General features: G+C 40.3%; 1 long non-coding RNA gene across 2 annotated transcripts; it reads left to right on the forward strand.

The window, feature by feature from the left end:
• Window positions 1–25,686: 25,686 nt before the first annotated feature.
• LOC126213108 (uncharacterized) lies at window positions 25,687–108,814 on the forward strand. Of its 2 annotated transcripts, none has more exons than XR_007541075.1 (3): window positions 25,687–25,730; window positions 106,723–106,920; window positions 108,651–108,814. It is a non-coding gene; the product is annotated as an uncharacterized LOC126213108 (long non-coding RNA). The 2 variants fall into 2 exon arrangements; XR_007541074.1 differs by lacking the exons at window positions 106,723–106,920; window positions 108,651–108,814 and adding exons at window positions 50,272–50,469; window positions 52,226–52,389.
• The last annotated feature ends 35,365 nt before the right edge of the window (window positions 108,815–144,179 follow it).

The raw sequence follows: 144,179 nt of genomic DNA on the forward strand, positions 1-144,179 counted from the left end.
AAAAATGAAAACTATTGGTGTTGTAAATTTCACATGACCTATACATCTCAAATTAAGACCTCAATACCAGTAACCTATACAGAACACAAAACCTCAACACATTTTTCCCTTGAGCTAGACAGTCCAACTAAGCCCTCCATACTAGGAACCGACCACTCTAAAACATGGTGTTGCAAAGTTCAGTTCACCCACAAAGCTCAAGTATAGCCCTAGATACAGCACTTTCACTTACTCTGTCTAAACCAAAGTTCTCAGTACAACAAACCAAACCATGTTCACATGACTAATATGAGAAATATATCCTAAACAACGATGGTACATCAGTACCCATGATATCTACCAAAAACATTCCAACAATTACTGAACACTAACAAGGAAATCCCGAAAATTCATGACACTTTCTCCACCACCAATTTCAATATATGGAAACAACTTCGCCCATTGCAACAATCAATGAGCTACTCATAAATATCTATATCTTCTTGTAACGTTTTTGCTTTAATTTGGTATGATGAAAGCGTTACTGCTAGACAATGAAACCGGGTTGAAAGCTGTGATCTGTCTGGGGAAGTTAATCTTGCATTACTAAGCAACTGTTTCATCAGGTATCTACTCTAGGTTTACTAAATTCCCAAACAGACTAACATTAATGATAATCTTTTAATAGTCATACAACAACCGGTAATATATATATAAAAAGGAGAATTTAAATAAAAAGAAAGAAATCAGTTTATATTTGGAAATTTATTTTTAAGATTGGTCATTGAAATTTCAGCATATTAAATTCTATTCGTAACAAGCTGGTGCCTTATTTAGGATGGTGAAAATCTTACGGAACACATCAAATATGGAGCCAAGATTGGGAGTCTGCGTACAACACTGCATTCATAAAACAACACACAAAGAACGTTGAAACGCATGCAAGAGAAAGTTAACCACTACAAACAGATTCAAATTTTTACCCAAAGAAATTACGTTCGAAGCACAATCCTGTCCGTCATGTAATTACCACACACTGGTATACTAAATTCATATTAACTCTTTGTGAAATCTTCGCGAAAAGAATAGCTGAGGGCTACTTTGATGATTACACCACATGCTTCACGTGGTCAACTTGGTTTACACAAAGCGTATAACTCCACAATAATTTTGATAATTAAAATAAATTAGATCGAAAAGCAAATTACAAAAGAAAAACCTCGAACTGGTTACTAACGTCTTACTGTTAACCTGACGGGTCAAACAGTTATATAAGCACGTGGTACTGGTCTCACAAAGTACACCCCATGTGTGTTGAACATAAAGAAAAGTTGCTATATTGCAAAATATTGTCAAGACGAGACGTTATAATCACACAAGCATTTGCATTTAAGATTGATCTTAGTTAGAGTTACTGATCAACACGTGGTTCCACTTTACTCACAAAGTAGTAACAAAGCAACTCCCGGAAAATAATATGAACTTCACACGAGAATTACACTACGCTGCAATTTAAGATAACCTTAGATATTTTAGAGATAACCCAAAATAAAGGTGATTAAATTCTCAGTTAGGCTGAACTTAACAAATCCATTGTCCTACGGACTTAGCAGACACGCGCTTAGCCGGAGATCTTACCATTTCAGATGCTCGCCACCGCCAGACTGCAACTGCCTACTGCCCGACTGCAACTGCCTACTACCGAGCGTGCTTCCTGAGGGTGGCTCACAAAGACAAACGGAAGGGGCCAAAGGGGCAGCTTCCTATTCCAACATGACAACGGACGGACAGGACCATACAAGGATAGAAACCTCTTTGCTTTTAGGAAGCGTAGCTACCTGTTCTGACGTTGGTCCTACTGTTCTCTAGCAGACAGCCTTGCCTGCTACTCTCAAGCATGCAACTAGAAATACATTTGCTCATTCATCCTCTCACGCAGAAGGGAAGGGGGATGACAGTATCTTATCATATACAGTATATAAAAGAAAGCGGATGTAGGTTCCGTATGAGACTGTGTGACATCAATTACATATAAACTGTGTTTTAAAGTGTAGTAGTGTGACAGATCATTCTTGTTTACGTGTAAAAGTAACACGTTCCACTACTCAGTCTCCTCCCAGATAGTCAGAAACGCCACAGTAAATTTAGAAGAGGAATTTATTCCATAAATGACAACAGACTTAAGAAATCAAACATGAAAGGAATCCAACAGAGACCTTTCATAACCCCAACGCTCCGGGAAAAGACTGTGCAGGAAATTTTCTGGCCATGCTAGGTCATTCCCAAGCAGGCTTCTCACACCCTACTTAAACCAAAAGTGTAAAAAAAAGGCAAAAGGTCACCAGCTACTTGCTAAAACACAATAATTTCTACAAATCTTTAAAATCTACTAATTTCAAAGAGAAAAAAAAGCACACAATCTGTGAGACCTATTTAAAAGATCGTGTAGACCTAAATCGGTCAGCAAGTAAAAACAATGGTTCCTGTGTCATTAATATGAAAACAATTTCTGGTTGTTACCCTTATGGAGTTCACCAGTATTTGCTCATTGCAAGAGCCAACTGATCACAGGAAAATTTATGACTGTTTATCAACAAGCAAAATTTATGAAAATAGCAAAGGTGCCACAGCAATTAAAAAAAAAGAACATGAAATAACATCAGTATTATAAAGCAGAACATTACAATGCACAATTCGCAAAAGCAAAAAAAATTGATAAGAGAAAAAAAACATGTTTTACAAAGTGGTTATCGCAAAAAAATTATATATCTTATAAAACTAATAATTTGTAGAATTAAAATAACTTTGTGGCACTAATTTAATCACTCTAGTATATTTCAATTAGTTAGCAAACAGTGATCACTGTGTCGTTATACTGAGATGACAATTAATTATGTGACTGTTACCCTTATGGGGTTCCTCACTATAAATATGCCCCATGCAAAGGCTAATCGATCACAGTCCAATGAGAATGAAAAGCTATCTGACTGATAAAGGAAGCAGTGCCACAGCAATGAATTTACGAAACAAAATATCACAAATCTAATACATCACACAAGAACAAACATTGATCAATAAAACAGTACAATAGTCAACATCTAATAAAAAAACACCAATAAATAAAACACCTGCAAAATACAAGAGTCAAAGTCTAAAAAAAAAAAAAAAATAGAACACCTGCAAAATACGAGAGTCAAAGTCTAAAAAAAATAATAAATAGAACACCTGCAAAATACAAGAGTCAGTCTAATAAACACCAATAAATCGAATCCCTGCAAAACACACGAGTCAAAGTTTCTGTGACAGAAACACACGTATATGCATTGAACTAAGAACCGTATAATCACTGTTCACTGATGCACTCACTAGTTCTATTGTTCCGAGGCACAATATAAGGGGTGGGGGAGGGGGGTTCGTCGCCGCAGCTGTCAGTAGGGATTTTTGTCCATCTGTTGCGTGCAATCCCGCTGTCTCTGCCCTCTCATGAAGTTTCTCTTGGTGGTCTGTGTCACGTACATCTCGATTTGGTTCCATGTTTGTGTTGTCAAATTCGTGCGGTATCCTCGATTGACACGCCAGGTTGATATTCTTGGGCAAGGATGACACTTAATGGCTCTTCTTTGTGTCACCCTTAGCGACCAGAAAACATCGAACCGTGATTTACTGTCGCTTGCCAGTGGGCATCCGTCAGGAAATGTCGATAGGCGTCGTTGAAGTCTGCCAGTTTCTCTGGACAGTACCTGTCAAAAGGCTCCACGCCCCTTGTGTTGTTTCTCCGCGGCCGTCTCGTCACGGTCGCGTGCGTGTGGTGTGTTGCCAGCAGATGGATATCCGCGCGGTGGACCGCTCGCCCATCTCAGGTCATCCCCTCGAGGAAGGGTCGCACGGGGCGGCCGCCCATTAGCTCCAGGTGCAAGGGAAAGTGTTTGCCGCGTGCCCTTCTTTTGTGGTCGACCGTGCTCCCGAAGTGGCCCGGTTGACAGCGTCCCATGCTGGGAAACCCGCCAGTTTACAACTAGTCCGGCTGCTCCCGCTGTCTCGTAAGAGTTTAGCCGGTTCACTTTCACGTTCTCAACTGCATTCACAGAAAATTTTTTTATTGTAGTTATGTGATTACACAATGTCATACATAATACCACTTAGTATTGTCTTTCACAATTTTTAAGAACAAAAGTGAGACTTAAATTTTTTTTTAATAAAAAAAATTAGATGAATCGACAATATAAAATAAAATTTAAATGACTTGACAATGTAAAAAAAAATAAAAGTGAAATGACTTGACAATGTAAAAAATTAAAATTAAATGAACTGACAATATAATATTTAAATCCACATCACTAATGTGTTTCACTTACGTTTTAATAAATCAAATGCTACTTATTAATTCACTAAAATGAAAAGGGTTATCCCTTGTGCAAGTATAGGTCACGACAGCATAGGGTTCACATGTTATTTACACACACACATGCACACCTGTTGTCTATTCTACAAACTAACTACCCATAAACATGCATTACTCAAAATTCTACTTCACTCCACTACTAGTTAAGCCAACAAGCTACTTCAATGCTATTTCAACACCGTGTATATACCACTACAACATTGTTCTAATTCGTCCTCTTCTTGACGCTCGCTGCATACGTCTTGTCACATGATAAACATGGAGAAACGTTCCTTAAACATACATAGAAGGAAGAACAATGGTTATTTATACGCCAAAACATTTATACCAGTTGACACACCTGATAAGAGACTCGCAATTATACATTTATCATACTCATATATTCACACATAAAACAGTAAGAAAATTTCATCTAAAATTACGTTATCACAAGAGTTAATCACGCAGATGACTCTGAGAACGGTAAAGATGTCTGCATCATACAGGTTATACTACATTTTCTTACCCATTTTGCTGCGATTTCGTTCCTTCTTTACGTTACCTTTCGCTTCCAAATCAGTTATTTCGCCTGTGGTGGTTATTCTGGATTCATTTCTCATGAATGGCAAAATTGTGGTCACCTCTATTCTGTAAAACAGTATCATCTTGACATATTGAACTTACAACAGACACAAAAGATTCGAATCCTCCTGTAGTTTAAATGACAAATGTTTTGCTTCATCCTTATTACCTTAAACCAAGCTTTCCTTCGGTCCCATAATCAAAATTATTTAATCATCCTCTACCTTCAAGAGGGAAACTTCCTCAGTACAAATCATATAGGCTGCAGTGCATCCCGCACCAGCGAAAACAGTAAGCTGTAATGCTCACAGCATCAGCAAAACACATAAACGTCGCTTTTCTGGGACAAGTATTAACGCAGAATAATTTTTCAGGCTTTGGCTCAACATCAATTAAGACTACAAAAAGGATCCATATTTCCGTTCCATTCTCCATTTGCTGAAAAACTGCTCGTATTTGACTACCACAATAATATTTCAGAGCCACGTAAATTACACAAACCACAATTCTTCTTTCACCTTGAAGGGAATCAATATACTTACGAAATCCACAGATAGCACTTTACGTACTCAGCTATAAAGAACAAAAAAGACATATATCATCAATATTAACATATCATCGCATATTGGGAAGCCAATGGTTAAACAATCGTATTATCGCATCCTGTTTTCAAGATTCCAACTTACTCATTCCTTTCTCAGAGTTCTCCTATCTTAAAATATTCATACAGCACGCATACTATAGTAAGAGATCCTCATTTATACAGACAGATATAGAATAGTAATAGATAGATAGTAGCACTGAAAGCAGAAAATCGGAAACAAGGCTATTAACAGCTGGGGACCTGGGTTTGCCAGACCCATAATACCCACAGATCGGATATTCCCCTGAGTTTTGCATTACTTCAACACAGATCTTGCTTCTCTCAGGAGCGACTCTTTTCAATTTACACAAAAAAAAAAAAAAAACAAACAGCATTTCACTCGTTCACAAGGAAACCTTTTATGTTCACATTAGAACCAACCTAAATCCTAATTGCACAAGGAAAGAAAAAAAAGCTAGAAACATCACATAGAAACATCTTTATCATTATTTTTACCAACGTATTATTCAAAATGCATATGTCACAAATTTAAACTAATCAATTCATTCTCCTCTCTATAAATCCTATGTATTCATTTGCCATGTCGCTCATTTGTTCCGATTTGGCGCCTTCTGGGCTGATCATTTGTCATTGCCGGTTTCGTTCATTTCCATTTACTGGATTATGTCTAGGGTTGGCCGGCCGAATTTCAACATCATGTGGGGCTCCGCCTATAGTCCTATTCCCACCGTGTTCACCGTAGTATCGATTCTGGTTGCCGTAACTGTTCCGTTCACGATTCTGTCCACGTCCTCGATCATTTCCGCTGTTCCACCTGTGTTCGCGACTGTTACCCCAGTTTCTATACGGCCTGTCCCGATTATTGTTCCGTTCGCGTCGCGACGACCAGTCACGCCGTTGATTAGTACGACGGCCACGACTGCGATCGCGCTGCTGTGCCCCGTAATAACTTTGTGCCTGATTAGGCGGGCATTCTGCTGTATTATATTCCAACTCTTGGAGAAGTGTTTTAAACGTTTCCACGTCCTCTTTGCATCGTCCCGTAAGAATGACGTGCCGCAAGTGCATCGCCAATTTGGTGATGCATATCCTAATTAGTTCCGCAGGCCCGTATGGGTCGTATAAAAACTGATTTGCCTGCAGCATGTGGTCGAATAGGCGTGCAGGGCTGCCGAAACCAGACTGGTTCAAATTTGGCAGCATAATTATGCCATGTTTGACCCTATCTTGTGCCGCTTCCGACCAATAGGCGGACAGAAAGGCTTGTCGAAACTCCCGAGTGGAGTTGCAGTGACGCGCTGCCGACCTCATGCGACTCGCCGGTTCGCCTACCAAATATCCACACATATATTCTATCTTATGTGAACTTGCCCAGTCGGGAGGAAGACAAAACTCAAATTGCTCAAGCCATGCTCGTGGATGTATTCCTTTTTGCAAATTTCGGAATATCTCAAACTTTCTCACCGTAAGGAAATGTTTGAAATCAAATCCCCGCATTTCCTCCTGGCGAGGCCCTTGTATGTTTCTATTCGTCTCATGTCTGCCCCTCAAAATACATTCTTCCCTGTCGTCAAAATCTCCCTCATGGCCGGAGTCCCTCTCTGCACTGTTCGTACGGCTATTTTTAGTGCTATTGGCGAGTTCGGAATCACACGCCATGCGGTTTTCCAGATGCGCCACGCGTTCTTTTAATTCGCCTGTTATAGCATTGTGCCGCCTGTTCACTTCGAATTGTCCCTTCTGAAATCTCAGAAGCGAACGCACTTCTTCGGTCTCTGCGGCCGCTACCGGTGTAGTATTGTTCTCGCTTTCCGTCAGCTTCATCGTGCCTACAATGTCCGCTAATGCCGCGATCTTATCATCTATTTGTCTCTTGTCCTCCGCCCCAGTCTGCTTCAATTGTTCTATTTGCTGTTCCAACGCGTGGATCGCTAAACTGTTGTCCGCTATTGTGTTGCTAACGGCCGTGGGACAATGCGTTTCCACGTCTTGGACCCTCGAGAGTACATGCTGGGGCTCCCTTTGGCATTCTTCTCTCAGCGCTTGGAAATTCCTAAGTAGCTGTTCTTCGCTCTCTTTAGACTCGGCATCGCCACTCCGCTTGCCCTGTTCTAAGGCTTGCAGACGGTCATTGATTTGTTCAAATGTACGGCCTAATTCTTTCATAATATCACTTTTTATTTCACTTGCCAGATTGTTTATTCTTTGTGAGATATCATCGGACACTCTCTGCATCGACTTGTCGACTTTATTTGTCTGCTGGATTAGTTTTTCATCTATTTGTTCGCCTAGCTCTGGGATCGATTTTTCGGATGATTCTTTTTGTTCTCGGAACGATTTTTCAGATGATTTTTTTTGTTCTCGGAACGATTTTTCTGATTTCTGCGTCATTTGTTCGCCTAGCTCGCGGATCGATTTTTCATATTTCTCTGCGTTTTCTTTATTTTGTTGCAATAAGGCTTTAATGAATTCTGCCAAATCAATTTGGTTAGTAGGAGGCAAACTAATTTCTGGCTCTGCTGTGAGCCCGTTCGTCCTGTTTTGCATTTCGTCTGAAGTATTCCCCATTGCATTTTCGGAACCGCCCGACGCGTTAATATTGGAAATCAAATTATCTCCTTGGTCCATGTTGCTTAAGTTGTCGGACCGCTTACTTTTAGTTTGGTTACGTGTCTGCATTAGTGCAATTTACACCCAGTACGCAACACACTAATCTCAATAAATGTGTCCCCCAAAAATTACGACAGTCACACGAAAGATACCCAACCTAGTACGCACTTTTTTTTACACGCAAAAGAAATTTTTATCTTTGATCGAAACAAAGGAATTTACAAGCGAGAAAAAAAACACACATATAAAAAACACACATATAGAACACACAAATATAGAAAACAAAACAAGACAAACAACACAACGCCGCAACAACAACGCTGTGAATCTTTTGAAAGTCTGCTCGGAAACAACGCAGAAGTTGTTTGAGCGCTGTAGGGAAAAAAAATTAAGATTATAACACGCTCGCAATCTAACGTTTCAGAGATTCCAGAGTCTAGCGGAATCACAGAACAGGGTCGCCATGTGTAACGTTTTTGCTTTAATTTGGTATGCTGAAAGCGGTGCTAATGGACAATGAAACCGGGTTGAAAGCTGTGATCTGTCTGGGGAAGTTAATCTTGCGTTACTAAGCAACTGTTTCATCAGGTATCTACTCTAGGTTTACTAAATTCCCAAACAGACTAACATTAATGATAATCTTTTAATAGTCATACAACAACCAGTAATATATATATAAAAAGGAGAATTTAAATAAAAAGAAAGAAATCAGTTTATATTTGGAAATTTATTTTTAAGATTGGTCATTGAAATTTCAGCATATTAAATTCTATTCGTAACAAGCTGGTGCCTTATTTAGGATGGTGAAAATCTTACGGAACACATCAAATATGGAGCCAAGATTGGGAGTCTGCGTACAACACTGCATTCATAAAACAACACACAAAGAACGTTGAAACGCATGCAAGAGAAAGTTAACCACTACAAACAGATTCAAATTTTTACCCAAAGAAATTACGTTCGAAGCACAATCCTGTCCGTCATGTAATTACCACACACTGGTATACTAAATTCATATTAACTCTTTGTGAAATCTTCGCGAGAAGAATAGCTGAGGGCTACTTTGATGATTACACCACATGCTTCACGTGGTCAACTTGGTTTACACAAAGCGTATAACTCCAAAATAATTTTGATAATTAAAATAAATTAGATCGAAAAGCAAATTACAAAAGAAAAACCTCGAACTGGTTACTAACGTCTTACTGTTAACCTGACGGGTCAAACAGTTATATAAGCACGTGGTACTGGTCTCACAAAGTACACCCCATGTGTGTTGAACATAAAGAAAAGTTGCTATATTGCGAAATATTGTCAAGACGAGACGTTATAATCACACAAGCATTTGCATTTAAGATTGATCTTAGTTAGAGTTACTGATCAACACGTGGTTCCACTTTACTCACAAAGTAGTAACAAAGCAACTCCCGGAAAATAATATGAACTTCACACGAGAATTACACTATGCTGCAATTTAAGATAACCTTAGATATTTTAGAGCTAACCCAAAATAAAGGTGATTAAATTCTCAGTTAGGCTGAACTTAACAAATCCATTGTCCTACGGACTTAGCAGACACGCGCTTAGCCGGAGATCTTACCATTTCAGACGCTCGCCACCGCCAGACTGCAACTGCCTACTGCCCGACTGCAACTGCCTACTGCCGAGCGTGCTTCCTGAGGGTGGCTCACAAAGACAAACGGAAGGGGCCAGAGGGGCAGCTTCCTATACCAACATGACAACGGACGGACAGGACCATACAAGGATAGAAACCTCTTTGCTTTTAGGAAGCGTAGCTACCTGTTCTGACGTTGGTCCTACTGTTCTCTAGCAGACAGCCTTGCCTGCTACTCTCAAGCATGCAACTAGAAATACATTTGCTCATTCATCCTCTCACGCAGAAGGGAAGGGGGATGACAGTATCTTATCATATACAGTATATAAAAGAAAGCGGATGTAGGTTCCGTATGAGACTGTGTGACATCAATTACATATAAACTGTGTTTTAAAGTGTAGTAGTGTGACAGATCGTTCTTGTTTACGTGTAAAAGTAACACGTTCCACTACTCAGTCTCCTCCCAGATAGTCAGAAACGCCACAGTAAATTTAGAAGAGGAATTTATTCCATAAATGACAACAGATTTAAGAAATCAAACATGAAAGGAATCCAACAGAGACCTTTCATTCTTCACAACAGAAGAAAAATATTAAATCTCCGACCACATGAAACAGACGGCACTATTATATCCAAACATAAAAATGAACCCATCAGCTAAAATATGCAAATTCAAAGTAACTCACCACAAAGCCAGCACAAATTCTTTCAATACCAACATGAAGCATTCAATTCATGTCAAACTACTTAACTAACAAACATACAGCACAACACAGAGCCACCACATACTACAACACACAATCTACAAAGACTCAAAAACATCAAGATTCTCCATGACATTACAGGTCAAAGCAGATAACCTCGTGTGAATAACCTCACGTTAGCCTCAGTTCAGATATAGTGATGAGGCAATGACTGCCAATTGACAAGAAAACAGGATTAAATTATCAAGAATGAAGCTTAATTACTGTTGGAACATTTGTACAGAGTTTTCATCTTTTTGGAACAACCCAAAAAGGCCAGTACAGCCTGCTTTGCACTTAGGAGATCTTTCTCACTGTACTGGCCCACAAACAGAATACTTCTATTCAATATATCCTGCAGCATTTTCTTTCTAAGCAGCGCAGCTAAGATCTAAAAACCATCCATTCTAACATTGAACTTCTAATACTTACATCCTAAACCATTTACACCCTAATGGTCCTTATGATTAATAATGAAGAGTGAATTTGCTAGATACTGATTTGTTTTACGAATTTTCTGAATGTCAGGCGAGACATTCATATGAATCCTCACCTATTTCTGCAGCTTGTTTTCCAAACGCAAATTTCCCACAGTATCCCCAGTTTTGTTGCATTTCTCTTCCTGTTTTTAACCAGTTTCATTGCTATATACTTTAGTGACTAAAAATAAAGTCCAACAACTCCATTATTTAACATATGAATATGTTTAAACGAGAGTTTCATTTGGAAAGCCTTCCAACAGCCACTACAAAAGTACTAAGTTGCATACAACACAGCTATCATTTTCTTTTTTTTTTCTGTATTTGATTTCATTCCCCTGCCCCATATGGGCAGGGGAGGGCTGTCAGCGGCACAATCCGCCGCTCTTCAGCCGAGTGACGTGACAACTAAAATAAGAATAAAATGTTACTTACATAAGGCGAGAAAGGGGAACTTAAATCAGGATAATGGGAGAAAATGGAGGTAAAAAATAGACTAACACGAAGACGTTCATGAGGGACAGTTCAAATAGTCACCAGAAAGTTAAAAAAACACAGTTGGCGATTCTTAAAACACAGAGAAGGCACTGGATGCGCAGGCACAGGTTAAAAGTCGGCCACAGTAGTAAAAACACTCCGGAGCAACACACTTAAAACCCACTTGCAGCACACACGACGAAGAATAAAACTGCCAGGCGGGACCTGACAAGGGAAAGGGCAGAGAGGATGGAAAAGGAGGGCAGAGCATGGGGCAGCAGGGGAAACGGCGGGATGAAGAGAGGAGGGGCATCAGTGGGTTCACGAAGAGGCAGGAGACGCGTGGGGCGGGAGATGAAGAGGGAAAGACAGGGCAGGAGGGAGTGCAGAGACACTGAAAGGAGGCACAAGAGGTGGGGGAATAGGAGGGGGAAGCCGCTCAGGAGGAGGGAGGGGGAGGAGAGGGAGCCCTGAGAAGGAGGCAGGAAGGGTAGATGTCAGGGCGAAACTCTACATCCGGGAGGGGTAGATGGTGGAAGTTGCGTTGGGAAGGGAGATGCAGGGTGTGGAGATGGAGAGAGGGTGGGACACTACGGTAAAGGTGTGGCAACTAGTTGGGGGTGGAGAGGAAGGGAGACACCAGGGGGTGAGGGGGGATCAAGGCGGTGGACAATATACAGTGTGCGGATGTGTTCAAAGAAAAGGAGAAGGTGGGGGAAGGGGACAAGGTCTTAGAGGATGCACGTGGAGGACGGAAGGCGGATGCAGAAGGCGAGGCGGAGTGCATGATTTTCGAGGATTTGGAGGGCTTTATAGAACCGGGGAGGGTCGGAAATCCAAATGACGCTGGCATAAAAGAGGATGGGGCGGATCAAGGATTTGTAAGTGTGAAGGATGGCGGAAGGATGCAGACCCAACGTCCGGACAGGAGTTTCAGGAGGCGGAGGCGGTTGTGAGCTTTGTTTTGGATGGTAAGGAGATGGGAAGTCCAGGCGAGGTGGCGGTCGATTGTGAGGCCAAGGTATTTGAGGGTAGAAGTGAGGTGGATAGAAAGGCCATAAATGGTGAGGTAGAAATCATGGAGGCGGGAACAGCAGGACACGGGAAGTCTTCACAGCTATCATCTAAATCTGTCGTTTATAACGTTCATGAGTAAAACACTGCACGTGCAGCTTGAGTACATACGTCTCAGCATTAAATAAATCCTATACATTTATATTCTATGGGAAAATACGATATTCTAACCACAATCATTTTAACCGATCAGCTTGTTTGCCTTCCAGAATGCGAATGTATACAACGTTTCCTGTTTTCTCTCCAACAATTTTGCGTTCCGCTTTTCGTTTCTTAGAAATCACAATGCCGCAACGCGTATTACTTAGTTACTACAAAAGTTCCACGCATCATCTACCACCTCGACGAAAACAATAACAAACACAGGTCTTTCTGCCCAGTGCCCGCCAAAAATTTCATATTCAATGTTAATACTCGCAATGCCTTCAACTGGATATGGCAACTTCTGTGAACTGCGTCACTTCCCATGTTTCACTGTCGCTAGAGTCTAGTAGCAGCCACATGGCTGTCGCTTCTCGTCAACAGATGGCAGCGCAGTAGTTGCTCTTGCAATTGCCGCAATGCCGATTCCATCTCCCTGCAGTTTTTGACGCCAGTTTAGAAGAAAAAGAGCGAGTTGAATGTGTGAATTAGGGTCTGAACGTATTCGCCATATAACGATAATAAGGTAGTTCCCAGCATTGGCAGGGCAAACACTTTCCGCTGTGTGGCAGCTACCTGCTTCATTGAGGAAATGGCGTTGTCACCTAGAAGTGGCAGATGCTAGTGGTAGACATAGCGTTATGGATATGGACCCACTGGAAAGGCAGTGCATTTCATTAACTACACTCTGTTCATCATAAGAATAAACCTGGTGTAAGAAAACACAAATGCGATGATTGGTCAGAAGCACTAACAGACGTACATTGGTGTTGTTACGTTCTTGGAAGTAGGTCCTACTTATATATTAGCTATATTATTACTAAGTTACGTGACATAAAACTTTAAGATGTTCAAATGTATGAAGAGCCGTCTGCACACCCTACATCTGAGTGCCGCGAGGCCCCTGTCTGCCCGCTCTGTAAGCAGGCAAACTTCCTCCGGCAGTGCTGCAACCTACAGTCCCCTCCCTCCTGCAACACCTGCAACATCCCACATCCCAATTACTCCCAGAAATGCAAGGCCCGACCCCCCCCCCCCCGCTCCTGAACTCACCGTCCCCCCCCACTCCTGAACTCACCATTACCCCCCCCCTCCCAGCTGAGGTTCATAACCATTGTCCTCCAGAATGTCCACCCTTTCTAGTGCCCCCACACACTCCAGCAGACATCCCTCACCGCCTGATCCGTCTTCCACCTCAACACGTATGCCACCTATTCTCATAATCAGGCCCATTTCACCTTCCTCAGTCTCGACACCCTCGTCTATATCCCTGTCATGGTGTAACAGCACCATATCTTCTTTAATAACAACCGTTCCCTTCCTGCCAACAAGAACCTCCTCCAGCACACCCTCGCAACCCACCACGTGCATGCCTTCCTCCTTAATGAAACCTTTCTTCAGCCCCAACACACAGCACCGTACACAGCTCGCCCTACCTCCTTCACTGCTCCGATAACCTCCTCCCGATAGCGTGTGGTGGAGTAGCCATTGGCCACCACCGCCAGATCCCTGTTCGACTCCAACCTCTCCTTCCCGAACCCACAGAACACCTGATCCTTAGTCTCTTCTTCCCTGGCCTTACAATCACCTGCGCCACCATTTATGGCCGCCCTAACGCCCCTATTCCTTTTGACTTCCTGTCCCACATTGACCATACCTTCTGCTCCTATGCCGCCGGCCTCAACGTCCATAGTCGTTCTGCCGCCCAGTTATGGCGGTGGCATCGGTTCCTCTCCTCTCTCCAAGGCAACCTTGTTCCAATTCTCCAGTACACCCACCCTGAATCCGACTCCCGATGCCATCCTCTCCTCCCCTAACTTCCTTGGCCGCATAGCGGTGAATGTCCTGGACCCCATTGGTAATGACCATGTCCCTGTCCTCACCGTTTCAGGTAGTCGTTACCCCCGCTCCAACCCTCGTAATGAACCTCGCCCGAAGTATGTCCATGATTATTCCCGTGCTGACCGGAATGCCTATCGGGATACCCTATCTACCCAGGTCGATAGCCACCCTTACACCTACCACCACCCTGATGATATTACCCATGCCGCCTCCTTTCTCCAGCAGACCTTATCTGAGGCCCACGTCCCTTCTGCCGCCATCCACCCCCACCGTCCTACCTTAACCCTGCAGGCCATCCTTCTCCTCCATAAATCCCGCCGTCTCTACCGTGCCTTCCTCCCCACACATGACTCGGACACGCTACAACGCCACAGGCAACTACAAAGACACATTAGAAACTTGCTCGTGGCTAAGAAACGCCAGGACTGGCGACAGACATGCACCCGTCTTAATGCTACACTTTCTATCAACTTGTCCAATTACTGGTCAGCCTTCCACCGCTTTACCGGTTCAGACTCACCCCCCCCCCTACTATCCTCTCCTTCATGATAACCAACAATTCCCTGACAGCCTTAGTAAGGCCAGTCACTTTGTCTCCTACCTCTCCAATGTCTTTACCATCCCAGATGATGCCCAGTTTGCTTACTCCCTCTTCCCAGACGTCCGCGATCGAACTGACACCTCTGTCCCTCTCCTCGCTCCTGGTTTCCAGTACTTGGACAACATTGTACACAACGAACTCAATGCCCCCATCACTACTCAGGATATCATCGCTACACTCCACACAAAATGCAACACTGCTCCCGGTCTTCATTGTGTCGCCTATTGCCACCTTCGTGAAGCTCCTGCCTCCTTCCTCTCCACCCTGACCAGGCTCTATAATGTGGTCCTGTCCACCGGCTACTACCCTGACCTGAGGAAAACCTCCCGTATCCTGATGTTCCTTAAACCCGACAAACCGCTATCCATTGTCTCCTCCTTCTTTCCCACCAGCCTTACCTCAGTCTTCAGCAAGATCCTGGAATCCATCCCAACACATCCACCAGCATCTCCGCCAGCACCGCCTCCTTCCCATTACCCAGTGTGGCTTTCGGCCGTCCTCTACCAATGACCTTCTCCTTCATCTCACTCATCTCCTCTCCAAACAGCTCAATTCCTGTCACTCTGCTATCTTCCTTTCCCTCGACCTTGAACGCGCCTATAACCGTGTGTGGCATTCCAGTCTCCTCTTCAAGCTCCAAACCTTCGCCCTTCCTATCAACTATGTCCGTCTGATCGGGTCCTTTCTGTCCCAACGTCATACTTATGTCACCATCCACAACACAAATTCCTACACCTTTTTCCCCTCCACCGGTGTGCTCCAAGGTTCTGTCCTCTCCCCTCTTCTGTACCTTTTGTATACGGCGGACATGCCGCCGCCTTCACCCCCCATCCACTTTCTCCAGTATGCCGGTGACACCGCCTTCCTTGCCCTGGCCTCCACCCTGCAGTGCTCCCAACACCTTCTCCAATCCCATCTTGACCAGTTCACCACTTGGTGCAACCAGTGGTTGCTCAAGGTCAATCCTTCTAAGACCCAGGCGATCACTGTAGGCAAAACCACACCTTCCTTCTGTCCCCTCGACTTCTATGTCACCATCTATTGCCGTCCTATCACCCTCACCCCCACCCTTAAGTACCTTACCGCCACCTTTGACCGTCGCCTCTCCTGGACCCCCCATCTTCGGACAATGCAAGCCAAGTCACGCTCCGTCTCCTCAAGCTCCTCTCTGGCTGCACATGGGGTCTGGACCCCTCCAACATCTTCCACACATATAAGTCCCTCATCTGCCCTATCCTCTGCTATGCCCACCCTGCCTGGATCTCTGCCTGTCCTACCTTTTACAAATCTCTTCAAATCCTAGAACGCCATGCTCTCTGCCTCATCTGTCGCATCCGTCTGCCCTCTCCCACGTGGATCCTATATGACCTTATTCCTTTCCCGTACTTCCTCCTTTTCCTCTAATGGATACGAATCCTCTATACCCCCCGTAAACTTGATCCCCCACACCCGCTTGTCTCTCCCACCCTCTCCCACCCCCATGCGCTGCCGCACCTGTATTCCCACATCCCACCTGCTCTCCATCTCTCCACTCTTCTTACCCTCTCCCAAGGTGGCTTCCACCAGCTCCCCCTCCAATTAACTTTGATCTTCCTCTCCCACTTTCTGTGTTTTTTCCTCAGGGCACCCTCTGTCCCTTCTCTCTCTTCTCCCTTCCTCACCCTGGGCTTCTCCTACCACCCATACCTTCTTTCCTCCCCCCCCCCCCACCTCCCCTGCCACTGGCATCTCCACTCTCCCCTCTCCCTCCTCCACTATCGTTTTCCCCTTTTAGCAGGTCCCGGGACTCGCACACGTCCCGTGAACATTAGCGCGCCGGAGATCATTGTCATCGGCCTTATGTGCGTGCCGTCGTTTTTGTGCTTCAGTGTTTTCGCCGCCCACACTCCTTCGTTCACGTGTGTCGTCTCAATCATCAGTGTTCGTGCACAGTGCTGACAGTTTCCTTGTTTTTTCTTTGCGTGTGAATGGCTTCGTGTTTTTTAATTACTGTGTCTACTGTTTTTTTTAACACTGTTATGTTATTTCTGTGTCCTCATTGGTTTTCTCTTTTTGTACTGCCTGTGGCTGAAGAGTGGAGTAAAGTTGCCGCTGCCAGCCCACCTTGTGTAAGGTGTAAAATGACAATAAAGAAAAAAAAAGAGCCATCAACATTAAGAAAACATAACAATAAAATTTTAAGACAAAAATTAAAAACCAAACACTTTCTATTTGGACTATCTTCATCGTTTTATACCACGGATGTGGGTAAGTCTCGTAGAAACATGAAAAACAATGTTTTTCGCAACATCGAGCACGGCATACAAATTTCATGCTTTCCGTCTGGTCACTGAAGAAGCGCACAGTAGTGTTGGAGTTTCTCCAAATATAGTTTCATTCTCTTTAAAAATTAAATGGCTTTCGAAGCTATATTGTTTCTATCCTCGTCTCTTTTTACATCTGAACTGCAACTGCTCACATAATTGCAGGTTAGTTGGACAACTGGCTGGCCAGTGCTGTCCAAGTTTAATGCTCCGGTATAGCTGTTGTCCCGCATTATCGCTCAGTCTACGTGCGTGTAACACAGCATAAAACGTATCCTTATGATCGTACTTGACTGTACTGGTCTCAGCTTGGTTTCTGCTCCACGTGAAACGAAAACCAATTATATTGAAGCAAACGTGCAAGAATTCATGGCGTAATGGTTACATCAGTTTTATTCTTATGATGAACAGATAATAATTACCTTGTGCTGTCTTCCAGCATCGTCATTACATCAGACCAGCGAGTGCATTGGTAGACGACATTCTTTGTAGGCAAACGACGGATCTGAATACTACACGGTTCGCGTTATAACATTGCCTCGATTTTGAGAGGAAAATATAGATAAAAATAATCTCAGGGACGTATGAATTATAATGTGAATGATTAAGCTGCGAATGAACGCTAACATTGTTCGGCCATGACCCCCAAACAATGCCACAAACAACTTCTCTCTGATGCAGCCCGAAAGTGGACTAAGAAATGCATACTAAAGTCATGTGTAACGTGAACAGCAAGGAAAGGGATCCACAAATGAAACACGGCTATTTAAGATGAAATTGACATAATTATTTCACAAAAGCATACAAGTGACATCAGACAGCTTATCTCGGTACCGGAGGACAAAAGGGAGAGAGGGAAAACAAGTCGTCTTCCGCTTTTCTTATATCGTTACACAAACGAGCGTACCTACTACATTTTGTTTCACAGAATATCCTTTCAACATTTTATCTCAAAGATACTTCTTTACAAAATAATCCATAAACAACTAGAAATACATCATCTTATTTTTATATGTAAAGTTATTTACGATATTTTCAGGCGATAATTAAAACTAGGGCTGCTTCTTTATACATTTGTAACGTAACATTTCAGCACGCTATCTGAGCGTTGGTGGGGGATGCCTCGTGACCGCATGCGATAGCCAGTTATGAAAGACAATGCAGCGCAGTGGACGATCATTGATACAGCCACCTACAGTATTGAGAACCGGAATGCTACATTCTCCGAATATCTGTCCGACGTTGAAGGGGAATATTTTCGGTTGGCGCGGGATGACAATCATCTGAAAACATTTGGCAACATGCTGCATATCATGATCCTGGAATCCCCGCAAGTGCTCTCCATTGTGCCACTTAACACATAATCGACAAAGCGTAAAAGCAGACGCTATAGAAGAATTCCTTACAATGCTATAGCCGTTTCCTGTTGGTGATAGAGGTGCGAGACTAGAAGTTGACAACACAGGAGAAACAAGTACATGGATCAAAGGCACGTCATTAAAAATAGAAAAAAAAGAAAAAGAAAAAATCGCTATCTACTTTTAATCATTTTTAAGATGAAGCTATAGGGATAAAAGATTGCTATTATTTAACTAGAAGAACAAAAAGTTCTTTTCATGCAGATATAATTAATTTTGCCCACTATGTCCCGATGTCGAGAAGAACGTTTCTTTTTTTTTTTTCCTTATCGGTGATGAAATATGTGGTGTCACCGCCAGACACCACACTTGCTAGGTGGTAGCCTTTAAATCGGCCGCGGTCCGTTAGTATACGTCGTACCCGCGTGTCGCCACTATCAGTGATTGCAGACCGAGCGCCGCCACACGGCAGGTCTAGTCTAGAGAGACTCCCTAGCAGTCGCCCCAGTTGTACAGCCGACTTTGTTGGCGATGGTTCACCGTCTACATGCGCTCTCATTTGCCGAGACGACAGTTTAGCTTAGCCTTCAGCTACTTCATTTGCTACGACCTAGCAAGGCGCCATATTCAGTTATTGTTCTGAACAGATAATATTGTGAATCACGTACCGTCAAGAGCGACGTTCATCATTAATGGATTAAAGTTAAGTGTCAAACTAATTACGTCCGCTTTCTGAATTCTCATTCCTTGTCATGTTCCAGACCTCACGTCAGTAAAGTCATTCCCTCCTCACGCCTGCCTGCGTGATCTAAAACGCGTGCATTTCGGCCTCCTCTAGCAACACGGTGTTGGCTCTTCTGCCAACACAACAAAATACATTTCATTCAATCAAGCGTGATAGATGCTTAAATTCATGTCATCCTGACGGTGACGATGGAGGCTATCGTCGAAAGCTCGCGATTTTATCCCGCATTAAGCGGTAACAAAACCGAGAATGTTTTGCATATAAGTGCCGTCGCGACAGACTTCTTTCTCATAATGCTTAAATTCAGTTCGCTATTTATGTTCCACTAAGGAATTTTGTTACTAAGTCAGACGAACGACGAAATCCTATTTATTTCTTCATTTCTATATCATTATTTAAAAAAATTGGGCAGTTGAATGTCACACGGTACAAGGCTGCCCAAGCACTACATGTGTGTATATGGGAGAAATAATGAAATTAGTAGTTACCTTACTATATAGCGCGGTGTGAAACATGCAGATACATTTTACACTGTGAGAGGGAAAAAAGAAGAAAAAGGTGCACCACAAACAACTTATGCAGATTGGTCAAAAATTGAAATGAATACAGGTATCGACAGAAAAAGCAAAATTGTTAACTTTGGTGGCCGATGAATGAATGTGTGACGCTGCAGAGCAATTTCAATGTGCAACTGGCGAAGCTGGTAAACGAGGGACATGTCGACAGCAACAAATACAGTCTTTACGAATTTTGTTCTGTGTACTCTTCTGGACAGTAACTATGCCTGGCAGACAGACACGTGGACGCTATATGCAGATGTCATCATTTGGGAGACTTGTTGGGCTCAGAGAAGGCAGTTGGAGTAATCGGCGAATCGCGCGAGATCTGGGAGGGAGTGATGCCACTAATTTCCGATGTTAGTAGGAATGATAAACAGTGGCCAAACACAGCGTAAAGAAGGACGTGCTTGACATCGAGAGATGACAGAACGTGAGGTCGGAGCAGTCATCAATGTGGCACTCAGAGCCCCAGATTCATCATTATCGCCGGCCGGAGTGGCCGAGAGGTTCTAGGCGCTACAATCTGGAGCCGCGCGACCGCTACGGTCGCAGGTTCGAATCCTGCCTCGGGCATGGATGTGTGTGATGTCCTTAGGTTAGTTAGGTTTAAGTAGTTCTAAGTTCTAGGGGACTGATGACCTCAGAAGTTAAGTCCCATAGTGCTCAGAGCCATTTACACCATCATCATTATCGTCGGGCTGGCGTGCAACTGGTGCTTCAGTTTCTGCAGGGACCATTAACAGGCGGCTCACAGAAAGGGGGCTGTGTTCACGTCGCCCCTTACGCCGACTACCAATGAACCCTGTACAGCATCAAGCTCGTATGCAGTGGCGTCAGGCACATTCGGCCTGGAATCTCATTGAGTTGAGTAGAATTGTCTTCAGTGATGAGTCTCACTTCCAACTGAGCCCCGAAGACCGACGAAGACTTGTCTGGAGATGCTGCAGACAGTGGTAGGATGGCAGACAGACAGTCCCGCCATACGGGAGGACAACCAGGCGTTATTGTCTCGGGTGCTATTACATTTCCCAGTAAGACCCCTTTAGTTGACTTCTGTGGAACACTTACAGTGCAGCGGTAAGTCGACAAAATTCTATCCACAGTGTTGTTGCCCTCCACAGCCTGGACGAACTTTTCAGCAGGATAACGCCCGATCGCAAACGACGAGAGTTTCTACTTCATGCCACGCCCAACCTTGACCAGCAAGGTCGCCAGAGCTCTATCAACGTTACGAGCTTTATTAGCAGGGCCCTTCTCTCAGTATGGTATATTGCTGATCTAACATGCCAATCATTGGCTTCCTCAGTTTACAGAGCTCATTCTCTTGAATAAATCATCAACTTTTCCTGAAATTGTAGTGATTTGTTTGTCTTTACATGTACATCACATCCACCGATATCCATCCCATTCAAATAATTCCTCCGCAGTATGTCAGAGGGTATGGTAAATTAAGAGCAAAAAAAAAGTGTCAACTTTTCTATGGTGAATAACACCTCTGTGTTGTGCAGCAAAATGCTATTTGAGAGCAGAGCGTTGTGGTACGTTTCACTGAATTACAAAAAGCGATACGAATTCGAAATTATGCAAAATATGGCTGCATTGAATTGGAACGAAAGATACATTTTTCAAACGAGTCTGCTAGACTAGATGAAGTAAATATACATTTCCCACATAGTGGATTACTTAACATAGAAATGGTATGTAACATTGTTTGGGAGGAGAAGCAAGTGTTTTTGTAGTGCATCTAGCAATGTCATGGGTTTCAGATGTAAACCTAGCAAGACTAATTCACACAGAGTGCAAAAATTTTTTTTTCTTCCTCCTGTCTTCGATTAATACTCCTTTCTTGTGAAGGTTAAGTTATTCGTAAAAGAGTTGTGTAAGGGTATTAAATTCTGTATCATATAACGTTTTAATACGTATTTTCATTTGTTAGCATACTTTTACGTCTGATCAGTTTGAGATGAAGCTGGGAGATGGTGTTAAGAAACTATATTTCACACCTGAGGCAGTGGCATAGTTACGTAGTTCGGCAGCAAGCACGGTGTTTTAACTTGTCAGACACATGTTGATGGGGAGCTCGTGAATGAGTCGTTCAAATGAATGCTTCACTCCAGTGAAGTGTGAACTAACCACGCAATTTCGATGAACTGGTACTTCAAACTCTTCACAGATAGCACAATCCACACTTTTTTCTAGTACATTCACTCACTCTCTTGCCCTCTCCCTCTCCCGCTACATCGGCCCTACGTCACTCATTCTCCCTTCGCTTCAGTCCTCCCTCTACTGCCTGTCGACGAATCGCGCGGTGTTTGTGGAAAACGATAGGTTTGCGGTGGGTTGAGGCGGTGAGGGGCGAGGGGAAGGCAGCGTCAGCTGCTTCCTGCAGTGCTGACAACATTACCCGTGACTATTTGTGCAGTTATACTTCCCGTCTACCGTTGGCAGCGCTTGCAGACAAATGAATATTAAAGATACAAACGAAGAGGCTAGCTGTGTGAGTACGCACAGCCAACATGAAAATAAAATGCTTACCTTGTGAGTCTGGAACTGAAGCATGCGTGGAATCCACACTTAAAAGCGTTCCTGTAGGAATGTTTATCTCTTACACATTATTGAAATAATTATACTAAATGTCAATGTCAATTTAAGGATTGTCCTAATTAAATTTTAAAAAACACATATATATTTATGAATAAACATTAACGGATTTGGCGAATGTTCAGAAATTTCCGTTTAAAAACATGATTTGTTCCACACTTTTTTCCCTGTCAGGCGATTTCTTATTTCAGTTATAAGGTGTCCTCCCTTCGAGAACACTCTTTCAGATGGCGTGGAGGTTGCAACAATACACAGCCATATTTTTGCAAGTTCAAAGAGCGAGGGGTATACTGACAGCCTTGTCTCTGTAGTAGGGGCTCTTGTAAATATTTGTGCACCTCCACTATTGCAGCAGTTCTCGGGTGTGGATTACTCTGCAGCCTGGAAAACACTTCATCAAATTCGAGCCAGAGACTAGAAGTAGATTCAGTGGTTGGAACTGAGATTGTTGCAGTAGCAGTGGATGTGTTCGTCACAAATTTCTCACAGTGCCTGATCAGGTTTTAATTCACCCTCTCAGCAGAATTTTTATCAGAAAAACCATGTAATTTGAACTGGGGATCCAATGAAGTTGCTTCTGCGAAAATGGAATTTTCCTCTATATTTCTAAATCGTCGTTTTACTTCAGCTAACTCTTCGGCCAACTGTTGCACGTCTACATGAATTTCAGTGTTATTAGCACACCAGTAACACCGTTTTTTCAATGAGTGACTAAAGAGTATAACTTTAGAAGCAGTGACAACATTTTCAGCTGTCATTTCCTCGGTGCAGTCTTTGAAAACTTTCAACTTGTGTTACACTTGCAATGTCCTCTGCAGTCAGATTTGGAAGATCCGGATAATTCAGAGTGATAACTGTCATTAGGGAATTCTTAACCTCGATTATTCTTCACAGCATATATTAGGTTGAATTCCATCTTGTAACAGTGTTCTGTTTTAATGTCAGAACTGGCTCTTTTAACTGTTCCTTCATCTTTTCAGTTTCGTGCAGGCCTGCGAGCTTCTTTTAAAGAATTCAACAATTTTTTTTTACTTTATTCAGAATGGGTTGAATGCGCGGAAGCCCATTCTGAACAATTAAATTGAGTGTGTGTGCAAAGCAGGGGATGCTTCTAGGCTGTGAGTCTTATAGCTGCCACAATATTAGCAGTATTGTCACTAACAACACACATGACTTTTTCTTGAATGCCCCATTACCTCATGACACGTCGCAGTTCTTCGGAGAGTTTTTCCGATGCGTGCTGTGCCTTTCGTCGTATTTAAAGCACTCTAGGAGGGAAGACGCCAGCTCCAGGTCCTTAACGTAGTGTGCTGTCACCGACAAATATCTCTCATTTGTGGTTGAGGTCCACCCATCCATTGTCAGCACAACCACTTCCGCAGAATTAATTTTGACTCTCACAATTTCCTTCATCATGGCGTACTGTTGTTGTTGTTGTAGTGCATTGGAAATAGTGTTCCGAGCTGATATTCTGTAAGCATCATTCAGTTTGCTTACGAAACTTTGGAAATGTTTGCTTTCCACTATGTTGTAGTGCAAATAATCCTTTACAACAGTCTCCAGAAGTGCGAAATCTATCTCCCGATTTCTTTTGTCCGAAAGAGGTATCGGAAAAAAACATATGTAATGTTACGTGATATTGATGTCTGCTGTCTGATAATGAAGTGACACTGCTATTTTCTGGCACCGACTGCTGTTCGCTTCTGGCAATTGCTGATGCTGGTTCCGGATTGTCCGGGTTATTTGTCCAAGAAACATCGGAAGATGTAGATGCAGGGGGCGCTAAGCGCCTAACTGACAATGACACTGTTGGATGCAGCACTCGAACATGACGCGCTAGATTAAATATATTTCCTCCTTTATCTGAAATACACATAGAACAACAGTTGCAATTTGCTTTCCCATCACCTAAATTGGCGAAGAAACCCCAAATTTCACTCTTTTTACGCGATCGCGAGTTGCTAGCCATTGTATAACAGTGAACCGACACAAAAACTGCTTTCCGAATAAAATAAAGAGGGATTTTAGCTGAAATCGTACCAATGACTACAGGTGACAGTTTATGTTTTGAATTTGGAGGGTTATTACTCTCAACAAAAATAAAATGTACAGGAAAACTTCTGAATAATTACTTAACGTAGGTATATAGACTTTGTAACAGTGGTAAACATACTCATTCTATTTTGCATTAAATTTTAAAAGAAACATAAAATTGGACTGCATTTCTTTGGTAGCCCTAGTTTTCAGTCCATGAATACAACAAATAAGGTTTCACTTGGCAGATAAAGACTTTTTTGGGCGTTTCATGAGAAAATGTCGAGCAAGATTAAATGTAATACCTTCTTTATTTGTGACAGGCTTCTTTGTTTATGTTTCCTTCATCCCCTTCGACCATGCTCCATTTCAGTTAACTCAAGACACTGTAAGAGCGTAAAACGTTGCGTGCACGTTACTGCATAGTTCTGCCATCTGTTGATAAAATTATGAAGTATTATGAAGCTTTATTGTACGAGCGAGGCAAAGCAAGCATAGCCGAGGCTGAGCGGCGAAGCTTCACCGCAAAGAGTAGAATGCAAGAAGTAGTTCACCATTTCCGCTATAACCCCATGGATTCCTTACGTTCCTGAGGCCCAGCACAAGTGACCGGCGCCTTCCAAAAATTTTGTAAAATCTCTAGTTGCCAAAATGCGATATCCAGTAGAGGGACGTTGTTGTATATAGAACGCTAAAACACAAGTGATGCTAGGTTCGAAGTATTGTCCTCATTAATTGTTGAGAGAATTGCGTAGTTGTAGTATCAGACTGAAAGCAGGTAATTTTTAAAGTGAACAGACTCTTTGTCACTTCTAACGTGTCCCAGAGAAACTTCCAATAGCAGACTGAAATCAAATCGCTTACAGCAAAACACTCGTCGGGACTGTTGCTTGGCGTCGCCGACAGATGGCAGATCGACACGCGTCCTGGGAAGTATGGCCGTTCACTCGACCACGACTCCCCCTACAGTCTGCAGTGCCCAAATATTTGTAGCCACACAGGTCGTACACGTTGTTCGTTCAAAATGGAAGGTCTAGTGTATTTTCGTTATGTTCGGTAAATAAACAGTGATTTCCCCAGACTAGGAGCGTGGGAAACATATGGCGTTCCTTCTGAAGGGACAGATGCAGCAAGAACTCCTCCTGACGAAAATGTGCAAAGCAACCTGGTAGCAGACAAGAGAAACTCTGTTGTGTGCTGTAAGTACAACTTTCACCTTAAACGAAAACAACGAAATTTAAGGTACACCGAGGAGTACAGCACATAGTAAAGACACGAAGCATATTAACTTCAACTAATATGAGACGACAACTCCTGCATGAAGTTGTGAGGCTGAGGTCTTGACGGTAAGTTGGAAAGATGCAATAAATGCGACGTATGACTGAGCCAACAAAACAGACTGTCATGTTTCTTTATAGTACGATGTCTAATTCCTGAAACACGCTTTTATCATTTGTTTACTTGCGTTTGGTGTATTATTAAAGGAAACAACGAACGGCAAAAAGATGTGAAAGCCATAACAGGAATTCAAATGTAATGCTTTTATGTTGCAGCAAACGATGTCAATTGCATATAGTAGGTACATCACCTGTGCAAAATGATGTTATACATGACAGTTAACTAAAATTGCACACATAGGAATGAACTTAACTACAAGGTCCTTAATGAAAAGTTAAATTATTTTCAAGATCAGCAAGTAGTATGTCACCGATGAGAAAGCGTCATTGTGTTTTACTCTGACATTGAGTGTAGCCACTAACAGTAATATTAATAAAGTTCTGTTGTTTTACATTTGAACATGTCATTTTGCTTCTAAAGGCAATGGTCATGAACACTTAGGAAATTTGAGGACGTTCAGTGACATCAGACATAAGGAGATCTGGTAACACTGATTATAAAAGGACACAACATATTCACTGCACATGTAGCAGTACTGCATCAGCGATTAGTGTAACACACAGTCAGGAAATATAAATAGGGTTGGAAACCTAAAATTCATACATGTCTGCAGTGATGAAAATTTAAATTGGAAAGAGGACATTTTGGAAACAGCTTAGCTGTCACATTTGCAGTTAGAATCAATGCAAATCTTGCGGAAAGACTAATCCATATGTTGAGACATTTTTAAACACGGTTTTAAAAATGAAACTGACATTTACATCGTTTGGTTTGCAGATGAGAAGCTGTCAGTACAGGACACCATACGGTAGGTCCTGCAAAATCATATAATGTAAAATCACGCTTAGAAGCAAAACGAACAAAAACTTTCTCTAGGTCGCACTTCTTTAAATCATTTATAACCTAAATACTTGATTTTCAAAATTTTGCTGGTCATCTCCTTCTAGAGGAAATTGATTTTAAAATTAGCACAGATTGTGTTGCCTCAGGTTTACTTTCTGTTACTTTTTCTAATACTGATGTGAAATGATTATAAAAGAAATACAGGCTGCCCAAGGGAGAACTATAAAACGATATTACGTCGCCACCGATATCTTTGATTTCAAATGAGTGAGAGTCGTATAACTCCAGAGGTGAAGCCACAACACTGTCTCTTACAAATGTGCAGCTCCCTCCACCTATGAAGACTTTTGTTGACGAGTGATGCACTAGTCTGAATTGTCATAACGGAACTGATTCTCTTTTGAGATACCTCATGAAGTGTTCAGCAATTCACAGGATTTGGGAATCTGACAGTTCACTGTTGATAGTCATTAAAAGTTCTAACTCGTTCAGCTTATTCTTAAGTCTGTATATGTTATGAAAATAGATTTCGGGCAGAGTAATGTTTCATACTAATATGAACTTCACGAGAAGATTGTGGCACTGTTTCATTAGTTATAACAATGTCTGGATTTTTTTATAGCATTACTGCAACTTTGCAATTTATTGAAGTTGTTATATCTGATATTTTTTTGGGGTTTGTAGCAAAAATCCTCCACCTTTGTTGCAGGAGGCCTTGGCTTTGTGTTGGCACTTCCTGCGGCTGATGTTCTGGGTGCCTGTGCTGTGGCTGATAACGTCTGCTGTTGATGGAGCCGTTGGAGTTGCTGATGCTGATGGTCTTGCTGCTGCTAGTTGCGGAAAATTGTGCCTTAGCTGTCCTTCATGGAATTTTTTTGTGGTACTGTTGATGTTGCTCTTCTTGATGGTTGCATTCAACATCAGTTTTTTTTGTACAGAATACACTTCTGCATATAAGGGTGTCAGTGAGAAACTGTCCTGTAGTTTTTATTTGCTTCTGTCTCTGTTTCCTGTGCTATCCTTGTTAGCGATATATGTGATGATAATACTGTTTACTTCTGGTTGTGTTGCTGTTTTTCTTTATATGCGTGGTGCGTCTTCTATTGATTGGACATGTTCGAAACTACAGACATCACACACGTAAATACTTAAACACTGTGACAGCCTTTAAAGATTATTTCCGTGCGTATGCACTCTCTCTCTCTCTCTCTCTCTCTCTCTCTCTCTCTCTCTCCAAAACTTTTGGGGTAATCGGGGTTTGGCTGAACATGGTGGGCAGGGGCGCTACACAAGTAGTGTGCAACAGAACTGGATGAAACCCATGCTTCGATAGCTGCAACAGTTAAGACAACTGCTCATTTAAAGTGAGAAATAAGAGTCTGACCGACAGTCTAGCACAGGTCTTCACTTCTTGCCATTTAATTAATTTTAGTCTATCTGATGCTGATTTCATGATTTCTGTTTCGTCATGTGAATGTTTTATGTGCAGAAGGTAGTTTAGGCTGTATTGTTGTTATTACTGGTGTTGCGGAGATGGGCATTTATGTAAACTGTGAGTAATTCCGAAATTGTTCTTGTCATTAAACACTAAGTGAAGCCCATATTTTTTGTAGCCACTTGATCTGAGGAAGACATGGACGTCCGCTATAGTAGCATGGTTATATGACAACACTGATCCTATTAAATGGCTGTTCATTGGAGAAATTGTGCCTCTCCATTCTGGTATGTCATGTCTGTATGGAATAGTGCATCATTTTGGTTTGCATCGCCATTTTAAGGATGTCTGTCGTCACCATTTTTAAGTCTGTGGCTGCATTCATCATACCATACAGGCTGCCTAAAAGGATCAGACTGGCGGTCTTTTTAGACTTTTGTGTTCCTCTCGATGTTACGTGCAGCGTTCTTCAATTGCGCAATGACAATTAGAAGCTGATTTGATTTTGCTTTTTGTGAAGTTTTGGGCCTTAGGAAAATTAAAAACCACATTCATTTAGCTTTTAATGCAGTTATAGGCCACAGGACGATTAAAAACCAATCCGGTTTTGCCTCAAGACAGTCAAAAACCCATCCGATGCTGTACGACCTTGTGTAGGGGATGGGCTTACCTAACAGCGCAACATCAGTTGACTGCTGAACTTGAGCAGTCATCCACATTGTACAGAATGGTTCGGGTAATGTGCAACACAAACCACAGCCGTCGTTTAGGATACATCAGTCATTTGTAGTTGACCCCATTTACATTAACACACTTACAGGGCCTTCTGTTGATAAAAGTTTTCGTTGCTCTCTGTTCCTAGACGTTTTCCATGTCTCAATAACGTGCTGTTCAAATTTGACATCATGCTGAGCAGTTGTTCTCATATGGCAGCGTTTTGATACTGGAATTTTAATTACGGACATCCTGTATGTAAACAGTCTCGCATGCAGTATATAGCTGACAGAATTAGTTCTTTTTGCAGAAGACACTGGTATGGCAATTAATCCAAGCGTACATGCAGAAACAAGGGAATGGTAAACAGTGCTCTTAAAAGTATCATTGACTGGTTTTCTGTGAATTGTCTCTCCCTCAACTTTAAAAAGCCGCTATATATTCACTACTTCTCATCTTGGGCTACTACACCAATTACGAGTGTAACACATAGTTGGAAAATAATCAATGAGGTGGAAACTTCAAAAGTGTCCTTCTTGATGAAAATATTGACCGGAAAAGAATATTTTGGAGCTCCCAAAGCTTCTTAATTCAGCCATATTTGCAGTTAGAATCATGCAATTGTTAGAAAGAGACACAGCAGTAATCTGACATATTTTACATGTATTTATTCATTAATGTAATATGGAATAGTGTTCTGAGATAACTCATCTTTAACAAAGAAAGACTCCATAGTCTAAAAAAGTGCTGTAAGAATAATATATGGTGCTCAACCGTGGTTTCACTGTTGAAGGCCAGACTGTGGCATCACAGTATTGTTTATATGCCCTCATGAAGCTTCCTGTACATAGGCCACAGGAGGTCAAAAGCAAAAATGACGTATACGAGTAAAACACTAGAAGAAAAAAGGACGCTGATTTATGCACATTAAGGTTGCCTTTAGCAAAAAAGGCGTGCACAATGGTGCAACAAAAAATTTTGATGACTTACTCAGTCATGCAAAAAGTGTGACAGAGGGCAAAGTAAAATTTGAAGATAAACCTATAAAGATTTTCATAACAGCTCGTTCTGTTCAAGAGAAGAATTTCTATTATTGTTGTGGTAGGAACTGCTAACTCTTATCTGCTTGTCTTCACTTTTATTAAAACAAATTGTAGTCAGTGGTCAGGATGTCGACGTATTTACAAAGTAATTCGTGACGAAACTTTTAAATGATTTTCTCCATATCATTACGTTTTATGATGCAAATAATCCATGGAATATGAATACTAGGATAAGATGCCCAGAGTAAGTGCAGCTTTCAGTCTATCCGTGTTCTTCACATGCATTGGATTCCGGTTAAATTTTTTTTTAAAAAGATTGTTTTTCACAAATCCTATCGTGCAAGAATAACGCTGATACCAGGAATAATATCTCACACCTCGAGACGTCACGTGATCGCTGAGGAAGTCTGAGGAATCACACTGTGGGATCCTGTGGGGGGGGGGGGGGGGAGGTGCACGGGATTATCAGGGAGCTGGACAAGCTTCAACAGGGGAAAGGGAGGATACTGTGTCCTCTCAGTTGCTACAGAGGTGTCGAGACGGAGGTTTTGTAGCAGTTTTCACCACGATTAAGCATCACACCAACTTCAGAGCGGCGAACAAGATAAAACGTCGACTGAACGTGGCACTTGTGAGAGAGAGGATTCGACATATGCGCCTCAGGCTAGATGTGGTAGCCAGGGAGCTTTCACATCTTCACCTGTACATGACAGTCTCCTTAGAAGCTGAAGACTGGGACAGGGTAGCCAGTGTCTCTCGGTCTTGGCCTGTAGCGGAGAGTGCCAAGAGGATTGCCTCAGAACACCAGGCTGTCAAGTTTGTCAGCATGAGTAAGAAAACACAGCAGGAGGGGGATTCTCATATAGTGATTAACCACTTTGATGAGATCACTTTGAAAGTACTCAGCAGCAGATCCAACTTTTGCAGCAACTCCTAGAACTGCGCTCATTTCTGGTTTCATCCGTACAGTGGACCAAGAAGCCACACACATTCACCAAATGTGGCAGAAGAAACTCGATGGGAAGCCAGCAGGGTGGTCACCAGGACAAAACCTACAAACTGGAACATATCAAGTGATGAGAAGCGTGCACTCAATAGGCATCAGGAAGAGAATAGCACCCTTAAGTACCTTACCACCACCTTTGACCGTCGCCTCTCCTGGACCCCCCATCTTCGGACAATGCAAGCCAAGTCACGCTCCCGACTCCGTCTCCTCAAGCTCCTCTCTGGCTGCACATGGGGTCTGGACCCCTCCAACATCCTCCACACATATAAGTCCCTCATCCGCCCTATCCTCTGCTATGCCCACCCTGCCTGGATCTCTGCCTGTCCTACCTTTTACAAATCTCTTCAAATCCTAGAACGCCATGCTCTCTGCCTCATCTGTCGCATCCGTCTGCCCTCTCCCACGTGGATCCTATATGACCTTATTCCTTTCCCGTACTTCCTCCTTTTCCTCTAATGGATACGAATCCTCTATACCCCCCGTAAACTTGATCCCCCACACCCGCTTGTCTCTCCCACCCTCTCCCACCCCCATGCGCTGCCGCACCTGTATTCCCACATCCCACCTGCTCTCCATCTCTCCACTCTTCTTACCCTCTCCCAAGGTGGCTTCCACCAGCTCCCCCTCCAATTAACTTTGATCTTCCTCTCCCACTTTCTGTGTTTTTTCCTCAGGGCACCCTCTGTCCCTTCTCTCTCTTCTCCCTTCCTCACCCTGGGCTTCTCCTACCACCCATACCTTCTTTCCTCCCCCCCCACCTCCCCTGCCACTGGCATCTCCACTCTCCCCTCTCCCTCCTCCACTATCGTTTTCCCCTTTTAGCAGGTCCCGGGACTCGCACACGTCCCGTGAACATTAGCGCGCCGGAGATCATTGTCATTGGCCTTATGTGCGTGCCGTCGTTTTTGTGCTTCAGTGTTTTCGCCGCCCACACTCCTTCGTTCACGTGTGTCGTCTCAATCATCAGTGTTCGTGCACAGTGCTGACAGTTCCCTTGTTTTTTCTTTGCGTGTGAATGGCTTCGTGTTTTTTAATTACTGTGTCTACTGTTTTTTTTAACACTGTTATGTTATTTCTGTGTCTTCATTGGTTTTCTCTTTTTGTACTGCCTGTGGCTGAAGAGTGGAGTAAAGTTGCCGCTGCCAGCCCACCTTGTGTAAGGTGTAAAATGATAATAAAGAAAAAAAAAAGAGCCATCAACATTAAGAAAACATAACAATAAAATTTTAAGACAAAAATTAAAAACCAAACACTTTCTATTTGGACTATCTTCATCGTTTTATACCACGGATGTGGGTAAGTCTCGTAGAAACATGAAAAACAATGTTTTTCGCAACATCGAGCATGGCATACAAATTTCATGCTTTCCGTCTGGTCACTGAAGAAGCGCACAGTAGTGTTGGAGTTTCTCCAAATATAGTTTCATTCTCTTTAAAAATTAAATGGCTTTCGAAGCTATATTGTTTCTATCCTCGTCTCTTTTTACATCTGAACTGCAACTGCTCACATAATTGCAGGTTAGTTGGACAACTGGCTGGCCAGTGCTGTCCAAGTTTAATGCTCCGGTATAGCTGTTGTCCCGCATTATCGCTCAGTCTACGTGCGTGTAACACAGCATAAAACTATAAAATAAATAAAAAATAAAATGGAATAAAATATTAATGATTAATTATTCTGTATGTATGATGATTGGTTGTAATTGGTGTTTGCTTATCTGGAACGTGGACGTTTAATTATTCGGTATCAGACGCTTGACAATGGCTATTTGGAAAAGGCAATGTAACTTGTAGTTGACCGTGAAAGAAAACTGAAATAATCGGACTTCGTAATTAAATCGTTTCCAAAGACTGCTGCGGTAGGTACGGACTCATGATCTAATCTCAATATTACAATGATTTGCCAGCCATGCCAATACGTCGTACAGAGGTGATTGTCTACTAAACATAAAAAGTTACACAGTTAGTTAAATCAGATATATTCAATGAAATAGCCTACAGTTCATAATCCTACTTACTTTTATAAATATAAATTCATTACAGAATCGAGTGCCTAGTGTGGTTGCAACTCGCAGTATTCTTCTATAACATGAAAATATGGCGGTGTGCCAGACAATAAAATAAAATACATGCTTCTCGCACCACTTCTACCTGAGCTCTCTCTTCTCTTAATCAAACATAAGAGTAACGTAATTATTCTTTTGTCTTTATCAGCGACACAGCGCTGCAGTTGTGTGCCATAGGCTTTATTTATTAGTCACTGATTATTTATTTAATTAATATTTCGCGTTTCCGCGGAAACTCACGCTCGGCATGCAAATGTGCCTTTATATTGCCCCCTGAATTGCGAGGCGAAAGGACACACCTGCAGGCGAGCAAATCACCTAAAGGCACAAGAAAATCTAAGTTATCTACAACTATTCACATGACTTACATTACACACATTATACACATTATATACAAAATTTGAATGACGCGGGTGCGCCGTAAAAGTTCTTATGTTGGCAGATAGAGTGCGCGCATGCACAGAAGCGTCTGTGTGACTCCGGCAGTGCCGTTATATCATACAGTTAGATCACGCGGCACAGTAATGCAGTTCATATTGTTCGTGTGCGCGCGTATCTTAGTCGTTGCACAAAGAAAATATTCAACCAAGATTACATATGAAGACTACATTCTATAACAGGTAACTTAGTTTTAAATTTACAATATTTGTTAAATCACAATACAACTCAGATTATTGAATGTTCTTAGTTACATAGTATTGTTTTGAAATACTTCAAAGAAAAATGTCCGTATGTTTCAGGTGCGTCGACCTATTCACATCGTGTCGTTATTACAGTTCATATTCATCTGCTGCGCAATAATTTTTTCACAGGTTAGTATCATCGTTGTATAACAGCGTGATTAAAACATAAGCGTGTCCATTTCCATTTCCATTATAGTCGTTGTGATGCAGTTCGTTGTGACTAAAAAACATTGTTTATTACAGATTTGACGTGACCCGTTAGTAATTGGTCCTCGTGCAGTTTGTTTTTTACATTCCGTGGAAGCTTGGTTGCAGAACCTCGGACGGTACATAGCTGGCGTGGATCCTTGGACAGTCCAGGTAAGAGTGTCCGTCACATTTCGAGAACATTTCATTCCCTGAAGTTCCAACCAAAATTCTTCCACCCGTCGTGTTGTTTTCTGGACAGGCACTTTGTGTCCGTTTAATCCAGTTAACATCTTGAAGTTAGGTACTGTAGTATTGTCACTGGACGATGCACGAATTATGCACTTCACATTTTCAGTTTTTTGCTGAATATAGCTCACCTAAATGTTCGTAGTTATTAATTAAAGAAATGGTTCATCGCGTTTACATAGGTACGATGCATAATGAATGTCATTAACAGTTTCTTTCACATAGGTTTCTGCGTAGTTGCAGAGTTAGTAATGTTCATTAATGTCCGTGAACAATGGTTCACTATGCAATGTCCTTTTGGCACTCGTTTTGTTCAAATTTCTTTTACATAGTAACAGTTACATTATACATCATTGAAAGAGAAGAAAAAAAAATATAAGTAATCATACATACACACGTCACATATTTCTTAGCATAAATATAATACAGTTGCACATAAACATGTTTACATCATTATTACATAGCTATGGGTTATTACATTGTGTCACATTTGATTACATGAATTGCAGATAATTACGTCCTCTTTAAGGGTTTTGCTGGGATTTTATCGATGTTTATTTTGTGATGTCATCTGAAATTAAGATAGGTCAGACACAACATTCATTACATCAGTAGGCAAGACCAGGCATTTTCACTACTCAATAAATATTCAAAATAGTAAGAGAGAAAATGTTTGATTCCTCGTGTTTTATGCGTGTGTGTATAGTGTCTGTGTGGCCTTGACTACTGATAGATGCTTTTCATGTTGAGAGATGTGCGTCTAATCTATTTCTCAAAGTAAAAGTTCGCTTCACAGATGACGTCTGTCGGTTCGTCAGGTGTCACACCAAGTCAGTGATACCTACAGTCACAAATGTTCCGTGAAAAAATTAATATATCATTCACTGCTACGTAAACATAAATTTTATTTTAATATTCCGTCTTCCAGGTGGTGGCGCGCGCTGAAAGAAGAGTTCTTCTGCCTTCAACTGCGTCACTGGAACCGCTGAAATGAAAATTTCTATACTACTTACTATCTGTGTTGCAGCAACAGAGTTTTTTGGAGTTGCTTAGCAATGTTTTGATGGATGTGACTTTGACATTATTCCGCATGAAATGCTCTAAGATCTCGGTGTGCGTATAGCCCAATAATTTTGTTAGTTCTACGATGTTGTAACAAATACGCACCAGGATGCGGTATGTTAACAATTATATAAGGTCCTTCATATAGCAGACGCCACTTAGCGTTGCGTCGTTTGAGTGCTACAGATTTATGATGAGTACGAAGTAGTACAAGCATTCCTACCTCGAATTTTTGTTTTCTTTTTATTATGTTTCTGTGATGTTTGTTTCGTATCTGTGCGTGATGTGTCAGCATAGTCAAAACTTCTTTTATTTTCTGTTCAGGTGTGATTTCCTTGTCTGACAACTTAGGTAATGGTTCTATCCACTGATCGGTCTGTTTGCAATTGAACATGATCTCGTTAGGTGTGTAATTTGTATCGTAAATATTTAAGTTATTGTGTACGTCTTCGAAAATACTTAGGTAGGACACCCAATTAGTATGTTTTGATGAAATATAGGTCCTCATGAATCGGTTTAATTCTCGGAAAAGTCTCTCAGTCGCGTTACATTGTGGACTAAACTTTGAAATAGATATACTTTCAATGTTATTGTCCTTCAAGAAATTTCTCCATTTGTACCCAGAGTAGTATGCTGCATTATCTGACAGAATTGCTTTAGGTTTTCCCACGTGCGTCAGGTAATCACTTGAGAATCTTCGTATTATAGCACTTGCAGTGGCGGATTTTAAAGCATAAAGTTTTACATGTTTAGAAAATATATCGTAAAAAGCCAAGATATATTTGATGCCTCCAGAGCTTGCTGGATGCGGTCCACTGATGTCAGTACACAGAATTTCCAGGTGTTTACTGGGTAAAATAGAATGTAAATCTGTCTTTGTGGATAAATTCTGAGGTTTTGATTTTTGACATATGACACATGTTTTCAGTTCCCTGTAAATTTTCCTTCTCATATTGCTAAAATAACAGTATGTGCTGAGCTTTGCTAAACACTTCTTCGTCCCATAATGACCCCAAACTAAGTGTGTGTGCCAAATTAGATTACGTTCAGACTCTTTGGGAATGCATACACACCAGTTAGTAGCATTTGAATGTCGGCGATAAAATAACACATCATTGTGTAACTTGTAATACTTAGTCAAAGGATGATTGTGTTTTTCTACCAGTAATGTTATTATCTTATACCAGTGAGGATCAGATTTTTGTAATTTAGCCATGTTTCTGCACATATCAATATAATATTGGTGATACTGCTTGTCTTGCATTAAGAGAATCCTGTAGTCATTTATATTTTCTAAGTCACTGTTGGTTTCATTCATACCTTGTGGAAGTCTAGACAAAGCGTCGGCAATGGTGTTGTCCTTACCTTTTATGTACTTAATTTCAAAAGAGTAGTTCTGAAGTGTAACTGCCCATCGTGATAGTCTAGGATGTACAAGTTTACAAGTTAACAAAAATGTCAGGGCCTGGTGGTCGGTGTAAATTACTGTATGTTTTCCAAATAAATAATAATTGAATTTCTTGAATGCCCATACTATGGAAAGTGTTTCTAACTCAGTAGTGGAGTATGTACGCTCACATTCAGATAGAGTACGACTCGCAAACCCAATAATTCTTATCTGTTCCTTATCTTTATTCTTTGCAACTTGAAATAAGCAACATCCCAAACCAGTACGTGAAGCGTCACAAGTCATACAAAAATCTAAATTGAAATCTGGATGGCTCAATAAGTTTGCATTCACTAAAGCATGTTTAATTGTATTAAAGTCATTCTGGCACTGTTCCGACCAGATCCAAACTTGATTCTTTCTGAGTAGATTTAGCAGATGTTTACTGTTCAAAAGTGGTTGTGGCAAAAAACGTCTGAAAAATGAACATAGCCCAAGGAATGATTTTAACTGCTTTTTAGTTCGAGGACTAGGAAAGTTTCTGATAGCATCTAATTTACTGGGATCAGGACGTATGCCCTGTGAATTAATGATATGTCCTAAATATTTTATCTCACTGCAACCAAACTTTGATCTTCTAAGATTGGCTGTGACTCCAGCTTGTGCAAATTTTTCTAAAATTCTTTGAAGTGTGTCAAGGTGTTCATTCCAAGACTGTGTAGCTATCAGTATATCATCAACATAGTGTGTGACTGTCCGAACTAAATCATCGCCAAGCACGGTATCCAGGGCTGTAATGAATACCCCAGAACTGACATTCAGTCCGAAAGGTAGAACACAAAACTGATAGGTTCGCCCCCCGAACATAAATGCAGTATATTTCCGAGAATCAGGAGTGATACTCACCTGCCAAAATGAATTAGCGAGATCTATTGTGGAAAAATACTTTGCATCTAGAAATTTCAGTAATTGCTCTTCTAAATTTTCGGGTTTTGTGTGAACTGGTAAAATTATTTCATTAATTGCTCGTGCGTCTAACACTAACCTGATGCTTCCATTTGATTTTTTGACAACAAGTAGAGGACTACAGTAAGGTGAGGTGGATGGTTCAATGACCTTCCAGTCTAACATTTGTTTTAATTCTTGCCACACAGCAGGTCGTTGAGATAACGGTACGTTATATGTCTTGTGGTAGAAGATCTTGTGAGGCTTAACTTCAATCTTGTACGCATACGTGTTGATAACACCTATTCGTTTGGCAAAAACTTGTAAATATTTGGATAACACTTCCTGTAGTTTTATACGTTCATGTGCACTGAGAGCTGTAGCTTCATTTATCTTATGATCAAGCAATGTTTTCAAGTCCATTAGCTCTGTGTCAAATGAGTGTGTGTGCGTGTCTTGAATGTCATTGTCAAGTACTATCTGAACCTTGTACCCTGTACAGTGTTTGTCATGCTTTAGAGTCCTCCTGTCCAAATCAATAATAATTACACTGCCTCTATCATTTAAAATACATTTACCTTTGGAGAAGTCTATAATGCAGTCCTTCTCGCTCATAATATCTATTCCTAATATGCAATTTGTCACAAGGTTTTGTACAACCAGGAATGGCCATTGTACGGTTCCATTACCTATTTTAATGTTTACAAAAACTTGCTTCGTAACCCTACATGACTTATTACCTAGTGCAGTAGTTATTTTACAGTTTTGGGCAGGAAACTCAGGCACAGGTTCCAATTCACACATCTTTTTATAGAAATTAAAAGACAAAACGCTCACAGCTGCACCTGTATCTAGAATAATAGTAGTTGGAATCCCACCTACTACACCAGTGGTAGATGCTAAAACAATTTCATTTGTGTTTGAACGACATTGTGTACTGTCTTGTAAAAGTTCATCTGATATATTGTTATTGTGGTTGTATCTTATAAATAAAACAGGTAATTTTTGTTTAGAATTATTCGGCATATCATTATTCTGATGTTCAACTGTGGTGCCAAATAACTGATTAACATTGAAGTCGCCCCCCAAGAATTCCTCAGCCACGACCTGGGGCATAGAAGTGACTGTTTCTAGTTTGTTGGATTAGCATTTGTACTAGGTACTGACACAGATTGAGGTTGTGTGTCAGGTGTCATTTCTATTATATTCACATTCGGATATTGCCTATTGTGATCTCCAAACTTTTGCGGTTGTTGTTGCTGTTGCGCATTATAACTTACCTGTCGGTCATAAGGTATGCTCCAATTTTGTCCTGGTGGCTGCTGTGTTAAAGCAGTGTTTGAATGAAAGTACTGATCGTTACGAGTCCAGCCTTGACGCTGTCTTGGCTCGTAGTTATTATTATTTCTGTTTCTGTTTGTGTTTTTGTTGTTGCCTATGTATCCGTTGTTACCGTTGTAGTTATTACCGCGGTGCCTTTTGTATGGATTGCCGCATGAAGTGTTATTACTGTTGTAACTATTGTTTGTATTGGAATACGCGTGTTGATTTTGATTTCCGTATTGAGACGGCATGTGAGTTTGCTGTTTTTGTTGTACCGCGTATCCAACTGTGGGCGCGCCAGAATTGAGTTGGCAAGCCTGCATGTTTTGCATTCCACTAGTGTAAACATTGTGGCTGCTGTTTTGCCGCGCGAAGCGCTGATCTTCAAGTAACATGTCAACCGAATCTAAAGCTGTTAAAAAATAATCTGAATCGTCATCCGGGATATGTAGGAGTTTTTCTTTAATGTTGAAAGGCAATTTGGCCTTCAACGCACGGAGTATATCACGTGTTGCGACTGGTTCGTCTAAAAAGTGTCCCATGTTCAAGTATTTTTCAAAATATCTGCGTAAGTTGCCATTTTTACTGTTAAAAGTTTCAGGTTCTAGAATTTGTCTTCTGAGTCGCTCCTGGACGGATTGTGACCAGAATTTGTTCAGAAAGGCACGCTCAAACTCACTGTACGTGGTAAATACGTCAGCTTGACTGTATGCCCAGACAACTGCATCGCCTTGGATGTAACCGACAATATATGAAATCTTTTTCCGGTCACTCCAAGTGCGTGGAAATGCGTTACTAAAAGATTTAAGAAAAATCACCGGATGAATGGTTCGTTTTTCTGGGATAAAAATCTGAAATTGCCTGTGTTTCATTAAGCTTTCTTCTTCCTTCGCATTGTGATATGGATTTGTTCCACTGTAATTACTGCAATGTTCAGCTGGCGAGTAATTGCGATAATGTTGCTGTGGTTTACCATGATAATAGCTTGTGTTTGTGTTTGCACCTCGTCGTATGTGTTGTAGTCGTGGTGTGTTTGGTTCTTGTGTGTTTGTCGTGTGCGGTATGTGTGTGTCATACTCGAATGTATATTGGTTCCTGAACTGTACATTTTGACTGATATTTTCGTTACATTCAGACTGTGGTCGATCGGTGAATTGTGTCATTGGTCCAGTGACGGATTGTACTGCGTCACTGATCAGCTGTTTGTTATTAGTAATGTATTGCGCTACGGAGTCGTGCACAATTGTTGGTAAATTTTCACGTAGGCATCTATCAAAATGTTTGTCTTTGTTCACTACCCAATCATGAAATTCTTTATTAATGTTTTGAAAATGAGCTGTAGCATCAGATTGTAAGATGTCAGTCAGGTGTTGTTCAACATTGTCAAATTTATTCTGTACGTCAGTAATTCGTTTTTCAAGGTTGTCGTGTACTGAAGGATATGTTTGAATTTGTTCAGTAAGAACTTCACACGTGACATTAAGATTTTTTACTTGTGTCTGTAAAAGTGCTACGTCAGTTGTAGTCTTTTCTTGTGTCGTATTAAGCTGGGAAAATTTAGTACTGAGTTCAGTCATCTGTTTGGTCAGTGTGGCGTCTATAAGTTCCACACGTTTACATAAAGTGTCATTACTCGTCTTGAGTGCTATGAGGTCAGATTTAATTTCGTCATTTTGTGTCTGTAAGGTTGCCATGTTTTCGGCGTTCTGTTTCATTATCATTTGTAACATGTCGGCAATGTTTACCGTTTGCAACGTCTGTGCCCGCGCCGCGTCATTAGACGTGACGTCATGCATTAACATGGGCTCTGACTGAGACTTTGAAATTTTTGTGGTGGACGGCCTATTGTCAAAATTTCCGTCAACACTTGCGTCAATGTTTGATAAATCGTCACTACCGGTTGCTGTCGTAAAGTCATTTTCTAACATTTGTCTCTCGTCCGAGTCGGATTGTGTCTGAATAGTACGTCTTTGCTGTTCCATTTTTGCGTATTGATTTCTAGTCATTACCATGCCACACGTGATTTATGTTTCAAGAAAATATTTGACACAGATTTTAAAATGAAATGCAGTTGAGCATAAATCGCTCGTAGCAACAATGGCTGTCCCGTTAATTTAAAAATATAAACTGAATTTGAGATTATTGGTAATGGCTGCTGGCCATGTTACATTATATCGTACAGAAGTCGGCCATATTGTACACTCGTGTATTGGTATTGTTGGATACGTTATTGTTTAGGGAAAAGTGCTAAGAATGAAATTTGTTACTGAAAACTGTTATGCGCGAAAGAAACACTACAGAATTTAATGAAAAGCTAATACACTGAATTATACGTCTGGTCAAGCCTGCTAATGCAAAGATGCTGCGTCTTACCTTATTTTGCTGGAAGCTTTAGAATTGGAAAATATCTTCAGATTTTCATTATCTCTCATACATTCACGTCCAGGTCCAGAAAGTTGATTTTTGACATGAAACAAAAAGAACAATGTAACAAATGACAAAATAACAAGTCCGACACGCAGTCGCCAATATAAAATAAATAAAAAATAAAATGGAATAAAATATTAATGATTAATTATTCTGTATGTATGATGATTGGTTGTAATTGGTGTTTGCTTATCTGGAACGTGGACGTTTAATTATTCGGTATCAGACGCTTGACAATGGCTATTTGGAAAAGGCAATGTAACTCGTAGTTGACCGTGAAAGAAAACTGAAATAATCGGACTTCGTAATTAAATCGTTTCCAAAGACTGCTGCGGTAGGTACGGACTCATGATCTAATCTCAATATTACAATGATTTGCCAGCCATGCCAATACGTCGTACAGAGGTGATTGTCTACTAAACATAAAAAGTTACACAGTTAGTTAAATCAGATATATTCAATGAAATAGCCTACAGTTCATAATCCTACTTACTTTTATAAATATAAATTCATTACAGAATCGAGTGCCTAGTGTGGTTGCAACTCGCAGTATTCTTCTATAACATGAAAATATGGCGGTGTGCCAGACAATAAAATAAAATACGTGCTTCTCGCACCACTTCTACCTGAGCTCTCTCTTCTCTTAATCAAACATAAGAGTAACGTAATTATTCTTTTGTCTTTATCAGCGACACAGCGCTGCAGTTGTGTGCCATAGGCTTTATTTATTAGTCACTGATTATTTATTTAATTAATATTTCGCGTTTCCGCGGAAACTCACGCTCGGCATGCAAATGTGCCTTTATAAAACGTATCCTTATGATCGTACTTGACTGTACTGGACTCAGCTTGGTTTCTGCTCCACGTGAAACGAAATCCAATTATATTGAAGCAAACGTGCAAGAATTCATGGAGTAATGGTTACATCAGTTTTATTCTTATGATGAACAGATAATAATTACGTTGTGCTGTCTTCCAGCATCGTCATTACATCAGACCAGCGAGTGCATTGGTAGACGACATTCTTTGGAGGCAAACGACCGATCTGAATACTACACGGTTCGCGTTATAACATTGCCTCGATTTTGAGAGGAAAATATAGATAAAAATAATCTCAGGGACGTATAAATTATAATGTGAATGATTAAGCTGCGAATGAACGCTAACATTGTTCGGCCATGACCCCCAAACAATGCCACAAACAACTTCTCTCTGATGCAGCCCGAAAGTGGACTAAGAAATGCATACTAAAGTCATGTGTAACGTGAACAGCAAGGAAAGGGATCCACAAATGAAACACGGCTATGTAAGATGAAATTGACATAATTATTTCACAAAAGCATACAAGTGACATCAGACAGCTTATCTCGGTACCGGAGGACAAAAGGGAGAGAGGGAAAACAAGTCGTCTTCCGCTTTTCTTATATCGTTACACAAACGAGCGTACCTACTACATTTTGTTTCACAGAATATCCTTTCAACATTTTATCTCAAAGATACTTCTTTACAAAATAATCCATAAACAACTAGAAATACATCATCTTATTTTTATATGTAAAGTTATTTACGATATTTTCAGGCGATAATTAAAACTAGGGCTGCTTCTTTATACATTTGTAACGTAACATTTCAGCACGCTATCTGAGCGTTGGTGGGGGATGCCTCGTGAACGCATGCGATAGCCAGTTATGAAAGAAAATGCAGCGCAGTGGACGATCATTGATACAGCCACCTACAGTATTGAGAACCGGAATGCTACATTCTCCGAATATCTGTCCGACGTTGAAGGGGAATATTTTCGGTTGGCGCGGGATGACAATCATCTGAAAACATTTGGCAACATGCTGCATATCATGATCATGGAATCCCCGCAAGTGCTCTCCATTGCGCCACTTAACACATAATCGACAAAGCGTAAAAGCAGACGCTATAGAAGAATTCCTTACAATGCTATAGCCGTTTCCTGTTGGTGATAGAGGTGCGAGACTAGAAGTTGACAACACAGGAGAAACAAGTACATGGATCAAAAGCACTTCATTAAAAATAGAAAAAAATGAAAAAGAAAAAAATCGCTATCGTCTTTTAATCGTTTTTAAGATGAAGCTATACCGATAAATGATTGCTTTTATTTAACTAGAAGAACAAAAAATTCTTTTCATGCAGATATAGTTAATTTTGCCCACTATGTCCCGATGTCGAGAAGAGCGTTTTTTTTTTTTCTTATCGGTGATGAAATATGTGGTGTCACCGCCAGACACCACACTTGCTAGGTGGTAGCCTTTAAATCGGCCGCGGTCCGTTAGTATACGTCGTACCCGCGTGTCGCCACTATCAGTGATTGCAGACCGAGCGCCGCCACACGGCAGGTCTAGAGAGACTCCCTAGCACTCGCCCCTAGTTGTACAGCCGACTTTGTTGGCGATGGTTCACCGTCTACATACGCTCTCATTTGCCGAGACGACAGTTTACCATAGCCTTCAGCTACTTCATTTGCTACGACGTAGCAAGGCGCCATATTCACTTACTATGTCTTCTGAACAGATAATATTGTCAATCATGTACCGTCAAGAGCGACGTACATCATTAATGGATTAAAGTTAAGTATCAAACTAATTACGTCCGCTTTCTGAATTCTAATCCCTTGTCATGTTCCAGACCTCACGTCAGTATAGTCATTCCCTCCTCACGCCTGCCTGCGTGATCTAAAACGCGTGCATTTCGGCCTCCTCTAGCAACACGGTGTTGGCTCTTCTGCCAACACAACAAAATACATTTCATTCAATCAAGCGTGATAGATGCTCAAATTCATGTCATCCCGACGGTGACGATGGAGGCTATCGTCGAAAGCTCGCGATTTTATCCCGCATTAAGCGGTAACAAAACCGAGAATGTTTTGCATATAAGTGCCGTCGCGACAGACTTCTTTCTCATAATGCTTAAATTCAGTTCGCTATTTATGTTCCACTAAGGAATTTTGTTACTAAGTCAGACGAACGACGAAATCCTATTTATTTCTTCATTTCTATATCATTATTTAAAAAGATTGGGCAGTTGAATGTCACATGGTACAAGGCTACCCAGGCACTACATGTGTGTATATGGGAGAATTAATCAAATTAGTAGTTACCTTACTATATAGAGCGGTGTGAAAGATGCAGATACATTTTAGACTGTGAGAGGGAAAAAAGAAGAAAAAGGTGCACCACAAACAACTTATGCAGATTGGTCAAAAATTGAAATGAATACAGGTATCGACAGAAAAAGCAAAATTGTTAACTTTGGTGGCCGATGAATGAATGTGTGACGCTGCAGAGCAATTTCAATGTGCAACTGGCGAAGCTGGTAAACGAGGGACATGTCGACAGCAACAAATACAGTCTTTACGAATTTTGTTCTGTGTACTCTTCTGGACAGTAACTATGCCTGGCAGACAGACACGTGGACGCTATATGCAGATGTCATCATTTGGTAGACTTGTTGGGCTCAAAGAAGGCAGTTGGAGTATAGGGCGAATCGCGCGACATCTGGGAGGGAGTGATGCCACTAATTTCCGATGTTAGCAGGAATGATAAACAGTGGCCAAACACAGCGTAAAGAAGGACGTGCTTGACATCGGGAGATGACAGAACGTGAGGTCGGAGCAGTCATCAATGTGGCACTCAGAGCCCCGGATTCATCATTATCGCCGGCCGGAGTGGCCGAGAGGTTCTAGGCGCTACAATCTGGAGCCGCGCGACCGCTACGGTCGCAGGTTCGAATCCTGCCTCGGGCATGGATGTGTGTGATGTCCTTAGGTTAGTTAGGTTTAAGTAGTTCTAAGTTCTAGGGGACTGATGACCTCAGAAGTTAAGTCCCATAGTGCTCAGAGCCATTTACACCATCATCATTATCGTCGGGCTGACATGCAACTGGTGCTTCAGTTTCTGCAGGGACCATTAACAGGCGGCTCACAGAAAGGGGGCTGTGTTCACGTCGCCCCTTACGCCGACTACCAATGAACCCTGTACAGCATCAAGCTCGTATGCAGTGGCGTCAGGCACATTCGGCCTGGAATCTCATTGAGTTGAGTAGAATTGTCTTCAGTGATGAGTCTAACTTCCAACTGAGCCCCGAAGACCGACGAAGACTTGTCTGGAGATGCTGCAGACAGTGGTGGGATGGCAGACAGACAGTCCCGCCATACAGGAGGACAACCGGGAGTTATTGTCTCGGGTGCTATTACATTTCCCAGTAAGACCCCTTTAGTTGACTTCTGTGGAACACTTACAGTGCAGCGGTAAGTCGACAAAATTCTATGCACAGTGTTGTTGCCCTCCACAGCCTGGACGAACTTTTCAGCAGGATAACGCCCGATCGCAAACGACGAGAGTTTCTACTTCATGCCACACCCCACCTTGACCAGCAAGGTCGCCAGAGCTCTATCAACGTTACGAGCTTTATTAGCAGGGCCCTTCTGTCAGTATGGTATATTGATGATCTAACATGCCAATCATTGGCTTCCTCAGTTTACAGAGCTCATTCTCTTGAATAAATCATCAACTTTTCCTGAAATTGTAGTGATTTGTTTGTCTTTACATGTACATCACATCCACCGATATCCATCCCATTCAAATAATTCCTCCGCGGTATGTCAGAGGGTATGGTAAATTAAGAGCAAAAAGAAAAGTGTCAACTTTTCTATGGTGAATAACACCTCTGTGTTGTGCAGCAAAATGCTATTTGAGAGCAGAGCGTTGTGGTACGTTTCACTGAATAACAAAAAGCGAAACGAATTCAAAATTATGCAAAAGATGCCTACATTGAATTGGAACGAAAGATACATTTTTCAAACGAGTCTGCTGGACTAGATGAAGTAAATATACATTTCCCTCATAGTGGATTACTTAACATAGAAATGGTATGTAACATTATTTGGGAGGAGAAGCAAGTGTTTTTTGTAGTGCATCTAGCAATGTCATGGGTTTCAGATGTGAACCTAGCAAGACTAATACACACAGAGTGCAAAAAATTTTTTTTCTTCCTCGTGTCTTCGATTAATACTGCTTTCTTGTGAAGGTTATGTTATTCGTAATAGAGTTGTGTAGGGGCTTTAAATTCGGTATCATATAACGTTTTAATACGTATTTTCATTTGTTAGCATACTTTTACATCTGTTCAGTTTGAGATGAAGCTGGGAGATGGTGTTAAGAAACTATATTTCACACCTGAGGCAGTAGCGTAGTTACATAGTTCGGCAGCAAGCACGGTGTTTTAACTTGTCAGACACATGTTGATGGGGAGCTCCAGAATTAGTCGTTCAAATGAATGCTTCACTCCAGTGAAGTGTGAACTAACCATGCAATTTCGATGAACTGGTACTTCAAACTCTTCACAGATAGCACAATCCACACTTTTTTCTAGTTCGTTCACTCACTCTCTTCCCCTCTCCCTCTCCCGCTACATCGGCGCTACGTCACTCATTCTCCCTTCGCTTCAGTCCTCCCTCTACTGCCTGTCGACGAATCGCGCGGTGTTTGTGGAAAACGATAGGTTTGCACCCGTGACTATTTGTGCAGTTATACTTCGCGTCTACCGTTGGCAGCACTTGCAGACAAATGAATATTAAAGATACAAACGAAGAGGCTGGCTGTGTGAGTACACACAGCCAACATGAAAATAAAATGCTTATCTTGTGACTCTGGAACTGAAGCATGCGTAGAATCCACTCTTGAAAGCGTTCCTGTAGGAATGTTTATCTCTTACACATTATTGAAATAATTATACTAAATGTCAATGTCAATTTAAGGATTGTCCTACTTAAATTTTAAAAAACACATATATATTTATGAATAAACATTAACGGATTTGGCGAATGTTCAGAAATTTCCGTTTAAAAACATGATTTGTTCCACACTTTTTTCCCTGTCAGGCGATTTCTTATGTCAGTTATAAGGTGTCCTCCCTTCGAGAACACTCTTTCAGATGGCGTGGAGGTTGCAACAATACACAGCCGTATTTTTGCAAGTTCAAAGAGCGAGGGGTATACTGACAGCCTTGTCTCTGTAGTAGGGGCTCTTGTAAATATTTGTGCACCTCCACTATTGCAGCAGCTCTCGGGTGTGGATTACTCTGCAGCCTGGAAAACACTTCATCAAATTCGAGCCAGAGACTAGAAGTAGATTCAGTGGTTGGAACTGAGATTGTTGCAGTAGCAGTGGATGTGTTCATCACAAATTTCTCACAGTGCCTGATCAGGTTTAAATTCACGTTCTCAGCAGAATTTTTATCAGAAAAGCCATGTAATTTGAACTGGGGATCCAATGAAGTTGCTTCTGCGAAAATGGAATTTTCCTCTATATTTCTAAATCGTCGTTTTACGTCTTCAGCTAACTTTTCGGCCAACTGTTGCACGTCTACATGAATTTCAGTGTTATTAACACACCTGTAACACCGTTTTTTCAACGAGAGTATAACTTTAGAAGCAGTGACAACATTTTCACCTGACATTTCCTCGGTGCAGACTTTGAAAACTTGCAACAGGTCACAGGCTTGTGTTACATTTGCAATGTCCTCTGCAGTCAGATTTGGAAGATCCAGATAATTCAGAGTGATAACTGTCATTAGGGAATTCTTAACCTCGATTATTCTTCGCAGCATATATTAGGTTGAATTCCATCTTGTAACAGTGTTATGTTTTAGTGTCAGAACTGGCTCTTTTAACTGTTCCTTCATCTTTTCAGTTTCGTGCAGGCCTGCGAGCTTCTTTTAAAACATTCAACAATTTTTTTTTACTTTATTCAGAATGGGTTGAATGCGCGGAACCCCATTCTGAACAATTAAATTGAGTGTGTGTGCAAAGCAGGGGATGCTTCCAGGCTGTGAGTCTTATAGCTGCCACAATATTAGCAGCATTGTCACTAACAGCACACATGACTTTTTCTTGAATGCTCCATTACCTCGTGACACGTCGCAGTTCTTCGGAGAGTTTTTGTGACGTGTGCCTTTCGTCGTATTTTAAGCACTCTAGGAGGCAAGACGCCAGCTCCAGGTCTTTAACGTAGTGTGCTGTCACAGACAAATATCTCTCATTTGTGGTTGAAGTCCACCAACCCATTGTCAGCACAAACACTCCCGCAGAATTAATTTTGACTCTCACAATTTCTTTCATCATGACGTACTGTTGATGTGGTTGTAGTGTATTGGAATTGATCTTCCGAGCTGATATTCTGTAAGCATCATTCAGTTTGCTTACGAAACTTTGGAAATGTTTGCTTTCCACTATGTTGAAGTGCAAATAATCCTTTACAACAGTCTCCAGAAGTGCGAAATCTATCTCCCGATTTCTTTTGTCCGAAAGAGGTATCGGAAGAAAACATAGGTAATGTTACGTGATATTGATGTCTGCTGTTTGATAATGAAGTGACACTGCTATTTTCTGGCACCGACTGCTGTTCACTTCTGGCAATTGCTGATGTTGGTTCCGGATTGTCCGGGTTATTTGTCCAAGAAACATCGGAAGATGTAGACGCAGGGGGCGCTAAGCGCCTAACTGACAATGACACTGTTGGATGCAGCACTCGAACATGACGCGCTAGATTAAATATATTTCCTGCTTTATCTGAAATACACATAGAACAACAGTTGCAATTTACTTTCCCATCACCTAAATTGGCGAAGAATCCCCAAATTTCACTCTTTTTACGCGATTGCGAGTTGCTAGCCATTGTATAACAGTGAACAGACACAAAAACTGCTTTCCGAATAAAATAAAGAGGGATTTTAGCTGAAATCGTACCAATGACTACAGGTGACAGTTTATGTTTTGAATTTGGAGGATTATTATTCTCAACAAAAATAAAATGTACAGGAAAACTTCTGAATAATTACTTAACGTAGGTATATAGACTTTGTAACAGTGGTAAACATACTCATTCTATTTTGCATTAAATTTTAAAAGAAACATAAAATTGGACTGCATTTCTTTGGTAGCCCTAGTTTTCAATCCATGAATACAACAAATGTTTCACTTGGCAGATAAAGTCTTTTTTGGGCGCTTCATGAGAAAATGTCCAGCAAGATGAAATGTGATACCTTCTTTATTTGTGACAGGCTTCTTTGTTTATCATTCCTTTATCCCCTTCGACCATGCTCTATTTAACTCAGACACTGTAAGAGCCTTAAAACGTTACGTGCACGTTACTGCATCGTTCGGCCATCTGTTGATGTATTATGAAGCTTTATTGTATGAGCGAGGCGAAGCAAGCAAGCGTAGCTGCGGCCGAGCGGCGAAGCTTCACCGCACAGAGTGGAAAGAATGAAGTAGTTCACGGGTGTGGGTCGACCAATTTCTACTATAACCCCATGGCTACCTTATATTTTACATCTTCCTCAGGCCCAGCACAAGTCACCGGACCCTTCCAAAAATATATGTAAAATTTTTTTATTTTAAAGTGTGAATACTAGTTGAAGAACGTTGTCTTATATGTAGAACGCTAAAACACAAGTGATGCTAGGTTCGAAGTATTGTCCTCATTAATTGTTGAGAGAATTGCGTGGTTGTTGTATCAGACTGAAAGCAAGTAATTTTTTAAGTTAACAGACTCTTTGTCACTTCTAACGTGTCCCAGAGGAACTTCCAATAGCAGAGTGAAATCAAATCGCTTACAGCAAAACACTGGACGGGACTGTTGCTTGGCGTCGCCGACAGATGGCAGCTGGACACGCGTCCTGGGAAGTATGGCCGTTCACTCGACCACGCCTCCCCCTACAGTCTGCAGTGCCCAAATATTTGTAGACACAGGTCGTACACGTTGTTCGTTCAAAATGGAAGGTCTAGTGTATTTTCGTTATGTTCGGTAAATAAACAGTGCTTTCCCCAGACTAGGAGCCTGGGAAACATATGGCGTTCCTTCTGAAGGGACAGATGCAGCAAGAAGTCCTCCTGACGAAAATGTGCAAAGCAACCTGGTAGCAGACAAGAGAAACTCTGTTGTGTGCTGTAAGTACAACTTTCACCTTAAACGAAAACAACAAAATTTAAGGTACACCGAGGAGTACAGCACATAGTAAAGACACGAAGCATATTAACTTCAACTAATATGAGACGAAAACTCCTGCATGGAGTTGTGGGGCTGAGGTCTTGACGGTAAGTTGGAAAGATGCAATAAATGCGATGTATGACTGAGCCAACAAAACAGACTGTCATGTCTCTTTATAGTACGATGTCTAATTCCTGAAACACGCTTTTATCATTTGTTTACTTGCGTTTGGTGTATTATTAAAGGAAGCAACAAACGGCAAAAAGATGTGAAAGCCATAACAGGAATTCAAATGTAATGCTTTTATGTTACAGCAAACGATGTCAATTGCATATAGTAGGTACATCACCTGTTCAAAATAATGTTATACATGACAGTTAACTAAAATTGCACACCAAGGAATGAACATTAGCTACAAGGTCTTTAATGAAAAGTTAAATTATTTTCAAGATCAGCAAGTAGTATGTCACCGATGAGAAAGCGTCATTGTGTTTTACTCTGACATTGAGTGTAGCCACTAACAGTAATATTAATAAAGTTCTGTTGTTTTACATTTGAACATGTCATTTTGCTTCTAAAGGCAATGGTCATGAACACTTAGGAAATTTGAGGACGTTCAGTGACATCAGACATAAGGAGATCTGGTAACACTGATTATAAAAGGACACAACATATTCACTTCGGCACATGTAGCAGTACTGCATCAGCGATTAGTGTAACACACAGTCAGGAAATATAAATAGGGTTGGAAACCTAAAATTCATACGTGTCTGCAGTGATGAAAATTTAAATTGGAAAGAGGACATTTTGGAAAACAGCTTAGCTGTCACATTTGCAGTTAGAATCAATGCAAATCTTGCGGAAAGACTAATCCGTACGTTGAGACATTTTTAAACACGGTTTTAAAAATGAAACTGACATTTACGTCGTTTGGTTTGCAGATGAGAAGCTGTCAGTACAGGACACAATACGGTAGATCCTGCAAAATAGTATAATGTAAAATCACGGTAAGAAGGAAAACGAACAAAAACTTCCTCTAGGTCGCACTTCTTTAAATCATTTATAACCTAAATACTTGATTTTTAAAATTTTGCTGGTCATCTCCTTCTAGAGGAAATTGATTTTAAAATTAGCACAGAAAGTGTTGCCTCATGGTTTACTTTCTGTTACTTTTTCTAATACTGATGTGGAATGATTATAAAAGAAATACAGGCTGCCCAATGGAGAAATATAAAACGATATTACGTCGCCACCGATATCTTTGATTTCAAATGAGTGAGAGTCGTGTAAGTCCAGAGGTGAGGCCGCAACACAGTCTCTTACAAATGTGCAGCTCCCTCCACTTCTGAACACTTTTGTTGACGAGTGATGCACTAGTCTGAATTGTCATAACGCAACTGATTCTGTTTTGAGAGACCTCATGAAGTGTTCAGCAATTCACAGGATCTGGGAATCTGACAGTTCACTGTTGATAGTCATTAAAAGTTCTAACTCGTTCAGCTTATTCTTAAGCTGGTATATGTTATGAAAATAGATTTTGGGCAGAGTAATGTTTCATACTAATATACACTTCACGAGAAGATTGTGGCACTGTTTCGTTATTTATAACAATGTCTGGATTTTTTTATAGCATTACTGCAACTTTGCAATTTATTGAAGTTGTTATATCTGATCTTTTTTTGGTTTTGTAGCAAAAATGCTCCTCCTTTGTTGCAGGAAGCCATGGCTTTGTGTTGGCACTTCCTGCGGCTGATGTTCTGGGTGCCTGTGCTGTGGCTGATAACGTCTGCTGTTGATGGAGCCGTTGGAGTTGCTGATGCAGATGGTCTTGCTGCTGCTAATTGCGGAAAATTGTGCCTTAGCTGTCCTGTATGGAATTTTTTGTGGTACTGTTGATGTTGCTCTTCTTGATGGTTTCATTCGACATCAGTTTTTTGTACAGAATCCACTTCTGCATATAAGGGTGTCAGTGAGAAACTGTCCTGTAGTTTTTATTTGCTTCTGTCTCTGTTTCCTGTGCTATCCTTGTTAGCGATATATGTGATGATAATACTGTTTACTTCTATTTGTGTTGCTGTTAGCAACTCGTCAGTTCTCGTCAGATGTTTTTCTTTATATGCGTGGTGCGTCTTCAATTGATTGGACATGTTCGAAACTACAGACATCACACACGTAAACTTAAACACTGTGACAGCCTTTAAAGATTATTTCCGTGCGTATGCACTCTCTCTCTCTCTCTCTCTCTCTCTCTCTCTCTCTCCAAAACTTTTGGGGGTAATCGGGGTTTGGCTGAACATGGTGGGCAGGGGCGCTACACAAGTAGTGTGCAACAGAACTGGATGAAACCCATGCTTCGATAGCTGCAACAGTTAAGACAACTGCTCATTTAAAGTGAGAAATAAGAGTCTGACCGCCAGATGTCATGATTTCTGTTTCGTCATGTGAATGTTTTATGTGCAGAAGGTAGTTTAGGCTGTATTGTTGTTATTACTGGTGTTGCGGAGATGGGCATTTATGCAAACTGTGAGTAATTCCGAAATTGTTCTTGTCATTAAACACTAAGTGAAGCCCATATTTTTTGTAGCCACTTGATCTGAGGAAGACATGGACGTCCGCTATAGTAGCATGGTTATATGACAACACTGCTCCTATTAAATGGCTGTTCATTGGAGAAATTGTGCCTCTCCATTCTGGTATGTCATGTCTGTATGGAATAGTGCATACGATCATTTTGGTGTGCATCGCCATTTTAAGGATGTCTGTCGTCACCATTTTTAAGTCTGTGGCTGCATTCGTCATACCATACAGGCTGCCTAAAAGGATCAGACTGGCGGTCTTTTTAGACTTTTGTGTTCCTCTCGATGTTACGTGCAGCGTTCTTCAATTGCGCAATGACAATTAGAAGCTGTTTTGATTTTGCTTTTTGTGAAGTTTTGGGCCTTAGGAAAATTAAAAACCACATTCATTTAGCTTTTAATGCAGTTTTAGGCCGCAGGACGATTAAAAACCAATCCGGTTTTGCCTCAGGACAGTTAAAAACCCATCTGATGCTGTACGACCTTGTGTAGGGGATGGGCTTACCTAACAGCGCAACATCAGTTGACTGCTGAACTTGAGCAGTAATCCACGTTGTACACAATGGTTCGGGTAATGTGCAACACCCTGTATGTAAACAGTCTCGCATGCAGTATATAGCTGACAGAATTAGTTCTTTTTGCAGAAGACACTGGTATGGCAATTTATCCAAGCGTACATGCAGAAACAAGGCAATGGTAAACAGTGCTCTTAAAAGTATCATTGACTGGTTTTCTGTGAATTGTCTCACCCTCAACTTTAAAAAGGCGCGATATATTCACTACTTCTCATCTTGGGATACTACACCAATTACGAGTGTAACACATAGTTTGAAAATAATCAATGAGGTGGAAACTTCAAAAGTGTCCTTCTTGGTGAAAATATTGACCGGAAAAGAACATTTTGGAGCTCCCAAAACTTCTTAATTCAGTCATATTTGCAGTTACAATCATTGCAATTCTTGGGAAGAGACACATCAGTAAGCTGACATATTTTACATGTATTTATTCATTGATGTAATATGGAATAGTGTTCTGAGATAACTCATCTTTAACAAAGAAAGACTTCATAGTCTAAAAAAGTGCTGTAAGAATATATATGGTGCTCAAACGTGGTTTCACTGTTTAAGTCCTGACTGTGGCATCACAGTATTTTTTTTATGCCCTCATGAAGTTTCCTGTACATAGGCCACAGGAGGTCAAAAGTAAAAATGACGTATGGTTAAAACACTATTAGAAAAAAGGACGCTGATTTATGCACGTTAAGGTTGCCTTTAGAAAAAAAGGCGTGCACAATGGTGCAACAAAAAATTTTGAGGACTTACTCAGTCATGCAAAAAGTGTGACAGAGGGCAAAGTAAAATTTGAAGATAAACCTATAAAGATTTTCATGACAACTCGTTCTGTCCAAGAGAAGAATTTCTATTATTGTGGCGGTAGGAACTGCTAACTCTTATCTGCTTGTCTTCACTTTTATTAAAACAAATAGTAGTCAATGGTCAGGATGTCGACGTATTTACAAAATAATTTGCGACGAAACTTTTAAATGATTTGCTCAATATCATTACGTTTTATGATGCAAATAATCCATGGAATATGAGTACTAGGGTAAGATGCCCAGAGTAAGTGCAGCTTTCAGTCTATGTGTGTTCTTGAAGTACATTGGATTCCTGTTAATTTGAAAAAAAAAAAGATTGTTTTTCACAAATCCAATCGTGCAAGAATAGCGATGATACCAGGCATATCATCTCACACCTCGAGACGTCACGTGATCGGTGAGAAAGTCTGAGGAATTACACTGTGGGACCCTGTGGGGGGGAGATGCACGGGATTATCAAGGAGCTGGACAAGCTTCAACAGGGGAAAGGGAGGATACTGTGTTCTCTCAGTTGCTACAGAGGTGTCGAGACGGAGGTTTTGTACCAGTTTTCACCACGATTAAGCATCACACCAACTTCAGAGCGGCGAACAAGGGAAAACGTCGACTGAGCGTGGCACTTGCGAGAGAGAGGATTCGACATATGCGCCTCAGGCTAGATGTGGTAGCCAGGGAGCTTTTACATCTTCACCTGTACATGACAGTCTCCTTAGAAGCTGAAGACTGGGACAGGGTAGCCAGTGTCTCTCGGTCTTGGCCTGTAGCGGAGAGTGCCAAGAGGAATGCCTCAGAACACGAGGCTGTCAAGTTTGTCAGCACGTGTAAGAAAACACAGCAGGAGGAGGATTCTCATATAGTGATTAACCACTTTGATGACATCACTTTGAAAGTACTCAGCAGCAGATCCAACTTTTGCAGCAACTCCTAGAACTGCGCTCATTTCTGGTTTCATCAGTACAGTGGACCAAGAAGCAAACACACTTTCACCAAATGTGGCAGAAGAAACTTGATGGGAAGCCAGCAGGGTGGTCACCAGGACTAAACCTACAAACTGGAACATATCAAGTGATGAGAAGCGTGCACTCAATAGGCAACAAGAAGAGAATAGCATCATGTTGTTTACAGCAAACGAAGGGATATCTACAGTCTTTTTGCTGCAGACTAATTATGATCAGAAGCTGAGTTAGTTGCTGCAAGGCCATGTTTACAGACTTTACTAACGTGACTCTACAGACAAAGTGAACAAGAAGACTAGGGCTCTTTTCAAGACCTGTGAAGGTTATTAATTAGCTATGAGAGTGCCACTGCTGCCCAGTTAATATGGACTGCTGAAAGTACACAAAGAGAGTGTGTGACCACACTAAATTGTCAGGAGCATTGGTATATCAGTGTACCCAACAGCCAAGCACTTGAAGAAATAGCTACATACTTCTGGAGAATAGTATTCATTACATGTGCATCTTCGGGGCATTCTTGCAACATCTCAAGCAACCACATATCATAGGTAACTGATACAATTGTCAGCTTTGATGTTGTACCTCTGTTCGCTAAGGTACCAATGAAACTGATTCAGAGATATTTGATGATGCTGTCTTCAAATTTTCAGGCATATACTGAACTCAACTCACTTTCTGTATGGGAGCCAATATCGTGAGGAGACAGGAGGTGTTGCCATGGGCAGTTCTCTGTCTCTAACCATTACCAATATGTTCATGGAGAAATTTGGAGAAGAGGCATAGCTAGATACAAATGTACTTACTTATTTAGGTATGTGGATGATAAAATTGGGATCATGCCACATTGGAGGAAGAGGGTTAATGAGTATTGGAACATACGAACTCACAGCACCCAAAGATAATGTTCAGCATGGAACTGGAAAAGGGTGGCCATCAGCTGTTTCTGTGTTGTTGTTGTTATGGTCTTCAGTCCATATACTGGTTTGATGCACCTCTCCATGCTACCCAATCCTGTGCAATGTTCTTCATCTCTGAGTAACTACTGCAATCTACATCCTTGTGAATCTGCTTAGTGTATTCATCCCTTGGACGCCCTATTCGATTTTTTCCCTTCACACTTCCCTCTAGTACTAAATTGGTGATCCCTTGACGCCTCAGAACGTGTCCTACTAACCGATCCCTTCTTCTAGTCAAGTTGTGCCACAAATTCCTCTTCTCCACAATTCTGTTTAGTACCTCTGCATTAGTTATGTGATCTACCCACCTAATCCTCAGCATTCTTCTGTACCACCACATTTCAGAATCTTCTATTCCCTTTTTGTCCAAACTATTTATCGTCCATGTTCCAATTCCATACATGACTACACTCCATACAAATACTTTCAGAAACGACTTCCTGACACTGTTTCAATTCCATACATGGTTACACTCCATACAAATACTTTCAGAAACGACTTCCTGACACTTAAATCAATACTTGATGTTAACAAATTTCTCTTCTTCAGAAACGCTTTCCTTGCCATTGCCAGTCTACATTTTATATCCTCTCTACTTCGACCATCATCAGCTATTTTGCTCCCCAGATAGAAAAACTCCTTTACTACCTTAAGTGTCTCATTTCCTAATCTGATTCCCTCAGCATCACATGACTTAATTCAACTACATTCCATTATCCTCGTTTTGCTTTTGTTGATGTTCATCCTTTCAATACACTGTCCATTCCGTTCAACTGCTCTTCCAAGTCCTTTGCTGTCTCTGACAGAATTACAATGCCATCGGCGAATGTCAAAGTTTTTATTTCTTCTCCATGGATTTCAATACCTACTCTGAACTTTTCTTTTGTTTCTTTTATTGCTTGCTCAATATACAGATTGAATAACATTGGGGATAGGCTACAACCCTTTCTCACTCCCTTCCCAACCTCTGCTTCCCTTTCATGCCCGTCGACTCTTATAATTGCCATCTGGTTTCTGCACAAATTGTAAATAGCCTATCGCTCCCTGTATTTTACCCCGGCCACCTTCAGAATTTGAAAGAGAGTATTCCAATCAACATTGTCAAAAGCTTTCTCTAAGTCTACAGATAATAGAAACGTAGGTTTGCCTTTCCTTAATCTTTCTTCTAAGATAAGTCATAGGGTCAGTATTGCCTCAAGTGATCCAACATTTCTACGGAATCCAAACTGATCTTCTCCTAGGTCGGCTTCTATCAGTTTTTCCATTCGTCTATAAAGAATTCGCGTTAGTATTTTGCAGCTGTGACTTATTAAACTGATAGTTCGATAATTTTCACATCTGTCAACACCTGCTTTCTTTGGGATTAGAATTATTATATTCTTCTTGAAGTCTGAGGGTATTTCGTCTGTCTCATACATCTTGCTCACCAGATGGTATAGTTTTGTCAGGTCTGGCTCTCCCAAGGCTGTCAGTAGTTCTAATGGAATGTTGTCTACTCCCGGGACCTTGTTTCGACTCAGGTCTTTCAGTGCTCTGTCAAACTCTGCACGCAGTATCATATCTCCCATTTCATCTTCATCTACATCCTCTTCCATTTCTATAATATTGTCCTCAATTACATCGCCCTTGTATAGACCCTCTATATACTCCTTCCAGCTTTCTGTTTTCCCTTCTTTATTTAGAACTGGGTTTCCATCAAAGCTCTTGATATTCATGCAAGTTGTTCTCCTTTCTCCAAAGGTCTCTTTAATTTTCCCGCAGGCAGTATCTATCTTATTCCTAGTGAGATAAGCCTCTACATCCTTACATTTGTCCTCTAGCCATCCCTGCTTAGCCATTTTGCACTGCCTGTCGATATCATTTTTGAGACGTTTGTATTCCTTTTGGCTGCTTCATTTACTGCATTTTTGTATTTTCTCCTTTCATCAATGAAATTCAATATTTCTTCTGTTACCCAAGGATTTCTACTAGCCCTCGTCTTTTTACCTGTTTGATCCTCTGCTGCCTTCACTATTTCATCCCTCAAAGCTACCCCTTCTTCTTCTACTGAATTTCTTTGCTGGTATATGCCGCATGCAACTTTTGTATGTAGTAACTCAGTAATAGGCTTTGCGGTATTGTGATTCCTAAGAGACGAAAAGCGGAACACAAAATTGTTGGAGAGAAAACAGGAAACGTAATATACATTCGCATTCTAGGAGGCAAACAAGCTGAATGGTTAAAATGATTGTGGTTAGAGTATCGTATTTTCCCATAGAATATAAATGTATATGATATATTTAATACTGTGACGTATGTACTCATCCTGTACGTGTAGTGACGTACTCATGAATGTTATAAACTGCAGCTGTGTTGTATGCAACTTAGTACTGTTGTAGTGGCTGTTGGAAGGCTTCTTCAAATGTAACTCTCGTTTAAATGTGTTGAGATGTTAATTAATGGAGTTGTTGGACTTTATTTTGGCCACTGAAGTATATAGCAATGAAACTCGCTAAAAACAGGAAGAGGAATGCAGAAAACTGGAGATACTGTGGGAAATTCACATTTGCAAAATAAGGTGCTGAAATAGCAGGAAAGGGTTCTTATGAATGTCTCGCGGGCATTCAGAAAATTCGTAAATTAAATCAGTGTCTAGTGAATTCACTCTTCATTATTAATCATAAGGACCATTAGTGAGTAAATGGTTTAGGATGTAAGTATTGAATTTCAATGTTAGAATGGATAATTTTTGGATCTTAGCAGTGCTGCTTAGAAAAGAAATGCTGTAGGACAGATTGAATAAAAGTATTCTATTTGTGCGCCAGTAGAGTGAGAAACATCTAAGTGCAAAGCAGGCAGTACTGGCCTTTTTGGGTTGTACCAAAAAGATGCAAACTCTGTACGAATGTTCCAACAGTAATTAAACTTCATTCTTGATAATTTAATCCTGTTTTCTTATCAATTGGCAGTCATTGCCTCATCATGTGAGGCTAACGTGAGGTTATTCGCACAAGGGCAGGTGCTGATGCTACACCCATCTACTTTGACCTGTAATGTCATGGTAAGCCTCGATGTTTTTGAGTCTGTGTTTGTAGATTGTGTGTTGTAGTATTTGGCGGCTCTCTGTTGTGCTGTTTGTTTGTTAGTGAGTAGTTTGACATGAACTGAATGTTTCATGTTGGTATTGAAACATTTTGTGCTGGCTTTGTGGTGAGTTACTTTGAATTTGCATATTTTTGCTGATGGATTCATTTTTATGTTTGGAAATAGTAGTGCGTGTGTTTCTTGTGGTCGGAGATTTACTATTTCTCTTTTTTCTTGTGTGGTGAAGAAGATATAGATCTTTATGAGTAGCTCATTGCATGTTGCAATGGGCGAAGTTGTTAGTGTATATTGTAATTGGTGGTGGTGATAGGTCTCATGAATTTTCGAGATATCCTTGTTAGTGTTTGGTAATTGTTGGAATGTTATTCGTAGGTATCATGGGTACTGATGTGCCTTCGTTGTTTAGGATACATTTCTGATATTAGTCATGTGAACATGGTTTGGTTTATTGTACTGAGAGCTTTGGTTTAGATAGAGTAAGTGAAAGTGTTGTATCTAGGGGTTTGACCTATCTGGGTGAAGTGAAATTTGCAACACCATGTTTTAGAGGTGTCGGTTCGTGGTTATCAACGGCTTTGTCGGAGCTGTGTAGCACGAGTGAAAATTGTGTTGAGTTTTTGAGTTCTGTATGGGTTACTGGTATTGAGGTCTTCATTTGAGATTCATAGGTCACGTGAAATTTACAACACCAATAGTTTACATTTTTGTAATTTTTTTGTTAGATTTTTGAGTATTTTGTGTGCTTGAATTTTGGGTGAATACTTGTTTTGCAGTGATGTCATTATTGCCAGAGAGTGGAAAAAATCACTATTCTTTTGAAATTGTGATTGTTTATTTATGTCATGCCACATTAGTAAATGTATATATTGTGAAGGTGCTGTGAGGATTCTTAATGCCTTGAAGATGCACCCACAAAATGACAGTTGTTAAACACTAGTGTCTATCTCCAGCTTCTCACTTACAATTTGATGCAATATGTGATCACATTAACTGGATACATGTTTTAGCATTTGACAACTAAATATTTGTTCAGATGTAGAAGATTTTTCTCACGGGTACTTCGATGGATGTTGATTTGTATCTCATTGGCGACATACAAAATTCATGTTACTAATCAGTATGTTCTTATTACTTTTCTAATTTGACATGTAGTGATGATATTCTACTTATGTTTGATCTTTTCTGTCCTGCTAGGTTCTATAAAGAAGTATTTGATAGTTCAGTCAGTACACCTTTGATTTATTTTCAGAAACGCATCACAAATCCAGTACCACACCAGGGCTACAGGATTGTACAACCAAACGTTCTCTGCCACAACCCTATATTTTTTGGGATGGTTACTAAGGATAGGCCATGGCATATACCGAAGATCATTATTTTATATTTTACCATTTGTGCCGTATTAATGTCTGTTTAATATATTAATGTTATGGCACTGTCAATAGTAGTTTCAGAAATACAATTTAAGAAAATGAAACAGTTCACATTCCGCTGTGAAAACCCACTGTCGTATAATTTTATTGAAGTGGATGACACTTGTATATCTTGTGTTGGAGTTACTGTTGCAATGAATGTCATTTTTTTGTGTGACATGTTAAAAACAACTGCAGTAAAATAAATTTGTTTATTGCAAATGGAGTTATGCCTTTTACATATGTTCTATTATCCCATTTTACATGTGTGTTGTTCACAATCCCTGCTCCCATCCCCACCCAGAGAAAGTAATTACAGAATCATTGCATAATGTTACATCATGTGTGTGTATGTCTTGGAAGGGGGGGGGGGGGGGAAGGGGAGTGCACACACTTTGGAGAAGAGTTTATCAGTCCATCCACTAATGATTATAGGCCCAAGGGTAATATTTTTTTACTGAGTTGCTTACATTTCTTCAAAAGTAAAGCTGTGAAAAATATGAAATTAAAATATTTTGTGATTGGCTCTGCATGGAATGTTGAATGTTTCGTTATAATATATTGAATTACTCAACATTTATTCACTTACTGTGAACTGTTAGACATCAGCAGTATTTGGTACAAATATAACATCTATTAGTGACATGAAAATTTCTGCTGGATTGCGACTTGAACCTAAATTTCTCTCTTGTGAGGAAATTTCCATGAAGTTCTGGGTTTGCAGTCAGATGTTGCAGCACCAGTGTTCTGACTGCATAACATCCAGCAGTGTGAATGGGATGAAGACATACTGAATATTCATCTGTCCTAGAAACCTCAGCAAAGATTCACTGTGTATATGTTTAGAATAAGGTATAATGAGGCAATTGTAACACACTCAGCCAATGATACGCAGCTTCTTATCTGTCATGTGCTCAGTTCTTTTCCTTTGATTCTTTCCACACATCACCTCTCCTCTGCTTGTAACTTCAGACTGATCAGACTTTGTGATTACATAACGGGCTCTGAAAAGGAACACTAAGTTGTTCTAGATATGTTGTTTGGTTAGTCATTTTGGATATGGCATGATCTTGAAGAAATGGAACAAGCAGAAGTAGCAACCATTACGACCAGTGCTTTATTTGTAAAGTAGTAGTAGTAGTACCAGTACTATGACCTATATGGACTGTTTCTTATTAATGTCTTAAAACATTATTTTAATGGTTTTGTATCAGAGGTATCTGTTTGGTGCACCATCACAAATCAAGCACTGGTTATAACAACAAAAGCAACTGTCTGGTTTAAAATAGTCACACTGACTGTACCTGGAGTGCTCTGTCATCTCACAGCAATAAAAAAGTAAGATTGTTTGACAATATTATAGAAAGGATAGGTGCTACTCATTATATAATGGAGATGCTGATTCACAGTTAGGCACAACAAAGATTGTCAAACAAAGCTTTCAGCCAAACGAATTCATCACAGTTAGACAACATATATTCAGTATCTCCGCTATGTTGTGAGTAGCAACTACCCATTTCATAACATTGTCATTATTATGTAATGGATTTTCCATTGTGTGAAGATTAGTGTTTAATGTACCATTGATCACAGTAGAAAGGACAGACTATCAGGTTCCTACCAACAGACAGAGTTTATCTCTTACTATGTGGTCTCCATCAAGATGGACACAATCTTCCTCAAGGCTTTTCGCATCAGATCTGTGGCTGAGCAGCAGCCAACTGAATGTTGCCTCAAACTGAATTAGTGATAAGCAAAAAATAAACAGAGAAGAAATTTGTTCAGTGCATAAACTTGAAACTGATATTAAATTGACAGATTCTTTGACCAAAAGTTGGCTTACACTACACAAAGTGTTTTCGCAGTAAAAGGTTTCTTCTTATCTGAAATTCATGACAGTTTCTGTTCACCAGTATGTTTGAAAATTGTTCCCAAACTTAATTTATAGAGAAAAAGATTTTAGTGGCAACTGAAGTATAGTAAGTTTGATTTCGTGGCTATTATTTATTTCCGTTTATCTGCTTTCCTTTCCTGATTTTCTTCAGCTGCCATATGTGGCACAGCTGTTTCTGCCAGAATGATGGATTTTCATTCCCTTACAATGCAAATGAAGGTGTAAAATATACTGCTCAAGTCAAACAAGGTAAAAAAAATATGGAAATTCCATGTAGCATAAAAAAAAATGAAATACTGCATAACTGGAGCTTCGGTAGTTATGTGAGGCTATTTGTCTGTATGGAGGCTGAGGAGCTGGAAGACTGCAGTGAAGTGCAGGAAGGCTTGCAGAGAATCAACAATTGGTGGTATGTCTTGCACTGTGAATAGCTGTCAAGACAGATGCTCCACTTTCTAGTGAGCAACAGTTTGTCACTGAAGAGATCATTCCAATTTCCATCAGCTGAAGTCTTGGTACAAGAATTGCTCTCCACACAATGATCTGCGCCTGTGCACATTTTTGCATTTATGCAAAAGCAAAGTCAATTATGTTGTATTAGTTTGTTCAGTGACAGTACGTCTATAGGTAATAAGTTTCCAGTAACATTACAGTGAGAGAGTTACAGAAGATGACAGGGGTTGTTGCTAAGACTGTGAATTTGTTTGTTTATCAGATGCATAGCAAAATGACATAAATCCTTTATCAGAGGCCATCAACTGATTTGGACATAAACTTACAAGAATGAAGTCACTTCTTTTATCTTGGATGAATACCATTTAAAATAATGTAACATATCATACAGCTTTGTCACTTGCCTGGTTTATGCTTCAGGAGCAAAGGTTATGAGAATTTCAGGTTTTCTGATGCAATAACTCCATCATTTTAGGATGATCTGGGCAATAATTTACTTATTTCTGCAAACATGTTTGGGAAAAATAACATCTTAATAGAGACTCTGCTTCTGTGTGTGTAACAAGATAATATTAATGGCAAAATTTCTGTGATTGAAATGGAAATGTCTAGTTGGGGGCACTGACTTGATTGTGTAACTTAAGCCATAGCTAATGTGAATGATGTGGTTGAGAGATGGTTATGACAGTTCACTTCATGGTGTATGGCTGATGAGTGCCATGTCTAGACTTTTGTGTTTTTTTTTTTTTTTTTTTTTTTGGGGGGGGGGGGGGCGTGTGAAAGTTTACACTGTCATCTCATATCTGTAACTGAGTGGGCTGATGACCAAACAAAAAGATAGCACCACAGTAGCTTATTTTTTGCAGTAAACATTATGCAGCCACAGGGTTTCAATGTCTGCCTGATAGCTTTCCTGCTATGCAGTGCTGTGCTGGGAGACCTCAGCAACATCTTTCGACACGCATCTGGCTGCTAGTGTTAGGCACTTTTCTGGATCACTGAACCCCATTCACAAGAGTTTCACTAAGATATTGATGGCAATGATACAATTAATTTGGAAACACACACTGCCTGAGAAAACAGAGAATTGTAACTATGATTTTTGCAGAAAGGTTACTGAACATATCAACAATGTTTTGTGTTCAGTAGCTACAGAAGACTGTTGTCATCAAGACTCCTATGCTAAATTAGTGTCAAAACGCTCCTCTATTTGAAATGGGGGCCACACTCTTGATACCAATTTTGATGCCACTTTGCAAGAAGTATGCAATTTTCTAGAGTCTTCAGAGAAATCCCAATTTTCACTGTAGGATTTATTGCAGAAAGCCGATTAATGACTCCCAGACTGAGATACAATTACTATAAAAATGCTTAAATACAAACTGACTGAACATTACAGTTATGGAGGCATTCCACAAATATTCAATGAGCCATCTCCCAAACCCCAGTCTGGTTAAGGTTCATTGATGATATATCCGAACTCAGGACCGAGGCAACCTATCCACATTCCTTCTGAACCTCAACACGATTTCTCCTATCTGTTTCACCTGGTCCTCCTCTACGCAATGTGCCACCTTCCTGGAAGTTGACCTCCACCTCTCTGATGGCTCCATCCACACCTCAGTCAACATCAAACTCACTAACCACCAACAGTACCTGCATTTCAACAGCTGCCATTCCTTCCACACAAAAATAATTCCCCCACATACAGCTTAGCTACCTGTGGACGACATACCTGCTCTGAGGAGCACACTCTTGCCCTGTATGCTGGAGGGCTCACAAAGGCCTTTGCAGGCAGCAACATTCCCCCAATCTAGTCCACAAGCTAATTTCCAATGCCCCCCTATCCTCACACACCCGCAATCCTCCCACCATCTCCAAGAATCAGCTACAAGGAGTGCCCCCTCATCATCCAATATCACTCTAGACTGTAACAAGTCAACCATATTGTCACCAGTGCTTTATCTCTCTTCCTGCCCTGAAAGAGGGCCTTCCTACCCCAAGATCCTTTGCAGTCCTCCTAAAGATGTGTTTCATTGCCCACCCAACCTACACATCATCCTAGTGTATCTCTGTGCCCCTCCTACTCTCATCTGCTTATTACAGAGATCATATACATGTGGCAGACCAAAGTACAAGCTCTGCCTAATCCATACACCCAGCACCTACTACTCTATCTAGTCATGTCACTGGCATATCGTACCCCATCATAGGCTGGGCCACCTGTGAAAGCGGCCATCATATACCAGCTCTGGTGCAATCACTGCACAGCTTTCTGTATTGTATGACTATCAACCAGCTGACCACCAGGATGAATGGCCACCCCCAAACTAAGGCCAAAAGGAAATGTGCAGCTGAATGTAAAATGATTGATTGTAATGGCTGGTTCACAACCCAGACTATATAGATCCACTCCACCACTAGCTCTTCTGAAACACATGGACCAGAGTTATCCTTACAACATATTCTCTGTTTGTGAAACCATCCCGGCCTCAACCTACAGTAACCTGCTGTCCCCACATCCTCAACCCAAGAATTTCTATCCTTTCCATCCTGTCACCCCTCCCAAGATAAATTGCTTTCAGCATGTGCCCCTTGCCACTGACCGCTACAATTGTGCCAGCTCATATCTACATCTACATCCATACTCCGCAAGCCACCAGACGGTGTGTGGCGGAGGGTACCCTGAGTACCTCTATTGGTTCTCCCTTCTATTCCAGTCTCGTTCGTGGAAAGAAGGATTGTCGGTATGCCTCTGTGTGGGCTCTAATCTCTCTGATTTTATCCTCATGGTCTCTTTGCGAGATATACGTAGGAGGGAGCAATATACTGCTCGACTCTTCGGTGAAGGTACGTTCTCGAAACTTTAACAAAAGCCCGTACCGAGCTACTGAGTGTCTCTCCTGCAGAGTTTTCCACTGGAGTTTATCTATCATCTCCGTAACGCTTTCGCGATTACTAAATGATCCTGTAACGAAGCGCGCTGCTCTTCTTTGGATCTCCTTTATCTCTTCTATCAACCCTATCTGGTATGGATCCCACACTGCTGAGCAGTATTCAAGCAGTGGGCGAACAAGCATACTGTAAACTACTTCCTTTGTTTTCGGATTGCATTTCCTTAGGATTCTTCCAATAAATCTCAGTCTGGCATCTGCTTTACCGACGATCAACTTTATATGATTATCGCATTTTAAATCACTCCTAATGCGTACTCCCAGATAATTTATGGAATTAACTGCTTCCAGTTGCTGACCTGCTATATTGTAGCTAAATGATAGGGGATCTATCTTTCTATGTATTCGCAGCACATTACACTTTTCTACATTGACATTGAATTGCCATTCTCTGCACCATGCGTCAATTCGCTGCAGATCCTCCTGCATTTCAGTACAATTTTCCATTGTTACAACCTCTCGATACACCACAGCATCACCTGCAAAAAGCCTCAGTGAACTTCCGATGTCATCCACAAGGTCATTTATGTATATTGTGAATAGAAACGGTCCTATGACACTCCCCTGCGGCACACCTGAAATCACTCTTATTTCGGAAGACTTCTCTCCGTTGAGAATGACATACTGCGCTCTGTTATCTAGGAACTCTTCAATCCAATCACATAATTGCTCTGATAGTCCATATGCTCTTACATTGTTCATTAAACGACTGTGGGGAACTGTATCGAACGCCTTGCGGAATTCAAGAAACACGGCATCTACCAGGGAACCCGTGCCTATGGCCCTCTGAGTCTCGTGGACGAATAGCGCGAGCTGGGTTTCACAAGACCGTCTATTTCAAAACCCATGCTGATTCCTGCAGAGTAGATTTCTAGTCTCCAGAAAAGGCATTATACTCGAACATAATACGTGTTCCGAAATTCTACAACCTGCCACCCCTCCCTCCCACATTCCTACCTGGCAAACTGTCCATCTCCATCCAAGCTACTAGCTACCCATTACCAGCTCATCTCCCTGCCCTCCCACCTTCTTTCCCTCTACCCTCGCTGCTTCACACTACCGCACCACAATCAGCCCACCTGCCCCAAAATCAAAATAGCACTGACCCTCTCAACATAGCATGGACAGAGAGAGAGAGTGTGTGTGTTAGTTTTTGTTAGTGTAGCTGGGCAAAGGATAAATCTTAAAGCTAGCCAGTTTTCCTTCTTTTGTTTGTGTCTATCAACAACTCAATACTCCTGTTTTTCAGTGAGTGGTCTCCTGAAATCCTAACGTGTTTATCTTGGTTAAAACATGTATATGAACTTCTTTGAGCAGAATTTCACTAGAAATATTTTTTGTCATAATAGATGTCTTCGAAAGATGAACTGTTTTTATAAAAACAAAAAAATAAAGATCAAAAAATTGAATTAAGGGGTGGTGGAGTAGGTGCTCACCCAGTAGGGGAGAGAACTTTTCTGTTTCTCACTACTACATCCAGTATGACTATTTTCCTAAAGTTTCAAAAGCTTATAAAGTATTTTCCCTATTTTTCTTAATTTGTCTGGGGTATAAGAAAGGTGGCAAGCTACAGGTTGTCCATTGATTATTCTTAACTTTTTTTTTTAATGTTATCTCGGTGAAATAACACAGATAAATAACAATCAACTATATTCCCTGAGTAACAGAAATTTAGAACCATGGGTATGCCATGTCATTAACAACATGGCTTAACACTGTATCTTACTTTTATTGATATCAAATCGCTCCATTGCTATCCGAGCCCCCCCAAAATTCAAGGTAAGGATGCTAACTACCCTTTACATCCATAGGTTTTAACAACTTTTATTTTTATTACATTTATATCCCTTTTCTTGAAAAAAGCGAGTAATTTCTCTTGTTCAATCTTACCATTTTAAGTTATTTCTTTAGATTGCTGTTAGAAATTTTACACACAAATAATACATATGGCTAAAGATAAGACAAGAACAATGAATGTACATGTGGTACATGTATAGCTAAAGAAAATATTATAAGAAAATGTTATGTAAATAATGTTATGCCTTGGGTTTTTTTTCTCGGATTCCAGCCTTCGCTGGGACTAATCTTTTTCTTTCCAGTATGGTAGCCAAAATGGTCTGCCACGGTGTCTCACAGATGACTCAGTCTTCGGTGTCTTTTATCTCCTTTGAAGTTGCTAATATTATGATTCCGTTCTTCCTACTGTGCCAGCTACCCTTTTTAGTGCATTACTTCAGCAGTTATCACTGTTTCGTTAATCTTTGCTGTTCAAGTTGATGTGACTCTATCCTCTCAGGTAGCCCCCGTCATTCGTGTGCAGTTGGCCAACATCACCTCTTTGCCTTTCATATCAGAGTGATCATTGTGGATGTCCACCTGTGGTGTCAGTGTCTCTCATGTTGTCGAGAGTGATCTTTAATTTGGGAGGCTGTTGTGACACCCATTTGCGCACTGACCTGCATCAGTCACGATTCTGCTTGTGCTTGCCAGTGGTGGGCTGATCAGTAGGTGGCAAGCCTCCTTCAGTAGGACTGATGACCTCAGCAGTTAAGTCCCACAGTGCTCAGAGCCATTTGAACCCCCTTTAGTAGGGGCCAGGCTGCTTCCAACTCAGCAGCTTCTATGCTCCTCACAATGAAACTGTATAGGATTCCCAATGAAGTACGTCAACGAATGTGATGATTCTCGTTGTAAATATGTCGAATCCGTGTTCACCTATAGTAACTTCATTAACGAACTAGAAATATGTAATTTAAAAGAGGTGTCTTAAATATGATTCGACAGAACTATGTCAAATCAACAAAAGATGGTTACCACACCAAAACATGGGAGTAACATCGTTCACAGAAGGAATGTGCATAAAATACAGCAGAAGACATTGATAAGTGCTTTAAGAATGGCTACAGATTTTTGGCTTACACAGGCAGGAAGAATACGTTATGGCAGTGCTCAAAAAATGACTGTATTCCAATCATGGAATGGTAAGTAAAATATATAAGATTTGTAAAATGAATAGCTTACAATGTGCACATTTAAGGTAGTTTTAGTTTTCTTATCAAGAAGTGAAGAACACTTCTCGGTACATTTCTTGAGTTTCATTCTTTGTGGCCATTATCCTGATACAGTTTTGAAGCCTTATTTTGATGTTTGTATAAAGATTTTTCTTTGTATTAACGCCTCATTTTCTGAAGAATTTGCGTCTGTTCTACATTAAAGTCATAAACATGTTAATCAACAATGGTTAATGTAGTGTCTATTTTTGGTAGCTAAGTACTCACTGTAATTTGTACAGTATTGATAGCATATCTACACACTGTAATGTGATTGTTACAATTACATTTTTACAGATTTATTATTCAGTTGTGGCAAAGGAAATGCACCGAGAGTAAAGATGAGCAAAATGTGGAATTATAATTGTATTACAGATTACAGTATTGATTGAGATTTTTTACAGTGGCATTCATTGTCTAATATTCCAGGTTCAACTCGGCCTGCAGGGACCAAGGGCATAAGGTATATTGTATTAGTAACACACTCTTTATTCATGGGAAAGCAATTTCTAAATAGCCAATTTTTTAATTAGTGATTTTGTAACACTGAAAAAAAAAATATCACAAACATACAAATCTGCTAGGAGTGATGATACTACACAGAAAACATAAATATTTGGAGCCCATAATGATTAAATATTATTTTCTATTTAATGTCTTTTGTGTAAACATCCTGATGTCTGTGAGTTATGTAATACACCAAGGAACATGTGGAAGACAATTGCACCCTAGTTTCCTTTGGTCAGACCACAATAAAAACTGAAACCAATATTTTTCTTGGCCAGTGGTCTCGGTTCCCGTCAGATCACCAATGTTAAGAGCTGTTGGGCTCGGCTAGCACTGGGATGGGTCACCATCCGGGTCTGCCGAGTGCTGTTGGCAAACGAGGTGCACTCAGCCCTTGTGAGGCCTACTGAGAAGCTGCTTGGCTGAGAAGTGGCGACACTGGCCACGAAAGCCGACAACGGCTGGGAGAGTTGTATGCTGACCACATGCCCCTCTATATCCACACCCAGTGATGCCCAAGGGCTGAGGATGACACAGCAGCCAGTCAGTACCATTGGACCTTCAACGGCTGTTCAGATGGTGTTTTTTTTTATTTTATTTTTTTTAAATACTTTCTTGAACATGCTGGAACCATGTTATAAATGGGTCTACATTCACTGACTACTACATCAAATGTTTGTTGATAGTAAATATTGGAACTGAGAATAGTTAATCGAAAATAATAATGATACAAATGTATATTTGATACCCTTTAAAAGCAATCCTGACAATTTGTACTGATGCACAAATCTGTGAGGATATCACACTTAAAAGCTTCCATTACATTTTGTTATAAGGCACAACTTCCATCTATTTGAACCTGCTTACAATAGTCAAACCTAGGTACAACTCTGTAATTTTTATCCCACAAACTTCCCTCCAGTACCAAATTGACTTGATGATTCCTTGATGCCTCGGGATGTGTCCTAACAGTCAGTCGCATTTTTTAGTTGTACCTTTAATTTCTCTTCTTACCAAATTTATTCAGTGCCACCTATTTAGTTATCCGGTATACCCATATAATCACCATTCTTCTGTGACACTACATTTCAGACACTGTATTCTTATGCAAATTTATTTTCGGGTTGTGTAAACACCTACTTTATCACCTTAAATGAACACTGACATAACAAGACTGAATATGTGTTTTGTTGTGATGACTGATCTGTAGTGTAATCAGAGGATTAGGTTAGGGTGACTAGGTAACAGTTTGGTTACCTGTGGCCAAGCTGAATGCGAAAGAAGAGTGTTAAGAGTAAAGTATTGTCCCATACCTGTGCAGATAGTATGGTATGGGAGGGTACAGTGGAAGTGGTGGGCGTTTTGTTGTATGTGAGCACTATCTGGTAGGGGGGATTCAGTTCAATGAATGAGGCCTACTCCAAAGCAGAACTCCTAGGCTACAGTTAGCGAGTCTGCAAAAGATCGTACGGACATCTCATCCCAGTATGACTACTAATATAACTGACTGAAGTGGCTAATAAGAAAATCACCCCATTAACAATCAATGCAACTGCTGATAGTGTACTAAGCACACTGCTCAGCAGATTACTGCATACTGAGATGGTCACTCCTTTGTAACAGAAAGGTAGACACACCTGGGGCTGTGTGGCTGCCAAGCTATTTGGAGCTAGATGTAACATATTGATCTGTAGAGCAGCATAATGTCTATGTTCATGCCATATTTAGTGCTCTTTTTGTTATAAAAATTAACTGCAAGGTAAATTCAGAAAGCACATACGGAATAACAAACAAGTATTTCATGAGTGCACGACATACATTGTACGTAATCTACAAAAAAATGCAGTGGGGGAATGTCATACTGTCTTTTAACCACATACAATAAATAGTTCTAGTTTATTTCATGATAAATAGTTGAGAAGCTCTAACAGGTATTATTACATGACTTCAATATATCACTGTTTGTTTATATTCCACGCAATGACTAAAAATTTAAATATTACATTCTTTGGTCATGTTTTCATATTTACTGTTACTGCTAAAAATGCATAGACAAATCCAGGAGAAAGAAAACAATTACATTTCTTTCATAGGACAGTATTTCAAATGTTCAATTACATTAGTAGGACATTGCAAAAAACAAATGCACAGAAATTGGATGAAAATAAAGAACTCATTGTATGAGAGTCTGCAAGAACAAGAAAGGAACAGTGATTTTTTTATGGGTGTTTCTGAGCATATTACTTTGCTGGAAGCATCTGGATTCAATGCAATGAAGGAAAAGGCTGTTGTTGTATGAACACAATGTCCTTATAACAGAAGACTATGTATAAAGTGAAGACAATGATGTGCTGCTGCCTAAGAATCCAACTTTACCCATTTGTGGTGATGACTCATGATTACTCTTACATATAAATGTCAGGTCATTAAAAAATAAGATTGGTATTCTTAGTATTCTCTTAGGTGTACAAAAGAAGACTACATTATGTGTTAATAGACACTGGCTCAGCAAAGATAAGCTACGACTGTACATATGACGGGGGATGGTCCTGGCATACTGTGGCATATCGAGCTGGAATCCACCACCTGCTCTAATTACACCCCAACTACTACCAATAATTTTCTTGACTCTTTTTCTGTCTCTGAGTGTGTTTTTGTTCTGATTTTCAGTAATATTTGTACGTGATGTAGGCATAAATCTGCCCATTTGTTATTCAATTCAGGTTTCATTGGTACAGTTGTAGTCTCAGTATCCAACAGCAAAAATACAATTAGTTTTGTTTAAAACCATGTTAATTAAAAGTTATGTCTGATTAAAAATTTTACTAAACTAAATAGCTGTGAAAATATTTTGAGCTAATAAATAGATTTGGTAAGGATGATACCACTCATTGTAAAGACTAGCATTCCTACTTTTCTGTAACATAGTTAAAATTTTGTGGAGAAAATTAATTTTCAAGATAATTATCATTAAAGTTCAAAAGGAGACACATTTTACATTGCAAATTTTGACTCTGTGCTTATTAAATTTCATCTCTGAGTGCTGTACTTCTATTACTCCAATTTTTATGCACATGGTGGCTTACTTCATTAACTGATTGAGCCATTAGTTATGAAAATTGTATAATCTTCCACGATGTCCAGTATTGTGCTTGTACCTATAAACGGATTAGTGCCAATGCAGAAGCGTAAAATGATTCCATATACTATTCCAAAGTCCTAGATCACTACACTTTTTACTAACCAAATTATTGTTAATAATTATAGTCTATCGTGAGTAGTATTTTTTTTTTTTTCATATGACATTAAGAAACTGGTCACCATCCAACAATAGGACCTTGTAGACAATATATGAAAAAGTGAAACCAAAATTGTGGTGGTGTGTACATTTTTGCGCAAACACCATCCTTCACTCATTAAGATTTTCCACTTTATGACTTCAGAATGATGTGCTACTGAAGAGGCATCATAGAAGAGACTACATAAATCAGGTTGGTGGGCTTACAGTACTTGTCCAATACAGTGTCCTTAGTGTGGATGACACAAGCCTAAAAAATGCAGTGGAAGCAGCTGCACTGTTATAGGCCATGTTAAAAATCATAACTATATTTTTCTACTGTATGCCAGACACTAATATTGAAGCATTTGGGCACTCCTTGGAGAAAATTAACATATTTTTTGCAAAATGGTCTAAGGAAAGGATATATACTCTTGGAGACATAAATACTGATTTAAGACTAAGGCAACCACACAATTTAGTTTTCTTAAAATGCGAAGATTGGATGACTTGCGCTGCATTAATGATAGTTCATAACAATTGTTCTGTCATCATCAGGGTTCATTAATGATACTTCAGAGAATGTCAGGGTTTCGACTACCTCCTATCGTGTCCTGAAATGAAAAATATACCCCCCCCCCCCACACACACACACATAGAGACGTATTCCACTGCCCATCCAACTTACGCAATGTCATTATCTGGCCCTATTCCACCCCTGCTCTGAACCAATTGTCCCATGGGGCTTATCCTGTAATAGATGCAAAATCTGACCCGTACTACAACATGCTCCAGTCCTGTCCCTGGCATCTGCCATCCAATGAAAGGCAGGGGCAAATGTGAAAGCAGTCATGTGATCTACCAAGTTATCTGCAACCATTTTCTGTCATACTACATGGTCATGACCACTGCCAAGTTGTGTGTCCACATGAATGGCCAGTGCCAAACTAGCCAAGAGACAGCTGGATCACCCATTTGCTGAGCATGCCACCCAACATGATATGCTCGAATTCAATGATTGCTTCACTGACTGGATTCTTTCATCCCACACCACCACCCTGATCTCAACCCTCCCTCCTCCCGCTCCAGCCCTACACAACCTTCTACCCCACCAGTGCACTGGCAGAATCCTTTTCCCTTCTCTACTTTACTCCACTTCCCCCACAGCCCCAGCATAGCCTGCAGATACTGCAACTAGCAGCTCATTATCCTGTCACTACTATGTCCCAGCATGCTCCCTCTCTCTCTCTCTCTCTCTCTCTCTCGCTCTCTCTCTCTCTCTTGCCTGCTCAGTTTCCTTTTTCCATTCTCTAGATTCACCAGTGACTCTAAAATATTGTTGTTCACATTTCACATGTGGGATTTCAAAATGTTTACAGAAACAATTTTTGTCAGTTCTACATGAGTACATAAAATGCACATAATTTTATTTTCATTGTAAGTGTCAATCACTCATAGTGATATCTGAAACTGAGATCAGGATTTAATGTATAATTTACTGCAATAGGTGTACAACTGGCAGCACTTGCAGTATTGTAAGATTCAGTTTTTCGATTCTGTTATCTCTCAATTGTACAATCATAGTTTCTTTATTTTGGACTATGCCATACAGTACTAAGAAGTCCATAATCCATGTTGCTTATTCATTACCTGTATAAATTTCAGTTACTGCTATCTTGGCAGGCTGTTCTACCACTTGTGTTTATTCATAAATTTTTGTTTGTCTGAAGTAATGGTATTGTGATCAGGTGTTCGCCCTTCGTGGTCTCGCGGTAGTGTTCTCGCTTCCCGAGCACGGGGTCCCGGGTTCGATTCCCGTCGGGGTCAGGGATTTTTCCTGCCTCAAGATGACTGAGTGTTGTTGTCTCGTCTTCATCATCATTCATCCCCATTATGGTCGGAGGAAGGCAACGGCAAACCACCTCCATTAAGACCTTGCCTAGTAAGGCGGTGCGGGTTTCCCGCATCATTCCCCTAGGCTCTGTAAAGAAGCATGGGACTTCATCTCATCATCATCTTATTACAAATATTTGATTAATCTTAATGGTACATGGAAAATAAAAAGTAACTGTGAAAGTGAATACCTTCTTCATGTTTTCTTGTATCGTGTCCTGACAAGAGGTCCTTCCTCCACAAGATTATACCCACTTAACCCAGCGTCCTTTTTTGTAGCTCTTTGTCTTAGGTACAAATCACAAAATATTTATGCTGGATAGCACCTTTGTGGATGTAGGTCTAGTGCAAGCGTTACTGCTCTCATTTACAACAGCAGTGTTTTGTTACTGTGTGTACTAACCCAAAGAAATACTATTATTAGAACACGCTAACATTTTGTCAAAAGGAAGGAATTATGTTTGATCCAAGAGCTATAATGCTTATCCATGAATTAATTAAAATTTTGGTGATTAACACAAACTGAATTCAATATTATTCATCTGTTAAAGATAATTTTAATCCAGAAAGTTATGCAAATGCAGTGAAAGGTTTCATGTACTTTTGTATTTATTCAATTTAGCCTTCAGCAGTATAACAGTATTTAGCCAAGGTTTCCTGTACTTGGAATGTGTTTATTGTTTATGGATTCATAGCCTCAACAAACTCATTGCATTAGTATGCAGACTATTCCATAATTTCATTGTAAAATGTGCATATTAACATTTTGTATAGGTATCTAGCTCCCATTTGTAATTTTAGTTTTCTTAATTTGCCTGATGAACTTATAATTGACTTAACAGTAATTCTTACAGGCATATCTTGTATATTAAGAATAGAAATCCTTACAAAATGGACTCATTCCTCATGTGATTTGTTTACTTCACGAAATAGAAACAAACACTTCAAGTGTCAATGAGTGCACTGTACAGTATAGTATTTAGTATCGCAGTTTTGGACAACCTGTTTTTCCAGTTGGAATGGAGGTTGGTTACAAAATGCTTTTTTTAATGTGCACTCCTCTCATACTTGCTTGTATGGGTAGCCACATTTTATGTTTAGTGCATCATTAGGAAGCTTTTCATCATCATTAGGGATTCTACAGTTGCCCAGTGAAAAGCTAACCACACTATGTAACATTAATGACCTGGTTAAATTGCTGGTATTCTTTCGTAATGCTAGACTTTTGAAGTCTCGTTCTCTGAAATTGGTTGAAGATATAGTCTAGTTCAGTGACGGCCATGACATCATTGATTTAAACTTGAGGTTACTTCACATTGCTTAGTGCCAAAATGCACAATGATGAAGATTAACTTCTGCTATAACTATTTTTATAGTTCAAATAGACCAAGTCAGCTACTACACTTGAACTCTAAACAGTGGCAGGTTCTTTCCATGGTGAAATCATCATCCAAGTCTACAAAAAAAGTAAATCTTTAGAAAATAGCATTTGAAAGAACTCAGTCACTGAAGCTTTAGTAACACTTTAACACAGAGAAGTTATGTGGATGACTACAGACAGATTTTCCAAACAAGTTCAAAGAATAATTACACTGCGTGACTAACAGTAAGACTTGCTCATATTAGTGAGTTTGACATTGAAATGTGGAATGGATGAGTGCACTCTATGGATTTTTACATCGATATATTAAGATAAAAATAGCTAATCATGACTCTACCATGGAGAAGTTACTGTAGCAATTACTTGGACCTAAATTCCTATTGCTATATAGAGAGATAATTAAGAAATTAGTGGCAATGACATTATGGTGAAGCAACTAATAATTTGGTTTATCAATGTGATAGATGGTTGGGAAATAAGAAAAGTTGGGTGGATTATTTTATTCATATCATGAACACTGCCATGGTAATTTTCCAAGCATCTTGTAAATTTAATGGGATAGTAGTTGTCTCCGTTAATTAATTGTCAAATTACTCTGATAACCAAAGCTATTTTCTAGTTCAGGAAAATTACAGCAAGAAAATTATAACCACTCCTATGATTTTATAAACATACTTAGAGGTCCATATAATAATATTATTTTCTGGGTGTGGAAACTTTAATTATGAATAACATTTTAATTAATGACTTTTCACTAATAATAAAATGTTTACTGATAGAATGAAGTGAGGGCTTTCAAATAATTTATGTCATTCTGGAAATAAACAATTATTAGATCACAATATGTTCCTGAGCATATGGCTTCTGAGTAAATTACAGATTTCTCTTAAAAGAACACATTCAGTGTTGGCTTAGTGGAACTCAGTTAAACTGATAGATAATGAATTTTACTGAAACGTTACCTAAATATGAATTTTGGTGCTTTATGTAAATGTGGTACATCTACTAACAGCAAAATATAAAAAAGAAATAAGAAAGTTTTCTAAGGAGTATTTATAGTAAATGGAGTTACTCAAACTTGCTAAGTTTCAAGTTCCTCGTCTGTACACTAGAAGTATGTATTATACTGTCCCCACCTTAAAAAAGTGAGTGTTTTTTTTGGTCATCAGTCTACTGACTGGTTTGATGCGGCCCACCACGAATTCCTTTCCTGTGCTAACCTCTTCATCTCAGAGTAGCACTTGCAACCTACATCCTCAATTATTTGCTTGACGTATTCCAATCTCTGTCTTCCTCTACAGTTTTTGCCCTCTACAGCTCCCTCTAGTACCATGGAAGTCATTCCCTCATGTCTTAGCAGATGTCCTATCATCCTGTCCCTTCTCCTTATCAGTGTTTTCCACATATTCCTTTCCCCTCCGATTCTGCGTAGAACCTCCTCATTCCTTACCTTATCAGTCCACCTAATTTTCAACATTCGTCTATAGCACCACATCTCAAATGCTTCGATTCTCTTCTGTTCTGGTTTTCCCACAGTCCACGTTTCACTACCATACAATGCTGTACTCCAGACGTACATCCTCAGAAATTTCTTCCTCAAATTAAGACTGGTATTTGATATTAGTAGACTTCTCTTGGTCAGAAATGCCTTTTTTGCCATAGCGAGTCTGCTTTTGATGTCCTCCTTGCTCCGTCCGTCATTGGTTATTTTACTGCCTAGGTAGCAGAATTCCTTAACTTCATTGACTTCACGACCATCAATCCTGATGTTAAGTTTCTCGCTGTTCTCATTTCTACTTCTTCTCATTACCTTCGTCTTTCTCCGATTTACTCTCAAACCATACTGTGTACTCATTAGACTGTTCATTCCGTTCAGCAGATCATTTAATTCTTCTTCACTTTCACTCAGGATAGCAATGTCATCAGCGAATCGTATCATTGATATCCTTTCACCTTGTATTTTAATTCCACTCTTGAACCTTTGTTTTATTTCCGTCATTGCTTCCTCGATGTACAGATTGAAGAGTAGGGGCGAAAGGCTACAGCCTTGTCTTACACCCTTCTTAATATGAGCACTTTGTTCTTGATCGTCCACTCTTATTATTCCCTCTTGGTTGTTGTACATATTGTATATGACCCGTCTCTCCCTATAGCTTACTCCTCTTTTTTTCAGAATCTCGAACAGCTTGCACCATTTTATATTGTCGAATGCTTTTTCCAGGTCGACAAATCCTATGAAAGTGTCTTGATTTTTCTTTAGCCTTGCTTCCATTATTAGCCGTAACGTCAGAATTGCCTCTCTCGTCCCTTTACTTTTCCTAAAGCCAAACTGATCGTCACCTAGCGCATTCTCAATTTTCTTTTCCATTCTTCTGTATATTATTCTTGTAAGCAGCTTCGATGCATGAGCTGTTAAGCTGATTGTGCGATAATTCTTGCACTTGTCAGCTCTTGCCGTCTTCGGAATTGTGTGGATGATGCTTTTCCGAAAGTCAGATGATATATCGCCAGACTCATATATTCTACACACCAACGTGAATAGTCGTTTTGTTGCCACTTCCCCCAATGATTTTAGAAATTCTGATGGAATGTTATCTATCCCTTCTGCCTTATTTGACCGTAAGTCCTCCAAAGCTCTTTTAAATTCCGATTCTAATACTGGATCCCCTATCTCTTCTAAATCGACTCCTGTTTCTTCTTCTATCACATCAGACAAATCTTCACCCTCATAGAGGCTTTCAATGTATTCTTTCCACCTATCTGCTCTCTCCTCTGCATTTAACAGTGGAATTCCCGTTGCACTCTTAATGTTACCAGCGTTGCTTTTAATGTCACCAAAGGTTGTTTTGACTTTCCTGTATGCTGAGTCTGTCCTTCCGACAATCATATCTTTTTCGATGTCTTCACATTTTTCCTGCAGCCATTTCGTCTTAGCTTCCCTGCACTTCCTATTTATTTCATTCCTCAGCGACTTGTATTTCTGTATTCCTGATTTTCCTGGAACATGTTTGTACTTCCTCCTTTCATCAATCAACTGAAGTATTTCTTCTGTTACCCATGGTTTCTTCGCAGCTACCTTCTTTGTACCTATGTTTTCCTTCCCAACTTCTGTGATGGCCCTTTTTAGAGATGTCCATTCCTCTTCAACTGTACTGCCTACTGCGCTATTCCTTATTGCTGTATCTATAGCATTAGAGAACTTCAAACGTATCTCGTCATTCCTTAGTACTTCCGTATCCCACTTCTTTGCGTATTGATTCTTCCTGACTAATGTCTTGAACTTCAGCCTACTTTTCATCACTACTATATTGTGATCTGAGTCTATATCTGCTCCTGGGTATGCCTTACAATCCAGTATCTGATTTCGGAATTTCTGTCTGAACATGATGTAATCTAATTGAAATCTTCCCTATCTCCTGGCCTTTTCCAAGTATACCTCCTCCTCTTCTGATTCTTGAACAGGGTATTCGCTATTACTAGCTGAAACTTGTTACAGAACTCAATTAGTCTCTCTTTAATTCCTTGTCCCAAGCCCATATTCTCCTGTAACCTTTTCTTCTACTCCTTCCCCTACAACTGCATTCCAGTCACCCATGACTATTAGATTTTCGTCCCCCTTTACGTACTGCATTACCCTTTCAATATCCTAATACACTTTCTCTATCTGTTCATCTTCAGCTTGCGACGTTGGCATGTATACCTGAACTATCGTTGTCAGTGTTGGTCTGCTGTCGATTCTGATTAGAACAACCCGGTCACTGAACTGTTCACAGTAAAACACCCTCTGCCCTACCTTCCTATTCATAATGAATCCTACACCTGTTATACCATTTTCTGCTGCTGTTGATATTACCCGATACTCATCTGACCAGAAATCCTTGTCTTCCTTCCACTTCACTTCACTGACCCCTACTATATCTAGATTGAGCCTTTGCATTTCCCTTTTCAGATTTTCTAGTTTCCCTACCACATTCAAGCTTCTGACATTCCACGCCCCGACTTGTAGAACGTTATCCTTTCGTATATTATTCAATCTTTTTCTCATGGTAACCTCCCCCTTGGCAGTCCCCTCCTGGAGATCCGAATGGAGGACTATTCCGGAATCTTTTGCCAATGGAGAGATCATCATGACACTTCTTCAATTACAGGCCACATGTCCTGTGGGTACACGTTACGTGTCTTTAATGCAGTGGTTTCCATTGCCTTCTGCATCCTCATGTCGTTGATCATTGCTGATTCTTCCGCCTTTAGGGGCAATTTCCCACCCCTAGGACAAGAGAGTGCCATGAACCTCTATCCGCTCCTCCGCCCTCTTTGGCAAGGCCGTTGGCAGAATGAGGCTGACTTCTTATGCCGGAAGTCTTCGGCCGCCAGTGTTGATTATTTATCAAAATTTAGGCAGTGGCGGGGATCGAACCCGGGACCGAAGACGTTTTGATTATGAATCAAAGACGCTACCCCTAGACCATGGGTACAGTTCTCAAATCCAAAATGGTGCATGTCCATCAGTGTTTATGAAGCTACTGTTGACTGCTTTAGCACTGCAGATAATCTAACTGGATTATAAAAACCTACCAAATTCGGGATATCTTTAACCCAGCACACAGCTGCAAGTTTCTGAGGGGAAAGTATTTTAAAAAAATAAAATGCTGTAAAATAATAATAGAGCACTTGTGTACATAGTACACAGATCTACAAAAGCAAAGGGCAGTCAAATTAATATGAAAAAGGTGGAAAAAAGTAAGTAAACTGTTCATTAACACTGAAGTACTTGCCATGGTTGTTAACACATTTATTCCACTGTAATTGCCTTACAATGGTCAACACCTTTGTGGAAAAATGTTGCCAGGCACGCACGTCTTTATCTGAAGTGAAGGGACAGCCATGAAGGTCTTTCTTCAGCACTTTGAAAATATGGAAATTACATGGGAAGAGATCAGGACTTTATGGAGAATATGTGTTTTCCCAGAAAAACTTCTACAACATACTCTATACAAACTTGGCAGATGTTTTATTGACAGATTGCTTAAACTATGTAGCAGAGTTTTGTCTGGGAAGCCTTCACACAACATCCATACAGTCCGAATCCCTCCTCATGTGATTTCCATATTTTTGGAGTCCTAAAAAACATTCTTGGCCATTCGTTTGGTTCACATCAGGAGGTACACACATGGGTACAATCATGGTTTCTTAGAACACCGCAAACATTTTTCCATGAAGCGATTGACCATCTTGTCTCACAGGGGCATAAATGTATTCACAGCTATGGTGATTACTTTTAAAATACTAAACAGTTAACTTACTTTTTTCCATCAGTCTTGTTACATGGAGCTTTCATCTTGTGTACTCTTTATGAAGTTTTGCATCAGTGTAACCAAATATATTACAACAAAAAAAGACAAATGTGACATGGTTCAGATCCCATGCAGAGACAATCACAAAATATTTTGATTTCATTCATCACTTTCAAATTATTTTTTAATTCTGCTATGTTGACTCAATGATCTATGATTAGGTTGGGATTTCTTAATTAACACATACTAAGATAGGTTTTTCCACGTGAGCAGTGCAAACCTTCCCTTCTCAAGCACCCCCCCCCCCTCCCCCACACACACAATTCATGAGTCCAAATTTGTTTATCAGTTCCTTTGGGTGGCAGTGTGCATGAAAGACAACTCAAACACACATGCCCGACCACAGTCTCTGGCTGCCAAGGCCAGAATGTGAGCAGCAGCGCAAGATGCTCGAAGTCTTGCCTTGGCAGCCAGAGACTGTGGCCACGTGTGTGCGCATGTTGTGCTTGTGTGTTGTGTTCTGTGCTGCCTAAATCTAATGAAGACCTGTTTAGCCAAAATTGTTTGACAGTCTTTTTGTTGTGCCTATCTGTGAATCAGCGACTCCACTATATGGTGGGTAGCAACTATCCTTTTCATAATACTGTCAAACATAAGTCTTTCTTTTTCATAGCTGTGAGAAGACGAAGCAATCCAGGTACAGTTACTGGCATCACTATTTTAAACCAAACAACTGCTTTTGTTGTTATAACCAGTGCTCGATTTGTGATGGTATGCCATACCGACACCTCTAGTTAAGTCACAATACTGGTACCTCTCCTTTTTTATAAATCAAGCACTGTTCATAACTATTACTACTTCTACTTGTTTTGTTTCTTCAAGATCATGTCACATCCAAAAGGTCAAACCAAACTCATCATATCTAGAAGAAACTGTTGTAAATAAGAGTTCATTTTCATAGCCCATTATGTACTTTCACAGACTGACCAATCTGAAGTTACAAGCCGAGGAGAGGTGATGTGTGGAAAGAATCAAAGAAAATGAACTGAACACATGCCAAATAAGAGGCTGTGTATCACTGACCGAATGTGTTAAAATTGGCTCATTATACCTGACTCTAAACATGTACACAGTGAATCATTGATGAGGCTCAAGTTACAGTCCGACAGAAATTTTCATATGTCACTTATATACCTAATACAGCTGATGTCTAATAGTTCACAGGAAGTGAATAAATTTTGAATAATTGAATATATTATAACAAAACATTCAACATTCCATGCAGAACCAATCGCAAAATATTTTAATTTAATACTTTTCACAGTTTTCCTTTTGAAGAAGTATAAGCAACTCAGTGAAAAAATATTATCCTTGGGCCTATAATTATTAGTGGATGGACCATCGAACTTATGATTCTTGATTCTGTAATTACTTTCTCTGGGTGGGGATGGGAGCAGGGATTGTGAACAACAGACACATATAATGGCACAATACAATATATGTAAAAGACATAACTCCTTTTGCAATAAACAAATTTATTTTACTGCAGTTGTTTTCAACATGTCTTACTAGAAAACTACATTCATTGCAACAGTAACTCCAACACAAGAGATACAAGTGTCATCCAAGTCAATAAACATTTTATGACAGAGGGTTTTCACAGTGGATTGTAAACCATTTCATTTTCTTAATGTTTATCTATGATATTACCACAGACAGTGACATAACATTAATATATTACCAGACACATTAATTTGGCACAGAGGGTAAAATAAAAATAATGATCTAGGGTACTGGCTGTTGCCTATCCCTTGTAACCATCCCAGAAAATATAGGTTGGTGACAGAGAACATTTGGTTGTGCAATCATGTTGTGGTACTGGATTTGCAATGTGCTTCTGAAAATAAATCAAAGATATATTTAAAATGAATTATTGAATATTTTTTGATTGAACCTGGCAGTAATGGAAAGAACAAACATAAGTAGAATAACATCACTCTATGTCAAATTAGGAAAAAAAATGGTTCAAATAGTCCTGAGCACTATGGGACTTAACTTCTGAGGTCATCAGTTCCCTAGAAGTTAGAACTGCGTAAACCTAACTAACCTAAGGACATCACACACATACATGCCTGAGGCAGGATTCGAACCTGTGACCGTAGCATTCGCGCGGTTCCGGACTGGGCGCCTAGAACCGCTCGGCCACTGTGGCCGGCGTCAAATTAGAAAAGAATTAAGTATGTACTGATCAGTAACATGAATTTTGTATGTAGAGTACACCACTCTGTCGCCAATTAGGTGCAAATCAATCTCAAATGAAGTCCATAGGAGTAAAAACTCCTACATTTGAGCACATATTAAGTTGTTAAATGGTGGAACATATAATCAGCTAATCTGATCATGTATTGCATTCACATTGCAACTGGGCAGCTGAAGATAGTGATGATACAGATTTACTGACAATCATTATGTAGGTGCGAGTTCAAGGCATTAAGCATTCTAATAGCACCTTCACATTATATACATTTACTAACGTTGCTTGTCATAAAGAAACCATCACAATTTCAAAAGAATTCTACTCATTCATCATATTCTGTACGTCCCACAAAGAAGGTGAACAAGAATAGAAATTTTTTCTACTCTACCACCAAGAAGGTGAACCTACAAGGAGCAAGTGAAGGTAAACATTAACAAAAGACAACCAAAGATTGCTTAAGCTGTACACTATATTAATAAGAAACTATCACAACACTGCTTAATGCTAGTTCTATTTATGCCAGTTAAATGTTTTATAGTGAATTAGAAAGAAAGCTGCTGCTACTTCAGTTATATTAGGTAGCTGCAGGATGTCTTATAAGAAAATTAATATTTACTTCATTAATCAAGTATTTTTTCAAAGAAAATAGTAACCTAAATATGTAATCACATAGGACAGTTTACAACACACTACCTGCCATCCATCTAAAGAAGGAATCAAATAGTTGCACTAAGACAATCAATGGAAGGAGTCACCAATGAGATATGTTTTAAATTTTCCTTTGAATTTGCTGAGATAACTAATTACTTGTCGTATGTTAGATGGGAGCTTCTCAAATATCTTCATACCATAGTACATAACTTTGTTAAATCCTAGTTAATGATGCAAAGTTTACACAAAAGTTATATTTCTGTCTTGTACTGACAGTGCAGACCAAATTTCAGCTTGAACTGATTTTTTTCACAACCACACAATGCCTTGATTAAAATAACACTGTCGTTGTGGCAGTGGCTAAGAGTCAGCCAACTGCCATTCTTTCTGGACAACTATGTGCCCGCTATAATGACTGACTTTTTAGGCACCACACAGCTTTCTCACCTGCAGTACAATGCACAGGAAGGCGAGAGCCAACTGTTGCCCTATCCACCATCCCCACTGATGTACTTCCCACTGGTGCTTACAATGACAACAAGAAAAGTAATCTGAATGCATGTTTTGCTCTATTTGCATTGCATATGCAGTTCTTGCTCGTTATAAGTAAGTGGAATGAATGACCCTGTGCCACCATAGCTGTCTGTCAACCAAGAGGTTATTTCAATCAAAATTTAGAAGAAACCTTAATAATTGTTTATCACTAAGTCTGCCAAAAGTTCACAAAAGCGTTCAACAATAGACACAAAGGTTTTTATTACAATCCCACTAATATCATTTGAGAGGGGGAAAAAGATTAAAACTTCCCAGAAATTACTGTCAGCCACTTTTTGTATTATTTTACCAAGACCAATTTTGAATAACTATCATCAGATGGTACATATTTATTGCATGTTTGCAGCTTTGTTGGAGCTGTGCAGCTGTGGCCAGGTATGAACTGTACACACTTCTAACCACATTTGGTGTGTATATGTTTCGTTCTCTCGCCATAATTACATGAGCTACAAGAATGCTGCAAATATGCAATAAATGTGTACCATCTGATGATAAATCGCTTGTTAATTTAAAACTAGTCATAGTAAACAGAAACTAAAGAATAAAATCAAAGGCAACTGGCTGTTGTAAATCTTTACAAAAATTTAAATCTGGACTGAAATTGCTTATTCTGGCAACTTTTGCTCTAAAGATGGATGTTTAACAAAAACCTTGTGGTATAAAAAGACTTCAGTGATTGGCTGTGCTATTTAAAAGTAGATGTAACATTATGTAACAGTAACATGAGCAGTGACACAGACCAATATGTTCATTATCATTACTATTCTGCTGGTAATCTGTAAATAGCCAGTATGTAGCCATAAACAAAGACACAGAGTGTAAATCCAAAGTAATCTACACCATTTTGATGGAAATAGACCAATGTTCCTTGGAACACAGCATTATTTTTAAATCATCAAAACATACACAATCTATATCCACAGAACAAAAACAGTTAATATAAAGTGATCTACTTCTTAATCATAAAAGGTAAATTGGCGTGAAGTCATCACTTCGCCTCCCTGTTTTGACCAGTAATGCCATCAACATGGTGTACACTATTTCAAACACATACAATATGCTGACCATGACATCATGCATTACACCTGCGAACAAACATAAATAGCATGTGAAGTATTTAACTCCAGCAATAGAATGAAACTGACAGGACAACCATATGAAAAGGACAAACTAAATAAACGACAGTAAGAATAATTACATCACTGCAAAACAAATATTCACCCAATAATCAAGCACACGAAATCCTAAAAACTTAACAAAAAATTTGTTGTTGTGGTCTTCAGTCCTGAGACTGGTTTGATGATGCAGCTCTCCATTCTGTGCTTGCTTCTTCATCTCCCAGTACCTACTGCAACCTACATCCTTCTGAATCTGCTTAGTGTATTCATCTCTTGGTCTCCCTCTACGATTTTTACCCTCCACGCTGCCCTCCAATGCTAAATTTGTGATCCCTTGATGCCTTAAAACATGTCCTACCAACCGATCCCTTCTTCTAGTCAAGTTGTGCCACAAACTTCTCTTCTCCCCAGTCCTATTCAATACCTCCTCATTAGTTACGTGATCTACCCACCTTATCTTCAGCATTCTTCTGTAGCACCACATTTCAAAAGCTTCTATTCTCTTCTTGTCCAAACTGGTTATCGTCCATGTTTCACTTCCATACAAGGCTACACTCCATACAAATACTTTCAGAAACGACTTCCTGACACTTAAATCTATACTCGATGTTAACAAATTTCTCTTCTTCAGAAACGATTTCCTTGCCATTGCCAGTCTACATTTTATATCCTCTCTACTTCGACCATCATCTGTTATTTTGCCCCCTAAATAGCAAAACTCCTTTACTACTTTAAGTGTCTCATTTCCTAATCTAATCCCCTCAGCATCACCCGATTTAATTTGACTACATTCCATTATTCTCGTTTTGCTTTTGTTGATGTTCATCTTATATCCTCCTTTCAAGACACTGTCCATTCCGTTCAACTGCTGTTCCAAGTCTTTTGCTGTCTCTGACAGAATTACAATGTCATAGGCGAACCTCAAAGTTTTTACTTCTTCTCCATGAATTTTAATACCTACTCTGAATTTTGCTTTTGTTTCCTTTACTGCTTGCTCAATATACAGATTGAATAACATCGGGGAGAGGCTACAACCCTGTCTCACTCCTTTCCCAACCACTGCTTCCCTTTCATGCCACTCGACTCTTATAACTGCCATCTGGTTTCTGTACAAATTGTAAATAGCCTTTCGCTCCCTGTATTTTACCCCTGCCACCTTCAGAATTTGAAAGAGAGTATTCCAGTTAACGTTGTCAAAAGCTTTCTCTAAGTCTACAAATGCTAGAAACGTAGGTTTGCCTTTTCTTAATCTTCCTTCTAAGATAAGTCGTAAGGTTAGTATTGCCTCACGTGTTCCAACATTTCGACGGAATCCAAACTGATCTTCCCCGAGGTTCGCTACTACCAGTTTTTCCATTCGCCTGTAAAGAATTCGTGTTAGTATTTTGCAGCTGTGACTTATTAAACTGATAGTTCGGTAATTTTCACATCTGTCAACACCTGCTTTTTTCGGGTTTGGAATTATTATATTCTTCTTGAAGTCTGAGGGCCTTTTGCCTGTTTCATACATCTTGCTCACCAAATGGTAGAGTTTTGTCAGTACTGGCTCTCCCAAGGCCGTCAATAGTTCTAATAGAATGTTGTCTACTCCCAGGGCCTTGTTTCGACTCAGGTCTCTCAGTGCTCTGTCAAACTCTTCACCAGTATCATATCTCCCATCTACATCATCTTCATCTACATCCTCTTCCATTTCCATAATATTGTCCTCAAGTACATCGCCCTTGTATAGACCCTCCATACACTCCTACCACCTTTCTGCTTTCCCTTCTTTGCTGAGAACTGGGTTTCCATCTGAGCTCTTGATATTCATACAAGTGGTTCTCTTCTCTCCAAAGGTCTCTTTAATTTTCCTGTAGGCAGTATCTATCTTACCCCTAGTGAGACAAGCCTCTACATCCTTACATTTGTCCTCTAGCCATCCCTGCTTAGCCATTTTGCACTTCCTGTCGATCTCATTTTTGAGACGTTTGTATTCCTTTTTGCCTGCTTCATGTACTGCATTTTTATATTTTCTCCTTTAATCAATTAAATTCAATATTTCTTGTGTTACCCAAGGATTTCTATTAGCCCTCGTCTTTTTACCTACTTGATCCTCTTCTGCCTTCACTACTTCATCCCTCAGAGCTACCCATTCTTCTTCTACTGTATTTCTTTCCCCCATTCCTGTCAATTGTTCCCTTATGCTCTCCCTGAAACTCTCTACAACCTCTGGTTCTTTCAGTTTATCCAGGTCCCATCTCCTTAAATTCCCACCTTTTTGCAGAGTCTTCAGTTTCAATTTGCAGTTCATAACCAATAGATTGTGGTCAGAGTCCTCATCTGCCCATGGAAATGTCTTACAATTTAAAACCTGGTTCCTAAATCTCTGTCTTACCATTATATAATCTATCTGATACCTTTTAGTATCTCCAGGATTCTTCCAGGTATACAACCTTCTTTTATGATTCTTGAACCAAGTGTTAGCTATGATTAAGTTATGCTCTGTGCAAAATTCTACAAGGCGGCTTCCTCTTTCATTTCTTCCCCCCAATCCATATTCACCTACTATGTTTCCTTCTCTCCCTTTTCCTACTGACGAATTCCAGTCACCCATGACTATTAAATTTTCGTCTCCCTTCACTACCTGAATAATTTCTTTTATCTCGTCATACATTTCATCAATTTTCATCATCATCTGCAGAGCTAGTTGGCATATAAACTTGTACTACTGTAGTAGGCATGGGCTTTGTGTCTATCTTGGCCACAATAATGCGTTCACTATGCTGTTTGTAGTAGCTATTTTTTTATTCATTATTAAACCTACTTCTGCATTACCCCTATTTGATTTTGTATTTATAACCCTGTAATCACCTGACCAAAAGTCTTGTTCCTCCTGCCACCGAACTTCACTAATTCCCACTATATCTAACTTTAACCTATCCATTTCCCTTTTTAAATTTTCTAACCTACCTGCCCGATTAAGGGATCTGACATTCCACGCTCCGATCCGTAGAATGCCAGTTTTCTTTCTCCCGATAACGACGTCCTCTTGAGTAGTCCCCGCCCGGAGATCCGAATGGGGGACTATTTTACCTCCAGAATATTTTACCCAAGAGGACGCCATCATCATTTAATCATACAGTAAAGCTGCATGTCCTCGGGAAAAATTACGGCTGTAGTTTCCCCTTGCTTTCAGCCGTTCGCAGTACCATCACAGCAAGGCCGTTTTGGTTAATGTTACAAGGTCAGATCAGTCAATGATCCAGACTGTTGCCCCTGCAACTACTGAAAAGTCTGCTGCCCCTCTTCAGGAACCACACGTTTGTCTGGCCTCTCAACAGACACCCCTCCGTTGTGGTTGCACCTACGGTACAGCCATCTGTATCGCTGAGGCACGCAAGCCTCCCCACCAACGGCAAGGTCCATGGTTCATGGGGAGGAACAAAAAATTACAAAAATGAAAACTATTGGTGTTGTAAATTTCACATGACCTATACATCTCAAATTAAGACCTCAATACCAGTAACCTATACAGAACTCAAAACCTCAACACAATTTCCCCTTGAGCTAGACAGTCCAACAAAGCCCTCGATACTAGGAACCAACCACTCTAAAACATGGTGTTGCAAAGTTCACTTTACCCACAAAGCTCAAGCATAGCCCTAGGTACAGCACTTTCACTTACTCTGTCTAAACCAAAGTTCTCAGTACAACAAACCAAACCATGTTCACATGACTAATATCAGAAATGTATTCTAAACAACGATGATGCATCAGTACCCATGATACCTACCAAAAACATTCCAACAATTACTGAACACTAACAAAGAAATCCCGAAAATTCATGACACTCTCACCACCACCAATTTCAATATATGGAAACTACTTCGCCCATTGCAACAATCAATGAGCTACTCATAAATATCTATATCTTCTTCACAACAGATGAAAAATATTAAATCTCCGACCACAAGAAACAGACGGCACTATTATATCCAAATATAAAAATGAACCCATCAGCTAAAATATGGAAATTCAAAGTAACTCACCACAAAGCCAGCACAAATTCTTTCAATACCAACATGAAGCATTTAATTCATGTCAAACCACTTAACTAACAAACATACAGCACAATGCAGAGCCACCAAATACTACAACACACAATCTACAAAGACTCAAAAACATCAAGATTCTCCATGACATTACAGGTCAAAGCAGATGGGTGTAGCATCAGTACCTGACCTCGTGCGAATAACCTCACATTAGTCTCAGTTAGGATATAGTGATGAGGCAATGACTGCCAATTGACAAGAAAACAGGATTAAATTATCAAGAATGAAACTTAATTACTGTTGGAACATTTGTACAGAGTTTGCATCTTTTTGGAACAAAGATCTTTCTCACTGTACTGGCCCACAAACAGAATACTTCTATTCAATATATCCTACAGCATTTTCTTTCCAAGCAGCGCAGCTAAGATCTAAAAACCATCCATTCTAACATTGAACTTCTAACACTTACATCCTAAACCATTTACTCCCAAATGGTCCTTATGATTAATAATGACGAGTGAATATGATAGATACTGATTTGTTTTACGAATTATCTGAATGTCAGGCGAGACATTCATATGAATCCTCACCTATTTCTGCAGCTTGTTTTCCAAACGCAAATTTCCCACAGTATCCCCAGTTTTGTTGCATTTCTCTTCCTGTTTTTAACCAGTTTCATCGCTATATACTTCAGTGACTAAAAATAAAGTCCAACAACTCCATTAATTAACATATGAACATGTTTAAACGAGAGTTTCATTTGGAAAGCCTTCCAACAGCCACTACAAAAGTACTAAGTTGCATACAACACAGCTATCATTTTCTTTTTTTTTTTTGCCTTTATTTGATTTCATTCCCCTGCCCCATATGGGCAGGGGAGGGCTGTCAGCGGCACAATCCGCCACTCTTCAGCCGAGTGACGTGACGACTAAAATAAGAATAAAATGTTACATACATAAGGCGAGAAAGGGGAACTTAAATCAGGATAATGAAGAAAATGGAGGTAAAAAATAGACTAACACGAAGACGTTCATGGGGGACAGTTCAAATAGTCACCAGAAAGTTAAAAAAACACAGTTGGCGATTCTTAAAACACAGAGAAGACACTGGATGCGCAGGCACAGATTAAAAGTCGGCCACAGTAGTAAAAACACTCCGGAACAACACACTTAAAACCCACTTGGAGCACACACGACGAAGAATAAAACTGCCAGCCGGGACCTGACGAGGGGAAGGGCAGAGAGAATGGAAAAGGAGGGCAGAGCATGGGGCAGCAGGGGAAACGGCGGGATGAAGAGAGAAGGGGCATCAGTGGATTCACGAAGAGGCAGGAGACGCGTGGAGTGGGAGATGAAGAGGGAAAGACATTGCACAAGGGAGTGCAGAGACACTGAAAGGAGGCACAAGAGATGGGGGAATAGGAGGGGGAAGCCGCTCAGGAGGAGGGAGGGGGAGGAGAGGGAGCCCTGAGAAGGAGGCAAGAAGGGTAGATGTCAGGGCGAAGCTCTTCATCTGGGAGGGGTAGATGGTGGAAGTTGCGTTGGGAAGGGAGATGCAGGGTGTGGAGATGGAGAGAGGGTGGGACACTACGGTGAAGGTGTGTCAACTGGCTGGGGGTGGAGAGGAAGGGAGACACCAGGGGGTGAGGGGGATCAAGGCGGCGGACAATATATGGTGTGCGGATGTGTTCAAGGAAAAGGAGAAGGTGGGTGAAGGGGACAAGGTCTTAGAGGATGCACGTGGGGGACGGAAGGCGGATGCAGAAGGCGAGGCGGAGTGCATGATGTTCGAGGATTTGGAGGGCTTTATAGAACCGGGGAGGGTCGGAAATCCAAGCGACGCTGGCATAACAGAGGATCGGGAGGATCAAGGATTTCTAAGTGTGAAGGATGGCGGAAGGATGCAGACCCCACATCCGGCCGGACAGGAGTTTCAGGAGGCAGAGGCGGTTGTGAGCTTTGTTTTGGATGGTAAGGAGATGGGGAGTCCAGGTGAGGTGGCGGTCGAGTGTGAGGCCAAGGTATTTGAGGGTAGAAGTGTTGTGGATGGGAAGGCCATAAATGGTGAGGTAGAAATCATGGAGGCGGAAGGAGCGGGTGGTGCGGCCTATGATGATCGCTTGGGTCTTGGAGGGATTAACACGGAGGAACCACTGGTTGCACCGAGCGGTGAATTGGTCAAGGTAGGTTTGGAGGGTACGTTGGGACCGTTTAGGGGTAGGATAAAGGGCTAGGAAGGCGGTGTTATCAGCGAACTTGAGAAGGTGAACAGGAGGGGTAGGTTTGGGCATATCAGCAGTGTACAGGAGATAGAGGAGAGGGGAAAGGACAGTACCTTGGGGCACGCCGGCAGCGGGATAGAAGGTACGGGAGTTGGATTTGTCGATAGTCACATAGGAGGGACGATGGGAGAGGAAGGAAGCAACGAGACAGACGAAGTTTATAGGGAGAGCATAGGTCTGGAGTTTGAAGAGGAGCCCGGGATGCCAGACACGGTCATAGGCGTTCTGGAGATCAAGGGAAACAAAGATAGCGGAGCGACGGGAGTTAAGTTGGAGGGAAAGAAGATTGGTAAGGTTAAGGAGCTGGTTGTCAGTGGAGAAGGAAGGCCGGAAGCCACATTGGGTAAGAGGAAGGAGGCGGTGCTGGTTAAGGTGGCGGTGAATACGGCGAGAGAGGATGGCCTCGAAGACCTTACTGAACATGGAGGTGAGGCAGATTGGACGATAGGAAGAGATATCAGAGGGGGGGGGGGGTGAGTTGTTAGGTTTAGGGAACAGCAGGACACGGGAAGTCTTCACAGCTATCATTTAAATCTGTCGTTTATAACGTGCGAATGTATATAACGTTTCCTGTTTTGTCTTCAACAATTTTGCGTTCCGCTTTTCGTTTCTTCGAAATCACAATGCCGCAACGCGTATTACTTAGTTACTACAAAAGTTCCACGCATCATCTACCACCTCGACGAAAACAATAACAAACACAGGTCTTTCTGCCCAGTGCCCGCCAAAAATTTCATATTCAATGTTAATACTCGCAACGCCTTCAACTGGATATGGCAACTTCTGTGAACTGCGTCACTTCCCATGTTTCACTGTCGCTAGAGTCTAGTAGCAGCCACATGGCTGTCGCTTCTCGTCAACAGATGGCAGCGCAGTAGCAATTGCTGCAGTGCCGATTCTATCTCCCTGCAGTTTCTAACGCCAGTTTAGAAGAAAAAGAGCGAGTTGAATGTGTGAATTAGGGTCTGAACGTGTTCGCCAGATAACGATAACAGACTACCGCCATATATAATAAGGTAGTTCCCAGCAATGGCAGGGCAAACACTTTCCGCTGTGTGGCAGCTACCTGCTTCATTGAGGAAATGGCGTTGTCACCTGGAAGTGGCAGATGCTAGTGGTAGACATGGCGTTATGGTATGGACCCACTGGAAAGGCAGTGCATTTCATTAACTACACTCTGTTCATCATAAGAATAAACCTGGTGTAAGAAAACACAAATGCGATGATTGGTCAGAAGCACTAGCAGACGTACATTGGTGTTGTTACGTTCTTGGAAGTAGGTCCTACTTATATATTAGCTATATTATTACTAAGTTACGTGACATAAACCTTTAAGATGTTCAAATGTATGAAGAGCCGTCTCCACACCCTACATCTGAGTGCCGCGAGGCCCCTGTCTGCCCGCGCTGTAAGCAGCCAAACTTCCTCCGGCAGTGCCGCAACCTACAGTCCCCTCCCTCCTGCAACATCCCACATCCCAATTACTCCCAGAAATGCAAGGCCCGACCCCCCCCCCCCCCCCCCCCGTTCCTGAACTCACCGTCCCGTCCCCCACTCCTGAACTCACCATTACCCCCCCCCCCCCTCCCAGCTGAGGTTCATAACCATTGTCCTCCAGAATGTCCACCCTTTCTAGTGCCCCCACACTCTCCAGCAGACATCCCTCACCGCCTGATCCGTCTTCCACCTCAACACGTATGCCACCTATTCTCATAATCAGGCCCATTTCACCTTCCTCAGTCTCGACACCCTCGTCTATATCCCTGTCATGGTGTAACAGCACCATATCTTCTTTAATAACAACCGTTCCCTTCCTGCCAACAAGAACCTCCTCCAGCACACCCTCGCAACCCACCACGTGCATGCCTTCCTCCTTAATGAAACCTTTCTTCAGCCCCAACACACAGCACCGTACACAGCTCGCCCTACCTCCTTCACTGATCCCATAACCCCCGCCCGATAGCGTGTGGTGGAGTAGCCATTGGCCACCACCGCCAGATCCCTGTTCGACTCCAACCTCTCCTTCCCGAACCCACAGAACACCTGATCCTTAGTCTCTTCTTCCCTGGCCTTCCAATCACCTGCTCCACCATTTATGGCCGCCCTAACGCCCCTATTCCTTTTGACTTCCTGTCCCACATTGACCATACCTTCTGCTCCTATGCCGCCGGCCTCAACGTCCATAGTCGTCCTGCCGCCCAGTTATGGCGGTGGCATCCGTTCCTCTCCTCTCTCCAAGGCAACCTTGTTCCAATTCCCCAGTACACCCACCCTGAATCCGACTCCCGATGCCATCCTCTCCTCCCCTAACTTCCTTGGCCGCATAGCGGTGAATGTCCTGGACCCCATTGGTAGTGACCATCTCCCTGTCCTCACCGTTTCAGGTGGTCGTTACCCCCGCTCCAACCCTCATAATGAACCTCGCCCGAAGTATGTCCATGATTATTCCCGTGCTGACTGGAATGCCTATCGGGATACCCTATCTACCCAGGTCGATAGCCACCCTTACACCTACCACCACCCTGATGATATTACCCACGCCGCCTCCTTTCTCCAGCAGACCTTATCTGAGGCCCACGTCCCTTCTGCCGCCATCCACCCCCACCGTCCTACCTTAACCCCGCAGGCCATCCTTCTCCTCCATAAATCCCGCCGTCTCTACCGTGCCTTCCTCCCCACACATGACCCGGACACGCTACGACGCCACAGGCAACTACAAAGACACATTAGAAACTTGCTCGTGGCTAAGAAACGCCAGGACTGGCGACAGACATGCACCCGTCTTAATGCTACGCTTCCTATCAACTTGTCCAATTACTGGTCAGCCTTCCGCCGCTTTACCGGATCCAACTCACCCCCCCCCCCCCCCCTACTATCCTCTCCTTCATGATAACCAACAATTCCCTGACAGCCTTAGTAAGGCCAGTCACTTTGTCTCCTACCTCTCCAATGTCTTTACCATCCCAGATGATGCCCAGTTTGCTTACTCCCTCTTCCCAGACGTCCGCGATCGAACTGACACCTCTGTCCCTCTCCTCGCTCCTGGTTTCCAGTACTTGGACAACATTGTACACAACGAACTCAATGCCCCCATCACTACTCAGGATATCATCGCTACACTCCACACAAAATGCAACACTGCCCCCATCACTACTCAGGATATCATCGCTACACTCCACACAAAATGCAACACTGCTCCCGGTCTTCATTGTGTCGCCTATTGCCACCTTCTCCTGCCTCCTTCCTCTCCACCCTGACCAGGCTCTATAATGTGGTCCTGTCCACCGGCTACTACCCTGACCTGAGGAAAACCTCCCGTATCCTGATGTTCCTTAAACCCGACAAACCGCTATCCATTGTCTCCTCCTTCTTTCCCACCAGCCTTACCTCAGTCTTCAGCAAGATCCTGGAATCCATCCCAACACATCCACCAGCATCTCCGCCAGCACCGCCTCCTTCCCATTACCCAGTGTGGCTTTCGGCCGTCCTCTACCAATGACCTTCTCCTTCATCTCACTCATCTCCTCTCCGAACAGCTCAATTCCTGTCACTCTGCTATCTTCCTTTCCCTCGACCTTGAACGCGCCTATGACCGTGTGTGGCATTCCAGTCTCCTCTTCAAGCTCCAAACCTTCGCCCTTCCTATCAACTATGTCCGTCTGATCGGGTCCTTTCTGTCCCAACGTCATACTTACGTCACCGTCCACAACACAAATTCCTACACCTTTTTCCCCTCCACCGGTGTGCTCCAAGTTCTGTCCTCTCCCCTCTTCTGTACCTTTGGTATACGGCGGACATGCCGCCGCCTTCACCCCCCATCCACTTTCTCCAGTATGCCGGTGACACCGCCTTCCTTGCCCTGGCCTCCACCCTGCAGTGCTCCCAACACCTTCTCCAATCCCATCTTGACCAGTTCACCACTTGGTGCAACCAGTGGTTGCTCAAGGTCAATCCTTCTAAGACCCAGGCGATCACTGTAGGCAAAACCACACCTTCCTTCTGTCTCCTCGACTTATATGTCACCATCTATTGCCGTCCTATCACCCTCACCCCCACCCTTAAGTACCTTACCGCCACCTTTGACCGTCGCCTCTCCTGGACCCCCCATCTTCGGACAATGCAAGCCAAGTCACGCTCCCGACTCCGTCTCCTCAAGCTCCTCTCTGGCTGCACATGGGGTCTGGACCCCTCCAACATCCTCCACACATATAAGTCCCTCATCCGCCCTATCCTCTGCTATGCCCACCCTGCCTGGATCTCAGCGTGTCCTACCTTTTACAAATATCTTCAAATCCTAGAACGCCATGCTCTCTGCCTCATCTGTCGCATCTGTCTCCCCTCCCCCACGTGGATCTTATATGACCTTATTCCTTTCCCGTACCTCTTCCTTTTCCTCTAATGGATACGAATCCTCTATACCTCCCGTAAACTTGATCCCCCACACCCGCTTGTCTCTCCCATCGTCTCCCACCCCCATGCGCTGCCGCACCTGTATTCCCACGTCCCACCTGCTCTCCATCTCTCCACACTTCTTACTCTCTCCCAAGGTGGCTTCCACCAGCTCCCCCTCCAATTAACTTTGATCTTCCTCTCCCACTTTCTGTGTTTTTTCCTCAGGGCACCCTCTGTCTCTTCTCTCTCTTCTCCCTTCCTCACCCTGGGCTTCTCCTACCACCCATACCTTCTTTCCTCCCCCCCCCCCCCACCTCCCCTGCCACTGGCATCTCCACTCTCCCCTCTCCCTCCTCCACTATCGTTTTCCCCTTTTAGCAGGTCCCGGGACTCGCACACGTCCCGTGAACATTAGCGCGCCGGAGATCATTGTCATCGCCTTTCTGTGCGTGCCATCGTGTTTGTGCTTCAGTGTTTTCGCCGCCCACACTCCTTCGTTCACGTGTGTCGTCTCAATCATCAGTGTTCGTGCACAGTGCTGACAGTTTCCTTGTTTCTTCTTTGCGTGTGAATGGCTTCGTGTTTTTTAATTACTGTGTCTACTGTTTTTTTTAACACTGTTATGTTATTTCTGTGTCCTCATTGGTTTTCTCTTTTTGTACTGCCTGTGGCTGAAGAGTGGAGTAAAGTTGCCGCTGCCAGCCCACCTTGTGTAAGGTGTAAAATGACAATAAAGAAAAAAAAAGAGCCATCAACATTAAGAAAACATAACAATAAAATTTTAAGACAAAAATTAAAAACCAAACACTTTCTATTTGGACTATCTTCATCGTTTTATACCACGGATGTGGGTAAGTCTCGTAGAAACATGAAAAACAATGTTTTTCGCAACATCGAGCACGGCATACAAATTTCATGCTTTCCGTCTGGTCACTGAAGAAGCGCACAGTAGTGTTGGAGTTTCTCCAAATATAGTTTCATTCTCTTTAAAAATTAAATGGCTTTCGAAGCTATATTGTTTCTGTCCTCGTCTCTTTTTACATCTGAACTGCAACTGCTCACATAATTGCAGGTTAGTTGGACAACTGGCTGGCCAGTGCTGTCCAAGTTTAATGCTCCGGTATAGCTGTTGTCCCGCATTATCGCTCAGTCTATGTGCATGTAACACAGCATAAAACGTATCCTTATGATCGTACTTCACTGTACTGGTCTCAGCTTGGTTTCTGCTCCACGTGAAACGAAATCCAATTATATTGAAGCAAACGTGCAAGAATTCATGGCGTAATGGTTACATCAGTTTTATTCTTATGATGAACAGATAATAATTACGTTGTGCTGTCTTCCAGCATCGTCATTACATCAGACCAGCGAGTGCATTGGTAGACGACATTCTTTGGAGGCAAACGACCGATCTGAATACTACACGGTTCGCGTTATAACATTGCCTCGATTTTGAGAGGAAAATATAGATAAAAATAATCTCAGGGACGTATGAATTATAATGTGAATGATTAAGCTGCGAATGAACGCTAACATTGTTCGGCCATGACCCCAAACAATGCCACAAACAACTTCTCTCTGATGCAGCCCGAAAGTGGACTAAGAAATGCATACTAAAGTCATGTGTAACGTGAACAGCAAGGAAAGGGATCCACAAATGAAACACAGCTATTTAAGATGAAATTGACATAATTATTTCACAAAAGCATACAAGTGACATTAGACAGCTTATCTCGGTACCGGAGGACAAAAGGGAGAGAGGGAAAACAAGTCGTCTTCCGCTTTTCTTATATCGTTACACAAACGAGCGTACCTACTACATTTTGTTTCACAGAATATCCTTTCAACATTTTATCTCAAAGATACTTCTTTACAAAATAATCCATAAACAACTAGAAATACATCATCTTATTTTTATATGTAAAGTTATTTACGATATTTTCAGGCGATAATTAAAACTAGGGCTGCTTCTTTATACATTTGTAACGTAACATTTCAGCACGCTATCTGAGTGTTGGTGGGGGATGCCTCGTGACCGCATGCGATAGCCAGTTATGAAAGAAAATGCAGCGCAGTGGACGATCATTGATACAGCCACCTACAGTATTGAGAACCGGAATGCTACATTCTCCGAATATCTGTCCGACGTTGAAGGGGAATATTTTCGGTTGGCGCGGGATGACAATCATCTGAAAACATTTGGCAACATGCTGCATATCATGATCATGGAATCCCCGCAAATGCTCTCCATTGCGCGACTTAACACATAATCGACAAATCGTAAGAGCAGACGCTATAGAAGAATTCCTTACAATGCTATAGCCGTTTCCTGTTGGTGATAGAGGTGCGAGACTAGAAGTAGAAGTTGACAACACAGGAGAAACAAGTACATGGATCAAAAGCACTTCATTAAAAATAGAAAAAAATGAAAAAGAAAAAAATCGCTATCGTCTTTTAATCATTTATAAGATGAAGCTATAGTGATAAAAGATTGCTTTTATTTAACTAGAAGAACAAAAAATTCTTTTCATGCTGATGTAGTTAATTTTGCCCACTATGTCCCGATGTCGAGAAGAGTGTTTTTTTTTTTTTTTTTTTTTCTTATCGGTGATGAAATATGTGGTGTCACCGCCAGACACCACACTTGCTAGGTGGTAGCCTTTAAATCGGCCGCGGTCCGTTAGTATACGTCGTACCCGCGTGTCGCCACTATCAGTGATTGCAGACCGAGCACCGCCACACGGCAGGTCTAGTCTAGAGAGACTCCCTAGCACTCGCCCCAGTTGTACAGCCGACTTTGTTGGCGATGGTTCACCGTCTACATACGCTCTCATTTGCCGAGACGACAGTTTAGCATAGCCTTCAGCTACGTCATTTGCTACGACCTAGCAAGGCGCCATATTCAGTTACTGTTCTGAACAGATAATATTGTGAATCATGTACCGTCAAGAGCGACGTTCATCATTAATGGATTAAAGTTAAGTATCAAACCAGCTACGTCCGCTTTCTGAATTCTAATCCCTTGTCATGTTCCAGACCTCACGTCAGTATAGTCATTCCCTCCTCACGCCTGCCTGCGTGATCTAAAACGCGTGCATTTCGGCCTCCTCTAGCAACACGGTGTTGGCTCTTCTGCCAACACAACAAAATACATTTCATTCAATCAAGCGTGATAGATGCTTAAATTCATGTCATCCTGACGGTGACGATGGAGGCTATCGTCGAAAGCTCGCGATTTTATCCCGCATTAAGCGGTAACAAAACCGAGAATGTTTTGCATATAAGTGCCGTCGCGACAGACTTCTTTCTCATAATGCTTAAATTCAGTTCGCTATTTATGTTCCACTAAGGAATTTTGTTACTAAGTCAGACGAACGACGAAATCCTATTTATTTCTTCATTTCTATATCATTATTTAAAAAAATTGGGCAGTTGAATGTCACACGGTACAAGGCTGCCCAAGCACTACATGTGTGTATATGGGAGAATTAATCAAATTAGTAGTTACCTTACTATATAGCGCAGTGTGAAACATGCAGATACATTTTACACTGTGAGAGGGAAAAAAGAAGAAAAAGGTGCACCACAAACAACTTATGCAGATTGGTCAAAAATTGAAATGAATACAGGTATCGACAGAAAAAGCAAAATTGTTAACTTTGGTGGCCGATGAATGAATGTGTGACGCTGCAGAGCAATTTCAATGTGCAACTGGCGAAGCTGGTAAACGAGGGACATGTCGACAGCAACAAATACAGTCTTTACGAATTTTGTTCTGTGTACTCTTCTGGACAGTAACTATGCCTGGCAGACAGACACGTGGACGCTATATGCAGATGTCATCATTTGGTAGACTTGTTGGGCTCAAAGAAGGCAGTTGGAGTATAGGGCGAATCGCGCGACATCTGGGAGGGAGTGATGCCACTAATTTCCGATGTTAGTAGGAATGATAAACAGTGGCCAAACACAGCGTAAAGAAGGACGTGCTTGACATCGAGACATGACAGAACGTGAGGTCGGAGCAGTCATCAATGTGGCACTCAGAGCCCCGGATTCATCATTATCGCCGGCCGGAGTGGCCGAGAGGTTCTAGGCGCTACAATCTGGAGCCGCGCGACTGCTACGGTCGCAGGTTCGAATCCTGCCTCGTTCATGGATGTGTGTGATGTCCTTAGGTTAGTTAGGTTTAAGTAGTTCTAAGTTCTAGGGGACTGATGACCTCAGAAGTTAAGTCCCATAGTGCTCAGAGCCATTTACATCATCATCATTATCGTCGGGCTGGCGTGCAACTGGTGCTTCAGTTTCTGCAGGGACCATTAACAGGCGGCTCACAGAAAGGGGACTGTGTTCACGTCGCCCCTTACGCCGACTACCAATGAACCCTGTACAGCATCAAGCTCGTATGCAGTGGCGTCAGGCACATTCGGCCTGGAATCTCATTGAGTTGAGTAGAATTGTCTTCAGTGATGAGTCTCACTTCCAACTGAGCCCCGAAGACCGACGAAGACTTGTCTGGAGATGCTGCAGACAGTGGTGGGATGGCAGACAGACAGTCCCACCATACAGGAGGACAACCGGGAGTTATTGTCTTGGGTGCTATTACATTTCCCAGTAAGACCCCTTTAGTTGACTTCTGTGGAACACTTACAGTGCAGCGGTAAGTCGACAAAATTCTATGCACAGTGTTGTTGCCCTCCACAGCCTGGACGAACTTTTCAGCAGGATAACGCCCGATCGCAAACGACGAGAGTTTCTACTTCATGCCACGCCCAACCTTGACCAGCAAGGTCGCCAGAGCTCTATCAACGTTACGAGCTTTATTAGCAGGGCCCTTCTCTCAGTATGGTATATTGCTGATCTAACATGCCAATCATTGGCTTCCTCAGTTTACAGAGCTCATTCTCTTGAATAAATCATCAACTTTTCCTGAAATTGTAACGATTTGTTTGTCTGTACATGTATATCACATCCACCGATATCCATCCCATTCAAATAATTCCTCCGCGGTATGTCATTGTTTTTGTCCCAGAGGGTATGGTAAATTAAGAGCAAAAAAAAAAGTGTCAAATTTTCTATGGTGAATAACACCTCTGTATTGTGCAGCAAAATGCTATTTGAGAGCAGAGCGTTGTGGTACGTTTCACTGAATAACAAAAAGCGAAACGAATTCAAAATTATGCAAAAGATGCCTACATTGAATTGGAACGAAAGATACATTTTTCAAACGAGTCTGCTAGACTAGATGAAGCAAATATACATTTCCCTCATAGTGGATTACTTAACATAGAAATGGTATGTAACATTATTTGGGAGGAGAAGCAAGTGTTTTTTGTAGTGCATCTAGCAATGTCATGGGTTTCAGATGTAAACCTAGCAAGACTAATACACACAGAGTGCAAAAAATTTTTTTTCTTCCTCCTGTCTTCGATTAATACTGCTTTCTTGTGAAGGTTAAGTTATTCGTAATAGAGTTGTGTAAGGGTATTAAATTCTGTATCATATAACGTTTTAATACGTATTTTCATTTGTTAGCATACTTTTACGTCTGCTCAGTTTGAGATGAAGCTGGGAGATGGTGTTAAGAAACTATATTTCACACCTGAGGCAGTAGCGTAGTTACATAGTTCGGCAGCAAGCATAGTGTTTTAACTTGTCAGACACTTGTTGATGGGGAGCTCCTGAATTAGTCGTTCAAATGAATGCTTCACTCCAGTGAAGTGTGAACTAACCACGCAATTTCGATGAACTGGTACTTCAAACTCTTCACAGATAGCACAATCCACACTTTTTTCTAGTTCGTTCACTCACTCTCTTCCCCTCTCCCTCTCCCGCTACATCGGCGCTACGTCACTCATTCTCCCTTCGCTTCAGTCCTCCCTCTACTGCCTGTCGACGAATCGCGCGGTGTTTGTGGAAAACGATAGGTTTGCACCCGTGACTATTTGTGCAGTTATACTTCGCGTCTACCATTGGCAGCACTTGCAGACAAATGAATATTAAAGATACAAACGAAGAGGCTGGCTGTGTGAGTACACACAGCCAACATGAAAATAAAATGCTTATCTTGTGACTCTGGAACTGAAGCATGCGTAGAATCCACTCTTGAAAGCGTTCCTGTAGGAATGTTTATCTCTTACACATTATTGAAATAATTATACTAAATGTCAATGTCAATTTGAGGATTGTCCTAATTAAATTTTAAAAAACACATATATATTTATGAATAAACATTAACGGATTTGGCGAATGTTCAGAAATTTCCGTTTAAAAACATGATTTACATTTTCTTCCCTGTCAGGCGATTTCTTATGTCAGTTATAAGGTGTCCTCCCTTCGAGAACACTCTTTCAGATGGCGTGGTGGTTGCAACAATACACAGCCATATTTTTGCAAGTTCAAAGAGCGAGGGGTATACTGACAGCCTTGTCTCTGTAGTAGGGGCTCTTGTAAATATTTGTGCACCTCCACTATTGCAGCAGCTCTCGGGTGTGGATTACTCTGCAGCCTGGAAAACACTTCATCAAATTCGAGCCAGAGACTAGAAGTAGATTCAGTGGTTGGAACTGAGATTGTTGCAGTAGCAGTGGATGTGTTCGTCACAAATTTCTCACAGTACCTGATCAGGTTTAAATTCACGTTCTCAGCAGAATTTTTATCAGAAAAACCATGTAATTTGAACTGGGGATCCAATGAAGTTGCTTCTGCGAAAATGGAATTTTCCTCTATATTTCTAAATCGTCGTTTTACGTCTTCAGCTAACTTTTCGGCCAACTGTTGCACGTCTACATGAATTTCAGTGTTATTAACACACCAGTAACACCCTTTTTTCAACGAGTGACTAAAGAGTATAACTTTAGAAGCAGTGACAACATTTTCACCTGACATTTCCTCGGTGCAGACTTTGAAAACTTGCAACAGGTCACAGGCTTGTGTTACATTTGCAATGTCCTCTGCAGTCAGATTTGGAAGATCCGGATAATTCAGAGTGATAACTGTCATTAGGCAATTCTTAACCTCGATTATTCTTCGCAGCATATATTAGGTTGAATTCCATCTTGTAACAGTGTTATGTTTTAGTGTCAGAACTGGCTCTTTTAACTGTTCCTGCATCTTTTCAGTTTCGTGCAGGCCTGCGAGCTTCTTTTAAAACATTCAACAATTTTTTTTTACTATATTCAGAATGGGTTGAATGCGCGGAAGCCCATTCTGAACAATTAAATTGAGTGTGTGTGCAAAGCAGAGGATGCTTCCAGGCTGTGAGTCTTATAGCTGCCACAATATTAGCAGCATTGTCACTAACAACACACATGACTTTTTCTTGAATGCTCCATTACCTCGTGACACGTCGCAGTTCCTCGGAGAGTTTTTGTGACGTGTGCCTTTCGTCGTTTTTTAAGCACTCTAGGAGGCAAGACGCCAGCTCCAGGTCTTTAACGTAGTGTGCTGTCACAGACAAATATCTCTCACTTGTGGTTGAAGTCCACCAACCCATTGTCAGCACAAACACTCCCGCAGAATTAATTTTGACTCTCATAATTTCTTTCATCATGACGTACTGTTGATGTGGTTGTAGTGTATTGGAAATGGTCTTCCGAGCTGATATTCTGTAAGCATCATTCAGTTTGCTTACGAAACTTTGGAAATGTTTGCTTTCCACTATGTTGAAGTGCAAATAATCCTTTACAACAGTCTCCAGAAGTGCGAAATCTATCTCCCGATTTCTTTTGTCCGAAAGAGGTATTGGAAAAAAAACATAGGTAATGTTACGTGATATTGATGTCTGCTGTTTGATAATGAAGTGACACTGCTATTTTCTGGCACCGACTGCTGTTCACTTCTGGCAACTGCTGATGTTGGTTCCGGATTGTCCGGGTTATTTGTCCAAGAAACATCGGAAGATGTAGACGCAGGGGGCGCTAAGCGCCTAACTGACAATGACACTGTTGGATGCAGCACTCGAACATGACGCGCTAGATTAAATATATTTCCTGCTTTATCTGAAATACACATAGAACAACAGTTGCAATTTGCTTTCCCATCACCTAAATTGGCGAAGAATCCCCAAATTTCACTCTTTTTACGCGATTGCGAGTTGCTAGCCATTGTATAACAGTGAACAGACACAAAAACTGCTTTCCGAATAAAATAAAGAGGGATTTTAGCTGAAATCGTACCAATGACTACAGGTGACAGTTTATGTTTTGAATTTGGAGGATTATTATTCTCAACAAAAATAAAATGTACAGGAAAACTTCTGAATAATTACTTAACGTAGGTATATAGACTTTGTAACAGTGGTAAACATACTCATTCTATTTTGCATTAAATTTTAAAAGAAACATAAAATTGGACTGCATTTCTTTGGTAGCCCTAGTTTTCAGTCCATGAATACAACAAATGTTTCACTTGGCAGATAAAGTCTTTTTTGGGCGCTTCATGAGAAAATGTCGAGCAAGATGAAATGTGATACCTTCTTTATTTGTGACAGGCTTCTTTGTTTATCATTCCTTTATCCCCTTCGACCATGCTCTATTTAACTCAGACACTGTAAGAGCGTAAAACGTTACGTGCACGTTACTGCATAGTTCGGCCATCTGTTGATAAAATTATGAAGTATTATGAAGCTTTATTGTATGAGCGAGGCGAAGCAAGCAAGCGTAGCTGCGGCTGAGCGGCGAAGCTTCACCGCACAGAGTGGAATGAATGAAGTAGTTCACAGGTGTGGGTCGACCAATTTCTACTATAACCCCATGGCTACCTTATATTTTACATCTTCCTCAGGCCCAGCACAAGTCACCGGACCCTTCCAAAAATATATGTAAAATTTTTTTTTTTTTAAAGTGTGAATACTAGTTGATTTTTTTTTTTTTTACTTTATTGTTATTTTAATACTTGTACAAAGCAAGTAGGCTGGCAGCGGCACACTACGCCGCTCTTCAGCCACAGCGGTTTACAAAAGTAGAAAAACGGAGAAAGACAATGAAACAAAGTGACGGGCAAAAGAAAGATGTCACATAGACACAAAAAACACGGAGTCGTTCACACGTGACGATAACAACACTGATAACACATTGGCACGGCGCACACAACACTGACGAATCCGACGGCACAAGTGAACGTAGTAGTGGGACGGCGGACACCAAAAACACTAAACGGCGGCACACACACGAGACACAGAAGGCGATGATCTCCGGCGCGCGAATGTTCACTAAGCGTGTGCGAGTCCGGGGACCTGCCAAGAGAGGAGGAGGAGGAAGTGGAGAGGGAGAGCGAGAGGGGAGAGCAGGGATGCCATGAGCAAAGGAGAGAGGGGGAGGGAGGAAGGGGGTGGGGAAGCCCGGGGGAGAGGGGAGGAGGGAGGGGGGAAAGGAAAGAGAAGGGAGTGGATAGGAGGGAGGGAGGGTGCCTAAAGGATAGGACACAGGAGGAGGGGGGGATCAAAGTTGATAGGAGGGGTAGATAGAGGGGAGGAGGACATCATCAGGGAGAGGGAGCTGGCGGAAGCCACCTGGGGAGAGGGTAATACTAGTTGAAGAACGTTGTCTTATATGTAGAACGCTAAAACACAAGTGATGCTAGGTTCGAAGTATTGTCCTCATTAATTGTTGAGAGAATTGCGTGGTTGTTGTAGCAGACTGAAAGCAAGTAATTTTTTAAGTTAACAGACTCTTTGTCACTTCTAACGTGTCCCAGAGGAACTTCCAATAGCAGAGTGAAATCAAATCGCTTACAGCAAAACACTGGACGGGACTGTTGCTTGGCGTCGCCGACAGATGGCAGCTGGACACGCGTTCTGGGAAGTATGGCCGTTCACTCGACCACGCCTCCCCCTACAGTCTGCAGTGCCCAAATATTTGTAGACACAGGTCGTACACGTTGTTCGTTCAAAATGGAAGGTCTAGTGTATTTTCGTTATGTTCGGTAAATAAACAGTGCTTTCCCCAGACTAGGAGCCTGGGAAACATATGGCGTTCCTTCTGAAGGGACAGATGCAGCAAGAAGTCCTCCTGACGAAAATGTGCAAAGCAACCTGGTAGCAGACAAGAGAAACTCTGTTGTGTGCTGTAAGTACAACTTTCACCTTAAACGAAAACAACAAAATTTAAAGTACACCGAGGAGTACAGCACATAGTAAAGACACGAAGCATATTAACTTCAACTAATATGAGACGAAAACTCCTGCATGGAGTTGTGGGGCTGAGGTCTTGACGGTAAGTTGGAAAGATGCAATAAATGCGATGTATGACTGAGCCAACAAAACAGACTGTCATGTCTCTTTATAGTACGATGTCTAATTCCTGAAACACGCTTTTATCATTTGTTTACTTGCGTTTGGTGTATTATTAAAGGAAGCAACAAACGGCAAAAAGATGTGAAAGCCATAACAGGAATTCAAATGTAATGCTTTTATGTTACAGCAGACGATTTCAATTGCATATAGTAGGTACATCACCTGTGCAAAATGATGTTATACATGACAGTTAACTAAAATTGCACACCAAGGAATGAACATTAGCTACAAGGTCCTTAATGAAAAGATAAATTATTTTCAAGATCAGCAAGTAGTACGTCACCGATGAGAAAGCGTCATTGTGTTTTACTCTGACATTGAGTCTAGCCACTAACAGTAATATTAATAAAGTTCTGTTGTTCTACATTTGAACATGTCATTTTGCTTCTAAGGCAATTGTCATGAACACTTAGAAAATTTGAGGACGTTCAGTGACACTGATTATAAAAGGACACAACATATTCACTTCGGCACATGTAGCGGTACTGCATCAGTGATTAGTGTAACACACAGTCAGGAAATATAAATAGGGTTGGAAACCTAAAATTCATACGTGTCTGCAGTGATGAAAATTTAAATTGGAAAGAGGACATTTTGGAAAACAGCTTAGCTGTCACATTTGCAGTTAGAATCAATGCAAATCTTGCGGAAAGACTAATCCCTACGTTGAGACATTTTTAAACACGGTTTTAAAAATGAAACTGACATTTACGTCGTTTGGTTTGCAGATGAGAAGCTGTCAGTACAGGACACAATACGGTAGATCCTGCAAAATAGTATAATGTAAAATCACGGTAAGAAGGAAAACGAACAAAAACTTCCTCTAGGTCGCACTTCTTTAATTCATTTATAACCTAAATACTTGATTTTTAAAATTTTGCTGGTCATCTCCTTCTAGAGGAAATTGATTTTAAAATTAGCACAGAAAGTGTTGCCTCATGGTTTACTTTCTGTTACTTTTTCTAATACTGATGTGGAATGATTATAAAAGAAATACAGGCTGCCCAATGGAGAAATATAAAACGATATTACGTCGCCACCGATATCTTTGATTTCAAATGAGTGAGAGTCGTGTAAGTCCAGAGGTGAGGCCGCAACACAGTCTCTTACAAATCTGCAGCTCCCTCCACTTCTGAACACTTTTGTTGACGAGTGATGCACTAGTCTGAATTGTCATAACGCAACTGATTCTGTTTTGAGAGACCTCATGAAGTGTTCAGCAATTCACAGGATCTGGGAATCTGACAGTTCACTGTTGATAGTCATTAAAAGTTCTAACTCGTTCAGCTTATTCTTAAGCTGGTATATGTTATGAAAATAGATTTTGGGCAGAGTAATGTTTCATACTAATATACACTTCACGAGAAGATTGTGGCACTGTTTCGTTATTTATAACAATGTCTGGATTTTTTTATAGCATTACTGCAACTTTGCAATTTATTGAAGTTGTTATATCTGATCTTTTTTTGGTTTTGTAGCAAAAATGCTCCTCCTTTGTTGCAGGAAGCCATGGCTTTGTGTTGGCACTTCCTGCGGCTGATGTTCTGGGTGCCTGTGCTGTGGCTGATAACGTCTGCTGTTGATGGAGCCGTTGGAGTTGCTGATGCAGATGGTCTTGCTGCTGCTAATTGCGGAAAATTGTGCCTTAGCTGTCCTGTATGGAATTTTTTGTGGTACTGTTGATGTTGCTCTTCTTGATGGTTTCATTCGACATCAGTTTTTTGTACAGAATCCACTTCTGCATATAAGGGTGCCAGTGAGAAACTGTCCTGTAGTTTTTATTTGCTTCTGTCTCTGTTTCCTGTGCTATCCTTGTTAGCGATATATGTGATGATAATACTGTTTACTTCTGGTTGTGTTGCTGTTAGCAACTCGTCACTTCTCGTCAGATGTTTTTCTTTATATGCGTGGTGCGTCTTCAATTGATTGGACATGTTCGAAACTACAGACATCACACACGTAAATACTTAAACACTGTGACAGCCTTTAAAGATTATTTCCGTGCGTATGCACTCTCTCTCTCTCTCTCTCTCTCTCTCTCTCTCTCTCTCTCTCCAAAACTTTTGGGGGTAATCGGGGTTTGGCTGAACATGGTGGGCAGGGGCGCTACACAAGTAGTGTGCAACAGAACTGGATGAAACCCATGCTTCGATAGCTGCAACAGTTAAGACAACTGCTCATTTAAAGTGAGAAATAAGAGTCTGACCGCCAGATGTCATGATTTCTGTTTCGTCATGTGAATGTTTTATGTGCAGAAGGTAGTTTAGGCTGTATTGTTGTTATTACTGGTGTTACGGAGATGGGCATTTATGCAAACTGTGAGTAATTGCGAAATTGTTCTTGCCATTAAACACTAAGTGAAGCCCATATTTTTTGTAGCCACTTGATCTGAGGAAGACATGGACGTCCGCTATAGTAGCATGGTTATATGACAACACTGCTCCTATTAAATGGCTGTTCATTGGAGAAATTGTGCCTCTCCATTCTGGTATGTCATGTCTGTATGGAATAGTGCTTACAATCATTTTGGTGTGCATCGCCATTTTAAGGATGTCTGTCGTCACCATTTTTAAGTCTGTGGCTGCATTCATCATACCATACTAGCTGCCTAAAAGGATCAGACTGGCGGTCTTTTTAGACTTTTGCGTTCCTCTCGATGTTACGTGCAACGTTCTTCAATTGCGCAATGACAATTAGAAGCTGTTTTGATTTTGCTTTTTGTGAAGTTTTGGGCCTTAGGAAAATTAAAAACCACATTCATTTAGCTTTTAATGCAGTTTTAGGCCACAGGACGATTAAAAACCAATCCGGTTTTGCCTCAAGACAGTTAAAAACCTATCCGATGCTGTACGACCTTGTGTAGGGGATGGGCTTACCTAACAGCGCCACATCAGTTGACTGCTGAACTTGAGCAGTCATCCACATTGTACAGAATGGTTCGGGTAATGTGCAACACCCTGTATGTAAACAGTCTCGCATGCAGTATATAGCTGACAGAATTAGTTCTTTTTGCAGAAGACACTGGTATGGCAATTAATCCAAGCGTACATGCAGAAACAAGGGAATGGTAAACAGTGCTCTTAAAAGTATCATTGACTGGTTTTCTGTGAATTGTCTCTCCCTCAACTTTAAAAAGGCGCGATATATTCACTACTTCTCATCTTGGGCTACTACACCAATTACGAGTGTAACACATAGTTGGAAAATAATCAATGAGGTGGAAACTTCAAAAGTGTCGTTCTTGATGAAAATATTGACCGGAAAATAACATTTTGGAGCTCCCAAAACGACTTAATTCAGCCATATTTGCAGTTAGAATCATTGCAATTCTTGGGAAGAGACACATCAGTAAGCTGACATATTTTACATATATTTATTCATTAATGTAATATGGAATAATGTTCTGAGATAACTCATCTTTAACAAAGAAAGACTTCATAGTCTAAAAAAGTGCTGTAAGAATAATATATGGTGCTCAACCGTGGTTATCACGTAGACAGCTGTTGAAGGCCAGACTGTGGCATCACAGTATTGTTTTTATGCCCTCATGAAGCTTCCTGTACATAGGCCACAGGAGGTCAAAAGTAAAAATGACGTATGCGATTAAAACACCAGAAGAAAAAAGGACGCTGATTCATGCACATTAAGGTTGCCTTTTTCAAAAAAAGGCGTGCACATTGGTGCAACAAAAGTTTTGATGACTTACTCAGTTATACAAAAAGTGTGACAGACGTCAAAGTAAACTTTGAAGATAAACCTATAAAGATTTTCATGACAACTCGTTCTGTTCAAGAGAAGAATTTCTATTATTGTGGTGGTAGGAACTGCTAACTCTTATCTGCTTGTCTTCACTTTTATTAAAACAAATTGTACTCAGTGGTCAGGATGTCGACGCATTTACAAAATAATTTGTGACGCAACTTTTAAATGATTTGCCCCATATCATTACGTTTTATGATGAAAATAATCCATGGAATATGAATACTAGGGTAAGATGCCCAGAGTAAGTGCAGCTTTCAGTCTATCTGTGTTCTTCACGTGCATTGGATTCCGGTTAATTTTTTTTTTTTTTAAAAAGATTGTTTTTCACAAATCCAATCGCGCAAGAATAGCGATGATTCCAGGCATATCATCTCACACCTTGAGACGTCACATGATCGCTGAGGAAGTCTGAGGAATCACACTGTGGGACCCTGTGGGGGGGAGATGCACGGGATTATCAAGGAGCTGGACAAGCTTCAACAGGGGAAAGGGAGGATACTGTGTTCTCTCAGTTGCTACAGATGTGTCGAGACGGAGGTTTTGTACCAGTTTTCACCAAGATTAAGCATCACACCAACTTCAGAGCAGCGAACGAGATAAAACGTCGACTGAGCGTGGCACTTGTGAGAGAGAGGATTCGACATATGCGCCTCAGGCCAGATGTGGTAGCCAGGGAGCTTTCACATCTTCACCTGTACATGACAGTCTCCTTAGAAGCTGAAGACTGGGACAGGGTAGCCAGTGTCTCTCGGTCTTGGCCTGTAGCGGAGAGTGCCAAGACGATTGCCTCAGAACACCAGGCTGTCAAGTTTGTCAGCATGTGTAAGAAAACACAGCAGGAGGGGGATTCTCATATAGTGATTAACCACTTTGATGACATCACTTTGAAAGTACTCAGCAGCAGATCCAAATTTGCAGCAACTCCTAGAACTGCGCTCATTTCTGGTTTCATCAGTACAGTGGACTAAGAAGCCACACACTTTCACCAAATGTTGCAGAAGAAAGTCGATGGGAAGCCAGCAGGGTGGTCACCAGGACAAAACCTACAAACTGGAACATATCAAGTGATGAGAAGCGTGCACTCAATAGGCAACAAGAAGAGAATAGCATCATGTTGTTTATAGCAAACGAAGGGATATCTACAATCTTTTTTCTGCAGACTATTTATGATCAGTAGCTGAGGTAGTTGCTGCAAGGCCCTGTTTACAGACTTTACTAACGTGACTCTACAGACAAAGTGAACAAGAAGACTAGGGCTCTTTTCAAGACCTGTGAAGGTTATTAATTAGCTATGAGAGTGCCACTGCTGCCCAGATTATTTGGACTGCTGAAAGTACACAAAGAGAGTGTGTGACCACACTAAATTGTCAGGAGCATTGGTATATCAGTGTACCCAACAGCCAAGCACTTGAAGAAATAGCTACATACTTCTGGAGAATAGTATTCATTACATGGGCATCTTCGGGGCATTCTTGCAACATCTCAAGCAACCACATATCATAGGTAACTGTTACAATTGTCAGCTTTGATGTTGTACCTCTGTTCGCTAAGGTACCAATGAAACTGATTCAGAGATATTTGATGATGCTGTCTTCAAATTTTCAGGCATATACTGAACTCAACTCACTTTCTGTATGGGAGCCAATATCGTGAGGAGACAGGAGGTGTTGCCATGGGCAGTTCTCTGTCTCTAACGATTACCAATATGTTCATGGAGAAATTTGGAGAAGAGGCATAGCTAGATACAAATCTACTTACATCTTTAGGTATGTGGATGATAAAATTGGGATCATGCCACATCGGTGGAAGAGTGTTAATGAGTTTTGGAACATACGAACTCACACCACCCAAAGATAATGTTCAGCATGGAACTGGAAAAGGGTGGCCATCAGCTGTTTCTGTGTTGTTGTTGTTATGGTCTTCAGTCCATAGACTGGTTTGATGCACCTCTCCATGCTACCCAATCCTGTGCAATGTTCTTCATCTCTGAGTAACTACTGCAATCTACATCCTTGTGAATCTGCTTAGTGTATTCATCCCTTGGACGCCCTATTCGATTTTTTCCCTTCACACTTCCCTCTAGTACTAAATTGGTGATCCCTTGACGGCTCAGAATGTGTCCTACCAACCGAACCCTTCTTCTAGTCAAGGCGTGCCACAAATTTGTCTTCTCCACAATTCTGTTTAGTACCTCTGCATTAGTTATGTGATCTACCCACCTAATCTTCAGCATTCTTCTGTAGCACCACATTTCAGAATCTTCTATTCCCTTTTTGTCCAAACTATTTATCGTCCATGTTTCAATTCCATACATGACTACACTCCATACAAATAATTTCATAAACGACTTCCTGACACTGTTTGAATTCCATACATGGCTACTTTCCATACAAATACTTTCAGAAACGACTTCCTGACACTTAAATCAATACTCGATGTTAACAAATTTCTCTTCTTCAGAAACGCTTTCCTTGCCATTGCCAGTCTACATTTTATATCGTCTCTACTTCGACCATCATCAGCTATTTTGCTCCCCAAATAGCAAAACTCCTTTACTACTTTAAGTGTCTCATTTCCTAATCTGATTCCCTCAGCATCACATGACTTTATTCAACTACATTCCATTATCCTCGTTTTGCTTTTGTTGATGTTCATCCTTTCAAGACACTGTCCATTCCGTTCAACTGCTCTTCCAAGTCCTTTGCTGTCTCTGACAGAATTACAATGCCATCGGTGAATGTCGAAGTTTTTATTTCTTCTCCATGGATTTTAATACCCACTCTGAACTTCTCTTTTGTTTCTTTTATTGCTTGCTCAATATACAGATTGAATAACGTCGGGGATAGGCTACAACCCTTTCTCACTCCCTTCCCAGCCACTGCTTCCCTTTCATGCCCCTCGATTCTTATAATTGCCATCTGGTTTCTGCACAAATCGTAAATAGCCTTTCGCTCCCTGTATTTTACCCATGCCACCTTCAGAATTTGAAAGAGAGTATTCCAATCAACATTGTCAAAAGCTTTCTCTAAGTCTACAAGTGCTAGAAATGTAGGTTTGCCTTTCCTTAATCTTCCTTCTAAGATAAGTCATAGGGTCAATATTGCCTCAAGTGTTCCAACATTTCTACGGAATCGAAACTGATCTTCTCCGAGGTCGGCTTCTATCAGTTTTTCCATTGGTCTGTAAAGAATTCGCGTTAGTATTTTGCAGCTGTGACTTATTAAACTGATAGATTGATAAATTTCACATCTGTCAACACCTGCTTTCTTTGGGATTAGAATTATTATATTCTTCTTGAAGTCTGAGGGTATTTCGTCTGTCTCATACATCTTGCTCACCAGATGGTATAGTTTTGTCAGGTCTGGCTCTCCCAAGGCTGTCAGTAGTTCTAATGGAATGTTGTCTACTCCCGGGCCCTTGTTTCGACTCAGGTCTTTCAGTGCTCTGTCAAACTCTTCACGCAGTATCATATCTCCTATTTCATCTTCATCTACATCCTCTTCCATTTCTATAATATTGTCCTCAATTACATCGCCCTTGTATAGACCCTCTATATACTCCTTCCAGCTTTCTGCTTTCCATTCTTTACTTAGAACTGGGTTTCCATCAAAGCTCTTGATATTCATGCAAGTGGTTCTCCTTTCTCCAAAGGTCTCTTTAATTTTCCTGCAGGCAGTTCTTTCTTATCCCTAGTGAGATAAGCCTCTACATCCTTACATTTGTCCTCTAGCCATCCCTGCTTAGCCATTTTGCTCTGCCTGTCGATATCATTTTTGAGACGTTTGTATTCCTTTTGCCTGCTTCATTTACTGCATTTTTATATTTTCTCCTTTCATCAATGAAATTCAATATTTCTTCTGTTACCCAAGGATTTCTACTAGCCCTCGTCTTTTTACCTGTTTGATCCTCTGCTGCCTTCACTATTTCATCCCTCAAAGCTACCCCTTCTTCTTCTACTGAATTTCTTTGCTGGTATATGCCGCATGCAACTTTTGTATGTAGTAACTCAGTAATAGGCTTTGCGGTATTGTGATTCCTAAGAGACGAAAAGCGGAACACAAAATTGTTGGAGAGAAAACAGGAAACGTAATATACATTCGCATTCTAGGAGGCAAACAAGCTGATCGGTTAAAATGATTGTGGTTAGAGTATCGTATTTTCCCATAGAATATAAATGTATATGATATATTTAATACTGTGATGTATGTACTCATCCTGCACGTGTAGTGTCGTACTCATGAATGTTATAAACTGCAGCTGTGTTGTATGCAACTTAGTACTGTTGTAGTGGCTGTTGGAAGGCTTCTTCAAATGTAACTGTCGTTTAAACATGTTGAGATGTTAATTAATGGAGTTGTTGGACTTTATTTTGGCCACTGAAGTATATAGCGATGAAACTCGCTAAAAACAGGAATAGGAAGCAGAAAACTGGAGATACTGTGGGAAATTCACATTTGCAAAATAAGATGCTGAAATAGCAGGTAAGGGTTCTTATGAATGTCTCGCCTGACATTCAGAAAATTCGTAAATTAAATCAGTGTCTAGTGAATTCACTCTTCATTATTAATCATAAGGACCATTAGTGAGTAAATGGTTTAGGATGTAAGTATTGAATTTCAATGTTAGAATGGATAATTTTTGGATCTTAGCTGTGCTGCTTAGAAAAGAAATGCTGTAGGACAGATTGAATAAAAGTATTCTGTTTGTGGGCCAGTAGAGTGAGAAACATCTAAGTGCAAAGCAGGCAGTACTGGCATTTTTAGGTTGTACCAAAAAGATGCAGTCTCTGTACAAATGTTCCAACAGTAATTAAGGTTCATTCTTGATAATTTAATTTCTGATATTAGTCATGTGAACATGGTTTGGTTTATTATACTGAGAGCTTTGGTTTAGATAGAGTAAGTGAAAGTGTTGTATCTAGGGGTTTGAGCTATCTGGGTGAAGTAAAATTTGCAACACCATGTTTTAAAGGTGTCGGTTCGTGGTTATCAAGGGCTTTGTCGGAGCTGTGTAGCACAAGTGAAAATTGTGTTGAGTTTTTGAGTTCTGTATGGGTGACTGGTATTGAGGTCTTCATTTGAGATTCATAGGTCACGTGAAATTTACAACACCAATAGTTTACATTTTTGTAATTTTTTGTTAGATTTTTGAGTATTTTGTGTGCTTGATTTTTGGGTGAATACTTGTTTTGCAGTGATGTCATTATTGCCAGAGAGTGGAAGAAATCACTATTCTTTTGAAATTGTGATTGTTTATTTATGTCATGCCACATTAGTAAATGTATATATTGTGAAGGTGCTGTGAGAATTCTTAATGCCTTGAAGGTGCACCCACAAGATGACAGTTGTTAAACACTAGTGTCTATCTCCAGCTTCTCACTTACTGTTTGATGCAATATGTGATCACATTAGCTGGATACATGTTTCAGCATTTGACAACTAAATATTTGTTCAGATGTAGAAGATTTTTCTCACGGGTACTTCATTGGATGTTGATTTGTATCTCATTGGCGACATACAAATTTCATGTTACTAATCAGTATGTTCTTATTACTTTTCTAATTTGACATGTAGTGATGATATTCTACTTATGTTTGATCTTTTCTGTCCTGCTTGGTTCTACATAGAAGTATTTGATAGTTCAGTCAGTACACCTTTGATTTATTTTCAGAAACGCATCACAAATCCAGTACCACACCAGGGCTACAGGATTGTACAACCAAACGTTCTCTGCCAGAACCCTATATTTTTTGGGATGGTTACTAAGGATAGGCCATGGCATATACTGAAGATCATTATTTTATATTTTACCATCTGTGCCATATTAATGTCTGTTTAATATATTAATGTTATGACACTGTCAATAGTAGTTTCACAGATACACTTTAAGAAAATGAAACAGTTCACATTCCGCTGTGAAAACCCACTGTCATATAATTTTATTGAAGTGGATGACACTTGTATCACTTGTGTTGGAGTTACTGTTGCTATGAATGTCATTTTTTTGTGTGACATGTTAAAAACAACTGCAGTAAAATAAATTTGTTTATTGCAAATGGAGTTATGCCTTTTACATATGTTGTATTGTCCAATTTTACATGTGTGTTGTTCACAATCCCTGCTCCCATCCCCACCCAGAGAAAGTAATTACAGAATCATTGCATAATGTTACATCATGTGTGTGTATGTCTTGGAAGGGGGGGGGGGAGGGGGAGTGCACACACTTTTGAGAAGAGTTTATCAGTCCATCCACTAATGATTATTGGTCCAAGGGTAATATTTTTTTTTACTGAGTTGCTTACATTTCTTCAAAAGTAAAGCTGTGAAAAATATGAAATTAAAATATTTTGTGATTGGCTCTGCATGGAATGTTGAATGTTTCATTATAATATACTGAATTACTCAACATTTATTCACTTACTGTGAACTGTTAGACATCAGCAGTATTTAGTACAAATATAACATCTATTAGTGACATGAAAATTTCTGTTGGATTGCGACTTGAACCTAAATTTCTCTCTTGTGAGGAAAATTCCATGAAGTTCTGGGTTTGCAGTCAGATGTTGCAGCACCAGTGTTCTGACTGCATAACATCCAGCAATGTGAATGGGATGAAGGCATACTGAATATTCATCTGTCCTAGAAACCTCAGCAAAGATTCACTGTGTATATGTTTAGAATAAGGCATAATGAGGCAATTGTAACACACTCAGCCAATGATACGCAGCTTCTTATTTGTCATGTGTTCAGTTCTTTTCCTTTGATTCTTTCCACACATCACCTCTCCTCTGCTTGTAACTTCAGACTGATCAGTCTTTGTGAGTACATAGTGGGCTCTGAAAAGGAACACTAAGTTGTTCTAGATATGTTGTTTGGTTAGTCATTTTGGATATGGCATGATCTTGAAGAAATGGAACAAGCAGAAGTAGCAACCATTACGACCAGTGCTTGATTTGTAAAGTAGTAGTAGTAGTAGTAGTAGTAGTAGTAGTAGTAGTACCAGTACTGTGACCTACATGGACTGTTTTTTTTTTATTAATGTCTTAAAACATTATTTTAATGGTTTTTGTATCAGAGGTATCAGTATGGTGCACCATCACAAATCAAGCACCGGTTATAACAACAAAAGCAACCGTCTGGTTTAAAATAGTCACACTGACTGTACCTGGAGTGCTCTGTCATCTCACAGCAATAAAAAAGGAAGATTGTTTGACAATATTATAGAAAGGATAGGTGCTGATTCACAGTTAGGCACAACAAAGATTGTCAAACAAAGTTTTCAGCCAATCAAATTCATCACAATTAGACAACATATATTCAGTATCTCCGCTATGTGGTGAGTAGCAACTACCCATTTCATAACATTGTCATTATTACGTAATGGATTTCCCATTGTGTGAAGAATAGTGTTTAATGTACCATTGATCACAGTAGAAAGGACAGACTATCAGGTTTCTACCAACAGACAGAGCTTATCTCTTACTATGTGGTCTCCATCAAGATGGACACAATCTTCCTCAAGGCTTTTCGCATCAGATCTGTGGCTGAGCAGCAGCCAACTGAATGTTGCCTCAAACTGAATTAGTGATAAGCAAAAAATAAACAGACAAGAAATTTGTTCAGTGCATAAACTTGAAACTGATATTAAATTGACAGATTCTTTGACCAAAAGTTGGCTTACACTACACAAAGTGTTTTCGCAGTAAAAGTTTTCTTCTTATCTGAAATTCATGACAGTTTCTGTTCATTAGTATGTTTGAGAATCGTTCCCAAACTTAATTTATATATAAAAAAGATTTTAGTGGCAACTGAAGTATAGTAAGTTTGATTTCGTGGCTATTATTTATTTCCGTTTATCTGCTTTCGTTTCCTGATTTTCTTCATCTGCCATATGTGGCACAGCTGTTTCTGCCAGAATGATGGATTTTCATTCCCTTACAATGCAAATGAAGGTGGAAAATATACTCCTCAAGTCAAACAAGGTAAAAAAAATTTGGAAATTCCATGTAACATAAAAAAAATGAAATACTGCGTAACTGGAGCTTCAGTAGTTATGTGAGGCTATTTGTCTGTATGGAGGCTGAGAAGCTGGAAGACTGCAGTGAAGTGCAGGAAGGCTTGCAGAGAATCAACAATTGGTGGCATGTCTTGCACTGTGAATAACTGTCAAGACAGATGCTCCACTTTCTAGTGAGCAACAGTTTGTCACTGAAGAGATCATTCCAATTTCCATCGGCTGAAGTCTTGGTACAAGAATTGCTCTCCACACAATGACCTGTGCCTGTGCACATTTTTGCATTTATGCAAAAGCAAAGTCAATTATGTTGTATTTGTTTGTTCAGTGACAGTACGTCTATAGGTAATAAGTTTCCAGTAACATTACAGTGGGAGAGTTACAGAAGATGACAGGGGTTGTTGCTAAGACTGTGAATTTGTTTGTTTATCAGATGCATAGCAAAATGACGTAAATCCTTTATCAGAGGCCACCAACTGATTTGGACATAAACTTACAAGAATGAAGTCACTTCTTTTATCTTGGATGAATACTGTTTAAAATAATGTAACATATCATACAGCTATGTCACTTACCTGGTTTATGCTTCAGGAGCAAACGTTATGAGAATTTCAGGTCTTCTGATGCAATAACTCCATCATTTTAGGATGATCTGGGCAATAATTTACTTATTTCTGCTAACATGTTTGGGAAAAATAACATCTTAATAGAGACTCTGCTTCTGTGTGTGTAACAAGCTAATATTAATGACAAAATTTCTGTGATTGAAATGGAAATGTCTAGTTGGGGGCACTGACTTGATTGTGTAACTTAAGCCATGGCTAATGTGAATGATGTGGTTGAGAGATGGTTATGACAGTTCACTTCATGGTGTATGGCTGATGAGTGCCATGTCTAGCCTTTTGTATTTTTTTTTTTTTTTTTTTGGGGGGGGGGGGGGGGGGTGAAAGTTTACACTGTCATCTCATATCTGTAACTGAGTGGGCTGATGACCAAACAAAAAGATAGCACCACAGTAGTTTATTTTTTGCAGTAAACATTATGCAGCCACAGGGTTTCAATGTCTGCCTGATAGCTTTCCTGCTATGCAGTGCTGTGCTTTGAGACCTCGGCAACACCTTTCGACACGCATCTGGCTGCTGGTGTTTGGCACTTTTCCGGATCACTGAACCCCATTCACATGAGTTTCACTAAGATATTGATGGCAATGATACAATTAATTTGGAAACACACACTGCCTGAGAAAACAGAGAAATGTAACTATGATTTTTGCAGAAAAGTTACTGAACATATCAACAATGTTTTGTGTTCAGTAGCTACAGAAGACTGTTGTCATCAAGACTGCCCATCTAAATCAGTGTCAAAACGCTCCTCTGTTGGAAACGGGGGCCACACTCTTGATACCAATTTTGATGCCACTTTGCAAGAAGTATGCAATTTTCTAGATTCTTCAGAGAAATCCCAATTTTCACTGTAGGATTTTTTGCAGAAAGCCAATGAATGACTCCCAGACTGAGATACAATTACTATAAAAATGCTTAAATACAAACTGACTGAACATTACAGTTATGGAGTCATTCCACAAATATTCAATGAGCCATCTCCCAACCCCCAGTCTGGTTCATTGATGATATATCCGAACTCAGGACCGAGGCAACCTATCCACATTCCTTCTGAGCCTCAACACGATTTCTCCTATCTGTTTCACCTGGTCCTCCTCTACACAATGTGCCACCTTCCTGGAAGTTGACCTCCACCTCTCTGATGGCTCCATCCACACCTCAGTCAACATCAAACTCACTAACCACCAACAGTACCTGCATTTCAACAGCTGCCATCCCTTCCACACAAAAATAATTCCCCCACATACAGCTTAGCTACCTGTGGACGACATACCTGCCCTGAGGAGCACTCTCTTGCCCTGTATGCTGAAGGGCTCACAAAGGCCTTTGCAGGCAGCAACATTCCCCCAATCTAGTCCACAAGCAAATTTCCAATGCCCCCCTATCCTCACACACCCGCAATCCTCCCACCATCTCCAAGAATCAGCTAAAAGGAGTGCCCCCTCATCATCCAATATCACTCTAGACTGTAACAAGTCAACCATATTGTCACCAGTGCTGTATCTCTCTTCCTGCCCAGAAAGAGGGCCTTCCTACCCCAAGATCCTTTGCAGTCCTCCTAAAGATGTGTTTCATTGCCCACCCAACCTACACATCATCCTAGTGTATCTCTGTGCCCCTCCTACTCTCATCTGCTTATTACAGAGATCATATACATGTGGCAGACCAAAGTACAAGCTCTGCCTAATCCATACACCCAGCACCTACTACTCTATCTAGTCATGTCACTGGCATATCGTACCCCATCAGAGGCTGGGCCACCTGTGAAAGCGGCCATCATATACCAGCTCTGGTGCAATCACTGCACAGCTTTCTGTATTGTATGAGTATCAACCAGCTGTCCATCAGGATGAATGGCCACCCCCAAACTAAGGCCAAAAGGAAAGTAGACTGTACTTTTGGCACAATGTGCAGCTGAATGTAAAATGATTGATTTTAATGGCTGGTTCACAACCCAGATTATATAGATCCACCCCTCCACCACTAGCTCTTCTGAAACACACAGACCAGAGTTATCTTTACAACATATTCTCTGTTTGTGAAACCATCCTGGCCTCAACCTACAGTAACCTGCTGTCCCCACATCCTCAACCCAACAACTTCTGTCCTTTCCATCCTGTCACCCCTCCCAAGTTAAATTGCTTTCAGCATGTGCCCCTTCCTACTGACCGCTACAATTGTGCCAGCTCATATCTACATCTACATCCATACTCCGCAAGCCACCAGACGGTGTGTGGCGGAGGGTACCCTGAGTACCTCTATCGGTTCTCCCTTCTATTCCAGTCTCGTATTATTCGTGGAAAGAAGGATTGTTGGTATGCTTCTGTGTGGGCTCTCATTTCTCTGATTTTATCCTCATGGTCTCTTCGTGAGATATTTATAGGAGGTACCAATATACTGCTAGAATCTTCGGTGAAGGTACATTCTCGAAACTTTAACAAAAGCCCGTACCGAGCTACTGAGCGTCTCTCCTGCAGTTTTCCACTGGAGTTTATCTATCATCTCCGTAACGCTTTCAAGATTACTAAATGAACCTGTAACAAAGTGCGCTGCTCTTCTTTGGGTCTTCTTTATCTCTTCTATCAACCCTATCTGGTACGGATCCCACACTGCTCAGCAGTATTCAAGCAGTGGGCGAACAAGCATACTGTAACCTACTTCCTTTGTTTTTGGATTGCATTTCCTTAGGATTCTTCCAATAAATCTCAGTCTGGCATCTGCTTTACCGACGATCAACTGTATATGATCATCGCATTTTAAATCACTCCTAATGCGTACTCCCAGATAATTTATGGAATTAACTGCTTCCAGTTGCTGACCTGCTATATTGTAGCTAAATGATAAGGGATCTATCTTTCTATGTATTCGCAGCACATTACACTTTTCTACATTGAGATTGAATTGCCATTCTCTGCACCATGCGTCAATTCGCTGCAGATCCTCCTGCATTTCAGTACAATTTTCCATTGTTACAACCTCTTGATACACCACTGCATCATCTGCAAAAAGCCTCAGTGAACTTCCGATGTCATCCACAAGGTCATTTATGTATATTGTGAATAGCAACGGTCCTATGACACTCCCCTGTGGCACACCTGAAATCACTCTTACTTCGGAAGACTTCTCTCCATTGATAAGGACATACTGCGTCCTGTTATCTAGGAACTCTTCAATCCAATCACACAATTGGTCTGATAGTCCATATGCTCTTACATTGTTCATTAAACGACTGTGGGGAACTGTATCGAACACCTTGCGGAATTCAAGAAACACGGCATCTACTTGGGAACCCGTGTCTATGGCCCTCTGAGTCTCGTGGACGAATAGCGTGAGCTGGGTTTCACATGACCGTCTATTTCAAAACCCATGCTGATTCCTGCAGAGTAGATTTCTAGTCTCCAGAAAAGGCATTATACTCGAACATAATACGTGTTCCAAAATTCTACAACCTGCCATCCCTCCCTCCCACATTCCTACCTGGCAAACTGGCCATCTCCATCCGAGCTACTAGCTACCCATTACCAGCTCATCTCCCTGCCCTCCCACCTTCTTTCCCTCTACCCACCCTGCTTGACACTACCGCACCACCATCAGCCCACCTGCCCCAAAACAAAATAGCACTGACACTCTCAGCATAGCTGGCAGCATGGACAGAGAGAGAGAGTGTGTGTGTGTGTTAGTTTTTGTTAGTGTAGCTCGGCAAAGGATAAATCTTAAAGCTAGCCAGTTTTCCTTCTTTTGTTTGTGTCTATCAACAACTCTATACTCCTGTTTTTCAGTGAGTGGTCTCCTGAAATCCTAACGTGTTTATCTTGGTTAAAACATGCATATGAACTTCTTTGAGCAGAATTTCACTAGAAATATTTTTTTTTCGTAATAGATGTCTTCGAAAGATGAACTGTTTTTATAAAAACAGAAAAATAAAGATCAAAAAATTGAATTAAGGGGTGGTGGAGTAGGTGCTCACCCACTAGGGGAGGGAACTTTTCTGTTTCTCACTACTACATCCAGTATGACTATTTTCCTAAAGTTTCAAAAGTTTATAAATTATTTTCCCTATTTTTCTTAATTTGTCTGGGGTATAAGAAAGGTGGCAAGCTACAGGTTGTCCATTGATTATTCTTAACTTTTTTTTTTTAATGTTATCTCGGTGAAATAACACAGTTAAATAACAATCAACTATATTCCCTGAGTAACAGAAATTTAGAACCATGGGTATGCCATGTCATTAACAACATGGCTTAACACTGTATCTTACTTTTATTGATATCAAATCGCTCCATTGCTATCCGAGCCCGCCCAAAATTCAAGGTAAGGACATTGTCATTCTTAAACCCCCCTCCACCCCCCACCAGTCTGTTTGAGAGCATGCTAACTACCCTTTCCAGCCATAGGTTTTAACAACTTTTATTTTTATTACATTTATATCCCTTTTCTTGCAAAAAGCGAGTAAATTCTCTTGTTCAATCTTACCATTTGAAGTTATTTCTTTAGATTACTGTTAGAAATTTTACACACAAATAATACATATGGCTAAAGAAAAGACAAGAACAATGAATGTACATGTGGTACATGTATAGCTAAAGAAAATATTAGATTCAGATTCAGATTCTTTATTAGTCATCCAGCATTGTTACATGCAATAGACTTTGTCAGTTCACTTAACCTATTAATTTTACAACAAAATTTTACAAAATACATTTCTACATATTTAAGTTGATATTGGGCATTTCTAAAAATTCTTCTAATGAATAGAATGGATTAGTTAACAAGAAGTTATGAACATTGTCTTTAAATAATTTGTCAGGCTTGATTGACCCATTTTTAGACAATTTGTTATATATTTTAATTGCCATATACTTATGACTATTGTTAGTTTTAGCTAATCTATTTTGTGGCAACAGCAGAGAAGTACACGTTCTTGTATAGTAGCCATGTCTTTCATTTGCTGCACTTAAATTAGGTAGTTCAGCAAGTATGTAGTTAACACTGTCAAGAATATATAAATTAATTACTGTTAAAATTCTATATTTAGTGAACAATGGTTTGCAATGTGTTCTATTATCTACCTTAGCCATTACTCTGATTGCTTTCTTCTGGATCACCATAATTTCATTTATTTTTCTGCTGTTTCCCCAGAGTATTAACCCATACCTTAAAACAGATTGAAAAAAGGCAAAGTACGCTGTCCTTACGTACTCAAATGTCACACAACACATCAGTCTCTTCAACAAATATATAACTCTTGACAACCTAACCACTATGTGATCAACATGAGAGTTCCATGTTAGACTGTTGTCAAGTACAATACCTAAAAACTTTGCCTTTTGTTTTTCTATTTTTGTAGTCTTTGATAGACTGAACCACATATTCTGGGTCTTTTCCTCATTTAATAGAAGACCATTGGCATTAAACCATGATGTTGCATTTTCTTTTGCCAATTTCATATCACTTACAAGGTTATCAAGTATATGGTTTACAGATAGAAAAGTTGTGTCATCTGCATACATATATGTTTTTACATCTATATTTCCTGGTAAGTCATTTATGTGTACAAGGAAAAGAAGTGGTCCCAATTTAGATCCCTGTGACACTCCATGTTGAACCTCGAGTATATTTGACAGATGACTTCCTGAACTCACCACCTGGTTCCTTTTATTGAGATATGATTTGATGAGTTTTAAACTTTTATCACATATTCCATAGTACTCAAGTTTAGAGAGCAGAAGTGAGTGGTCAACACAGTCAAAAGCTTTGCTCAGATCACATAAGGTTACCTGTGCGTGCGCATGGTCCTCAAATGCTGCTAGAATGTCTCTGACTAAGAGCTCTATGGCATGTATAGCTGACCTTCCTTTTCTGTAACCAAACTATGATGCACTTAACATACCATTTTGTTCTAGGTACTCATACATCTGCTTATATATTATGCCTTCAAAGACTTTTCCTAGTACTGGAATTAGTGAAATTGGTCTGTAGTTTGCAGGATCTGATTTGACACCCTTCTTAAAGACTGGAGTTACCTTGGATAGTTTGAGAGGATCAGGAAAAAACCCTTCTATGAGACACAGGTTTATAGAATATGTTAATGGTGCTGCAATGTAATGTATGATTTCTTTCAATAGATTGTTTGACATATTAAAAATATCTGTACTGTATGAATTTTTCATTTCTTTGACTATTTTAAGAACTTCATGTTGGCATACCTCTTTGAAGTGTTTCAATGATGATCTGGCCCTATTATGATTTAGGTTTGCTCTCTTCAGATAATCTATACATGTTACATTGGGTTTACTGATCAGATTTTTGATATCATCAGCGCAGCTTACAAAATATTTATTGAATGTATCTGCTGGTATTGGGACTGTCTTGTCGAAGTTTCTGACTTCACCTTTAACAGTATTAATTACTGACCAGGCTGTTTTGCATTGGTTTTTACTATTTTTTATGAAATTTGTGTTGTATCTTAGTTTCGCCAATTGCAACTCTTTCTTATACTGTTTCTTAGTGATTTTTTCGAGATCCTTAATTTCATTAGAATTGTTTACTTTGGCAAGGCGCTTCAACAGCAGTAGCTTATTTTTTAGATTCTCCAGTTCTTTGGTGTACCAAAATTTACCCTTTCTTGTTTTATGGTATTTCTTTTGAACAAGATGGGCTTTTAAGATACCTGTTAAGTAATTGTGGAATGTTTCATAAACTGTTTGGGCACTGGAATCACAGTTTTGAAATAATTTGTCCCAGTTTGTTATGCTCAACTGGTGTGTTAACTTTATGAGATTGTGTTTTGTTAATATTAAGGTATTAGATTTTGGTAACTTTTGTGCAGCCTTGCTCTCATCCCCTTTTATAAAATGTCTTAACTTTAATGTTAACATGGAGTGGTCTGAGAAAACAAATTCCTTTACCTTGGTGGAGTACATATCACGAGCACAGTTGACAAAAGCATTATCCAAGCACGCTTGTAGTCTTGTTGGTTCTGAATTTACATGATGGAAGTTGTGCTGCCTTAGCATATTCAGTAACTTATTTACACTGGGTTTGTTACATGTTACATGAAAGCTTGAATTAAAGTCTCCCCCAATTACATTTACATACTGTTTCCATTTTGTTATGTAGTAGAGTACACTGTCTAAATTATCTAAAAAAGTTTTATCATCTGAGTCAGGGGAATGGTAGATACATACTATGATAAGTTTCATTATATCACGTATGATCCCGGTAATTTCAAAGTGTTTCTCTACACATGCCCAACTAAGATCTAGTTCTCTACACTCTATTTCATTTGAAACATAGATAACAGTACCACCATTACAGTACTGAGATCTGCAAAAACTGTTTCCATATTTATAACCTTCTGGTACATAGTATTGTATTTGTTCTGGTTTAAGCCAATGTTCTGATATACATAAGAAAGAATACTTATTCTGTGGCAATGACTCATCCAGAATTTCAACTTTATTTTCAAGACCCTGAATGTTTAAAAACAGGATGTTGTTGTGACTTATCCTTGAGTTAGCAGGCTGGTTTTTCACATTTTTATTTTCTTCTTGGCTTGAAACCATAAAAAATTATCACTGAATGACACAGATGTATTTTTCCTTTGGCTCCTCCTTAAGCATTGCTGTGTTGCTGCTCCAGTCGTTGTTGGTTCTGCTACTGCTGCTGCTGCTTCTGCTGATAAAGTTTGGTGCTGCTGCTGTTTCACTTATTTATTGTGTTTGTTGTTCCATAACTGCTGTGCCTTTCTGTGAATTATTAACATTTGGAGTGTTCACTTGCATTAATAAAATTTCACATTTGTCTTGGAGAGGTGTAGCTTCACTGACAGCAGATTTCACATTGGATTCTACAGGATACACACACTTCCTGTCCATGAGAGGTATGACTTTTCTATCATCACACTGCACATTTGAGATTTTATTTACAAGTTCTAACATTCTTGTTACTATTACGTTTTTTCCAAGTACATTTAGATGGGAACCATGTGTCGTGTGAAATCTTTTCCCTAAATTGCTTATGTTCACAAATGTTACATTTTCAAACCGCTTGCAAATATTTTGCATCTCTTTATTTGCAGTTTCAATTTCTTTATTTACACTGGACCATTCTATCAAGTCGTAACGGTGTGGCACTGAAAAAACAATAACATTTGTTCCTCTCAGCTCATACAGTTTTCTTTTTAGCGAGATTAATTGATCATTTTTTTTTGTTCCTAGCTATATCATTTGATCCCGCCAGGAAGATGGAAAAGTCCTTTTTGCTCAATGAGGAAATTTTTTCTTGAGTCATTGACGTAGCAGCACTGAATTTTGCTCCTGGTTTTATTGTACAGTTAAAACTAAAATTCTGACTACTTGTACGCCGAAATTCAGCGGCTGTATTTCGTCCTTGTCTGTCGGCATACAGTTCAATTTCACCGGTACTTGCTGTTCCGAGATTGCCTGTTTCCTGCCTACCTTTGCAGTAAGTGAAGTCTTGTTTGGCACTATTTATTGTGTCTTTTTTGCTAACACATGTCGATATTGTCTCAGTAGAGCAGCTTAACAGTGGAAGATTTTTCGTGAGCACTTTCGTATATGATCTTTTACTTAACTGCTGCTGAAATGTCACGTAAATAATATTATGCCTTGGGGTTTTTTTCTCGGATTCCAGCCTTAGCTGGGACTAAACTTTTCCTTTCCAGTACGGTAGCCAAAATGGTCTGCCACGGTGTCTCACAGATGACTCAGTCTTCGGTGTCTTTTATCTTCTTCGAAGTTGCTACTATTATGATTCCGTTCTTCCTACTGTGCCAGCTACCCTGTTTAGTGCATTACTTCAGCAGTTATCACTGTTTCGTTAATCTTTGCTGTTCAAGTTGATGTGACTCTATCCTCTCAGGTAGCCCCCGTCATTCGTGTGCAATTGGCCAACATCACCTCTTTGCCTTTCATATCAGAGTGATCATTGTGGATGTCCACCTGTGGTGTCAGTGTCTCTCATGCTGTCGAGAGTGATCTTTAATTTGGGAGGCTGTTGTGACACCCATTTGTGCACTGACCTCAGCAGTTAAGTCCCACAGTGCTCAGAGCCATTTGAACCTCCTTCAGTAGGGGCCAGGCTGCTTCCAACTCAGCAGCTTCTATGCTCCTCAAAATGAAATTTTATAGGATTCCCAATGAAGTATGTCAACGAATGTGATGATTCTCGTTGTAAATATGTCGAATCCGTGTTCACCTATAGTAACTTCATTAACAAACTAGAAATGTGTAATTTAAAAGAGGTGTCTTAAATATGATTCGACAGAACTTTGTAAAATCAACAAAAGATGGTTACCACCCCAAAACATGGGAGTAACATCGTTCACAGAAGTTACCCCATCCACATCTCTATGCTGTCAGACTATGCCCAAATACTGATGTTGCATGCTTAAGGAATGTGCATAAAAACAGCAGAAGACATTGTTAAGTGCTTTAAGAATGGCTACAGATTTTTGGCTTATACGGGCAGGAAGAATACTTTACGGCAGTGCTCAAAAAATTACTGTATTCCAATCGTGGAATGGTAAGTAAAATATATAAGATTTGTAAAATGAATAGCTTACAATGTGCGCATTTAAGGTAGTTTTAGTTTTCTTATCAAGAAGTGAAGAACACTTCTCGGTACATTTCTTGAGTTTCATTCTTTGTGGCCATTATCCTGATACAGTTTTGAAGCCTTATTTTGATGTGTGTATAAAGATTTTTCTTTGTATTAACGCCTCATTTCCTGAAGAGTTTGCGTCTACTCTACATTAAAGTCATAAACATGTTAATCAACAATGGTTAATGTAGTGTCTATTTTTGGTAGCTAAGTACTCACTGTAATTTGTACGGTATTGATAGCGTATCTATACACTGTAATGTGATTGTTACAATTACATTTTTACAGATTTATTATTCAGTTGTGGCAAAGGAAATGCAGCGAGAGTAAAGATGAGCAAAATGCGGAATTATAATTGTATTACAGATTACAGTATTGATTGAGATTTTTTACACTGGCATTCATTGTCTAATATTCCAGGTTCAACTTGGCTTGCAGGGACCAAGGGCATAAGGTATATTGTATTTGTAACACACTCTTTATTCATGGGAAAGCAATTTCTAAATAGCCAATTTTTTAATTAGTGATTTTGTAACACTGAAAAAAAAAATATCACAAACCTACAAATCTGCTAGGAGTGTGATGATACTACACAGAAAACATAAATATTTGGAGCCCATAATGATTAAATATTATTTTCTATTTAATGTCTTTTGTGTAAACATCCTGATGTCTGTGAGTTATGTAATACACCAAGGAACATGTGGAAGACAATTGCGCCTTAGTTTCCTTTGGTCAGACCACAATAGAAACTGAAACCAATATTTTTCTTGGCCAGTGGTCTCGGTTCCCGTCAGATCACCAATGTTAAGAGCTGTTGGGCTCGGCTAGCACTGGGATGGGTCACCATCCGGGTCTGCCGAGTGCTGTTGGCAAACGAGGTGCACTCAGCCCTTGTGAGGCCTATTGAGAATCTGCTTGGCTAAGAGGTAGTGACACTGGTCAAGAAAGCCGACAACGGCTGGGAGAGTTGTATGCTGACCACATGCCCCTCTATATCCACACCCAGTGATGCCCAAGGGCTGAGGATGACACAGCAGCCTGTCAGTACCATTGGACCTTCAACGGCTGTTCAGATGGTGTTTTTTCATTTTATTTTTTTTAAATACTTTCTTGAACATGCTGGAACCATGTTATAAATGGGTCTACATTCACTGACTACTACATCAAATGTTTGTTGATAGTAAATATTGGAACTGAGAATAGTTAATCGAAAATAATAATGAGTCAAATGTATATTTGATACCCTTTAAAAGCAATCCTGACAATATGTACTGATGCACAAATTTGTGGGGATATCACACTTAAAAGCTTCCATTACATTTTGTTATAAGGCACAACTTCCATCCATTTGAACCTGCTTACAATAGTCAAACCTAGGTACAACTCTGTAATTTTTATCCCACAAACTTCCCTCCAGTACCAAATTGACTTGATGATTCCTTGACGCCTCGGGATGTGTCCTAACAGTCAGTCCCATTTTTTAGTTGTACCTTTAATTTCTCTTCTTACCAAATTTATTCAGTACCACCTATTTAGTTATCCGGTATACCCACATAATCTTCACCATTCTTCTGTGACACTACATTTCAGACACTGTATTCTTATGCAAATTAATTTTCGGGTTGTGTAAACACCTACTTTATCACCTTAAATGAACACTGACATAACAAGACTGAATATGTGTTTTGTTGTGATGACTGATCTGTAGTGTAATCAGAGGATTAGGTTAGGGTGACTAGGTAACAGTTTGGTTACCTGTGGCCAAGCTGAATGCGAAAGAAGAGTGTTAAGAGTAAAGTATTGTCCCATACCTGTGCAGATAGTATGGTATGGGAGGGTACAGTGGAAGTGGTGGGCGTTTTGTTGTATGTGAGCACTATCTGGTAGGGGGGATTCAGTTCAACGAATGAGGCCTACTCCAAAGCAGAACTCCTAAGCTACAGTTAGCGAGTCTGCAAAAGATCGTACGGACATCTCATCCCAGTATGACTACTAATATAACTGACTGAAGTGGCTAATAAGAAAATCACCCCATTAACAATCAATGCAACTGCTGATAGTGTACTAAGCACACTGCTCAGCAGATTACTGCATACTGAGATGGTCACTCCTTTGTAACAAAAAGGTAGACACACCTGGGGCTGTGTGGCTGCCAAGCTATTTGGAGCTAGATGTAACATATTGATCTGTAGAGCAGCATAATGTCATATTTAGTGCTCTTTTTGTTATAAAAATGAACTGCAAGGTAAATTCAGAAAGCACATACGGGATAACAAACAAGTATTTCATGAGTGCACGACATACATTGTACGTAATCTACAAAAAAATGCAGTGGGGGAATGTCATACTGTCTTTTAACCACATACAATAAATAGTTCTAGTTTATTTCATGATAAATAGTTGAGAAGCTCTAACAGGTATTATTACATGACCAATATATCACTGTTTGTTTATATTCCATGCAATGACTAAAAATTTAAATATTACATTCTTTGGTCATGTTTTCATATTTACTGTTACTGCTAAAAATGCATAGACAAATCCATGAGAAAGAAAACAATTACATTTCTTTCATAGGACAGTATTTCAAATGTTCAATTACATTAGTAGGACATTGCAAAAAACAAATGCACAGAATCTGGATGAAAATAAAGAAGTCATTGTATGAGAGTCTGCAAGAACAAGAAAGGAACAGTGATTTTTTTATGGGTGTTTCTGAGCATATTACTTTGCTGGAAGCATCTGGATTCAATGCAATGAAGGAAAAGGCTGTTGTTGTATGAACACAATGTCCTTATAACAAAAGACTATGTATAAAGTGAAGACAATGATGTGCTGCTGCCTAAGAATCCAACTTTACCCATTTGTGGTGATGACTCATGATTACTCTTACATATAAATGTCAGGTCATTAAAAAATAAGATTGGTATTCTTAGTATTCTCTTAGGTGTACAAAAGAAGACTACATTATGTGTTAATAAACACTGGCTCAGTGAAGATAAGCTACGACTGAGCATATGACGGGGGATGGTCCTGGCATACTGTGGCATATCGAGCTGGCATCCACCACCTGCTCTAATTACACCCCAACTACTACCAATAATTTTCTTGACTCTTTTTCTGTCTCTGAGTGTGTTTTTGTTCTGATTTTCAGTAATATTTGTACGTGATGTAGGCATAAATCTGCCCATTTGTTATTCAATTCAGGTTTCATTGGTACAGTTGTAGTCTCAGTATCCAACAGCAAAAATACAATTAGTTTTGTTTAAAACCATGTTAATTAAAAGTTATGTCTGATTAAAAATTTTACTATAGTACATAGCAGTGAAAATATTTTGAGCTAATAAATAGATTTGGTAAGGATGATACCACTCATTGTAAAGACTAGCATTCCTACTTTTCTGTAACATAGTTAAAATTTTGTGGAAAAAATTAATTTTCAAGATAATTATCATTAAAGTTCAAAAGGAGACACATTTTACATTGCAAATTTTGACTCTGTGCTTATTAAATTTCATCTCTGAGTGCTGTACTTCTATTACTCCAATTTTTATGCACATGGTGGCTTACTTCATTAACTGATTGAGCCATTAGTTACGAAAATTGTATAATCTTCCACGATGTCCAGTATTGCGCTTGTACCTATAAACGGATTAGTGCCAATGCAGAAGCGTAAAATGATTCCATATACTATTCCAAAGTCCTAGATCACTACACTTTTTACTAACCAAATTATTGTTAATAATTATAGTCTATCGTGAGTAGTATTTTTTTTGTTTTTTTCATATGACATTAAGAAACTGGTCACCATCCAACAATAGGACCTTGTAGACAATATATGAAAAAGTGAAACCAAAATTGTGGTGGTGTGTACATTTTTGCACAAACACCATCCTTGACTCATTAAGATTTTCCACTTTATGACTTCAGAATGATGTGCTACTGAAGAGGCATCATAGAAGAGACTACATAAATCAGGTTGGTGGGCTTACAGTACTTGTCCAATACAGTGTCCTTAGTGTGGATGACACAAGCCTAAAAAATGCAGTGGAAGCAGCTGCACTGTTATAGGCCATGTTAAAAATCATAACTATATTTTTTTACTGTATGCCAGACACTAATATTAAAGCATTTGGGCACTCCTTGGAGAAAATTAACTTATTTTTTGCAAAATGGTCTAAGGAAAGGATATATACTCTTGGAGACATAAATACTGATTTAAGACTAAGGCAACCACACAATTTAGTTTTCTTAAAATGCGAAGATTGGATGACTTGCGCTGCATTAATGATAGTTCATAACAATTGTTCTGTCATCATCAGGGTTCATTAATGATACTTCAGAGAACGTCAGGGTTTCGACTACCTCCTATCGTGTCCTGAAATGAAAAATATACCCCCCCCCCCCCCCCCCACACACACACACATAGAGACGTATTCCACTGCCCATCCAACTTACGCAATGTCATTGTCTGGCCCTATTCCACCCCTGCTCTGAACCAATTGTCCCATGGGGCTTATCCTGTAATAGATGCAAAACCTGACCCGTACTACAACATGCTCCAGTCCTGTCCCTGGCATCTGCCATCCAATGAAAGGCAGGGGCAAATGTGAAAGCAGTCATGTGATCTACCAAGTTATCTGCAATCACTTTCTGTCATACTACATGGTCATGACCACTGCCAAGTTGTGTGTCCACATGAATGGCCAGTGCCAAACTAGCCAAGAGACAGCTGGATCACCCATTTGCTGAGCATGCCACCCAACATGATATTCTCGAATTCAATGACTGCTTCACTGACTGGATTCTTTCATCCCACACCACCACCCTGATCTCAACCCTCCCTCCTCCCGCTCCAGCCCTACACAACCTTCTACCCCACCAGTGCACCGGCAGAATCCTTTTCCCTTCTCTACTTTACTCCCCTTCCCCCAGAGCCCCAGCATAGCCTGCAGATACTGCAACCAGCAGCTCATTATCCTGTCACTACTATGTCCCAGCATGCTCCCACTCCCTCTCTCTCTCTCTCTTGCCTGCTCAGTTTCCTTTTTCCATTCTCTAGATTCACCAGTGACTCTAAAATATTGTTGTTCACATTTCACATGTGGTATTTCAAAATGTTTACAGAAACAATTTTTGTCAGTTCTACATGAGTACATAAAATGCACATAATTTTATTTTCATTGTAAGTGTCAATCACTCATAGTGATATCTGAAACTGAGATCAGGATTTAATGTATAATTTACTGCAATAGGTGTACAACTGGCAGCACTTGCAGAATTGTAAGATTCAGTTTTTCGATTCTTTTATCTCTCAATTGTACAATCATAGTTTCTTTATTTTGGACTATGCCATACAGTACTAAGAAGTCCATAATCCATGTTGCTTATTCATTACCTGTATAAATTTCAGTTACTGCTATCTTGGCAGGCTGTTCTACCACTTGTGTTTATTCATAAATTTTTGTTTGTCTGAAGTAATGGTATTGTGATCAGGTGTCCGCCCTTCGTGGTCTCGCGGTAGTGTTCTCGCTTCCCGAGCACGGGGTCCCGGGTTCGATTCCCGTCGGGGTCAGGGATTTTTCCTGCCTCAAGATGACTGAGTGTTGTTGTCTCGTCTTCATCATCATTCATCCCCATTACGGTCGGAGGAAGGCAACGGCAAACCACCTCCATTAAGACCTTGCCTAGTAAGGCGGTGCGGGTTTCCCGCATCGTTCCCCTAGGCTCTGTAAAGAAGCATGGGACTTCATCTCATCATCATCTTATTACAAATATTTGATTAATCTTAATGGTACATGGAAAATAAAAAGTAACTGTGAAAGTGAATACCTTCTTCATGTTTTCTTGTATCGTGTCCTGACAAGAGGTCCTTCCTCCACAAGATTATACCCACTTAACCCAGCGTCCTTTTTTGTAGCTCTTTGTCTTAGGTACAAATCACAAAATATTTATGCTGGATAGCACCTTTGTGGATGTAGGTCTAGTGCAAGCGTTACTGCTCTCATTTACAACAGCAGTGTCTTGTTACTGTGTGTACTAACCCAAAGAAATACTATTATTAGAACATGCTAACATTTTGTCAAAAGGAAGGAATTATGTTTGATCCAAGAGCTATAATGCTTATCCATGAATTAATTAAAATTTTGGTGATTAACACAAACTGAATTCAATATTATTCATCTGTTAAAGATAATTTTAATCCAGAAAGTTATGCAAATGCAGTGAAAGGTTTCATGTACTTTTGTATTTATTCAATTTAGCCTTCAGCAGTATAACAGTATTTAGCCAAGGTTTCCTGTACTTGGAATGTGTTTATTGTTTATGGATTCGTAGCCTCAACAAACTCATTGCATTAGTATGCAGACTATTCCATAATTTCATTGTAAAATGTGCATATTAACATTTTGTATAGGTATCTAGCTCCCATTTGTAATTTTAGTTTTCTTAATTTGCCTGATCAACTTATAATTGACTTAACAGTAATTCTTACAGGCATATCTTGTATATTAAGAATAGAAATCCTTACAAAATGGACTCATTCCTCATGTGATTTGTTTACTTCACGAAATAGAAACAAACACTTCAAGTGTCAATGAGTGCACTGTACAGTATAGTATTTAGTATCGCAGTTTTGGACAACCTGTTTTTCCAGTTGGAATGGAGGTTCGTTACAAAATGCTTTTCTTAATGTGCACTCCTCTCATACTTGCTTGTATGGGTAGCCACATTTTATGTTTAGTGCATCATTAGGAAGCTTTTCATCATCATTAGGGACTCTACAGTTGCCCAGTGAAAAGCTAACCACACTATGTAACATTAATGACCTGGTTAAATTGCTGGTATTCTTTCGTAATGCTAGACTTTTGAAGTCTCGTTCTCTGAAATTGGTTGAAGATATAGTCTAGTTCAGTGACGGCCATGACATCATTGATTTAAACTTGAGGTTACTTCACATTGCTTAGTGCCAAAATGCACAATGATGAAGATTAACTTCTGCTATAACTATTTTTATAGTTCAAATAGACCAAATCAGCTACTACACTTGAACTCTAAACAGTGGCAGGTTCTTTCCATGGCGAAGTCATCATCCAAGTCTACAAAAAAAGTAAATCTTTAGAAAATAGCATTTGAAAGAACTCAGTCACTGAAGCTTTACTAACACTTTAACACAGAGAAGTTATGTGGATGACTACAGACAGATTTTCCAAACAAGTTCAAAGAATAATTACACTGCGTGACTAACAGTAAGACCTGCTCATATTAGTGACTTTGACATTGAAATGTGGAATGGATGAGTGCACTCTATGGATTTTTACATCGATATATTAAGATAAAAATAGCTAATCATGACTCTACCATGGAGAAGTTACTGTAGCAATTACTAGGACCTAAATTCCTATTGCTATATAGAGAGATAATTAAGAAATTAGTGGCAATGACATTATGGTGAAGCAACTAATAATTTGGTTTATCAATGTGATAGATGATTGGGAAATAAGAAAAGTTGGGTGGATTATTTTATTCATATCATGAACACTGCCATGGTAATTTTCCAAGCATCTTGTAAATTTAATGGGATAGTAGTTGTCTCCATTAATTAATTGTCAAATTACTCTGATAACCAAAGCTATTTTCTAGTTCAGAAAAATTACAGCAAGAAAATTATAACCACTCCTATGATTTTATAAACATACTTAGAGGTCCATATAATAATATTATTTTCTGGGTGTGGAAACTTTAATTATGAATAACATTTTAATTAATGACTTTTCACTAATAATAAAATGTTTACTGATAGAATGAAGTGAGGGCTTTCAAATAATTTATGTCATTCTGGAAATAAACAATTATTAGATCACAATATGTTCCTGAGCATATGGCTTCTGAGTAAATTACAGATTTCTCTTAAAAGAACACATTCAGTGTTGGCTTAGTGGAACTCAGTTAAACTGATAGATAATGAATTTTACTGAAACGTTACCTAAATATGAATTTTGGTGCTTTATGTAAATGTGGTACATCTACTAACAGCAAAATATAAAAAAGAAATAAGAAAGTTTTCTAATGAGTATTTATACTAAATGGAGTTACTCAAACTTGCTAATTCAAGTTCCTCGTCTGTACACTAGAAGTATGTATTATACTGTCGCCACCTTAAAAAAGTGAGTGTTTTTTTTTTTTTTTTTTTTTTTTTTTTTTGGTCATCAGTCTACTGACTGGTTTGATGCGGCCCACCACGAATTCCTTTCCTGTGCTAACCTCTTCATCTCAGAGTAGCACTTGCAACCTACATCCTCAATTATTTGCTTGACGTATTCCAATCTCTGTCTTCCTCTACAGTTTTTGCCCTCTACAGCTCCCTCTAGTACCATGGAAGTCATTCCCTCATGTGTTAGCAGATGTCCTATCATCCTGTCCCTTCTCCTTATCAGTGTTTTCCACATATTCCTTTCCCCTCCGATTCTGCGTAGAACCTCCTCATTCCTTACCTTATCAGTCCACCTAATTTTCAACATTCGTCTATAGCACCACATCTCAAATGCTTCGATTCTCTTCTGTTCTGGTTTTACCACAGTCCACGTTTCACTACCATACAATGCTGTACTCCAGACGTACATCCTCAGAAATTTCTTCCTCAAATTAAGACTGGTATTTGATATTAGTAGACTTCTCTTGGTCAGAAATGCCTTTTTTGCCATAGCGAGTCTGCTTTTGATGTCCTCCTTGCTCCGTCCGTCATTGGTTATTTTACTGCCTAGGTAGCAGAATTCCTTAACTTCATTGACTTCACGACCATCAATCCTGATGTTAAGTTTCTCGCTGTTCTCATTTCTACTTCTTCTCATTACCTTCGTCTTTCTCCGATTTACTCTCAAACCATACTGTGTACTCATTAGACTGTTCATTCCGTTCAGCAGATCATTTAATTCTTCTTCACTTTCACTCAGGATAGCAATGTCATCAGCGAATCGTATCATTGATATCCTTTCACCTTGTATTTTAATTCCACTCTAGAACCTTTCTTTTATTTCCGTCATTGCTTCCTCGATGTACAGATTGAAGAGTAGGGGCGAAAGGCTACAGCCTTGTCTTACACCCTTCTTAATATGAGCACTTTGTTCTTGATCGTCCACTCTTATTATTCCCTCTTGGTTGTTGTACATATTGTATATGACCCGTCTCTCCCTATAGCTTACTCCTCTTTTTTTCAGAATCTCGAACAGCTTGCACCATTTTATATTGTTGAATGCTTTTTCCAGGTCGACAAATCCTATGAAAGTGTCTTGATTTTTCTTTAGCCTTGCTTCCATTATTAGCCGTAACGTCAGAATTGCCTCTCTCGTCCCTTTACTTTTCCTAAAGCCAAACTGATCGTCACCTAGCGCATTCTCAATTTTCTTTTCCATTCTTCTGTATATTATTCTTGTAAGCAGCTTCGATGCATGAGCTGTTAAGCTGATTGTGCGATAATTCTTGCACTTGTCAGCTCTTGCCGTCTTCGGAATTGTGTGGATGATGCTTTTCCGAAAGTCAGATGATATATCGCCAGACTCATATATTCTACACACCAACGTGAATAGTCGTTTTGTTGCCACTTCCCCCAATGATTTTAGAAATTCTGATGGAATGTTATCTATCCCTTCTGCCTTATTTGACCGTAAGTCCTCCAAAGCTCTTTTAAATTCCGATTCTAATACTGGATCCCCTATCTCTTCTAAATCAACTCCTGTTTCTTCTTCCATCACATCAGACAAATCTTCACCCTCATAGAGGCTTTCAATGTATTCTTTCCACCTATCTGCTCTCTCATCTGCATTTAACAGTGGAATTCCCGTTGCACTCTTAATGTTACCAGCGTTGCTTTTAATGTCACCAAAGGTTGTTTTGACTTTCCTGTATGCTGAGTCTGTCCTTCCGACAATCATATCTTTTTCAATGTCTTCACATTTTTCCTGCAGCCATTTCATCTTAGCTTCCCTGCACTTCCTATTTATTTCATTCCTCAGCGACTTGTATTTCTGTATTCCTGATTTTCCTGGAACATGTTTGTACTTCCTCCTTTCATCAATCAACTGAAGTATTTCTTCTGTTACCCATGGTTTCTTCGCAGCTACCTTCTTTGTACCTATGTTTTCCTTCCCAACTTCTGTGATGGCCCTTTTTAGAGATGTCCATTCCTCTTCAACTGTACTGCCTACTGCGCTATTCCTTATTGCTGTATCTATAGCGTTAGAGAACTTCAAACGTATCTCGTCATTCCTTAGTACTTCCGTATCCCACTTCTTTGCGTATTGATTCTTCCTGACTAATGTCTTGAACTTCAGCCTACTTTTCGTCACTACTATATTGTGATCTGAGTCTATATCTGCTCCTGGGTATGCCTTACAATCCAGTATCTGATTTCGGAATCTCTGTCTGACCATGATGTAATCTAATTGAAATCTTCCCTATCTCCTGGCCTTTTCCAAGTATACCTCCTCCTCTTGTGATTCTTGAACAGGGTATTCGCTATTACTAGCTGAAACTTGTTACAGAACTCAATTAGTCTCTCTTTCATTCCTTGTCCCAAGCCCATATTCTCCTGTAACCTTTTCTTCTACTCCTTCCCCTACAACTGCATTCCAGTCACCCATGACTATTAGATTTTCGTCCCCCTTTACATACTGCATTACCCTTTCAATATCCTCATACACTTTCTCTATCTGTTCATCTTCAGCTTGCGACATTGGCATGTATACCTGAACTATCGTTGTCGGTGTTGGTCTGCTGTCGATTCTGATTAGAACAACCCGGTCACTGAACTGTTCACAGTAAAACACCCTCTGCCCTACCTTCCTATTCATAACGAATCCTACACCTGTTATACCATTTTCTGCTGCTGTTGATATTACCCGATACTCATCTGACCAGAAATCCTTGTCTTCCTTCCACTTCACTTCACTGACCCCTACTATATCTAGATTGAGCCTTTGCATTTCCCTTTTCAGATTTTCTAGTTTCCCTACCACATTCAAGCTTCTGACATTCCACGCCCCGACTTGTAGAACGTTATCCTTTTGTATATTATTCAATCTTTTTCTCATGGTAACCTCCCCCTTGGCAGTCCCCTCCCGGAGATCCGAATGGAGGACTATTCCGGAATCTTTTGCCAATGGAGAGATCATCATGACACTTCTTCAATTACAGGCCACATGTCCTGTGGGTACACGTTACGTGTCTTTAATGCAGTGGTTTCCATTGCCTTCTGCATCCTCATGTCGTTGATCATTGCTGATTCTTCCGCCTTTAGGGGCAATTTCCCACCCCTAGGACAAGAGAGTGCCCTGAACCTCTATCCGCTCCTCCGCCCTCTTTGGCAAGGCCGTTGGCAGAATGTGGCTGACTTCTTATGCCGGAAGTCTTCGGCCGCCAGTGCTGATTATTTATCAAAATTTAGGCAGTGGCGGGGATCGAACCCGGGACCGAAGACGTTTTGATTATGAATCAAAGACGCTACCCCTAGACCATGGATACAGTTCTCAAATCCAAAATGGTGCATGTCCATCAGTGTTTATGAAGCTACTGTTGATTGCTTTAGCACTGCAGATAATCTAACTGGATTATAAAAACCTACCAAATTCGGGATATCTTTAACCCAGCACACAGCTGCAAGTTTCTGAGGGGAAAGTATTTTTAAAAAATAAAATGCTGTAAAATAATAATAGAGCACTTGTGTACATAGTACACAGATCTACAAAAGCAAAAGGCAGTCAAATTAATATGAAAAAGGTGGGAAAAAGTAAGTAAACTGTTCATTAACACTGAAGTACTTGCCATAGTTGTTAACACATTTATTCCACTGTAATTGCCTTACAATGGTCAACACCTTTGTGGAAAAATGTTGCCAGGCACGCACGTCTTTATCTGAAGCGAAGGGACAGCCATGAAGGTCTTTCTTCAGCACTTTGAAAATATGGAAATTACATGGGAAGAGATCAGGACTTTATGGAGAATATGTGTTTTCCCAGAAAAACTTCTACAACATACTCTATACAAACTTGGCAGATGTTTTATTGACAGATTGCTTAAACTATGTAGCAGAGTTTTGTCTGGGAAGCCTTCACACAACATCCATACAGTCCGAATCCCTCCTCATGTGATTTCCATATTTTTGGAGTCCTAAAGAAACATTCTTGGCCATTCGTTTGGTTCACATCAGGAGGTACACACATGGGTACAATCATGGTTTCTTAGAACACCGCAAACATTTTTCCATGAAGCGATTGACCATCTTGTCTCACAGGGGCATAAATGTATTCACATCTATGGTGATTACTTTTAAAATACTAAACAGTTAACTTACTTTTTTCCATCAGTCTTGTTACATGGAGCTTTCATCTTGTGTACTCTTTATGAAATTTTGCATCAGTGTAACCAAATATATTACAACAAAAAAAGACAAATGTGACATGGTTCAGATCCCATGCAGAGACAATCACAAAATATTTTGATTTCATTCATCACTTTCAAATTATTTTTTAATTCTGCTATGTTGACTCAATGATCTATGATTAGGTTGGGATTTCTTAATTAACACATACTAAGATATATTTTTCCACGTGAGCAGTGCAAACCTTCCCTTCTCAAGCACCCCCCACCCCCCCTTCCCACAAATTCATGAGTCCAAATATGTTTATCAGTTTCTTTGGGTGGCAGTGTGCATGAAAGACAACTCAAACACACATACCTGACCACAGTCTCTGGCTGCCAAGGCCAGAATGTGAGCAGCAGCGCAAGATGCTCGAAGTCTTGCCTTGGCAGCCAGAGACTGTGGCCACGTGTGCGCATGTGTGTTGTGTTGTGTGCTGCCTAAACCTAATGAAGACCTGTTTAGCCAAAAACTATGTTTGACAGTCTTTTTGTTGTGCCTATCTGTGAATCAGCGACTCCACTATATGGTGGGTAGCAACTATCCTTTTCATAATACTGTCAAACATAAGCCTTCCTTTTTCATTGATGTGAGAAGACGAAGCAATCCAGGTACAGTTACTGGCATCACTATTTTAAACCAAACAACTGCTTTTGTTGTTATAACCAGTGCTCGATTTGTGATGGTATGCCATACCAATACCTCTAGTTAAGTCACAATACTGGTACCTCTTCCTTTTTATAAATCAAGCACTGGTCATAACTGTTACTACTTCTACTTGTTTTGTTTCTTCAAGATCATGTCACATCCAAAAGGTCAAACCAAACTCAACATATCTAGAAGAAACTGTTTTAAATAAGAATTCATTTTCATAGCCCATTATGTACTCTCACAGACTGACCAATCTGAAGTTACAACCAGAGGAGAGGTGATGTGTGGAAAGAATCAAAGAAAAAGAACTGAACACATGCCAAATAAGAAGCTGTGTATCACTGACCGAATGTGTTACAATTTGCTCATTATACCTTACTCTAAACATGTACACAGTGAATCTTTGATGAGGCTCAAGTTACAGTCCGGCAGAAATTTTCATATGTCATATGTCTAATAGTTCACAGGAAGTGAATAAATTTTGAATAATTGAATATATTATAACAAAACATTCAACATTCCATGCAGAACCAATCGCAAAATATTTTAATTTCATACTTTTCACAGTTTTACTTTTGAAGAAGTATAAGCAACTCAGTGAGAAAATATTATCCTTGGGCCTATAATCATTAGTGGATGGACCATCGAACTTATGATTCCTGAATCTGTAATTACTTTCTCTGGGTGGGGATGGGAGCAGGGATTGTGAACAACAGACACATAAAATGGCACAATACAATATATGTAAAAGACATAACTCCTTTTGCAATAAACAAATTTATTTTACTGCAGTTGTTTTCAACATGTCTTACTAAAAAACTACATTCATTGCAACAGTAACTCCAACACAAGAGATACAAGTGTCATCCAAGTCAATAAACATTTTATGACAGAGGGTTTTTACAGTGGAATGTAAACCATTTCATTTTCTTAATGTCTATCTATGATATTACCACAGACAGTGACATAACATTAATATATTACCAGACACATTAATTTGGCACAGAGGGTAAAATAAAAATAATGATCTAGGGTACTGGCTGTTGCCTATCCCTTGTAACCATCCCAGAAAATATAGGTTGGTGACAGAGAACATTTGGTTGTGCAATCATGTTGTGGTACTGGATTTGCAATGTGCTTCTGAAAATAAATCAAAGATATATTTAAAATGAATTATTGAATATTTTTTGATTGAACCTGGCAGTAATGGAAAGAACAAACATAAATAGAATAACATCACTCTATGTCAAATTAGGAAAAAAAATGGTTCAAATAGTTCTGAGCACTATGGGACTTAACTTCTGAGGTCATCAGTTCCCTAGAAGTTAGAACTAGGTAAACCTAACTAACCTAAGGACATCACACACATACATGCCTGAGGCAAGATTCGAACCTGTGACCGTAGCATTCGCGTGGTTCCGTACTGGGCGCCTAGAACCGCTCGGCCACTGTGGCCGGCGTCAAATTAGAAAAGAATTAAGTATGTACTGATCAGACATGAATTTTGTATGTAGAGTACACCACTCTGTCGCCAATTAGGTGCAAATCAATCTCAAATGAAGTCCATAGGAGTAAAAACTCCTACATTTGAGCACATATTAAGTTGTTAAATGGTGGAACATATAATCAGCTAATCTGATCATGTATTGCATTCACATTGCAACTGGGCAGCTGAAGATAGTGATGATACAGATTTACTGACCAGTCATTATGTAGGTGCGTGTTCAAGACATTAAGCATTCTAATAACACCTTCACATTATATACATTTACTAACGTTGCTTGTCATAAATAAACCATCACAATTTCAAAAGAATTCTATTCATTCATCATATTCTGTACATCCCACCAAGAAGGTGAACATGAATAGAAATTTTTTCTACTCTACCACCAAGAAGGTAAACATTAACAAAAGACAACCAAACATTGCTTAAGCTGTACACTA

Source organism: Schistocerca nitens, chromosome 11 (genome assembly GCF_023898315.1).
Source record: "Schistocerca nitens isolate TAMUIC-IGC-003100 chromosome 11, iqSchNite1.1, whole genome shotgun sequence".
Classification (NCBI taxonomy): Eukaryota; Metazoa; Arthropoda; class Insecta; order Orthoptera; family Acrididae; genus Schistocerca; species Schistocerca nitens.